General features: G+C 42.9%; 12 protein-coding genes and 1 non-coding gene across 14 annotated transcripts; 5 read left to right on the forward strand and 8 right to left on the reverse strand.

Moving 5' to 3' along the window:
• Positions 1–2,033: 2,033 nt before the first annotated feature.
• LOC128468032 (carbohydrate sulfotransferase 4-like) lies at positions 2,034–3,152 on the reverse strand. Its single transcript, XM_053449803.1, has one exon. It carries the CDS (start codon positions 3,150–3,152, stop codon positions 2,034–2,036), a length of 1,119 nt encoding a protein of 372 aa, XP_053305778.1.
• Positions 3,153–10,075: 6,923 nt separating this feature from the next.
• On the reverse strand, positions 10,076–15,871 carry TAT (tyrosine aminotransferase). The gene is made up of 12 exons (XM_053449213.1): positions 15,736–15,871; positions 14,858–15,100; positions 14,457–14,561; positions 14,139–14,206; positions 13,606–13,764; positions 13,319–13,457; positions 13,086–13,138; positions 12,109–12,261; positions 11,565–11,693; positions 10,798–10,881; positions 10,401–10,499; positions 10,076–10,234 (listed from the first exon to the last, which is right to left on the reverse strand). Exons 2-12 carry the CDS (start codon positions 15,093–15,095, stop codon positions 10,091–10,093), a joined length of 1,371 nt encoding a protein of 456 aa, XP_053305188.1. The 5' UTR covers positions 15,096–15,100; positions 15,736–15,871; the 3' UTR covers positions 10,076–10,090.
• Positions 15,872–18,704: 2,833 nt separating this feature from the next.
• On the reverse strand, positions 18,705–25,381 carry LOC128468033 (uncharacterized). The gene is made up of 7 exons (XM_053449804.1): positions 25,345–25,381; positions 23,938–24,131; positions 23,760–23,858; positions 21,297–21,398; positions 21,035–21,133; positions 20,475–20,598; positions 18,705–20,267 (listed from the first exon to the last, which is right to left on the reverse strand). Exons 1-7 carry the CDS (start codon positions 25,379–25,381, stop codon positions 19,351–19,353), a joined length of 1,572 nt encoding a protein of 523 aa, XP_053305779.1. The 3' UTR covers positions 18,705–19,350.
• On the forward strand, positions 25,120–30,051 carry MARVELD3 (MARVEL domain containing 3). 2 transcript variants are annotated; one of them, XM_053448759.1, is made up of 4 exons: positions 25,120–25,194; positions 25,829–26,411; positions 26,893–27,002; positions 29,392–30,051. In XM_053448759.1, the coding sequence occupies exons 2-4, from the start codon at positions 25,837–25,839 to the stop codon at positions 29,961–29,963; spliced, it is 1,257 nt and encodes a 418-aa protein (XP_053304734.1). In that variant the 5' UTR covers positions 25,120–25,194; positions 25,829–25,836; the 3' UTR covers positions 29,964–30,051. The 2 variants fall into 2 exon arrangements, with proteins under 2 accessions (XP_053304734.1, XP_053304733.1); XM_053448758.1 differs by lacking the exon at positions 29,392–30,051 and adding an exon at positions 28,013–28,843.
• Positions 30,052–31,745: 1,694 nt separating this feature from the next.
• PHLPP2 (PH domain and leucine rich repeat protein phosphatase 2) lies at positions 31,746–40,873 on the reverse strand. The gene is made up of 19 exons (XM_053449372.1): positions 40,787–40,873; positions 39,422–39,654; positions 39,152–39,285; positions 38,040–38,230; positions 37,828–37,953; positions 37,530–37,684; positions 37,128–37,274; positions 36,813–37,043; positions 36,227–36,429; positions 36,081–36,141; positions 35,897–35,992; positions 35,648–35,803; positions 35,107–35,307; positions 34,848–35,010; positions 34,552–34,682; positions 34,242–34,352; positions 33,958–34,152; positions 33,534–33,765; positions 31,746–32,899 (listed from the first exon to the last, which is right to left on the reverse strand). Exons 2-19 carry the CDS (start codon positions 39,646–39,648, stop codon positions 31,781–31,783), a joined length of 3,879 nt encoding a protein of 1,292 aa, XP_053305347.1. The 5' UTR covers positions 39,649–39,654; positions 40,787–40,873; the 3' UTR covers positions 31,746–31,780.
• Positions 40,874–43,158: 2,285 nt separating this feature from the next.
• Positions 43,159–52,232, reverse strand: AP1G1 (adaptor related protein complex 1 subunit gamma 1). The gene is made up of 22 exons (XM_053449373.1): positions 52,029–52,232; positions 50,802–50,926; positions 50,396–50,537; positions 49,964–50,060; positions 49,772–49,848; positions 48,599–48,694; positions 48,095–48,175; positions 47,605–47,703; positions 47,261–47,316; positions 47,042–47,155; positions 46,472–46,612; positions 46,296–46,350; positions 46,019–46,141; positions 45,836–45,925; positions 45,630–45,757; positions 45,369–45,473; positions 45,151–45,292; positions 44,902–45,028; positions 44,683–44,769; positions 44,142–44,302; positions 43,760–43,858; positions 43,159–43,619 (listed from the first exon to the last, which is right to left on the reverse strand). The coding sequence occupies exons 1-22, from the start codon at positions 52,227–52,229 to the stop codon at positions 43,518–43,520; spliced, it is 2,448 nt and encodes an 815-aa protein (XP_053305348.1). The 5' UTR covers positions 52,230–52,232; the 3' UTR covers positions 43,159–43,517.
• LOC128468096 (small nucleolar RNA SNORD71) lies at positions 46,693–46,777 on the reverse strand. Its single transcript, XR_008345813.1, has one exon. It is a non-coding gene; the product is annotated as a small nucleolar RNA SNORD71 (small nucleolar RNA).
• Positions 52,233–59,670: 7,438 nt separating the features above from the next.
• Positions 59,671–67,751, forward strand: ADAT1 (adenosine deaminase tRNA specific 1). The gene is made up of 10 exons (XM_053449374.1): positions 59,671–59,728; positions 60,489–60,643; positions 61,367–61,423; positions 62,309–62,363; positions 62,729–62,859; positions 63,125–63,668; positions 63,773–63,912; positions 64,588–64,687; positions 64,832–64,918; positions 67,005–67,751. Exons 1-10 carry the CDS (start codon positions 59,709–59,711, stop codon positions 67,135–67,137), a joined length of 1,422 nt encoding a protein of 473 aa, XP_053305349.1. The 5' UTR covers positions 59,671–59,708; the 3' UTR covers positions 67,138–67,751.
• Positions 67,752–67,769: 18 nt separating this feature from the next.
• Positions 67,770–70,352, reverse strand: GABARAPL2 (GABA type A receptor associated protein like 2). The gene is made up of 4 exons (XM_053449380.1): positions 70,233–70,352; positions 69,314–69,369; positions 68,537–68,709; positions 67,770–68,365 (listed from the first exon to the last, which is right to left on the reverse strand). The coding sequence occupies exons 1-4, from the start codon at positions 70,264–70,266 to the stop codon at positions 68,275–68,277; spliced, it is 354 nt and encodes a 117-aa protein (XP_053305355.1). The 5' UTR covers positions 70,267–70,352; the 3' UTR covers positions 67,770–68,274.
• Positions 70,353–72,458: 2,106 nt separating this feature from the next.
• Positions 72,459–74,973, forward strand: TMEM231 (transmembrane protein 231). The gene is made up of 7 exons (XM_053449378.1): positions 72,459–72,597; positions 72,680–72,846; positions 72,962–73,090; positions 73,652–73,795; positions 73,968–74,049; positions 74,142–74,246; positions 74,607–74,973. Exons 1-7 carry the CDS (start codon positions 72,459–72,461, stop codon positions 74,777–74,779), a joined length of 939 nt encoding a protein of 312 aa, XP_053305353.1. The 3' UTR covers positions 74,780–74,973.
• Positions 74,974–84,163: 9,190 nt separating this feature from the next.
• On the forward strand, positions 84,164–89,550 carry LOC128467693 (carbohydrate sulfotransferase 5-like). The gene is made up of 2 exons (XM_053449375.1): positions 84,164–84,216; positions 88,305–89,550. Exon 2 carries the CDS (start codon positions 88,325–88,327, stop codon positions 89,504–89,506), a length of 1,182 nt encoding a protein of 393 aa, XP_053305350.1. The 5' UTR covers positions 84,164–84,216; positions 88,305–88,324; the 3' UTR covers positions 89,507–89,550.
• A 13,840-nt stretch (positions 89,551–103,390) lies between these two features.
• Positions 103,391–128,562, forward strand: PLCG2 (phospholipase C gamma 2). The gene is made up of 32 exons (XM_053449383.1): positions 103,391–103,642; positions 109,171–109,314; positions 110,197–110,290; positions 110,539–110,586; positions 111,915–111,999; positions 112,082–112,165; positions 112,386–112,429; positions 112,696–112,768; positions 113,643–113,744; positions 113,898–114,016; positions 114,463–114,548; positions 114,803–114,923; positions 115,230–115,398; positions 115,545–115,640; positions 115,850–115,942; positions 116,185–116,357; positions 116,922–117,122; positions 118,032–118,151; positions 118,260–118,440; positions 118,812–118,886; positions 119,520–119,629; positions 119,755–119,851; positions 120,099–120,165; positions 120,285–120,448; positions 121,414–121,519; positions 123,170–123,379; positions 123,713–123,852; positions 124,086–124,200; positions 124,906–125,070; positions 125,526–125,614; positions 127,449–127,573; positions 128,309–128,562. Exons 1-32 carry the CDS (start codon positions 103,444–103,446, stop codon positions 128,349–128,351), a joined length of 3,738 nt encoding a protein of 1,245 aa, XP_053305358.1. The 5' UTR covers positions 103,391–103,443; the 3' UTR covers positions 128,352–128,562.
• A 2,757-nt stretch (positions 128,563–131,319) lies between these two features.
• On the reverse strand, positions 131,320–133,814 carry SDR42E1 (short chain dehydrogenase/reductase family 42E, member 1). Its single transcript, XM_053449377.1, has 3 exons — positions 133,753–133,814; positions 132,983–133,092; positions 131,320–132,524 (listed from the first exon to the last, which is right to left on the reverse strand). The coding sequence occupies exons 2-3, from the start codon at positions 133,048–133,050 to the stop codon at positions 131,417–131,419; spliced, it is 1,176 nt and encodes a 391-aa protein (XP_053305352.1). The 5' UTR covers positions 133,051–133,092; positions 133,753–133,814; the 3' UTR covers positions 131,320–131,416.
• Positions 133,815–140,953: the final 7,139 nt, after the last annotated feature.

The following is a 140,953-nucleotide window of genomic DNA, read 5'->3' on the forward strand; positions in this document are numbered from 1 at the left end:
AGGGTTAATATCTGGAAGCATCTCAGGTTCAGACTTTGGAAAGGTCTGGTGTTTGCAGAATGCTTTTTATCTACAAAATAGTTCATTTATGCGAAACGTACAAAATTATTAAAGATAACATGCGATGAGATATAACTGGTGTTTTTTAGTTATGATTCACAGATGTGAAAGTAAGAAGAGATGTTGTGATCGTTATATGTGTGTAAATATATTTTTATTTATATATATATATATATATATATATATATATATATATATGTTGAACTGTTCTTAAATGTGATTTCTGGCCAAAAATAATAAAAACAATAACCATGGCAAGAGTAATGTATTTAGGCAAAGATGGAATGGACGGTTAAATGCGGCTCGGCTGGATTTCTCACATGCCGGGATGGTGCTGTGAGCTTCATATAGGATGGTAAGAACTTGCAGAGGTTCATTTTACAGAATTCCAGAACAGCAATACAAAATCAGGTCAACAAATCATGTCCTGGCTGGAAAGCCCTTCTTCCTGCTGCTTTTTCCATCACGCTATGTTCGATATCTGGCCGTAGATTCGCTTGGACCCATCGACATACCCATCGACATACCCATTGACATACCTCGGTGGCATCACACAGGTTGGCGAGAAAATTCTATGCAATTCCAACTCGTACAGCAAGATGGCGCCACTGATCTCCAAAGCACACACTGGTACTTCCCATTTTCCAGAGCTGCTTAGCAGAACTTTTTGGGGTAACTGGGCAACCAGAACTCAGGGCTTTATTATTATTATTATTACTACCATTATTATTTATTGATTCATATAGCGCCCTCATATTCCGCAGCGTTGTAGAATGGGTAAACAAGACATAAGAAGCTGAGCGTTTCTTACAGAAACGAGCTTAGAGCAGAGCTCTTTGTAAACCCACACATAAAGTATTTATTTTATTTAAGCTATTGCTTCCATGCCTTGGGTGAGTTTATTTTTTACAGTTTGCATTCCACAGGGGTGAGCATCACATTGCTTTCCACAGCAGAGGTTTTGTAAAAAAAAATATGAAATGCTGGTGATTAAAGTAAGTCTATAGTCCTGCAAATACCCAACGAAGGGCAACTTTGGCAGAACTTAATAAAGCACCGGTGATTACAAAATGGTAAAATAAGGCTTGTTTTTTTTTTCTTTGAATGACGTGTGAATTCATGTCCATATGTGTTGCATGATTATTGTGTGGTTTATTGGAATCTTCGGAGTATTTAGTTCAAGTGCTGCTACCGTGCATTTTTCTTGTGGTTTTTCCTGTTAATAAATATATAAATATAAGTTTTAACACATCTATAGGTAATAGAAATGTATGAGGAGAGCCGCGTCATCCATCAAAGAACATCTCGAAGAAAGAAAAGATCTTACACCCTCATCACTGCATCTGGAACTTCTGCAACCCACATGCCTGTGCGGACATCTACAAGGATGGAAGCAAAGTGTTTGGCTCTTATTCAGATGGACAAAATGTTTCTTACAGCTTGTTGTATACAGAAAAGTATTGGAAGGACTGATTTTTATGGCTGTGTAACTGGTTAATATGTAATATTAATATGTTGATATGTTCTTTTGACGATATATATATATATATTAATAAACACGTTTCAGTTTCTTTTCTTTAGAAAGAAAAAAATGTCTTTCGTAGGATTTTTATATAAATTTTGTTCGGAAAGCATTTGGTGGTTTGGAAAGGCATTTGACTGCAGCAACTCACATTTATTGCTTTTGAATCCACTCTTTACTGTAGGAACAAAATGTTAATTTAATATTCCATTTGAACAAAGTTTGGAACATGTTAAAGATTTTTAACCAATCGAATGATACTAATAAGCCTAAAGACTAAAAATAATATATTTCCGATTTGTCTATTGCCCCTTCGCCGTTGTCCAGACGCACAATTCCTCTGGTAAGAGTTCCAACCCCACGTAGTGAACTTTGCGCTTTGCACATTCATAAAGTCATGTAAAGCCATTCCGACCACGTACTAAAAAGGATGGTTCCCCCCCCCCTTAGATTACTTAGGCCCAGGCAAGAGAAGATCTAACGAAACGTTTTTCTGCTCTTCTTCACTTTTCACGTCTTTATAGCCAAAAACGTCCATGGCACTCGCACAAATGTTTTGTATTTTTTCAGTTGTATTGAACGGAAGTATATACCTCCATGCCATAGAGACATTAAGAGCGTTTCTCGGGTTAATAACAAAACTGTGCCCGTGTCCTTCCCCATGCGTTATGTTATATATCCATGATTTAAGTTTTGGGGTGAAATCAAGCTTTGCAAACCTGTACATCAGCTCTGCCATGAGAACAGGTTCGTTGACGATGTCCTCGTAACGTACCGCAAAGTAACGCCTACGTAGGCCCTTGAAGTTGGACCGCGTAGCATTTAGATACATTTCAGCTTGGCTCTTACAGATCTCCTGCATCACCTGGTATTCCTTATCCTCATCCTTCTCCGTTAGTCCCTGCATAACGATGTCACTGTCTGTGCCTAGCTCTCTGGTTAGTCTTTGCCGAGAATGAAACACCCCGCGGGGATCCCGTACCAAATGAATGATCTTCAGGTTTAGCGATGGGTCCCTTAGAAGGGAATAGAGCACTTTTATGTCAAAGATTCGCACTTCTTTTAGAACGATATGATTGTAGGTTTTACAAGCTTCTTCAACGGTCTCAAAGGGGTATTTGGAGCAAAGTATTCTGCAGTGCTCCTGTGGAATGATATCACTTCTTTTAAAAGATTCACACGCTGGCGGGGAACACAAGGCTCGACTGGTCTCCCACTGGAACAATGTAGACTTGATCTTTTCCGATCCCATGTAGGCATCAAACACCGACATGTCACACAGAAAAGCAGAGCGCAGCAGGTCCCGTACAGACATATGCAATACCCTATGGCCGTTCTGATGCAGTGCAGACCATACGTGCCACCCTGGTTCCATTAGATAGAAGACATCAGGGTGTTGGCTGAAGAGTTGGCCAGTGAAAGATGATCCTGATCTCCAGGAGGAAAGGATAAGGATATGCGTCCTGTCGTGTTTCTTCACAGGAGGAGACGGCATTGTTCTTAACTTCAGCAGAACGCAGATGAAAGCTGCAGTTTGGGCTACAATCAGAATAATGTTGAATTTGAACATGTTCTTGGTTGAAACCTAGGAGGAAAAAACTAAATTTTAGAATCTTTACATAAAACAAATCTAAAAAAATACCACATTTGCGGTAAGACAGAAAGAGGAGTAAGAGCGTTGTGTTGCTCAGTTAAACTTGAGTGTCCCCAGTTGGGTTTTCTAGACTTCAAGCCATCCGCAGCATTCCTGAATTGTCCCAGTTTCACTGGTGATCCTGCCCAGTGCACCAAGGACACCATTATGCTTCATCTGTCCGTGGAATTCCACGGGAATTGTCACATCTCTTGGATCAGCTTTAGCAGAGTTGCATATTGTCATAGTTTATCCTGAAGTACATGAACGCACCGCGCCGCTAGGTGGGACTTCGAAAATGTTATGCCAAACAAATTCACAAAGGCAGCAACAATTTGTACACAAAAAAAAGTCCACTTCAAAGGCCTTTTTATTTGTGTTAACTAGTCAATGCCTATACTAACGTGCAGCATCACATCTTTCCTTGGTAGAAAGTCAGCAGTGCAAACAGGGACACAATGAGATCCACTGACCCATGCTTGATGATGGCCGGCGAGCAGGGCAGAGAACAATGGCAGCAATAAAACTCTAATCAGCCGACCTACTGTGTTGTCTCAAACACTTTGCAAACGGCAGCAAGTGAAACCTTGCACGTTATGGAGCTAATCTCACTTGGCAGCGGTAATATTAGAAATGGGAACCTCACACAAACGACTACGCAGGAATCCCTTGTTGGCCACCAGCGGGTTGATGTCTTAAGAAGTATCACAGGGTCAACTCATAGAGAACGTTCTCAAGTATGGTGAGGATCGCAGAGGTCTCTGGCATCTCCAATCCAACTGTCACATGCAAGAGAGCGTAAATACAGACGGTATAGCTAGAGGCTTCAGTGGTCTCTAAAACGTCCTACCTTCTTGAATTGGTGGGTTTTTTTGGTCTTTCTTATTAAAATCTTAGAGTCTTGGAGGAGCCAAAATTCAGATAGAACTCTAGCCAGACGCACGCTATTTAGTGATTCAGGACTTGTACACGTCAGGAGAAACCAAGACACTCAGGGTGTAAGCGATACCAGGAGGAATCTCAGGCTTCACCCTTAAATCGTATGCTGCCCCCCCAGCTCTTCTACCGGCAGCTTTAATCCCCTAGCCAAGACAGTTTGCTGGATTTATTCCAGCCTAAATCATCCGATATTTGAAATATGGCCGTATGTTCTTAAGGTAAAGGGAAAAAGAGTTAATCTGTTTACAAAATAAAGTGTTGACTGTAACAATGCTTTCTTTACGTGCCCATAAAACCAACAAGTCATTGGGTTTTAAAAGTAGAATTCCTGGAGCTTAAGCCCTCTCATTGCCCGTGTGACTCTGTTAACGGTCCTTTGTTCTCTTTTATTGTGTTCTGTCTTGGCTTCACCTACCTAACATATTCCTCTATTCAAGTATTAATTCCCCTTGGATCGGAGCCACTGCCGGCCCTTAGCGATACCGCATTTAATGTGCCGATACTCTCCCTTCTAACCCTTTGAAATTATAACGCCGTGTAAATGACAAACACTGAAAAGTTATTTCAAGCATGCCGAGTTCTCGAATATCACACAGATACCCCCAGTATACTTCAACTGTACCGTACAGCCCAGAAATTAAGACTTGATACATTTTCATAGAATTTGGAGCCTGGCAGGAAGAAACAGAGGATTATTGCACAAAAATTTATATAAAAAATTGGGAGTCAACTTTAATACTTTTAGGAGCCATCATTCCAATTAAAGAACCCGAGCTGAAACTCAATAACTTGCATGATACTAAACATATTAAAGTGTCTTCCTGATACAATCTTGCCTCTGGGTGTGTGGATTGTGTTATCTTCCTAAAAGCAATTAACACAATGAGACGTCTTTTTATTTTACTAGTAAGTAATCCTTAAAGTTTTCCTTCTTTTTTGTTCCCAGGTTAGGAAATATTTGCAAATATGGTATCGCAATCAGTTTTTTTTCTTCTTCCTTTTATTTATCTATATTGTTTTGTTGCAATTTTATTATTTGAAAACAATTTGAGAACAGGAGAAAAAAAATAATGCAACATTGTTTAAAAAAAAAACCATTTAATAATTCCAAGGTCTATATAGCACGTAGTCCTTAATTCATGTTTAAAGCCCGGATTAGAAACATTTAATAGATAACCTCTCGATGGCTCATGTCTCTCTGGCGTAATTATATATGAAATCCCCGTAAGTATACAGTGTTAACATAATTCCCGGGGAGGAAAGCAAACACATTCGTTTGATAAGTGTTCTTGGGTTCATTTTAAACAGTTTCAGGGTCAGATCAATCAGAAAGCCCACGGTTTGCATGCATGCGGACGCAGAAACCTATACATAATATGTCATGAACTTATATTACAGCAATAAGTGATAATAAGTAACAAATAAGTAACACTTAGCAACGAGTCCATGCGGTGTTAGAGAGATAAACAGATATTACCTCTCTGTTGCATTAAATGACTTTAAATATATTTAATTTACATTTATTTATATTTATATATAAATACCTGTATATATATATATATATATATATATATATATATACATACACACACCAGGGAAAGCAAATAAGTATTTCAATGTATTCTCACCTTGAGTGCTTTCCAAAACGTCTGTAACCGATGTCTCTCCGTCGGGGTGCTTTGCTCGTGTCTCTCTGTGCCAGATGCCCCAGTGTTTTGCCTCTTGCCTCTTTGCTCACTCGGTGGCTGATTCCATAGACCTCGCTGCCTGGTTCCGCCCTTGTATTGCCCTTGCTATATCCTTGCACACCTGTGGATTCTGTCCCCCTCCCTGCTTGGTCACAATGCAAAGTAACCTGACAGTGTACTGAACGGCTTTGGTCCAGTGACCGCTGACTTGGATCAGGAAACCCGAGGGTGTCACGCAGATCTGGCCGTCATCTCACGTTGTCGGTCCATCAGGCTCGTGCAGTTTAGATCACCCGTCCCCGCCATCTCTGATCACATGTCACCTCCGACGTGGCACTTTGGACTCTAAAACAAAAAAGAGAAGTGTTTGTAAGGCATAAAACTTAATTACTAATTTTAATGAAAACTAATCTTATTGATATGGCGCCAACAAGGGACGGGGCGGCCATCACGAGGCAGCCCTAGCACTTTAAGGCCTGCAGCTGCCTGCGGATGGATGGATATGCGTCGCCGCACGCAACCGTCTTTATGCTGCCACCACATACCAGTATGGGGCACCAATGGCCAGTGGCCCACCGGGCAGTTGCCTGGGGTGCTAGATGGCCAGTCCGGGTCACTTCCACGTCGCTTCTTACAGTCCATACATTCAAAGGGTCCGACAAAACCAGAACCGACCAAGATGAACCGAGACGTCCTCGCTCGCAAAGCTTACAATCTAGAGGAAGGTTTATAGCAACACTCGCTCTGAGTCTGATACTAATCCTTCCCTCCATTTTTTTCTGTGGAACAATGTAAGGGTTAAATGAATTTAAGACCCAGACCATTGTGCTTCATTTATTTATTTTTACATAAGGAAGCTCGCCCTGGGTGTCATTCTCTGCAAGATATTCAGTTACCTTTCGGCTGCTGATTAATACTCACGCCGCCCGGGATAATAGCCGCCAGCGATCTCGAGTTTCTTTTCCTTTACGTTTCCCGGTAAATAGACAGTTGCCAGAGACATTGTGTTTTTATCGTATTGATTTTGCCCGTATGGCTTCTGATTTTAGGATCCTCCCTGCAGCGTTAGGCAGCTGTTCTCTAAAGCCGTGTAATTGTATCACATATTTACTAATGTCGTAAATTGGGAGTCGTTTCCAACCATCGGGCGGCAGGAATTACGCCGGCGATGGCGGACTCTGTTTATTCACGGATTATATATATATATCGTTGCAGGGCTGCGCGTCATCTGTTTTATTTCGCTAATTGCGAATAAAACACGGTGATATTCCCACGGCTCCGCACACGGGTTTCACGCGCCTCGTGTCCCTGATTGCACCGCAGAAGGATAATGGGACTTAGCGTCTCTATTTCTGCATGCATTGTATTTCACATAAAAATAAAGCTTTAACCACTTATGTGCTGCAATTTAGAAACACGCGTCGTCATCTTTTCTTTTTTTTTATTCATCTTTTACTATAATGGACCCGGCGACTAACTTTCTCATTTCTCCTGGCCGCGTTCTCTTTAGTGTCGATGATATATGAATGATATCAGGGTACTGTTCTCCGTGCCGTATCTATGCTGTACCCGTCGTTGGTACACAAGGCTGGCTGGCCGACTTGGCCCGCATGGCGAAATGCGGCCGATTATACCCCAGAAGTTAGCCGACGTCTCTGCTAGTGAATGTTTTACCGGGAATAATGTTTCTTTTTTTGGGGGGGAAAAAGTCTCGATACACCTTCATTGCACCGGATATATATATTCAAGCTTCATGTCCCATTTATGAATTCTGCTGATTTTCATAGAAAAATCCTTAAAAAAACGGCCCCTAAACTCCCAGCACCCTGCGTGACCCCGCATCTCAAACAGTTCTGCAATCCTCCGGCGTTCCAAAAAGCGAGACGCAAGCAGATTTTTATCATTTATTTCGCAACCACTAAAAAAACCCCATTCATTTAGCAGGTGATTTATACGCAGCGTTAAACAATACGTGGATTCCAAACAGAAACTCATCAGCCGCGGAGGATTTACTAGACTTTGTCAGCAACACAATAGCGCGAGGTGCGTATTTAAAACGAGCAAAAAGTTGGCGTAAGAAAACGAATGATTTTAAAGAAGCTTTTAACTGTTTGGGTACTAACATCATTGACACGGGAAGCCGCTGCGCTGCATAAAGCTGTATACAAATAATAGTTTTATCAATATTTCTTTGTCAGCGACTGTTACTAAGTTAATTAATGGTCGACTTTCTTTGATTTAAGCAGATTTGGGAAGGATGATACCTTTATTGGCTAACTGATGGAGTGCAAGCTTTGGAGACTATGAAGGTCTCTATTCCGGGCATATTACACAATGAAGGACTCATCCTGGGTAACACGGCTCTATACCTTTACCTTTGCTTTAGTTACACAGGGGATTTCATCAGAAGTGAAATCTGGCCAATTTTTATTTCCAGTACTCTGTAACGCACAACTCGGCCGCATATTACATCAGAAAATGGACAAGTTCTGAGAAACCCGTCCTCTGTCGACCCTGACCGTTCCCCTGCAGGAGATCTCGCTGTCCGTCATGTCCGGTTATTATGCGTATCGGCTGAGATCACAGCCCGGTTTCTATGCCAATGTAAGAATTTCTTGGCAAGCAGGTTGAAATCTGATGAAACCCGGTATTACGATGTAACGTTGGGTGCAGCCCTCCCTGCTTGAGTGTCTGGAGGAGAACCATAAGCACAGTAGAGCTGGACCTCCGGTTCTTTGGGGGCCATATGCGAGCCTTTTTAAAGTTGGCACTAATCAGCCATATACCACGTGTTTCTTATCCTATTCTATGGCTGAAACCAGAGATTGCGAGCACAATATATACCTATGGCTCGTATCCCCAGCCCATTATGTTAAAACTCCAAGGTGCCATCCAAAAAATAAGAGTCCACCACCAGGTGCTAACGTCCCCTGTATTAAAGAGGTTGAACTCTGTGTATGTTACCTACCTACAAGACGTACCATAAGTTTTCAAGGTAGAGACGTGGCAGACATGCTCTCTGTAGGACGGTGGGCTTAAAGGCACCTCCAGAGGCTTGCTCCCATACAGCAATACTGGCTGACCCTCCTGATGGAGACCCTGCTGATGGAGACCCTGCTGATGGAGACCCTCCTGATGGAGACCCTGCTGATGGAGACCCTCCTGATGGAGACCCTCCTGATGGAGACCCTGCTGATGGAAACACTGCTGATGGAGACCCTGCTAGTATCTGCTGCTTCTATTTGATGATTCTCTCGCTTTGAGCCGACAGTCGAAGACCAAGCTTATCTCCTGCCATGCCAACGGACCCTTTAGTTCTCCCAAGTTAATTTAGCGCTTGGATCAGCAATTACCGCTTCTTTAGTATATTTATCTTAATAGACTTATTTGAGAAACGCAGAATTCGGAAGAACAATGCCCGTTAATAAGTAAGCACGCCGGACAAACATCTATAAGGAAAAATTCTGTTTAATATATATTTATTCATAAAAAAAACACAATAACTTATTTATTTTACAGTGGATATATAGTTAATAAAAACAGCATGCATTTAAAATTCTATGAAACACAGTTCTACTGCTTTACATGACATATAATATTAAATGCTAATAATATATTTAGACTCGGTCTGTAATGCCTTGTTGGAATCAATGTTTTTTTTAACCAATATGATATTTAAGTTTACATGCTTAAACTTAACATGGTTTGGAAAAAAAGTAACAAAGTTACCATGCAGGGCAAATGGATAGGACAACAAGTAAATGTAAAGAGCAAAAAAAAAAGTTTGTGGGAACTTATTATGAAGAAAGGTTTTGTGCCGTAACAATTATAATACAACTTGCCACAGGCACGTTCAATGAAACCATGTGTAAAGAGTGTGTCGACCCATGAGGACCATGTTGGTTTTGGTTTGTTTTGAGTAAAAGCACTTGGACGCCAATGTCTAGTCCACCAGTCAATGTCCTCCCAATGGCCCCACCAGCCAAGACGTTGCATTAGAAAGTAGCCTTGATAAAAACACTGTAGATGACCGGCATTACTGAGCGATAAAATAATTTAAAAATGGTATAGATCTCCTGGAGTAATCATTCTACTATGTTGTGTTACAATGTATCGTTGACACGGAGTACCATAAAAAAATCTAACAGTTTGTTACTTAAAGTACCAGACTCGGAAGTAAGCGTGAAGAGGGTCTGGGGGTTTGGTAGTGGAGTTACTGGAAACCTTAAGACTCCATGCACGTTCTTCTCATTTGTCACACTCTAGGTCTTGCGTTCCTTCACCTCCCTGATAATGCTGTTCGCAGAACTCCCGGATCCGTCTGCAGGCCTCGATCATCATTTCTTCTGGAACGGTGAGGACGACGCGAAAGTAGTTTGGATACTCAAAGCACTGAGGGGGGAAACAAAGTGGAGTGAAAAAATACAAGAGATCAAATACATGGTACCTAGAAACCAACAGCAAACCACAACTGCCCACAGTCCGAGTAACACCAAAAGTTGGGTATAGGAAGAAGCCGCCACATTTGATTGTTGGGTAAAGATGTTTTATGACTTACTGTAGCAGGGAGACAGAAAACGGACTGTTCGGAGATCATCCTTTCAGTGAAGTCCACATCATTCTCAAACTCTGGGAAGTGTTCCATATCAATTCCGACCTGTGTGTTAAAGAGACAGTGGACCTGTTAACTAATGGGCTTAAAGCTTAGATCACTCATTCAAGCTTCTCAAATACCCCTATTTAAAGGCCCAATGAATTCCGCACTGACCAGGGGCAACTGACTCAAAGGCATGAAGAGTATCAAGGGGCTCTGTCCGCTTTACATCTATAAATAGGTTTACAAAATGAAGTTAAACGCTGTATAAAATGTCTGTTAATGGTGGCGTGATTTGTTTTAGGTGGAAAGTTACAAATCATCGATTCTTCTTTCCTGGCAAACTCATAAGATGTCTCACCATAAGGTACATGGCTCCAGCTGGCTGCACCGGGCAGAGTCCAGGGACAGAGGAGAGGGCAGTGAAGCACAGGTCAGCATTGGACTGCAAACACAAAGCAAACAAACGGAACATTTTAACAAAGGTTCCAGAAAGCAAATGACTGGCGTAATACTGCGCCAGAGTAACAGATAAAGAGTTCAGAAAGGGGATGTCAAATAGTTCTGGTGCCAAGTCTAGGGGAGAACATCTACCCTACCACGGCGCAGGTTTAAAAGATGGATTACCAATCTCGTAGGGTCAGTCTAAGTTCTTCACCCTGGGGTGGACACAACTCATTTCCATTAATCATACAAAGTACCGGAAGTCCAATGTTTCCTTCCATTATCGCACAATAGGTCAAATTATATGTTGGATTTTGGATCCCTTAGCTGTAGTTTTTGGGATCTCCCACCACCATGCCCCCCGCCGCAGCTGTAGTGGTGTGCTTCTTTACCTAAGCAGGCCAGGCAGTGACGCCACATATCACGTTGGCCTAGAATGTCATTTTTAAAGGGTTTTTGTTGACTTGACATTGGTATCATAAGGCGCCAGGGCTTTTGAGAATTCTGCTGTTAAAATCATAATTCAACAGGTTTGTGGTTTCCTGCTCCAAGCGGTGGTTCTACCTCATGTCCCAGATCAGGAGAATTTCTATAGTTTTTTATTTGATGAACTTTTAGGATTAACGATACCCAGAGTAAATAGAGTTCCTTGCATCTTGCCGTCTGGAGGTTTTGTGTGATTACCTTAATGAAGCTGATGGTGTTTTGGTAGAAGTCCTGTGGCGTCCTGTTTATGATGTGGTCCAAAGCCCCCTGTACTATGGTGCACGGCCCAAGAATCCTTTGGCTCAGCCTCACCAAACCTTCTCTGATCTGTGAATTACAAGATTGTTCTTAGACTCTATTTTTATAAACAACAGAAAAAAAAAAACATCTCCACTATTAATTCCTGAAAAACCACCAGACTAATCAACATCAGATGGGCCACGTTTATGGGTCTGGCGTGCTGCCACAGCCAATTCCGACTTGGTGCCTTTTGCTCCAGGACATAACAATTAGCAGATGTATTCATGGTTTACGTGTAACATCGGGAGAGGGAAACATACCTCCTAAACATTAAAATAATGGATTTATCTGGAAGAACATAAAATCATCCTGGTATGTTTTGTGGTCTACTGGGTTAGAAGGTTCAGACTACTGTGGACCATTAGCCACCGCAGTATGCAGTGTCCATGACGCAATATTGTTTTCGTTTTATAGAAACTAGTAGTAATAGTCTTGCCCTTACCTCTTTTCCAAAGATATTTTTGCGATCGTGGATTAAAATCCACCCCATTCTCCATCCAGGCACCAGCCAACGTTTCGCAAGCCCACCACAAGACAGTATTGGGACATTGGTGCTCAGCGGAGCCAGAGACTGAAACATGCCTTCTTCAAAAACCTAATAAAAAAAAAGGAAAGAAGGTCACATGATCTAAATGTTTTATATTGGCGTCTTCGATATCGATGCAAACTAAACATTCCCCATGTGCCCGTAAGGCATTTGCATTATTTATTTATTTATTTAAAGATTTTGTCGAAAACTGCAAAAATACATGAACTTGGCCCGATTCACTGTATCGCAAAACCCAAGTCCATCTCCGCAGACAGATACAAGGGTATCCAGGTAATGCCATTGGCTTTAGAACTTATCTTAAATTGCCAGAATTCCAATCGTGCCAATAAAATTCCCCTTTTCTTCCCCCAAGACAGTGTCATAAACGACCATTTAATGAATCTGTTTACTGTAGGCTTTTTTACAGGGAGTTAATAATTCTTGGATAGCATCCGTCTCTCCCCAGCGCTCTGTACAGAACATCTGAAAGCGTTTATCACAGCGGCGGTCGGCCCACGAAAAGATACACTTCAAAGAAAGGCAGATTCTGCAAAGTCACTGTGACATATGGATCGTCTGACCTCACGGACGAGGTGACCTCTTGTGTGTTAAGGAATAACGTCCGCTAACCCGACACATGATATGACGCTCATTTGAGATGCCCGCGGTGAATGCCAACCTGTATACTCTGCGTCATCGCTCAATAGCTCCATGCTCTGTACTATAAGCGAGAACGTATATATATATATATGTACCTGGAGAGCCATTACTATTTTATCATACATCAACTAGTTGGAAGTGTAACACTTGCTAGGCATCATCATCATCATCATCATCATCTGACATCATTGTATGGTTACTTTAGACTTAAACATTGACGAGGAGCTCACCATATCACCGTAGATTTCATCAGCCAGTATGGGCACACATTGTCTGGATGCGACTGTGAAGACATAGAAAGGACTATAGATCAGAAATTATATGTTGTATCAACACACCGTTAAGGCGGCTGTAAGTTATCAAAAAGAATGAAGGATGGAGGGGTAAACGGGGGCCAACATTAATACAAAGTGTTTTACACACCTCAAAGGACGACACAAGACTCGCAGACTAATTTACTCACCCGACAGAATTTTTTGCAAGTGTTTCTTATTGAAAACCGAGCCACAGGGATTTGATGGATTGTTGATGATGATGCCTGCGGTCTTATCATCCACCAGCGACTCCATGTGCTTCAAATCAATCTCCCAGGATCTCTCGGGCTGAAAAGGGGAGCACACGGTATAAGAGACGCCAGCACGCGGCACCTTATTGAGTTATTGGAAGGACAGAACGGCGCTACCTACTTTTGGTACTGCGTAATATCTTTTGGAATTTAGGACCGGTGTTGACGCAAAGCGACGGACTTACCAGTAAATTGTAGAGCTTGACCTCCACCCCGAGAGACAGAGCCAAAGTTTTGTAAAGCGAGAAGCCAGGTCGTGGCACCAAGATATTCTGACCAGGGTTGGCAAGTACAGACAAGGCAAGCTCAATAGCTTGACTGCAGCCACTTGTAAGGATGACGTCCTAAACAGAAATAATTTGCATTATTATAACAGGCCGATAATGTTTGCTATCTAATAATTAAGTAAAAGCATTATATATATCGATTGTCTACATTGATTTGCTTTAAAATGGTCCATGGCATAGAGTCATGGGGCTTCCTCTATTTGATTCATGATGATGAGGTTCTAAGGGGAGATATCGAGGTTTTAAACATAGTGAATCCTTCTCCATCTGGGTTTGGATTAGTTAATGTGATTCTTTTATCTGTCTTCTTCAAGATACATCATGCGTAAATGATAGAGCCTACTCTATGTGTCCGTAGCACTTGAACAAAAAAAATGCATCTTGGTCTACCAAGGGGCTCCTGCTCGCGTCTCTTTCTGCGTTGCACCTACCTTGGCTTCCAGTGGAGCTTCTGGGCAGGTGTAGTATTTGGCGATCACATCCCGACTTGACAGGTACCCTACCAATACAATAAAAGACAGCTTGAAACAAATATTTGCCCCTTAAAATTGGGCTTTCTTCTATCAGACGGGCAGCTGTGATGAGGGAGAAGTATTAACACAACGTGATATGGTTAGTTGGGTCTCTTGGGCTGCAGGCCCCTTGGACATTGGGAAAATGGCATACATATGGAAAGTCATTGGGAATATTAGTTTGGGCACTACTTAGGAGAAGGTGGGATTAAAGGTGGAGTAAAGCTTTGTAATTACCTATACTTGGGGCATATCCATTATACTTGTGTGAGTCAATGGCTTCTTTCATGGCTCTGGTCACATGCTCGTCCGTAGGAAGATTGCCAAATACAGTTGGGTCTCCTGGAAGTAAAATGGTACTGTTGGTTACCCAAGGCTACTCAAAAGACATATGAGACAATTCTATAATAGTCCCCCAAGTAGTACGTGTAATCCTTTGGGTAGCCCAAGGGCTTCTTCATTACCTGTAAAAGGGGTTTTGTTGGATCAACTACAAGGCACAATTCCGAATGGTGTGTTTTCATTAGAATAATGTAATTATTATCATTATGATGAGATTATTTGAGTGTTCTGTTCAGATTTCTGTGTTTTCGCATAATTCTGCGAGTGATATATAGGCGAATACTGAAGCTACTAACCTATGGACAATGCTATCATCTTCTTGTTGGGATTGGGTTTAGCAGTCATCGTATCCACAATCGCTCTGATTGGATTAAAGGTTTTCTTTGACATCTCCGATGCCCGAATTGCCCATCTGGGCTTCCTGGATTTCATTTTCTCCAAGCCATTAGGTCCTTGAATGTTCACATGGACATCAAGGACTTTAGGGTGGACAGCGGATCCATTTACTTGGATAATATAAGAGTCCGTCTGCATTTCTCCTGGGAACAGGAAAGTAACGTTAAAAGAAATGAGTACAAATTATTATTTATTGGTTTATATGGCACCGTCATATTCTGCAGCGATGTACAATATACAATTTCCCTTTAAGCCACAAAGGGATCTAAATATATAATGCTGGGTTTAATGAAGAGAGAGTACAAATCCCAGATGTGCAGGCACAGAAATATCACCAGATGTTTATATGCGTGTGAACAATATATTTATTTATATTCTCGTTTTCGTGCCATATGTAATGAAAAAGCCTCTTATTTTCACAATATTTTAGTGATCCTGCCACTAAAATAAATGCAAAACAAAAACTAAATAAACAAAAATAAATAAAATAAAAAGAATTACATGGGAAAAAATTTATTGTATGGAGGCTAAATTTGTAAATATGTAATTTCTTTTCTAAAATGATCTTATTTATCTTATTCCAAAAAGTTAAATAAAAAAGAAATTACATTTATTTAAAATAAAATTTGTGACAAGATTGAAAACTTTAAAAAAAAAAATTAAATAAAAAAATGTAATTATTTTCATTAGGCAGATTAAAATTAAAATATATGATTTTTTTTTAATGATAGCATGGAATTCAATGGAATTCATCAGGAGAATTGTGCGCTTACTGTACCTTGGTGATGGAAGCTCACGTTATCGGCTGTTCCTCTGTAATCTTCTGCACAGCGAGCGAGACGAGTCACTGATCCGACTCCAAGTGTCCATAAAATAGCCCCAAAAAATGGGAGTTGGACCGGAATCCAAGTCACTATTGGTGGAAAGGGAGGGTAGTGTCCCACTAAAAGAACATCCCTCCTATTGGTTTATGTACCATATTGACTTGATTTGGAAGGCATGTCGGTTAACGCTTTCATGCACCTTTTTCTTTAGTAAAAACATGAGCTTTGTATCTGTATCCCGACTCGCGCTCGGTGCATTGACGCACAAGGTCAACAGGCAATTTACAGTAACAAAAAATGTAGGTGAACCAAGATAAGCCATCTATAACATACATCTTGTTTAGGTCAGTCCTAAATGAGGACAAGAGTCCAAATGGGTGTATTTGTTAAGCCATATGCTGAGGTCTGTCATTCCTACACGTGATCTCTTTTTTTATATGTGAATTATGTGCCAAATCCAGTGTAGCTTCCACGCCAAGAGGAAAATTACCCGCTGACTTCCATAAAATATTTACCAGATTATCCCCGTACATATGGCCACGTCGTGGAAATCTATAGGTTGGATGGTGCGCTACCCTACCTGATACCTCCTGGGCGTCTTCGTGACGTTCAAAGAATGCAGGCGAATCTTTTGGGATCCACGTAGACCGCGTCAACCACATAGATCCAACCCTCAAAGCCTTTCGGGGTTAAAACCCATTTCCAAATGATTGCCGGGAAGGTCAAAGTCGATGGCACAAGAAGGAAAGCAGCCAGCTAGTTAGCACTTGGCCACCAGAAGGCTTCAAGCATATACTGAACAGCATTGACTTTTATTACTACAGCACATGGCACATGGGGTGTAGCTTTAAGCGCGGCATGATGTATTTCCCTTTCCAACATGAATTCAGATATTTTCAAACACAGATTTCCATTGTTGTTGCGTTTGTTTGAAAAAAAAAATCATACTTTTTCAACATTTAAAATGACCAAAAAAGACCCTTTTTTTTTAGGGAGTGGGGGTTGGGGGTGTGCTTATGGGCAGGGCTCGACCAAGACCTTCTACGTAACCCACCGCTCGTCATTCATTAACAAGATGAATAGTCATTTCTAACCACCGTCACGTTATCGGGGCGTTAAGGGCTGTAGAACGCTGCGAGACCCTCAAACCCAGCAAACATTCTGAGCGCCTACAAAAGAGGGGCTTGTGGGGAACAAAGAGGGGCATCAGGGATTTGAGTCCTAAAGAGGGACTGGCTCTGCAGAAATCATTCACGTGGGATGTATGACTTTTTGTTTTGTGTAATGTTTCTCAGCAGGCATTGTGGACATCTTGACCCTTGTATGGTTGCGTCACAGATGAGCCGTGTGGTTGCGGCATTCATTAACGCCCCGGTCTATAGATCTGTTATTAGCTTTCTCTATCCCATCAATCAATACATTGTGGGAAATAATCGGGTGAATTGGGTCTTTTTCCTTTAATTCTGCGAGTTCACTGCCCTCATGAACAAGCAACTATTTTTTTTTATTGAACAAACGAATGCTTCTGTAATAGGACATCAACCCCTCGTGTGCTTTACTAACCTGTTTGTTTCGTTCACATCTGCCTCATATTTAAATTACAGAACGGGAAGAACATTTCAATGAGACAGCTCCATACACTCACCACTTCAAACGAAGAGTTAGCTTCTTTCGTCCATCGCTCATGATAGATTAATAATATAATTTAATCGTAATATCTTTAGGACTAATGATCTGCCAGACAAAAGATGGTTAAATGGACCAGTGACATGCCTGGCACGGTACAGATCAAACCTTGGATGGCTGTCGAAGGTCCTTCAAGGCACCGGCCAGACACACGCATCAATGTTTCAGAGGGCTGATGGGATTTCACGCATGTCACTGGCGGCAGCTCCGGCAAGACTTTTTATGAAACTTTGTGACACATAGTTTGTACGTATGTTGTATTTTATTCATAAAACTTAATAAACCCATTGGTTGCAGTTTCTACAAACATAATTGCGCAGAGAACCCCGCGAAACACGCTTACCCATCACGCTTTCTGCGGAAAGAGGGACATAAGGATTTCGGTCCCAAACACGAACACGTTAGAAAAGTTGACATGATCCCACCCAGTTTACCCCCAAAACACAAAGGAGTCTGAACATCAAAAACATAACACATTCAATCGCAGGGAGGTTAGGCTGCCTCGGTTTGCCTTGCCGCAGGATACACACCTCCGTTACGTCAAAGCCCCAAGGCCACCGTGTTAATGCTGACCACCGGTGACTGTACGAAGTGATGACACAAAGGGCCGTGCTTCCCAGAACTGTGCACAGAGGTCATCACAGGACAGAACGCAGAACTACCTGCCTGAAATACCCAGGACCCTCTTACATCATTCCGCACCCCTGGCAGCGAGACGCCGGGGGTTACATAAGATAAGGAAAAACAGAAGTACCCAAAGGGTGCTTTGCACCTCCCGCTGCCCCGGCACATGTATACACACGCCTCCCAAATGTGAGTAGCTGTGCAATGCGAACATCAAACATACAGAAATGTAAACATTTGGTCAACAACCCTCTTACAGGAACCAGAGGAACGTTCCTGCTTATCGGACGGCAGCGTTTAGCCAGCGTATCCGCGGCTCCCGACTCGATCTTCCCTGCATATCGGTTCTGCCGCCTTGTCGTTTAACCCCATCAAGGAATTCTGGGTTAAAAAAGCTTTTACAATTGGCATTGATATTATTTGAGTCTTGTGTTTTAAACAATTAGTTTATTTCCTAATATTTTAACGGTTTGTGGCTGTTGCGTGAATCCTGGTACCGGTGAAGGGTCAGAGGCCACGGCCTTCATGTCTGGGATATAAAAATTACCCTGAAAGATTGTATTTTTGACTCTGGCATCTGCTGTGATGCAATAGACCCTTCATTCCGGTTCATTTCAAGCGCCCGTGCTTCTCCACGGCTTTTAAAGTCTAGCCCGTTATGCGTTCATCATATCTAGCGTTCAGGTGGCTTCCTATAGTTTGCAGCACATATATTTTGGGCCGATCTGGGAAACGCTGACTGTTGTTTGTCCTGCCGGCAGATGTCGAGCTCTTCCCCCTGCGAGCCTCACGTCGGGGGCACCAGCCTGTAGTCAGATCACTTGGACTAAATAGCGAGGTTAGTGTACACATAAAACAAGAACACGTTGTACTGCCTCCCTGCTGTACAAAAAAATAATCCATTTCCCAATAACCACATGGAGGTTGCAACATGATCCCGGCGGCATCTCATTCCCAATGCAAAGGAGACCACGCTGGGAGTAGAAAGCAACAACACAGCTCTCACGCAGCCGCGGGGATACAGAACGCTACCCGGGGTTCCCTTATCAGCCCTTTGAAGATGACCATGTCGGTAAACAAAGCAGATACAATCAAGATTTGCTGTCCACGTGATATTTCTGTACCGCATGGCCGGCCACAGACTATCCCGAGCAGGGAGAATTAGAAATAGAATTCTAAACTTTTTCACATGTGGAATAGTAGCTTACTTCGATCTCCTCGCGCACGACGCACTTGTGCTGCAACACACGTAGTTGGTCTCAGTAAAGACATCCAGGGTCATAATCAGGATCACTGCTGAGATTGTCGGTGGAAACCGAGCAGGTCCCTCGCCAGCTCTCAGTGTCTGTCCAGTTGGTGGCTTGTGAGTCCTCCTCAGAAGACTCACTTGTTGCAGGTTTAGCAAAGTCCTGGCATCTGGTCTGTGCATTGATGACCGCCGGAGGTAATCTTGTTAACTGAACCACTGGTTGGTATTTCCATGACATTGGATGCCTTACCAGTGGCCCAGTAACATCCAAACGCCTAACATCGTTGGTTCTTGGGGTCCTCCTGTCCAAATACCTTTCATCGTGTGGGGTTTTCTTGACCTGAACCATACTTGTGGCAGTTCCATGGTCTGTTTGGGTGGTTTTGGAGACATATGCAACTCTGGGTGGGATAAAAACGTTGCTTTCTGGCTGTAACCCATGCGCTCCTTCACATACCTGCGTTCCACGTACCGCTGCCAGCACAGGATGCCTTTCCAGGAGGGCGCCAGTTTCCTGCGACTGAAACGGGTTTGGCGGAGAATGACTTGTAAAGTGATCTACATCCAAGTCTACACTGCAGTCCAGGCCAAAAATATCAAACACCGGACGGCTTCTGTGCAAAGAATGATCATCTCTGCCCCCAGAATCATAAACGGGGAGATCTGTATCTAGCCTCCTTTCAGCTGTAACCGTCTTCTCTGAACAGCGACTTTCTTCCGTAGTTTTCTTAGAGGCTTCACTGCGTCTCCACGTCTGGGAACCTTTTCGGCAGGACTGATGCTGCGCGGAGCTCTGCCCGATCTCGCGCTGCGCTTGTAGAACCCGCTGGCTCTTCTCTGTTTCTGCAGAACCACTCTCGTTTGACAGAACATTTTTCATTAATGCCGAATCCTCAGAAGAAATCGTGTTGGGGATGTTTGAAGCATCTAAACACAAATAAAAACAAATGCCAATTCTTTCCCTGTTGCCAAAGCTTTTGCTAATTGATTTTCTAATTAGAAATGCGATTGCAGAAAAGGATTTAATTGTATGATGGAGCCTGGAGGACAGCAGTTAGGTGCCTTTGATGTAGAGTTAAGGAGGTCTGAAGTTCTAATCCTTCTTTTACCTTCAAGAGATAACCAGTAACTTACATGGATCATCCTGCTGCTGTGAACAGTTTTCCTGGAGAGGTTGGGGTGCTGGACCCATCGAACCATTGTCTGTCTCTACACCAGATGTCTCTTTGTGTGCCGTTTTAGCCACACTTTCCGAGACCTGAAATACAATACACAGGACAAATCCAAACTCAACAAACCCATCGTCACAATGTTCTAAAACACTGTAACAAAAGTATTCTGCACAACCCAAAACTACCGAACACTTCCTAATAGATTTGAATAGTATGCTGACACTTTTTAAAATTCAGATAATGATTTTTCTGGCCACAGCGCCGGGGTTGACCGGTTTTGTCTTTAATGTCAACATGTCTTAAATTGAAGCTAATCAACCAGAAACTGTTTTATCAACCGCTTGACCGTCGTCCGATAATCCAGAGCCCCCGGGTGTGTGAGCTTTGTGTAGGCTGTAAACCGATACGGTCGGTCTTGGAGTTCAATACATGCACCAAATGGGGTGAATAGTTTGGATCAGGTGGGCCTTGAAGTTGACATCTGTTAGATCCCATCACACCCCAAACTACAACACTAGTTACCTGGTGGGCGAGGACGGCCTGCAGACGCTGAAGAAGCTCCTCTAGGAGTTTCTCCAGAGCGGTCATAAAGTTTTCCCCGTATTCATTTTGTAGCTCGTTCTGAAAAAGCACACAAAGCACAACATGAGGAATCGGAGGACGGCATTCACTTTTATGCAAAGTTTAACACGGTGGGGTTTTGGATCCTAATGTTACAGCAGAAAGTTTTGACCTTTAAAAGAAACAGCGGAGAAGAGACCATATCTCGGGGGTAAGAGCTCACCTCCATATAGTTCTTACGGAATTTCTCATCCCGCATCATGCAAAGGACTAATCTGCGGAAGTGCGTGTTACACTGATGCACTTTCAAGAGATCTCGACGCGTCTGGAATGACAGATAACATACAAACTACTTGTACTATATAAATAAAAATAAACATTCTAAACATCACACATTTATGACAAAACAATAGTGCCACCTACAGGCAGACTCCAGGACTGCATTAACTAAATCTATGATTAAAATATTTTATTATTTTATATAGCGGCATCATATTCCAAAGCGCTGTACAACGGATATGGTGAAACACGTGTACGGGTTTCTGGTGAGCTGAAAGCTCAACCGGCCCTAGAGCAGCTCATTACTGTTTAGTGTTCCCATGGATGTTAATTATTAATGAAAAATAAACACACAAAACCAGCATTCAGAAAGGGTTGGGAGGGTCTGCTTAAGGGTCTCTCTCAACGTGGGAATTATAATTATGCTTGAAGGGACTGTAAAGCCAACTATCACTCCCCTGGTACATGCATAGCCTTATCATTGATATGCTCAGATGACGTGGAGAGGCTTAGTCATAGACTTCCATGCAAATAATAATAAAGGGGACAGTAGGAACAGTGTCAGGAGCCATGGCTCTATAGCACTTTAGACTTGTAAAGCTCCGAGCAGTGGCGGAACTACCGGGGTCGCGACTGCGACCGGGCCCCGGTGGCAGGGGGGCCCAAGCCAAGGGGCCGCCCGAAATCGGGCCCCGGCGGCAAGGGGCCCCAAGGTCTATGAGTTATAGACGGCCGTAGAGGCCGCATAGGCCCAGTCAGGACCGGACTGACTGGGCCTATGCGGCCTCTACGGCCGTCTATAACTCAGGGCAAAAGGGGCACTTGCCCCTTAACCCTGCAGCAGCTGCTACCGGGCCCGCCACTCTAGGGGGCCCGGGCAACCCCCACGATTAATTCCGCGGGGGGCCGCTACTTACTGGCAGACGAGGATGCCGGGGGACGCAGGAATCCAACAGTCACGTGACGTACGTGACGTACGTCACATGACCCTGCTGCGCATCTGCTTCCCCCTATGCACTGAACAAGTTGGTCTGCGAGCGCCGAGCGGCACATACTTTTTACATCTTCGGTTGTTCAGGTAAGGGGAGGCTGCATGAAGGAGTATTTGAGATTGAGTGAGAGAATTAATGAATATCTGTGAAGGAGTGAGTGAATGAATGTTTGTGAATGAGTATATGTAAATGAGTATCTGAATGAGGGAATTAATGAGTATCAATGTATGAATATCTGAATGATTGAATGGATTATCTGTGAATTAGTGAGTAAATATTTGTGAATTAATATATATATGTGTGTGTGTGTGTGTGTGTGTGTGTGAGAGATAGCATGGATGTGTAAGGGGGGGGCAAAGATACCACAGTCAGGCTGTTTTGGTGGAAAGATGCCACAGGAGGGCTGTTTTGGGGCCAAAAATGCCACAGGAGGGCTGTTATGGTGGCAAAGATGCCACAGGCGGGCTGTTATGGGGCCAAAGATCCCACAGGCGGGCTGTTATGGGGCCAAAGATGCCACAGGAGGGCTGTTATGGTGGCAAAGATGCCACAGGTGGGCTGTTATGGGGCCAAAGATGCCACAGGCGGGCTGTTATGGGGCCAAAGATGCCACAGGCGGGCTGTTTTGGTGGCAAAGATGCCACAGGCGGGCTGTTTTGGTGGCAAAGATGCCACAGGCGGGCTGTTTTGGGGCCAAAGATGCCACAGGAGTGCTGTTTTGGGGCCAAAGATGCCACAGGAGGGCTGTTTTGGGGCCAAAGATGCCACAGGAGGGCTGTTATGGTGGCAAAGATGCCACAGGCGGGCTGTTATGGGGCCAAAGATGCCACAGGCGGGCTGTTATGGTGGCAAAGATGCCAGAGGAGGGCTGTTATGGTGGCAAAGATGCCACAGGAGGGCTGTTATGGTGGCAAAGATGCCACAGGCGGGCTGTTATGGGGCCAAAGATGCCACAGGAGGGCTGTTATGGTGGCAAAGATGCCACAGGAGGGCTGTTATGGGGCCAAAGATGCCACAGGCGGGCTGTTATGGGGCCAAAGATGCCACAGGCGGGGTGTTTTGGTGGCAAAGATGCCACAGGCGGGCTGTTTTGGTGGCAAAAATGCCACAGTCAGGCTGTTTTGGTGGAAAGATTATTTATGTATTCAAAGAAAAAGGGGCGCATGTACAAAAAGGGCCCTATGTACATGCGCCCCTTTTTCTTTGATTTTTTTACAGAAATGATTCAATATGTAAATTGAATTTGTTGAAAAAAAAATTGTTGGGTAAAAATCATGTTTTTTTGGGGGGGTGGGGGGCCCTTAACAGATTCTCGCACCCGGGCCCTGAGGGGTCTAGTTACGCCCCTGGCTCCGAGCCTAACATGCAAAAGGATAATTGGATTGTATTCCAGGATGCCATGACGGTTTCCTTACTGCTCTTGGATCGTCAGGATACACAACAGGGAAATGACGGTTTAGAGCTTTGAGGACATCCAACAAGGAGCAGTTCTTCTCAACCATGTCAAGCACCATCTGTGGAAGGAAAGATACGGGTGGTTTATTTCAGGTCCAGGTGTTGGTTATACTGGATACATTTAGGTGCTGATCTCACCTTTCCTTTTACACCTAAGCTCAGCTTGGCATGATGTCTGTAACACAGCAGATCGGGCACCTGCTCATGGAGTAATTCCAAGAACTCCAACACTCTCCCAAAGTGCTGAGTGTCCCTCTTCTTCATCACCTGCTGAACAGCCTCGGCCACGACTTTAAGTGATGATGCATTGTCCAGACACGAGGCATTTGGACCTAAGAGATCACAGAACACATTATAAATTGTGCATTTGTGCAGAACATACATAATATAATGTATACGCATATTAGCATCCTGCTCCCTGTACACTACACTATGCTACTAGCCCACCCCTCTCTCTATGCTACCAGCCCACCCTTCTCTATGCTACCATCACACTTGGTATCCCCTTCAATATTCTGCCATCACACCTGGTATCCCAGTCTACATGCTGCCATCACACTTGGTATCCCAGTCTACATGCTGCCATCACACTTGGTATCCTCTTCTATGTGCTGCCATCACACTTGGTATCCCAGTCTACGTTCTGCCATCACACATGGAATCCCCTTCAATATTCTGCCATCACACATGGTATCCCCTTCAATATTCTGCCATCACACATGGTATCCCAGTCTACGTGCTGCCATCACACATGGTATCCAAGTCTACGTGCTGCCATCACACTTGGTATCCCAGTCTATGTGCTGCCATCACACTTGGTATCCCAGTCTATGTGCTGCCATCACACTTGGTATCCCCTTCTATGTGCTGCCACCCCGTGCACGATTCAGTAAGCTGTAATCCCACGCAGTTGACCACACAGTATGCTCTTACCCCACCTTTGTAGTTACCCCCCCCCCTGCAGTATGGTGCATTCTTTATCTGCAAGCATTAACAAATAACTCCTATAGCTGTGACTGGAACTCGCCCACTCAAACACTTTATAAATCACCTGAATGATGAGTTCGAGGGTCCATCTCACCAACTCCAAAAAACAAGTCTAGACTCAGTTCCAGAAACTGACCAATCAATACAGGGCAAGGCGCTCTGTAGCCAATCAGCTGGCGGAGTTACTATCCATTGGAGACATTAGTGTGAACATATCACCGTTTGAAACGCACGAGACAAACCTCTGTTTCGTTAATGTCTCCATCGCGGCAGCCATTTCATTGGATACAAAAAGGGTGGTGCACGCGCACGCATGCACTAATACAATTCGTGGACGCGCGCTCAGGTGTGTTTTTCTGTTTTTGTTCCGGTTAGTTTTCCTGCGCAGGTGATAAGACCAGATTTCAGGTGAGTAATGAAGTTTTAATAACTAAAGAGAAGTTAGGTGCGAGTTACGGCGATATACACAGCACTGACCATTCCCAGCATGTATAGACTCTATGGTATTTCTATACACTGTAGTCCCCATAGTGCTAAAGGTACAGATCATTTGCCTACCTGGGTCATAGCTATGCATATCATCTCCCTTTTCCATTACTCCATATACATTTCCACTTCTATACGTCCCAAGTGTCCCTCTTTACGAGGAGCAGTCCATCCATTGGACTCCAATCCCTCTGTGGCTTTTTCCTCCTGCGATGTCCCCTCTAGAAGTAACAGCAGTAATAAGTTTATAAACACGGTGCAAACAAAACATTTCTTATTATTTCTTTCCTGTACGCCTATGTTATAGAACATGTTGTTACCGACACCCTTTAAACCGCCAGCGGTGGGAATAGCAATATATCTTATAAATATTTATAAACATACAGTAAATATATACCGGTGTGTATATATAATTAGTAACGGTTGAGCCGGGTGATACGTGGTGTGGCTCAGAATTCTAGAATAGTAGCTGGGAGAAAGCTCCTGGGTGTTGGGTCCATGTGTTCAAGGAGAGGTTTTTTTTTCTTGATTTAATATATATTTTTTTCAATCGTAGCTTGGGAAATGATAGATTCTGCACCGTATCAAAGCGATGGGGAAAGTCGAGCACCACGGAAGCACAGATCCCACCCAAGAAGTGACCAGAGCGGTAACCACGACTACAACCCTAAAGTGCAGAGCGGACACAGGCCTGATCGCGATTACGGCCACAACGAAAGAGCCAACGGCAGGAACCAGCCGGAGCGGAGTCGACATCGGGAGAGAGATCAATACAATGATGAAAGAGGGCAAGTGAGTCATAAGGAGGGGAGCAGAACCAGGTACCAGGACAGGGATCGGTACTCTGCAGACAGGGATCCGGACCGGACCCAGAACCAGAGGAGCCGTGATCCGTACGACAAACGGGAGCAGCACTCCAGAGACAGAGAACAAAGTAAGAATCGTGAGGACAGGACGCCAGCGCGTTACGAGGAACGGGGCAGATCTCACATGGAAAGGGAGCAATACCCGAGCCGAGAGGAGAGAAGTCGTGAAAACCACCAGGAGAGAGACTGGCCTCAAAGACATTACAGCAACGACCGTCCACATGATCACGAGACGCATATCAGCGACCAGGAGCCTTACTATAAAGCGGAGAGGTAAGGGACCTATGCCACGTATCCACGTATGTCATATATATATAATATATAAATATATATATAATATAAATATATATATAATATACATATATATATACACCAGACGTCTGACCCGTGCCAAGGACCAACTCCTGATAAACTGGAAATTAGCAAGCGCTTTTATCGTGCTGATTTAATCTACTGTTCTAGAACTCGTGGCAGTAATCTAGATGCCGACAAATGAAGAGACCGTTCTGAGATATGCAGCGATTGGTATATTTGTACCGCTTTGTATGTCTCCTTTCTATATATTTACGGGTATGCGTATATGGGCAGAAAAAAGGTAACATTATCCTCAGATCTGTAGGGCAGATAAAAACTAATAACGGAGCAGATGCGCCGGTACGACGGATGCACCTTCTATGGGGGCAGCCATGCGCGGTCCGCTGGTCGTACGTTATACAAGATGGCGTCTTTATCTGTCTACCTCTACTGTTTACAGATCGTTTGCTCCTAACGGCTCCCAGATGAACGATGTTGAATATTATGAAAGCAGTTCATACGGCGGAATCCTGGATTGTCACAAGTGCAGATACCTTTGCACGGGCCGAGGTAAGGAATGGTCGGAATCTCTTTGTACGGCAGAGACAGATTCTGCGTTACTAGTAACAAGCGGTCTTTGTGGACAGGTAATAAATCCCCCGTGTCGCAGGCAGTCGCCTCGCTTCTAGACCTTCTGCTTAGAATAAACACGCTCATTGTTCAGATACGGGCCGCAAAATGACGGGGCGCCTGTCCTCCAAAAGCGGACTTTCTGGTTCTTCAAGGTGAGCTTTCGAAACGCTAGTTTTATTTCACAATAGCTGTATCTGTCCACAAAGACCGCATTTGGCAGAATGCCGGGGGTATTGATGGTGAAAAAATTGGCTTTGGGTAAAATAAAATCTAATATAAAAAAAAAAGTAGCCACTTCCCATTAGAAAAAACCATAGGGGGTTTACTCACTAAACAATTAGCTTAAACATTTCAGTGGCTGGTGGGATTTGTAAAGGGTTTTTGAACCCCAGCATGGCGAGGACCCTTCTTACCCCAGTGAGCTTTACCCTGCCCATTTACCGCCAGGTAAATCATGTTTATCGCCCACTTCCTATGACTCCTATTTCGTTTTATGGCCCAATGTTTATGACATGGACTTTGTCCTCGTAAGCGGCACGTAAACCACTTTATCTTTAGAGCGTTGTATCTGGTGTCTCGATCGATTTCTTTTTCATAGGTAGTAGTACTATCTAGCTCTGGCTGCAGAATAAAGATGCAGTGCACCATTAGTACATTCTATTAATATTTAATATTTATATCACCAAGGAATAGGAATCCGATTCCCCCGACTCCTTGTTTCTTTGTAAGCAGTAGATAGTGTTCACCTCACCTATGTTGTGTTGTACACTCACCTTAGAGGGATCACTGTGTTCCATGATGCCCCCTTTACCATGGCTAGCTTTGTTACGAAGGCATGTCCTTGACATCAGTCCTAGGGGAAGCCGTAAAGAAGGGCCAAGACCCAACGTGCGCATCTCACTTCTACATCTCACAATAATGGCTCCATCCGCTTTTGATCTTCACAGCTTGCTGTCAGATGGTGGAAGTTCTGCTCAACATGTTGATCCTGATATGCAGTTCTGTGTCCTTCAACTCTACAGGGGGCTTCACTGGGATCACTAACCTGGGTGGGATTTACTATTACCAGTTTGGCGGGGCTTACAGCGGCTTTAGCGGAGAAGATGGAGAGAAGGCCCAGACTCTAGATAAGCAGTTCTACCAGTTGAAGCTCCCCACCGTCAGAGCCTCCATGGCTTTTGGCGGCGCTCTCATGGCTTTCTGTTGCCTACTGGTTTTACTGGGAGTGCTTCGTGTCCCCTGGCGATTTCCAGTCTGGCTGCTTGTGGAATGCGTTCTAGATATCCTTATAGCTTTGGGCTACATACCGGCTCTGTATTTTTACTTTACTCACTTGCACGAAGCCTACAATTCCCAAGTGTGCAAAGACCGGGAGAGTCTGTATAGCAGTAAAGGGTACCAGGGATTTACCTGCGGTCTGCACGGGGCAGATATCGCAGCCGGCTTGTTTGCATGCATGGCAATCATCGCCTTCATCGCCAGCGCCGTACTCGCCATCAAGGGGTTTCTCAGAGTCCGCCAGCTGAAAAAGAAGCCAAAGAGCACATTTGATTTGTAGGGGTTTACATATACATATTATATATATATATATATAAAGTCATTAATACAGGGCCCTATGCTATACCTCTAAAGCAGCACACAGTATAAGGCACCTGCAGGTCATGTGTATATATAAGGGGACCGCAGTTTGTATCTATGTGTAAGAATCGGTGGGAATGGGTGTTTTTAAATATCCTGTTTTGTAAAGATTTGTTTATTAATAAAAAGTGGTTACATGAGTTTTGTGGATTTCTTGTAGTTTTTTTAAATTGTATATTTTTCAGTAAATTATACTGTGTTTGTTTGAATGAAGTATAGACATATGATAAGCATGTGTTTGTCTTGTTCACCCAACGGCTTACAGTCTCCCTTTTGGGGTGGAAGCCACAAGCGCCTTCCGTCTACCTACTTAACTTTTGGCTGTTTAGGAAGCAGCACCCAAGTAATAGTTACCTACTCCAGAGACGGAAATCCTCCGGCTCGGCCATCAATAACTGTTGGGGTCTGCTGGAGGAACGAGGAAGGGGCAGCGTTGGGTAGCAGCCATTGTCACCAGGCTTAGGTTGTTCAGCCATTACTGACTTGCAGCCTTTGAATCCGATGAGCGCCAACGTGCTAATGCTGCTCAGCATTTCTATCCTGCATGAGCGAGGAGAGGTCCTTGTTGCATTGGAGCCATTTCGGTGGGCAAGTTGCGTTTCATGCCGGTACCTAGCAATGCGGGGAAATCTTGCTGCGAGTTGTGGAAAGTGGGTGCTCAGCTCTCTCTATCTGTGTCTTGCCCCAGGTATACTGCTGATGTTGGAGGTGATTCTCAACGCGCTCGTTCTCATTTGCGTGGTCTCGTCCTATTTCGTCCTTGCTGGGTTCAGTGCTGGAATGGCAGGTGGTGGTTTTGGAGGAGGCTATTACCCGTTTGAGGGGCAGGAGCTGCAGCAGGTACGAGAGCTGGACCAACGATTCACGGTGATGCGTGCTCCCCTCTTGTATGGAGGCTTGACGGTGTCGGTGATTATGGGGGCACTTACTCTGGCGGTCTTGGCCGCAGGATCAAAGCATCTCATGAGCCTGTCTAAAACATGGCTTTGGGCCGAGGTGGCTTTCTGCACATTGGCCTCTTTGGGCTACGGAGCTGCCGTTGGGGTATTCCTCCACTTCGCCCTTCAGATTAACGCCACGGATTTGTGCAAGATGCGGGAGAGACTGTATGCCAGAAATGGCCTGACGTGGATGAACTGTGACCTCGCCGGGACTGACGGAGGAGCCGCGACCTTTGGCATTTTGCTGATAATACTCTATGCGGCGAGCGTGGTTCTAGCATTTCGAGCCTACCGACAAAAGCTGGCTTTCCAAAGATAATGCATCCACAGCTGCTTGTTCGAGCCTGGATAGCGCTTCTGTAAATATATTTTTACTGTGAAACAGTACTTATACATAAAAAAAAAAAAGGAAATTTGTTCATAATTTGAAAATGTTAAGCCTAGAACAATATAGTTAATGCAAATGTCACGGTATGAATTCCACAAAAAGTTCTACTGCCGCAAAACTATCCAACTTAAACACAAAGAAATACACTTTTTTGTAAATAAACTGTACTAATAGCAGCAAGAGAGTTTCTGGGGCATACTGGTCAGTTCTGAGATAGCGAGGACCTTAAATCCAGTTAACTTTAGCAACTAAAACGGTTAAACAAGTGCCTCGGTGTTCTAGAACACTGGTTTCCATAGTGCCTCTCGGTAAAAATGATTAGGGACCAGTGTTCTGGAACAATACATTACCATGTATGTTAATTAGTTTTCTCCATTAACTGATTTCTCTTAATGGATGGAATTATTGGCTATTGAATAAGCAGAAAACTGTTGCTTAGTCGCTGACAGCTACATACCAGAATGACACAGAAGAGTAGAGCTCACAGTATTTTTTATTAACAAAAGTTTGATTTTGTAAATCTGCTTATATGTATGATAACATTTCAATATAATGTTTAATAAATTAACAAAACAAAAAAAGCAATATCACAGTTGGAATCGTAATGAATTGCAAATTTCCAAATCGGGCATCTATCTCACATTAAATTATCGAGTGTAAGAATGAAAAGGGTATTCCTAAACCGGTTCTCAGTCAAATACGGATTCTTGAACTGCCAGAGTCCAAGTTATGATAGAAGCAGCTCTGTGATCCTACCATCAGAAGAAATGTCAATCCCGTGCAAGTATTGAAGCCAGAAAGCTTGCGGCATTGCAAGAGTAATCTGAAATGTAACCCTTCGGTGACCCCGCAAAATAGTGCATTTCTATACAGTATATGAACTGAAGTCATAATGGTCATGGCAGGGGTCAAAGATCATTTCAAACCATTTCAAAGTTTCAGGTTTGTACAAATTATAATATAATAAAAAAAAACCTTATTCCAGAGGTATCAGATATCTTAATTTTAAAAGGTTGTGAATTGGAGGACACATGCACCAACGACGTGTGTAATAATTTATATATATATTATATATATATATATATATATATATATATATAAATTAAAGCAGCAACACACATGAATAGGCTCAGAAACTGCAGGAGGACACTATCAAAGGTCACCCACTGAGAATACATTTTTTATAACATGACAATAAGTAAAACGCAATTAAAAGTGCTTTAAAATATTATATGTGAGCTGCCTTATTGTACAACATTGATCAGGACTGGCTCGGTTCTCTTAGAGAAAAGAAACAAGACAAACATGACTGGGATTGTCACATTCAACATTAAAACGCTAAAATGGGCATCAGGATTCGCAGAAATACCCCCACCCCCTAGATTTCATGGATTGTGATCCAAAACATGCTGGCAGCAAATGGAATGAGCTGCAGGTGTTTGGAGTCGTACTTCGAAACATTTGTGGAATGGAAACAAAAAAGGATATTCACATTTGTTCAGCACATTTAAACCTCTTCAAGAATATTTGGCTTTATAAGAAGGGTGATGAAGAGGTACGAAGTTGCCTGATAAACCTCAGCAGGTAAGAAAGGGAAGAAAATAAAAAGTTCCTTTTCTTGGATTTCGGGAGAAAGGTCCTTGGCAAGCTACATCTGGCAAGGCCCGCTGCTAAAAATGTGCAATTTGAAATGCAGCTTAATGATCCTTACAGTTTTTCCCATTCCAAATAACAGTCCTGACTAAAGGTTACAACGCTGTATCGAACTCTTCGTGTCCGGCGGTTCTGTCCTGTAATACCTGCTCTGCATCACACAACTGTTCGTTGACCTCGTGCTGCAAGTGAGGTGGGACCACCAGCTGGTCATCAGGATCCACCTGAGAAGGTGCGCAAAAGTAACCCGTTTTTCTTTTAGGAGCCACTGAGGCCACTTCAATTAGGTTAAGAATTTCTTCCAGTGGCACGACAGAGCCATTCGAATGTTTCTTCATAAACACGCCTGGTCCAGAGCAAGCAGTTGTTGCATTGTCCTTTTCTTGGCTTGAAGCTGCTGGTTGGTTGTAGTTTTGGCTGTTTTCTTGGAGTACCTGAACAGAGATCCCTCCGTCATCCTCCAAAGCGTGAAAAGTGCTGATGGCAGGGACTTCAGGTGTGTGCTGTCTACTGCAATGGATGTCCACCTCTACTTCCACTCTGCTGCCATTGGTGATAATACCTTCACCCTGCAGGTCATCATCACTGTCCAGACCATTGTCAGACTGGTTGCTGGAGAAAGTGGCACAAGATGGCTGACGCTGGAATGTGCTGGCTGAGGGAATAGGATGAAGGCTACATCTCCGGTCAGTCCTCGGGATGACCCCGAAGTCTAACCCAGCCATGGCATGTTCATCAGAAGCGGTTGAGCCAACCTCACTACTGACCTCCGATACGGACATCTCGCTGCTGAACTCCGATGCTATGCCGCTGCTCGAGGACGGTGTGGCAGAATCAGGAGATTCTTTCGTTGCGGCCACCGAGCTTGCCCCAGCTGCGTTTGGTAAGCTTAGCGTGTGCATTTCACAGGTGCAAGCATCCTCTCCGATGTTCAAACAAACAACCAGAGCTGCGATGTTGTCCTGGCAGCCATAGCTTTGGGCCAAAGTGCATAGTTTCTTGGCAGCTGCCAGCGGGTCAGCAAGATGGCGGATGGCTTTTACAGCTTCTGCAGGCAGCACATACTCCCACAAAGCTTTATTGCCCAGGATCAAGAGTTCGTCCTGGATAGTAAGTGGTACTGTAACGATATGAGGCTTGGGCAGCACCCAAGGGTGTAGATAGGTGCAGCCTAACATACGGGTGCAGCAGGTAACACCATTCACTTTATTGTCCTGCAAGAACATAAAAATCATCAGTATTTTCATTTAATGCTCTATTTAGTGTAATAATCATCAATTGCACATGTTTAAAAATTAATCCCATTACTCGGAAATAAGATGGGTAGGTATCAAGTTGGCATAAGGGCATTGTCCGCTGTGTTCATTTAGCTCCCGTCTGCTGTAAGCGCTTTATTAAATGGCCAAGATATTCTCTAAAGTGCAAGCTGGCAGTAGAATCGCAATTTCCACCCATAGGTTTCATTATGCATTGTGACATCAGTTGGGCAAAACGTGAATTAATTTCCAACTTTAGTGAATAAACCCCTAAAACACAGCCTCTGAGATAGATGAAACGCGGAGTTCACATTACACCAGACAAGTGAAGCTGGAATATTGTTAGTCTGCAGTTAATCCATTAAAAGACACATCGAAAGCCAGTTAAGTCTGCTTAAGTCCTAACAATGTTACATTTTATGAGGTTTGCCAGTATAACATTTTGGGCTTATTAGAGAACGTTTAGAGAAAGTGTCCGCATTTAACTCTTCGGTTAAAGAAAATCTAATAAGCAAGATTTACAACGTAGGTATGTTCTCACCAGCAGAGATACAGGAACGCTCTATAGAGGAAGGAGCTAAAAGCCACTAACCTCGGTGATAATCGCCTTTTGTTCCTTAATCCTCAGCATATCCTCCAGGCAATGTTCCAAGCTAAATACTTTGGAGAGGGAGAGAGCCTGTCCGTTCCTACACAGGACGGCCTTACAGGTTCCTACGTTGGCCACCGTTAGGGAGAAGCTGCCATTGTTATCCGGTACACCGTGTCCAATGTAACATAGGAGGGCTGAGGAGCCCAGCTTCTGACCGGCCATTCCCATCATTCTATAGAAGAAGAAGTTAAAATGAAATTATCACATTAAAATATGGGACAACCGTGCAATCAAGATCGCAGTACAAAAGAGGGTAAATTGGTCACAAAATATTTCACCCCTCTCACAGTCCCCTTTGAATAAATTCCAGTGAGATGAGATCAGGACAGGAGTGAACATGGAGGCATCTGTCGCAGCAGCTGACCTGTGTGACACGAGGAACGTATGACACATGAAGGTTCTGTCACAGCTCGACTGTTGCATCTCCTCCAGAAGAACATCTCCCATGGTGCATTGTAGTAACCGTGGCACTTCTTCATTCCGATCTCCATCAAACATGCCGTACAACGCCTCCAGACCCTCAGCAAAGTCCGCCACTGCGAGGGAGGACACGCACAGCCTGCGGAAGACACAGAGACGGACGTAGCCGCAGCGAGAATTTGGCGGATGCCTCTCAGACACGGTGCTTTACGTGCTTATGATACCCACTTGTTTCTCTGGCCAGACATCTCTGCCAATCCATGAGCCCACGGCAAGGTTGGCGCAGCCATATCAGCATTCGGGAAAGGCTTGTTGTCAATTTTAAGTATGGGTACATGGCTGCAGAGAAGCAACGCAATGTTAGTTTGGGAATCAATGCAATTTACACATGTGATTTTAGGATTAACATGGTATAGTTATGGCTGAGGAACATAAGTTGATGGTGTGGCAAGATGCATGGGAACAGTAAATATAGCTTTAAATACATGGGGGACATCATTAAAGCAGTGGAAGGTGGTGAACTGTATGGCTCAATTACCTGAAGATGTCAAGAAGCTGGTGATTAAGGACCAGCTCGCTGTTGCCTTTCAGATCCAAGTCATGCAGGGCAGGAGGGAGAGTTTCAGGGATTGGGATTTCCATCAGGTTGTTACAGCTCAAGTCAACCAGCTGCGGGAACAAAGAACAGCGACATTTCGAGTCAGTGATAACAGGGTCTACGGATATACCACAGCATGCAAAGGTTGAGAGACAGGAGGGAAAACAAGAAATAAGGGATCAGGGCAATAAGAGGAAGGAAAGAGGTGATTATGTGGGTTAAGGGAGAGGCGAGACCTGGATATGTGGCAGGTTAAAGATTTCTGGGAAAACGCTGATACAGTTGGAGTGAGCCAAGAGCGTGTGGAGACGCTTGAGGTGGGACACAGTGCTGGGGATGGACTTCAGACGATTTCCACTAAGGTCCAGCTCTTCTAACATCTCCAGTTTGTGGAGTTTGCTGCGAGGAAAGGGGACACTTTGTAGCGCGCTGCTTGCGGATTGACAAGGTTATCGTACACTAGCGTTGTATGTAACTAACATGAAATCCTCTCACCTCGCCGGGAAGGTGTCCAGCTGGTTGTATGCCATATGCAGGACCCTGAGGTTTGAGTGCGTGGTCAGCAGAGGAACGTACTGGTCTGTTAATCTGTTGTTGGTCAAATAAAGCACTTGCAGCCTACTTACAACGTCCTCTCCATTACTCAATGAAGGAAGGGATTCCAGAACATTTCCAGAAGCATTGAGGAACCTGAGACTGAAAAACAATACTTGCGATTGGTCTAATAACCCAAACGTAAATTAAACATATGTATGATACGTGTGCGGCAATTTCACTTTTTGAGTTTTATTGAACCAATACAAGGCAATAGATTTTCCTTATTCTACTAAATTATCAATCCAACAGTTCTAGAGGAGTAAAACACTATAGCTCTGATGGTCAGACTTCTACGTTCCCCAAATTTAAACTTCCGAACCGGTGATTCTGTCTCTCTGTTTCCACAAAAACTTTGAGCACCAATCCGATCCACATTTGTTAATAAAACCACAATGTTTCCTGATATATCCAAAAGGACCACTCTTTCTTGCATGCTTACTTTAAAGCCATTAAGAAGAGTGATTCGGGGAGGTGACTTAGCAAGTTGTGCTGCACGTCCAGTGTGTCCAAGGGGATATTCTCCACCAGGCTGGGGAGACTCTTCAGCTGGTTATGTCCAAGAAGCAGCTTTCGGAGGCTCTGACTGCTCATCACCCTTGAGGGAAAAGATAGGCATCCAGAAAAGAGTGCAAAAGTAAGTGCACCGAAATCTAAAACTCGTTGCTTTTGTACATGCGTATTTACCAACCTCGACGGTAGTTCTGGGAGAAGATTCCAGCTGAGATCTAGAACCTCCAGCTTCTTAGCCTCACAAAGCCATTCTGGAACGGCTGTCAAGCAATTCCTGCATTGGTAACATTCTATTAATGGTGCCATTGGGGCTGCGTCAACATGCAATAAAACACTGCAACTCTACGGCACCCTTTACTTACCTGGATAAATCCAACAAAGTGAGCAGAGCAGGGGCCAAAAACACACTTACTGCAGTCAGACCTGAAACATGCAAATATGTAACAGATAAGAATATCATACAAAGCACTGATGTTGCGCAGGTTGAGAGTAAGCTACGTGAACTCACAGTTGGAACTGGCGTAAATGGTTCTCAGAGAGAACCCACAGAGTGTTAGCACCCTCAGCTGGTTGCGTTCACAGCGTATCTGTTCCAGGCTTCCCAAGCAGCTGAGGTCCAGTTCTGTTAGAGCATTGTCTCGTACGTCAAAGTACGTGATGTGGTTTATTGCCTCCAAGCTGTTGCCGACGACTTGATTGAGAAGGTTCATTCTACACCAGAATAAGACGACACGGTTTAGATGGGCCTTGGCTCAAGTTTTTGGTCGCCATATTTCCAACGGGATGAGGGCTACAACAATTGGACATGGTCCAAAGTGCCGGAGATATTGAGGAAAGGATACTGGCAACTCCAGGATGGTTACAACAGAGATATGAGGGTTGACAAGTAGGTTAACGTTTTCAACAACGTGCAAGGCGGCATAGAAAAGGTAAACATTAAAGAGAAAGGCGATTAGGAGTAAGTAGGATTATTGGATAGATTTTATTTGCTAGAGTGGCAGCTTGCCAGAGAGCTGGAGTGTTACTTTATTATGCATTATAATATATAAAAAAATGGCTGCACAAATCCCCCTGCTAAGCACTTAATATCTCACCTGAGGTCTATGTGTTTCACGTGAGGCATGTTCTTTAGCGAGTGAAGACTCAGAGTCTCCACAGAGTTGCCTGCCATGCACAGCTTCTCCACGCAGACGAGCTTCTCATACACCGTTGGGATGTCACTGAAATCATTGAACGAGAGTCCCAGCGACGAAAGCTGCTGCAAGCACCCAAGGTCTTCTGGCAACGACTTCAAGGAGTTCCCTTCCAGATTCAAGTTCTGTAAACTGTTGGAAGGGAAAGTGAAGTGTCAATTCATTTAGATTACAACTTTTTGGCATACGCTACAAATCCAGTCCCTAATAACTCACTTGACCAGGTGACAGATTTCTGCTGGCACCTCCGTCAAGCCGTTGCAGGACATGTTGAGCTCGGTCAGGGCCGTAATGTCACAGATCTCGATTGGGAATTCTCCTAGTCTGTTTTGGGACAGGTTAAGAACCCTCAGCTGAGAGAACCTGTAAAACAATAGCACAATGACTGGCAAATCCTCTGTGATCATCGGTGTCAACACCAAATACATAGTCATATCCTACAGACGATAAACCCCAGTTAGGATTAGAAAAACGGTCATACAGTTGTGTACTTTAGAATATTTTGTTGGTTTGGGCGTGGGGGTGTCTCCTGCATTAAACAGACCTCTGTCCCCTCTCCCTCCGTGCCCATTGCAGATATCACACAGGTCAAAGATTAAAACCATGCTGGGCTCGGACCTGCATAGACCGCTCACTCCCCCGGGGCTCTTCGCTTGCATGAAGTTGTGACGTAGGTTTAGTGAAGTGAGATCCTGGGAGTAGAACAGGTGCTCTGGAACCTCTTCCAAGCTTTGACATGATAGATCCACTGTGCTGAGTCTCTGAGACATGACCTGTTTTAATATAAAACAGAAACTGCTGAGCTACCATAAACAATCAGGAAACACCGAATGCCATAAATAGCTCCAGAGTCCACATTCATTCAAACAGCACAAATATAACACGCTTGTGAGATGCCCCGCCGATCTTTTCTTACTTTAGTTGCTTGCCGATGCCATCGCAGGTACTCTGACGGGGAATCAAAACTGACGTGGTACGTGGGAGCTTGCGCTTCGGCGGAGGAGAACGCCAAGCAGTACGGCCTCCGCTTAACCTCCTCCACCTGGTCGGGAGGCAGAAGGTCAGCAGCAGAAGAGGATAAGCCGGCTGGCAGAGTAACACACGACAGCAAACTTTAACGTTACTCACTTTGCCACCGACAAGTGGCAGAATGTGCATTTTCCCAGTCTGACATTCCTTCACAGACGACACGATTAAGGAAGTTCCGCAGAGGACCACCAGTCTCTCGGCCCACTTGTGCAGCTGGGTTTTGCCTTTGCGTACGTTAAATACTCCAGATAACAGAATCCGGTCCAGTTGCTCCAAAGACGTTGGTTTTTCTAGAAGAAACGCAAAGTGAACGAGCGGCACCAGCCCCTGCAGCATGCATCAGACATAACGTACAAAGGGAATTAAGAGTGCACAACGCTGTAACCCCATATCTACGGATATGTATATTATTATTTATCTCACGTACTTGGCTTTTTGCAGTATAATAAAGGGGAGGCACAGTAAGTGCAGTCATATAATATGGTCATAATCAGAAAATATTATTGGGTAACAATGGATATACATAAAAGGAAAGGATGTCCCTGTTCCGAAAAGCTTACGCTCTACAGACAAAGTAAAGGGAATGCAGATTCTCCAAGAAAAATCTAGCAGCTTGGAATTGCTAAAGCAAACCATATTCTCAACGGTACATTAGCAGGACTCGTAACAAGCTGTTGGGAGTAAAAGTCACGTGGCTGGCTAATTATGACACCCGTAAGGCAGATATGGCTCTTTAAAAAATGTTTGCCGGAGGTGGGGGGTTATAGCACTGTAGGCGGTACGCTACAGCTCGTAAACGGGAACACACGGAAAGGTAGCAGGTGTAAAAACACACATGACCTTTACATGAAGTAATCTTTCCTGTTCCAGCCGTTTGCCAGACTCAGCACTTTTGTCCCCTGCCCCCGAGACAATAAAATGCACAAGTTCCTCACCGATGGAATAAGGTCATTTGCTTTGCACGTTTGGATGTTCGAAGCTCTCAGAATATATTCTTAGAACGCGTTCCGAGTGATGGCGTTCCAATAACCCCTTACATGCTAATATTCCAGGATTCAAAAATCATTAAAACCACAACTGAGGACAAGTAAAAGTACACAGAGACGTTTGCTTGGCGGTGTCCCTTTAAGGCGGCTACGTACGCGCATTCGGTGATAAGCGGGCGATTTCTGAACATCAGCTGGTCAGAGAGAAGCCGTAAAACTTCTTACCGCTGTAGAATCTGATCATGCAGCTGAGGTCCGAGTGGGCTGCCTCGTCCTGGATCCGCACGGCGTCGTGAAATCCCAAGTCAGCCAGGTACGTGTAGATCATGCGAAGCGGTCTCTCCTGCGGATCCAGCTTTCTGCAACAATAAAGGGAACGGCAGAAAAAGCATAAATCACCTGAAATACTAGCCGCTTAAGTCTTTTTTTAAATAATAAAGAATAAAGAGTGAATGTGCATACGGTATAAACATCACACACGGCGCGTGTCCTCACCTGATCAGGTCTCCGTTGAGCTGCACGTATAGACAATCTCTGCCTTCGCTGGCACAGATCTCCGAGGCGGAAGTGTCCACGGTGCAGAGAACCACGTCGGGGCAGCCTTGGTCCGCGCCGTACAGATAGACGCAGCCCCTGCCGGGGTCCTCTCTCAGCCACTCTCTCTCTCGGGATCCAAGGCAGCTCCGCTGGCTCAGGCAGTTTTTGCTCCCGCTGCGCTTCATGTTCTTCTACGGGAAGGAAGGAGGGCTGTTATATAGGTCTGCAAGCGGGACCCCCAATAATACCCTCAGAACGCAAAGGGTTAACCATGAAAAGGTCGCAAACCTATTTCTTAGAATCCGCAGCCCAGAATACCAGCAGCTCCCAGTACGGATCGCAGCTGTCTCTATATATCATAAGAGAACACATCGCGATAGTGTGAAAAGTGGTCCTATCACCATAGCAACTGCTGAATGCTCCTGATTGGATCGTTCCTTGAATTACTACGATAGGACCACTTTTCAAAATCCGCACCGTATAACCATCTGGTCTCACTCACGGATTTCACGCGGATCCCACCTCTCCGGTCGCTCGCGGCGCTGTCCATACCGGTTTATTATGTTGAAGCGCCCCGTCTGCTGCACTAGCCTTTTTCTATAATGTCACCTCGCATTTCCCATCTCCCGTTATCCGTCTCCAGGGCTCTCCTCTCACATCTGCCTTGCGCTTCTCTTCAGCCGACTGTCAGCCTTTGCGCACCGGTCCCGCAGCCTAACATTATTCTCTAAGGCCATTCCTAACGACACCCCAGGAGACACAGAGCCCTGCTGTCTCACCTTCTGAACCTCGTCTCTCCAGACGGTTTTGCCCTCTCCTCGCGTTGAAGTGTCAGCATTTTTTGGATATTCAGCAGTAGTCACTAGCACGGCTCCTGGAGGCGATTCCCTCTTTGCACAGATGCCCCCAGCAGCAGCTAGGATTTTAGGAACCCTATGCAAACCATTTGGGGGGGGGGATCTTTAACGGGCTACGGGGTTAATAACGCCCTAATGAACACAATATGCATGCCCTTATAAATGTGACACCAGTATATTAATAATACGTGTCGGTACCCCTCTGTAGCGCCTGATGGGGACACATACATCAGTGGGAACCCCAAATGCATTATATGATACCAACAGCCATCACTGCCACATCCTCTGTCACTCTGGTCACAGTCACGTGATGATCTCTCCATATCCCCCCGCCACAGCATTCTGCACACTTGTTAATAAATGCGTGCTGCCCCTATCCGAATTCCCCCAAAGCGCGACCCCACTCCCATCACACCTAATCCTATGCCGAGCGCCACCCACCTACAGGAGTGCACCAGCTACTCACTTTCAGCACCCGGATCCCTGCTGTCCTCGTATGTGTGCCAGGGAGCTGAGGCGGGGCAGGGCCTCCAACCCCAAAGGGTCCCGGTGTCTGTCCGTCCATTTCCACAGCTACCGGACCGACTGACAGCGACAGCCGTTCATCCAATACCATAAGAGACCGCCCACATACAGGTGACAGCGAGAATGTCCCGACCAATCACAACTAAGAGATGGGAGAACAGCGACAATCCCGTAGCAGGTGGCACCGCCCACTTTGCGTACTATAAATTCTACAAGCGAGGAGCACCAAAGCCGCCATCTTCGAGACTGGCAAGAGGAGATTACCTAACACGCGTCTACCCGTAGTACTACGCATTATTGTGCGCCGGAAGACGCATGTGACTTAGGTTATAGGTAAATCATAGGTCATATAGAAGGTGCAAGTAAGCAGTTAAAAGTATTTACCACAAATTTACATTATCAAGTCTAAAACTTGCTTATTTTATTAAAAAAAAGGCTTCATGATAACTAGCATTAGAAAATGTTTGGGGTGATGGTTAAAATAGGCTGGTTTAATAAAAGCATACCTCATTGCACAAAGAATATAAGATCAATTTACCCGACTCTTGCATGTTTACACTGTTGCATCAGACCAGATGTAAAATAATCAAAAATGTAACCTGGACTGTGATTTAGAATAATAGTAGGCTAAATTGTTTATTTACGGCATTTAAAATACAGCATTTTAAGACTCAAGGTTAAGTTTGTAAAACCCAAGTCCCGAAATGTTCTGCAGTAGCAGAACATCTAGGATTCCCCGTTAACCGAATACATGCTTAGTTAACCTGCACCTACAATAAGCCACCACTACCCCACAAGCATATCTAATACTGGTTTTAATATACACAAATACACACACACACGATTTTCTATAGACTACTTCTTACTCAAAGCAAGAAGCGTACACAGATCTGAACACATAACTGAGGGATGGATACTAACGGAATATGTTCTTGCTTTTAAAACCAGCAAATGTTCATGAAATGCACACTTGCAGCCTAGGTGGCCAACCTTCTCGAATGAGAGCGCACTCCAAGCAAGAAGAGATGGTTGGATTTTTTTTCAATTCTTTATTTGTCACTTGTCATAATTTGTTTCAACCAAAAGACGATAATACACAGCAGTCTAAGTACCCCATGAAAATGTTTACACCCTTAATGCTCCCCAAAGACTTTTATTTTTATTTATTTTTTACAAGTTTGCTTTTACATCTCAAAATTAAGTCTTCAGTAATAGCAGTTCGTTAGCCACCCCACTCACAGATGGAATTTGAATGTTCTTTTGAATGCGGCCACCAGGTGGATGTTAGGGAACATGTAACTTACCGGAACAGCAAAGGGGGGAAAATGAGTTTATAGGAACAGTGTGGGGCATAAGCTTGCCCCAAACAGAAAATAAAAAAACATGGCCAAAGAAAGCGTCTGCGCAGACAAAGACAAAATACCCGTGAAGCCAAGGTTTGCGTCAGGAGGGGAGTCTTGCACAGCAGCCCTTGGCTCCTTCCGGCAAATGTCTGCTCAGAGAGTGGCAGGGCCTGTGCCTGGGGAAGCTAGACCTTGGTCCTGCCAGCACCTTCAGCTCTGGCTCTTTGTTCAGAATATAAAAAGCAAGCTTTCATCGGTCTTCTACAAGACAGCGGCAAACTGTACGCCTCCAGGAAGCTGCACCAAATCCAGCCCGGGTCCTTGGCTAGCAAGGGTCACCATCACCTTCCCCAATAACCCCAGACTCAGTACTTTGTCTCGCCAACTACAAATTGACAGTGGGACACGAAATGTTTTGTCACCATCACTACCAGGAACACTATATCTAATGAGTTAAATAATAGTGTTATGAGCAGCCTTAACCAATATGAAAAGATTTAGAAGACACATACTGTTACTTACTGAGGCCTCTAGATCTGTGCTGTTTAACAAGCTCCTGAAGGTCCGAGTGTTTATTCCAGTAACTTTTTATATATTTAAATATCTACTACATAATCCTTAAGGAGAAAAAATATAAATAAAACGGTAAAGGCAAGTCTGCTTTTCAGGAATGTTTTAGCTCCTTCATATTTCACACACAAACTATCTATCAGTCCTCTACCATTCTAAAAATAGGTTAGGCAAGGTTAACCAGTATACAGCTCACCGCAATATAGACTGGTAACATTTACCTGCGTAGCATGAAGCGGCAGCCATTTGTTACTAAAAATCATGGAAACCTGCAAATCTACCCTCTCGGCACTAGCGTGAACCCAATGGAAGGTGTGCACAAGCAAACTGAGCAGTGGCAACGGAGAAGCAAATATGCCCCAGGCACAGGATCTGACCAAACCACATTCTAAAAGCTGGGAAAGAGTCCGGAGGGTAGGCGAGTGTGAGTGGGGAAACAAGGCTGCAGGAATGTACAGAGTGAGATGGGGAGGGTAAGAACACAAAATCCCAGGAGATCCATTCAGGGAAAGCCGACTGTTTCCCTGTGGTACAGGCGAGGATCTGGAGAGGCCAGGCTGCTCCGTCCCAAGTTGGAAATAGGAGGAGCAGCAATGTCCTCGCCTTGCGTTCATTGCGTCATTCAGTGGCAGAATGTCCCTCAATCTTCTCTGCTTCCCCAAGGCCCAAAGTGCAATCATTGGCAATCCAGGGGCAGAGGCTTCAGCCCAGAGTTCCTTCAGCTGGGGTGGGGAGAGTGAGCATGGGCACAGCTCCATCTTATTGCCAGGACTGAGGAGGGAAGTTGCTTACTTCGGCAAGGTCCTGCATAGCCGAGCCCTTATGATTATATGTCAATTTGATCCGCATGCGCAGCTGTTGCTAGAATAATAATAAAAAAAAAAAAAGACAAAAATTCACATGAGCAAAGCATGGGTTACATACAAAACAACGTGGACATACGTTTTGCAGGAGGGAGCCAGGAGGCACAAGAAAGATCAGGAAAATAAGCAGGGACTTACTTTCTGGGGGTTGAGAACTTTAATGACCTGTGTGACACTCCCAGAGTTGAATGCTGGAAGGACATTACTGCTTGGGGAGAGGAGCTGCAGCTGGAACGTCTGGCAAAAAAAAAAAAAAGAAAAAAAAAAAAGAATTAGTTTCCAACTATATATGAACTACTGTTAAACATACCCCTACATTCACAATTGTGAGCTTTAGTCTGGCACACAGGGACTATAGCATGCCTATGTCACGGTCTGTGCTACCATCAGATTGTCCGCTACAAACCCAGCAGAATACAGAGATTAAAGTATCTACTAGCACCTATCATGTAAAAAACGCCTATGGGCAATGTATTTGGGAAGGTAGTCACTGATACATTCCGTCACTTTCATTGGATACCTTTGGTACTGCCGCCTGGAACACAAAGTCTGTCATTTCACTATCCGTGCTGTTGGACGCCTGTGTCGTTATCACAGTCACATTGGAGTTTCCACCGGATCTCTCGAAAGTGAAGTCTATCTTCAAGCCATTCTTGTTGTATGCAGTGATGGGTGGAATACCTACAAGAAAGGAAAGATTAGTCACGGAGGTTTAGTTTGGTACAGGGAGGAGCGGGACACTCGTAATACAGTTTATTACTAAGTGTGCAAACAAAGCAGAATACTTGTACCTGCAATGCCAGCCTTTTGTATTTAGAAGAAATGTGATATGTAATGGAACCCAGGGCAGAAGGGTAAAGTGTTTCAAGGGAAAACTAGAGAAATGTAAGGAAGTCCTTATCTTACCATAATTCCACACATTTACACCAATGAAACAGCTGGTGCAAAACATTTGTTTATATGTTTACTTTATGGCTGTATAATACTTTTCTTTGTACTGTATTGTTTGAGCTATTTTTGCCCCCCAAAACACAAAAAAACGAGTCACGTGGAACACCGACCTGAAATATCATTGAACAGAGGCTGTGATGAGAGTCCGTCTAACAAGAGCTGAGGGGCCGGCATCTGAGGGATGGGAGCAGGAGGCCCTGTAAGATTTTTCACAAGTAACAACTTGTTAGTCAAGTCTTCAATGAATAAAAAGGGGATCTGAGGTCTTATTGTTGAGTAGCACATAGTTGACCTCATGTTTATAGAAAAACTAAAGTTCTAGCACTCACCACCAAGGTTTAGGTCTCCAAGAAGATCTAATAGTTCCCCTCCGGCAGATGACTGTTTAGGAGGAGGCGCTGTGGGAATAACCAACTGAATATCGTTTCCTCCTAAGAGGTCTAATAAATCATTAGCCTGCAAGACAAGGAAAAAGTCATAATACAGGCTGATTTAGAAATCATCAGTGGTCCACCGGAAGAGAAAAGTTGTTCAATGCTCTCCACCTAAATGGACAAAATGTAAGGTTTTTTGCTTACCTGGCTGATTGGCTGCTGGTTGGATGGAACTGGTTTACTTTCTGTTATCGCAAGTTCTGTTTCTCCGTTGGTTTGGGCCAAGTCTGTTGGTCCATTTGAGAGAGTTTTCTCCATGATGGGCATTCTCTCCAAAAGTGCAGACCTACAGAGAAACAACAGTCAGACTTCCAACAAGTAAGAGACATCTGTCACGGACATAAGAGCAGGTCCCAGCTTACCTCATATGGTCATACTTCTTAAACAAAGCATTGTATTCCACCGCTCTTTGCTGCAGCTCGACATCAATGCTGCTGCCGTAGATTGAAACCACCTTCTTTATGCGACTGCAGAGAACAAACAGCATGTTACTAATTTAACACCTAGATCAATAGCATAGTCTCGCCCCATCCTTTCCAAAGCAGCTTTTTGTCACGATAATTCTTTGCCGTTTTCCCTCCCTCTTACATTTATTTACTTTATCACTGCATTCATATACTTACTTTACAGTGTTGTTGAACCTAGTGGAGTTTTTCATAATGGCCGTCAGGGCAAAGCCACGGGTAACTGATGCGGACATGTTTGAGATGAGAACGCTCTCTAAAATATCCAGAACTTCATCTTCTGTGACCTGAGATGAGACACAAGATCTTGAGACGCTCTACGTTTAAACCCACCATAAACTGTCCTCCTCAGAAACCTTTATTACCTGGATTGGCTCTTCTTCTTCACATTGTCCAGACACCAGCAGGTCTCCATACTCTCCTATACACCAGGAGGCCACCTGGACCAGCGGTTGCTACAGGGAACAGTGGTTGCACTTCAGAATCACAACATTAACATTGTTGGTACTACATGCTCTGGGCAATTCCCGCACAATAAGGAAGCATACCTGAGATATGTCATCCACTAATGCCTTGTAGAGCTTCTGTACGGTGTATTCGTGCATCTCTGAGCTATTGGTGATGAGCTGAATAAGATTTGGGACCGAGTCATCTCGTACATAACCTCCCGCCTAAAATACAAGGCGAGAGACAGATGCTGTCAAACTGCAAAGACTAAAGCAACAAAGCCAAAAACACATTCAAATGAAAGATAATTTGAACCAGGAAAAGAGGGTAGTAAATGTGAGAAATCAAAGACTACTATATTTAATGTTATGCGCTTACCGTAGTGAGGACTCTCATAATAGTGTCTATGTGCCACCTTTTTGAAGGAGCATACCTACAAGAAAACAGGCAGGTGAGAAAACAATACCCAGACATCCCTTTAATTCACAGATACGGGTTCATTCATTCTCCCCCGGCGAGTTAGGGTGCTGGCTGTACAATTCCAACGTTCTTACTTTTCTGCAGCTAGGAAGATCCCAGAGGCACAGTCGGCTTTAAATTCGGGTTCACAGGAGTCCAGGAAGTATAGCAGCTCTTTCATCATGCCACGAATGTTGTTTCCGTTCACCAAAGCAAAGCTCAGCTCCATTGCGCGCCTAGACAATAGTGCAATAGTTAGAGGCTACTCCTTATACAGCTGCTACATTTACCTTGAGATACTTTTGCAGGACAGGTGTTGGTGTTGTCAGGTTTTAAAGTATCAGCACAGTGACAAAACTCAGCCGATGGATCACTCAATAATCATCATTCAACAGGGCCAACACCTTCCTTTCGATGCAGGTAACATCACTATGTGGACCTGGACTGAACCTGTTTTACAGCACAGGTGCAAAATACATGGAAGTGCCCTACTGTGAATACCACAAACTAGAGTAAGCAAAGTCTACACATGATCTCAATAATAACTATGAAAACAATTATGAAACATACAGTGGTACATTAAGGTGGCAGAATGGATAGAAAGAGTAGGCCAGAAAGTCTGTTGTGTACTTCTTGAATCCGCTCTATTAATGTACATTTCTTACCGCTTAATAGACACGTCCAAGTCTTTCAGACAATCCACAATGGTGCTGCGGTGTCTCTGTACTGCATTGTGGTCCGTTTGAACCGTCTTTAACAGGGAAGTCAAAGCCACATATCTGGAAAAGAAACATAAATCCTTTGCTCCAGCCAAAACGCAGCCCAGTTATAGGGTCTACCTTAATCAGCCACCTAGAATAGGAAGATCCTCCGCGAATACTCACCGGATATTCTTGTCATTATTTAATAAGAATCTTCCTAAAATATTAATAGCCAGTACCTGTAAAGAGGTTAACAAAACCAGATTTAAAGCGAGTTACAGGCAGGGGGTAGCACATGCAAAGAGGAGGAAGAAATATGGAAGTTTGTAAAATGGACCAACAGTCCCACAGAGACAAAATACGCAACTTTACAGGCAAGACAAAGAGTAATACAGGTGAGGGGGGGGTTTATGGCACCTAAATAATGGAGGTGAAGGACAGAAGAAATTACAGGTCTCCAGGTCAAATGTACAAGGGATCGGTGACTTGTATAACTGAATAGATCGGGATAGAACTGTTATACACACCCGCAGGCCACTTTCTGATTTTATATCCATAATTGTCAAAACCGTTTCATACAGAATAGCATTGCCAACGTTTTTACTGGTCTCAGTATTGGTTGCAACCTAAAATTGAAAAACATTGTGCATTATAGTTGGCTTTGGCCCTTCCCGCCCTACCCTTCCATTACCCAAACCTCCAAAATCCAGGTATCTTAAGCCAGAGCTCTTTCTGATACAAAATTCACAAAGCCCCCTCTTGTGAATAGCAGCCACGACGTAAGTACCACACATGCCCCCTCTATTCTACAACACTGACACAGCCTTATCTCCGAACTTGTGCATTCAGCCTTTACTATTAATAGTGGATATTACCTCTATCAAAGTGAAGTAATAAATTTCAAGTCTGACACTATGCACCAGAATTACTTTTTATACACGGCATCTCCTGACTTTTTAGACAGACACTGATTGCTTTTTATACATTGTCTCTTTATGAATTGCTAAACTTGCTCACCTGAGCCAAGATATCATTCATGGCTTCACTCGAGTCATCGTCATTTCTACCAAGGATTCTCAGAAGCCTTAATATTCGAACCTGTTAAGAAAAAAATAAATAAAGTGTACATCAAGATTCAGTTGCAAAGCAGGCACATTTGAGAAGAGCACGTCAACAAATAAATTATTGCACATAGGAACAGGAGCAGCTTGTGCTGGTTTACTGGAGTCTCAGCACAGCGACAAGAAATGCAAAACCTCCGTTCCTCCACGAGCTACAGAGTAAAGTAACCCATAATGAACAGAGATCTCAGGCAATCAAAGGGAGTTAACTGTGGAAAAGCATGCATAGCAACTTCACCATAGCACAGGGCAGCCCTATACCTTACCTAGACAGACACAAAAGGATAAGAGACTGCATAAGACAAAGAAGCGTGGAGAGGAGGGTCAAATTTCTTCACTATATCAGCTGACAATTCGGTCCGGTAACGCATAACACGTGGCTTTTCTCAATACCACTTACCTGCAAAAAGGGGTCACTGATGCCAGACACATCATGCTCTGGAGAATATCCGGACATAATGAGGTTCTTAAGTATTCGAACTAACTGAGGGACGAGCTGTAGGAAAAGCAGAATGTAAACTCAGTGGCTCGAACACAAGAAGGTAATAATACTGCCATGATTAGAAATGGGACATTACAGCCAGCCCAACCACACACAAGTACTATGACCAAAGCACAAATCAGACATGTACAGTACAGGCTGGTGAGGGCTGCATCCAACATAGGTTACAAAAAAATTAAATAAAAAATGCTGATTGGAGACTGATCAAGCCAAGGCATAGACTGGTGGCAGCTTTATTAGATAAGGTGAGCACCGCTATACAAGCATCAAGGGTGGGTTTTAATCGCTAAAGATTGGTGTACGTCATAAAAAGCTTAGTTCTACCGACTACTGAACTGGTAAGTCAACACAAAGAGAACCAACAACTCTTACCTTTTCATTCTATCATTCAGCAGGATCCCAAGCAGACAGAGAACAAAAGACAGGAAGCAGGAGTTAGGGACACTGGTCGGCAGAGCACATGCTTTACTGCTCTGTGATAAATTAAACTTACAGAGCTCAAACAGGCAGCCCTGCTACCCGTCACTCACATGTTACTTATTACTATAACTGTGAGCTGGAAAAGGGTGTCTATTTCATAAAATCATAAAGGCCAGCGCTGGGAATTATGAAACTGCTTTTCCCTGCAATAAATATATACACACAGTTTCCTCAACCAATATCCCAGGCTCCTGTCTGTATGACTTTCTACTCAGAGGGACACAGGAGGCTATTTATTCAGCACAAGCCTGGCTCAGCGACCAACTGATCCCCCTGCGCTCATGTGACCAGACCCTGTAATAATCAGGAGGGCTTACACTGCCGCAGACATCAAAAGGTCTATTTTAAAGTGTTTGTATATACCGGAGTAGTGAGAATATTCTTTTCTCCTAACCAGTCACAACCCTGAACATGCAAATCAGTTATAGTGTATAGGACACATTACCAATGGGTAGTTAAATTAGTGTTTTTTACTCAAAAGAAGAACTACAATGTATGGGCAGACCAGAGCACATTAGAACTCTACCCTTATTGCTAATGCAATTACGCTACTCGAGCACATTGGTTTAGAAGCAAAAATCCAATTCCTACCTTCCTAAAGTGAGTGAGCATATCTGGGCTCCGCTCGCACATCTCTGTGAGGAGCACGACTGAGGTGTGAAGAACTCCTGTATTTATTAGAATAATAATAAAAAAATTTACACACCAGGGGTAACACAAGCCTTCTATCATAATGGAATAGAACTGCATGGGCAAGATTGGGAGGTCTTCCTCACAACTTACCATGATTCTTCTCATTGAGCAGGTTCTTTGTTGCTGGTAAAAACATTTCCATGAGCTCGGGGACTTTTCTGATGACGTGAACAGCGCACAGAGCAGCCTATGTCGTAAAAAGAGGTTAAACAAGGAATCCGGCCAAAAAGGCGAGATCTGCCTCCAAAATAATTTAAAGGGCCCTACTGTGAATCAACAAACACAACATTGCATTCTAAGCCCTAGACTTAGGACATTTTATCTATTTAAAAAAAGCAGCACGCAGTTTGTCATTATCCAAAAGAACGTGTAGAAAGGGAATGTAGCACATTTTAAATTAAGCACCTTTATTTCATAATGCCAGTAGTTGTGTATATTATTTGTATTGACAGCATATGCATATCTGTGTGTATTTGTATTATCCATATCTGGGTAGATGGGGACAAACATAACTATGGATACCTTTTTCCGTAGGTAAGAATTGGACGTTTTCAGTAGTTTTTCCACCTCTCCTGCCAAATCTCTGCACATTTCGGAGGATCCCATGCAGCCCAATGTACAGAGCGCCAACCCTTGCACATACTGAGTGCTATGATTCAGGTCACTAAAATAAAGGCACAAAGTATAGAACACATGATGATAGTGATGGGGATCAGCCAAAGAATCTCAGCCATAGGTTTAAATATACAGAGTGGACTATCTTATGCCAGCGCAGTTTTGACCCTGAAATTGCAGAGCCAAGTAAAATAAATTAGTAATATATACAGTCCGATACTGTAATCCTGCACAATTCACCAATAGAACTCTACTTCAACTACCTGGGTATTGTAAGGACCAGTTACATTGGGCAGAGTGCCATGTTTCTTACTTCTTGATGCAGTTTGTCATCAACAAATGGACATCTTGTCTCTCATCCAAGAGAAGCATTGCACCGAGGTACCCAATCCGTTTATCTGTGAACTTCTGAGAGGCGATAAGCTTCAGGCACTCCAACTGCGAAAAAAAGGACACAAAACACAGGAGCTTAATCACAATACTTGACACATTTCCCCATGCTACCTCTTTAGACTGTTTACACATATTTACACGTGTAACCGTATGGGCATTCTTCCTGATAACAGTCGCACACATGACAGCACAGTGAATGCGGCTGAGGCACACAAATATATATATATTTTACACTAAAGCAAGGTATACCTTGCAATTCCTCAGTATCCTGCAGACACATTTTGACTTTCTAGTCAGAGGGACACAGGTGGCTATATAATTAGCACATTTGACCGATTGATCCACCTGCGCTCACGTGATGAGACCCTGTAATAATCAGGAGGGCTTACACTGCAAAATCCTCATTGTGCACTCGCACAAAGGACAAAATTGCCAATTGTCAGATAAATTAGTATTTAAAAGGAAAACATTGGCAGAACAGAAGAAACGTGTAACATGTAAATATGAGATCACAGAGAGCGTGGCTGCATGTAAGCAGGCTATGCATATGCTTTTACACAGCCCCAGCGAGAAGATCAGCGCCTTTATGACATGAGCACAGGTGGGTTAATCAGCAGCCCACTGACTGGGAAAAGCACCTGTGTTTATGAGAATGGCTCCTGAGAAGCCGCTGTCACCGATACGTTTTACTACCTCCGAGAACCCACGCAATAATAAGCCTTCAGCTCAACGAAAACGTCCCCATGCTGTAACATGAGAAGTCTGTCCCGTGCAATGGCCGAATTCTCCCGTGCAATGGCACATAGGGGTCTATTCATTAAAGCACCACTTGTCAAGAGACTTTGCAGGAGCATTGCAGTTTTTAACTCTCTCACGTCACTATTCATTATAAACAGCCAACATTAGCTGGATATTCAGGTTAGAAGAGCTGAGCAGGCCCTGTATAATGTATAGTTCAATGGTTGAGGTGACTGAAGAAATCTCACTAATTATACATTATACAGGGCCAGCCAAGCGCTATCCTGCAGCAGAAGCTGACTGGGGTTGGCTCTCCATACTGTATAGTGAAGTCAAGAAGCTGGAAACCCACCTTGCCAATTCTCCCTTTAGTGAATATCCCCAGTGTATGGACAGAAATTGTACTCACCTGTCCAAAGTGAGCAGGGTACCCCAGCATATGCATGTACAGTAGCTTTGCCACATTGCGGCACCGATAGGTGTTGTCCTCCTCGCGGAATGATGAGCGAATTGCTGCACACTCCTTCTGGATCATCTCCCGCTCCTCCGCCTGTGTGCGCGCTGTCCGGATAGTCCGGATCAGCTCCCGCAGTCTGATAGGGGCCGGCATTCTCTGCACGAGACGCAAAAGAAAAACAGGACATTAGTGCTGTATTGCAAAAACCAAAGAGACCCCACAGGTTTCTACAGAGATATATAAATCAGTAAAGCAGCTAGAAGCTTAATGGGAACCCCCATATTCTGAAACAACGGAACCCTCGCTTACAAATACATGCCGAGCTACAGTATCCATCTCTCATCTCTCTCCGGCCATCCTGGGAGTGTTACATACAACACTAAAACCTTGCAGTAATGATTATACTTCTCCTTAATCCCAATGATGGTTTTCTTTACTTGACAGCAAAAAAAAACAAAACCTCTTTCCTAAAGAGCTCCTCCCTGGAAGCCATTTGGGATTTCATTACCCGCTTCAGGCAAACTGAAAATACTGGTTTCCTATTTTATTAAGTGGAATGCCGGTCGTAACGGTTTCCTAGACACCATTTCTTTTGAGAACCGTCACCGCGTGTAACCCGATCAGCACACAGGAGTTACCCAGCAAGGCTCCGGCCAAAACCTCACCGGCTTCCACTCACACTCTCGCCGGCCGAGCGGCAGCCCATTTGCCGAGGAGGGGAGGAAAAAGGCATGCACCGATCAATACTTTATGATCAATAGTGCAACCTGTGCAGTCATACTTTTATTAGGATATCACGTCAGACACTTCCTATTTTTTTCTGCTGTATCAATGTTAAAGAAAGGCCCTTTTCACATGGGGAGTCTTTGATAATTGGGACGTTTAATTAAAAGAAAGAATGTTTAATAATAGAGATGCATCTGAAAGGTAACGAAGGTGGCGAGGCTAGAATAGTCTGAGAAGGAACAAAAGACTCAGGTCAGACGCGTTTTCCAGAGGTTGTAATGTAATCCACGCGATGCATTTAAATGCCAAGGCAGTAAGCTATCGTTACTCTCCCCATAACCACCAAAAGGCTTAACTTCACGTAATCTGTTTTGAGAAATAATTCCGACACACAAAAAAAAAAAAATTATATAATATAAATATGTAAACAAAAATCAAATATTACCAGTTCCTCTCTCTGTGAATTCTGAACCCCGGGTTATCTCACTAAATTGCTTGTCAGAATGAGTGCAGTGAGGGGCTCTGGAGCACTTATGCAACCCCCACTGGCTGGCCACTCAAGATACCCACTACTCTTACAGTTCTCCATTAAACAATACATATAAATCAGTGAATTGTCTTATGTGACACGGACCTCCGCTAAGAATTTAGTTATGTTTTGTAGACTACGTCTAGACTGGGATTGGAGTAAATTTTGCCAAGCAGGCATTTCTAAACAAGGTCTTTCGGGGCACGCGGGACACCAGTGGGTCCACTCCCAGGGTCACCCCCTCGCTGTGTCTGCACACACTCAAATATTTAAAAAATAAAAGGGAAATTAATAGTTTTCAGCACCGTAAATCTCTCCTTTGAAAAAACAACAAACAATACAATAACAAACTTAATGGAGAGCAAACAAATTGTTGCAAAATGAAAGAGCCCTGTTATTGTTTTGTTAATAGTTAAAATATTATTCTTTTCATTGGAAATATTTTCATCTAATAAGCTTTATCTCTCTTATTCCTGCCAAAAGAAACCTAAATTATGATGGCAGATAAGATGAGTAAACATACCGCCAAAGAACTTGCTGTCTCGTCTTCAATGCAGTCTGTTAAATCCTTGGGATTTTTCATTTTTACTTTATTTTTTATTTTTTTAATTGCCTGCTCCTAGCACTTAGTCTCTATTTTTCTTTTCTGTAGTACAGTTCTTAGAGAACAGAGACAAAGAGCAGGTGCAGGGACAGGCGACACCAGGGATGCGAAGAGGAAAAAAGAATGGATAGAGGGTCTAGAAAAGAGGGCAATGGAGCAAGAAAAAGAGAAAACATCCAACAAATCAAGAGAGGGTAAAAGAAAATATGAGGGAATTAGCCTATCGCTGTGTGCATTCCACAGGGGCTCAGACGTCACATGATCGCAGACCCAACATCCAGCAAAAGACCTGCAGCCCAGCGGGGAAGAATCCAACGCACAAAGCGCTGCCTCCCCCATCATCCCCTCAGCACTGACCAGCGAGAACACGGCTATGCCCTTCATCGCCGCAGGCAGCTTCTCCCCGCTGCCCTGCCGACTGTTACAAAACGCAAGATCTGTTTACCAAATCCCGTAAGGCCGTCGAGTCTCAAAGAGTAATCTTGTTTTTTAACATTAACAGAAAGCGGCATGCCTCGTCTCCATGGATCAGTGCCTGGAATGCTACTTCGTAACCCGGTCCTGAAAGCAGCCTAGCTACACTTGTATCGTTAAAAAAAATAAATAAAAAAGAACGCACACCTAAGCCTTTCATCGGTTCCTGAGTTTGTCTGGTACTAAAATGTCCTGTGTTCTCAAAATAACATTTCTTACAGCTCAGGAACCCCTTATACATTCATACAAAATAATTAAATACGGGAAGATGCCGCGGGGAACACAAATGGACCGTTCTTATTGCTTTATTCTTATTTCACACCTTTCTATTACCTACGGCTACCTGTTTTTAAGGACAGCTTTTGCCACCGCCTGACCCTTCTGACTCACAAACCTGGCTCCTAAAACTTTAAGACTGGCATGTAACTTTTTCTACTTAATATCGCCATATATGTGGTTCAAGGTTCTTAGACAAACATTAAGCTTGTTCCTTTAATAGTTTCTTAAATCCTGCATAACTTCGACCTACATCCGATATACTTATGTTACACACCTGAAGCCTCCAGGCCAGACCACATGTAAGCGATCCCTAATGTATGTCGCGATATAAATAGTAATAACCAAACTGCTCCCTCCTCTAATTTTCCTTCAACAGTAACTGCCCTCCACCCCGCTCCAATCTATAATACTGCCAATCACACTCCTCTCTGTTGCTCGCATTTCTTACCTGGCTGCATTGATTTCTCTTTTTGTCCTATATTTGCCCGGCTTTAGACTCTCCTGTTTATTGATCGATACATCAATGACACATCTGTGAGTCACCTATGGAGACCCTCCACCCTTTAAACATCTGTAGAGAATCACCGCCTGGTCTAATCGCATCTGATCCTAAGCAAAGAGGCGTCTTGTGCGACGACGAACCAAGTCCACCTAAAGCCCTGCTGGACGCCTCTAAAATGCCGGGAAATTAAATGGAGCTGAATACCTGGTTCCTCCCAAGCCAAGTCTGGCCACGTCCACTTTCCTAAATTCTAGATTACCTCTCACCAACAATATCTTGCTTCTAACATCAATCCTGTCTTCTCCAACACTCATGGATATCCTTCTCCCAGACCTGTGTTACTAACCCCTCATCATAAAAAGTCTAACTGAAAGACGGTGCTCTATCATCCACATGGCTCTCACGCCCCTCAACACCACCTATGTAACATCTGTGCCATCTGAGCCCCCAACATACCAAAAGTCACTCTAATGCCATATTCTGATTATATATTTATAGCACTATACTATGACATTGCATCATATTCTCATGATACCTACATCACTTGCACCAATTTCCAGAAGCCTCACCAGGTAACAATATGTTCATCGCCAATTACATTCATGCCACTTGCAAGCTTTCTGAGCTCATTCACGGACATCATCATTATTCCCCTATGGTTCTCATTCTATTCTTAACATGTCCCAGGGGTCTTAGCGACCTCTGCCTTTCCTATTTAATTTCTCTGAGTTTAGTGTCTTTCTGGACAAACCGCGACAACGATTCAGTAAGGATACGAGATTTCGGTAAGGGTAAAATATAACGTATTCGCTGCAGTAAGTGAAATAAAACGCTTTTTGGCTAAAAGGATGCGACCCAAAGTAAACTTTCTGTTTTTACATCTGCTCAGGTAACCGCTGCAGCTGGTCTACAATAACAAATGAAAACTGTTTGGGGTAAATAAAGCATTCTGGAGATAAGAATCTCGTTAGAACGTTAGACGCTGTATATTTACACTTTCTACAGTTTATTAGAAGAGCCGCATGTTTCCAAGAAAAATTTTTATATCCCGTTAAAGATTTGACACCGTGTCAAACGCCCCCCCATTAACCACATGAGCCTTTCCCCAATCGTTCGGATCTTCACCTGAAGCCCACGAGATTAGCATCCCTTTGGTACTCTGATGTCAGCATGATGTCAGCCTCGCCGCCCCCTCTGGGGCACCTGAGGTCCACAAGACATCATTCAGCACCAGATAAAACTTAGACTCAAAAGCAGATAAACGGTTAAAATCGCTGCAAGGAGGAAATAAAGATCAGAAAGTGAAGTCAGCTTTCTGAATAACACATCCTGGTTTATGACATCATTCATGCACTTACCCCACCAACACTCAGTGACCCCCTAGTGCTCCCCTGTTGTAGCTATTATTTCTGCCCCCGTCCACCATGTCTTTACCCCTGTGCTCGGGGGTATAAACGAGGCTTCTCTGCTGTCAGCCCCCGGGTTCCGGGGGAGCTCAGTCCCATTACCCTCCATGTGTGGGTTAGTCACGTCACAGCCCCTGCAAGCTCAGCTGTTACCGAGGCCTGACAGGCGCTTCGGGTTTCATTCAGACACCTTGCCCCGTCTCCCCAGGACACGGCCCCTGCAGAGACAGTCCGAGGGCCAACCTGTGGGGCCCTTCCGCCTGCACACCGGTCTCTCCCGCCCTCAGCTGCGAGCTCCTGTATCAGAGCCCCCGAGACGGCTCTCCTCTACCTCAATAACTACCCGAGAGGCCTCCGCCTTTTGGCCCAAGTCACCAAGGTGCCCTACCTACCACCCAGTGCCACTGTCACAGCCCCCAGCGCCCGCTCTCACCGCCCGGTGGTGCTGCTCTTTCCTCGGCTCCGGGACACCCAAAATGGCGGCTGTTGGGCCGCAGTACCGCGGCTGCGCGGAAGGATCCCGTCAGGGCCGATTCCGTAGATCCGACCAACGGTTTTATGACACGGAGTCACTGACAAGCAGCCGTCCGGGAAGCCCCGCCAGTCAAAATGATGTACGGAAACCAAGGTATGGCGGCGGGCCGGACCTCTTTGCTTTCGGCGGAGGAACACTAGTGAAGTGTCAAGGGCTGCCAGTGATGACGTCAGCTCAGTGCCCCGTCACTGCCATACCCGGAAGCGAGAGAGGGCGGTGCCCGTGAAGTCACAAGCCACCTGACACCACCACCCAGGGGCCGGGCGGCGTGACGTCACGGGCACCTGTCATTGAGGGTCACCTCTTGCATCGGTTGCGACTAGTTCCTATCCGATAGAAGGCCCATGTCCTTTACAGGGATAGGAAATAGCTTGCTCAGTGTGTGTGAGCTATTTTCTATCCAGCAAAATTACCTTTTGCCCCCTAGTGGTCAGGTCCTATACAGGGATAGGAACTATCCAACTCATGGAAAGAGAGCTAGTTTATATCCCTGTAAAGGACCTTTTGCTCCATCGTGGCCAGGTCCTGTTAACGGATAGGAACTAGATGGTTCATGGCGAGAAATCTATTTACCATCCAGCTTAAGGACCCTTATACCTCTAGCTCACACAGGTCCCTTACAGGGATAGGAACTAGACGGTTTATAGTAAGAAATCTAGTTCCCATCCAGCTAAAGGACTTTTATACCATCAGGTAACAATGGTCCTTTACAAGGATACAATATCTAGTTCTTATACCGCAAAGGGACTCATACCTCAAGCTCACACAGGTCCCTTACTGGGACAGGAACTAAACAGTTTACGGTGAAAAATCTAGTTTCTATCCAGCTAAAGGACTTTCATACCTCCAGCTCACACAGGTCCCTTACAGGAATAGGAACTAGACAGTTCATAGTGAGAAATCTTGTTTCCATGGTCTTGCCATGGTCAAAAAGGCAGAAACATTGTCTATTAGATTTTATTTAATCTAACGCGGTTTCATAACATACCCAAAGATATTCCTAATAATAATTGTTGTGTTAATGAGTACCGACGTGTCCTTTTTATAACTCCAATTGTCTTCCATCTGTCCTGGATTCACACCTTAACCCTGTGTGGTCCCTAATCACCTGAGCAGGAGAAAGACACAACCAATGGAGCTTTTCTTGGATATTCTCCCTTGTGTATGGCGGTCCGACGCACACAGCTGAGATGTTCCCACTACCTTTGCACTTGTCCGCTGCACAATACTCGGTGGGCAACAGCTTATGCCTGGCTCCTATTCCAAAAAGCCGCCACCATGAGGACGTAATCTATTAATCTACCCATGTCACTAAAAAGTTAATGTTTTGTGAGTGGTTGAGATAGACTGTAGAAGAAGAAAACAGTATAAACATCTAGTTAAAGAAAAAAAAACAAACAAAAAACAAACAAACTGATTTTTAATTGCAATTCCAGATATATTACATGCGTTATGTTCATTTAATTATTCGTGAACATATATTATTATTATTATTACTATTATTTTGAAACATATACAGCTGTTGCTTTATTTTATCACATTCTCATATACATTGTGAAGGTCTCAATTACAGACATGGCATTTAGTCTATAACAAATGAGTCTATACACTAAAAAATGATGTGCAGGAGAGTTGAGCGGAGGCGCGAGAGACGCACTTACTGGAACAGAGAGAGACAAAGCCAGACACACTCACTGGCACAGAGAGAGACAGCGAGACACACTCACTGGCACAGAGAGAGAGACTCACTGGCACAGAGAGAGACACATACACTCACTGGCACAGAGAGAGAGACACACTCACTGGCACAGAGACAGAGACACACACTGGCACAGAGATAGAGACACACACACTGGCACAGAGACAGAGACACACACACACTGGCACAGAGAGAGTCTGAGACACTCACTGGCACAGAGAGAGAGAGACACACAACCACTGGCACAGAGAGAGACACAATCACTGGCACAGAGAGACACAATCACTGGCACAGAGACAGAGACACAATCACTGGCACAGAGACAGAGACACAATCACTGGCACAGAGAGAGACACAACCACTGGCACAGAGACAGAGACACAATCACTGGCACAGAGACAGAGACACAATCACTGGCACAGAGACAGAGACACAATCACTGGCACAGAGACAGAGACACAATCACTGGCACAGAGACAGAGACACAATCACTGGCACAGAGAGAGACACAACCACTGGCACAGAGAGACACAATCACTGGCACAGAGAGAGAGAGAGAGACTCACTGTGAATTATTTCACAGATTGAAGTTTTCTTCTGCCTCCATGATATTCTGTATTTTCAGGAGTTCTGTTAAAGCTTCATCCTCACATCCCATGCTATTGAAAAAGAAACAGCAGCCCAGCACAGCTCATTTGCAGTCATTTGCACTTCCCGCGCTGCTGCTTCTTCTTTTTCCTGTAGTTCTTTGTACCATGTGACCAAACAGTCACATGGTCTGCTGACATCACCAGAGTCCTTCTACTGGGTAGGAACTAGCCGCTACCCTGTTTGGTCGGAAAGTCGGGGGTGGCGTACCCCGCAGATTGGTGTCTGTAATGGAGGGCGAACAATGCAGGTCGGTCCCGCTGAAGTCACGTAATGCCTCACAGTTCTCCCCTCACGGTGCATCTTAAGGGTGGGAAACTCTGAATACCCCCCCGTGCCCCTGCCTGCCGTCATTATATTGCCCTGAGGGCAGTTCTGCAGATCCTGTCTGACTTGGACCTTCAGTTCTGGAAGCGTATCATGTCTGGTGTCACTTTACTGTGCAATAAGACAGCCGTTGGCTATGACAGGGGTGACCGACACATACGGCTTCAGTATCATTTATTTACTGATCATCATCCTGCTTGCTGGAGTTTTTCACCTAATACATGAAATTACATTATTATTATTATTCAAGTTGGCCGCGTGTCAGTTAGTACGGCTAGGAATTTCGCCTATACGTTGCGCAGCTCTGCAAACTATAAATCAATACTACTGTACTCTGAGGGTGGTAGATTAGTGGAACAGCCACCCAGCAGAAGTGGTAGAGACCAATGCTGTGAGAGAAATTAAACATTTATAAGATCGGTATGACTTCTGAGCCTGACGAAACCAACGACTGATTAATATTTTTATAGCAGGAAACTTAAGCAAACTAGATGGCCCGATGGATCTGATCTGCCGGCTAATTCTGTGTTTCTAATTTAAAAATGATTGCATCAGGCATTCGTTTAGCGTACGTGATGTCATTACTGCATGTCTGCATCCACTTCCATAAACTCTCTTTGAGGTCATTATAATTGGAGATAGTAATGAAGCCATCGCATTGTGTATTTATTTTATCGTTAAAGGCCGTGGACTGCCGACGAGATCGCTGCTTTGAGTTATGAACATTACAGAACCAAGTTACCTAAACAGGGGCTGCCAGACACAAGCAGGGAGTGGACCCTCCTGGCAGCTGTTATACAAGTAGAACTCATACCGGAGAAAGGCGCGACTAAGAAAGGTACGGCTGTCACTTTAGTGAACAAAATGTTACTTCACGTCCTGGCGAAGCTTTCATTTCCTCTGACTTCATCATTCTGATGTCATTCCGCTATTAGATTGTTGTTACCGTATTTAAAAGATTGAATGACTCAATAATGGATGCAGTCGCGTCCGTGTAAACTGTTTGGAGGCAAGACTTTTCTGTAATGCATCTGTCAAATCTGTGAACAAAAAGGCGATTATGCCATAAAGTGTGCTGCCTCCCACCTAAAATTATTTTACTGCGTTAAAAGAAACCAACGAAGCAGCTGCTGTATCTAAAGTGCAATTCAGTTTCTACATAGCATTATGGGGCAAGTGCACTCTTAGATTTATTATGGCGCAGCATTAACCCCGTTAGTTATCTGAATGTGCAGAAGCGCCAATGTGACTATTGAGTATACAAACCCCATTCATTCTGTGGAGCCGTACTACCCAATAGCATCCACTAGATGGTGCTCTCACAGAAGGAATGCCTGTATGTGCTTTTCAGATAAAGAATAAGTAATAATTTATATTTATGTACCATTTCTAATATTCTGCCAGCTATCGGCATTTTTTCACTCAAAATCGTTACTTCGAAATCCTAAAGCTTTATAGCAGAGTATTATATATATATCTGAATATTTGTATATTTCACTTTGATTAATATTATTTAGTTAATATTAAATTTACTATGTTTAACCTTTTTCCCCAATTATAGTGGTTGCTATGGGAACTGGAACTAAATGCATTGGCCAGTCAAAGATACGCAAGACTGGTAAGGACTTCTGTTTTACAGCATTATGCCAGTAGGAGGTGTTTAATGCATACAGTTAAATACTTTCTATGTTTCAATCACTTCTCTGATTTTATTAGTGAACATTTATAATGGCTATAGAACTGAAATTTAGAGCTGCACAGTTTTTTTTTGCTGTATTGAACACTCCTAACCTGCCTCTGTCGTAGCACTGTGCTTTGATGACCACAAATAACACAAAGTGGTCTCATAAGCAGATTGCTAGGATGATCAGACCTATTGTCAAACTTTGTAGGAATCACTTCTTATATGTAGCAAATGCAAAAGGTGTGTGTATCGTACAATAATATACAAAATAACAATATTTTGAATTGTCTATATATTTTTTTTTTATCGGTTTTACATGGCACATGACGGTGAAGTGTCTATTGTCTTTAAAAATGCTCTGTAGACATAAAACATTTTAGAACGCTGGCCTCCAATTCTCTTCAGCTTCATATTAACAATCTAATTATTCTCGATCTTGTTCCGATGTATATTCTGTAGAAAATTGGGCTCGCAAAATAATAAGAATAACAATAATGTAATCAATTTGTAGCCGTCCATGTATGAAGTTTTTACACGTTCTGTAAACAGTGTCTCAACACAAAATAGTTATTTGTTAACATTTAAAACACCAGTGAAAGCCCGCAGCGTTAGGAGGCCTTTCGTAATGGCACTCAGAGCAGTGCATGTACTAATAGTGGGTGATCCCCCTATGATCTCCTAAGGCTCTCTGCGCCTTTCAGTGGTGCAAGAAAAGGACATTTGAGCAGAAAAGCACAGCTCTTAAAGTTGATTTAATAATGAAGTCTGGGTTTACAACATTCCCGCAATAAAACCTGCATTTTTCCTTTTCTCGTGTAGGCGATGTTTTACAAGACAGTCATGCAGAAATAATTGCAAAGAGGAGTTTTCAGAGGTAGGAATTCTTTATTGTGCATCATTATTATTTGGGCATGATGAACGTCGCGGAAAATGAAAGACAATATTGTTAGACTAGGAGATTAACGACAAACCATCTATTGACAAGATAACAAGCTTCAGTGTTCTCGTTATTATTGCGTTTAATTCCTTTTTATTTTCTAGATGTTTGGAACCCATTATGATTACATATTTCTATAAAGTTCTTTAATGTGCTGAGCATCAGGGGAGAGTCATCTCGTCTCTGGTGTCTTCTTTTGTCTCAGGCAAATCTCTACCATTAATGACCTCCATGTTCTTGCATTTTTTGCACCTATTATATTGTCATTTTACTATTAAGCTGATGGTTGTTTCTTTGGGCAGGTATCTCCTACACCAACTATCCTTGACAATGTCAAAGGCCCCAGACTGTGTGTTTATTTCGGGTTCTGAAGAAGGGAAGTGGATATTAAAGCCAGAGATCTCCTTTGTGTTTTTTACTAGCCATACCCCATGTAAGTATTAGTTAGAAGGGTAAATTAATACCCTATTGTGCTCTGTCAATAATTACGGTGCTTTGTCTATGTTTGTTTCTTGGTGATTAAATATATCAAGTAACTTTTCTTGGGCTAAACCGCCATTCATGCAATGCTCCATGGGATGCAGTGACGACATCTCTAACACAATAGGAAGGTTTCGCGTATGCACGAGGTATTGACATTGCTTCTCCGTATGACTACTTGCCTTGTAAAATGAATTTGATTCTTTTTTTTCCATTAGGTGGAGATGCCTCCATAATACCTATGCTTGCCAGTGAGGATCAGCTTTTTCCAACAATAACATCAGAGAGTTATGGGGAAAATCCAGGTGATACCATCAACGTACCCGGACACTTGAACGCAACCTACAAAAGGAAGAGGAATGGTGACGACCTCTGTACCACAAATAAGAAGTTCAAACGTGATGATGGAGAGACGGCAAAAGGGGCTGAACCTCCTCACCAAGAAAGCAAGGTTTCTGATCCAGTGCCCTTGGCGGTAGCGGATGTGTACAGGACTGGGGCAAAGTGTGTCCCAGGAGAGACTCAGGACAGTCGTAACTCGGGGGCTGATTATCACAGCATTGGGGTACTCCGGATCAAACCAGGCCGCGGGGACCGTACTTTGTCTATGTCGTGCAGTGATAAGATGGCTCGTTGGAATGTGCTTGGCTGCCAGGGAGCTCTCCTCATGCACTGCCTCCAGAGGCCTATCTATCTGTCTGCGGTTGTGGTCGGAAAGTGTCCATTCAGCCATGATGCTATGGAGCGAGCTCTTGTCAACAGGTAATATGTGGACCAAAATGCACTGTGCTATATTATTATTTATTAAGTTCTACGCACAGAGCACGGGTCAGGGAGCGTGACTGGACCTTTTTCTTATTTTTCAGGTGCCTTAAGGTGGAATCACTGCCAGAGGGATTTCGGATAGAAAAGGTGCAAGTCTTGCAGTCAAAATTGCATTTTCATCATGGAAGAGATGCGCTTATGGAAAAGGGCTGCACCAGAAAACTTGTTCCATGCGGGGCAGGTGAGACAATCTTTTGCTGGCCATCGTATTTAAGCCCAAAATAGTATCAAATTCTCACCTGACACCCAATCAATATCATAATTAACACAGGATTATCCATATAACGAGACGGGCCTTTTACCGGATCCTTGTGTCTGCATTTGGAGAAGCATTTGGATAATTGCTAAAGATGCATTTCCTCAGGTTTTTATCCCAGTACATGCGCAGAAAGGCCTTCACAGTCTAGCAGGTTCTTTCCTGACACTCTTTACCCTTTCTATGGGTTATTACTATCACACAGTCTCTCCATATTTCGGTCAGACTGCAAATCAGAATCGTTATATTGTCGTAGTAGTAATGTGAAGCATTAACTGCATATTAAGGGTTGGCTTCTAGCCCTTCTTCAAAGTTTATGTAATTGAAGACAAGACTTTTAACTCATTAAAACTGAGCAAACATCAAAAGAATGGTCTTTCGCTTGCTATTTAATCTGGAAGCTATCAGTTATACAGCTATTATTATTTAACTGGAGTCCTGCAGGCTGGATAAAACTTCAGATTTTTTATTTTATTTTTTTTTACTTTTCTATGCAGATAAATATATGCTTATCCTTTTATGTTCTATTTTTTTTTCTTGTTACATGCGCCCTGTCCTACCATGTTAGAATGTCAATCAGTTTTACTTCCTTTTCTGCAGCTGTTAGCTGGAGCGCGGTGCCACACCAGCCGCTAGACGTCACGGCAAATGGCTACAGGCAAGGGACAACCAAAAAGGCGATTGGAAGCCCACAGTCCAGGTAAGAAGAACAAAACCAGTCGCCCGCTGCTGCAGTTTAAACCCCAGGTATCCTGAAAACTATACATATATCACAAGTCCTGTATTTAACATTCAAGAAAAGAAATAAACGGCAGAGGTGGCTGACTATTCCCATCTTCCGCAGGTCACGGATCTGTAAAGCAGAGCTGTTTGCGGCATTCCGGCAGCTGGTTCAGACATTACCACCAGAGCAGCTCTCTAAGTCCCTCAGGTAAAGCAACCAGTGAAGCACACAGAGTGCTTATTCGCTTAACTAGGCGATAAGGAGAGATAAAATGTTTGAGCCAGTGAACTATTCCTTGGCTCATGGTCCGGTGAATAAGCCCCGATGATTGTCTGCATGTGTATTATTTGTTTATATAGCGCCATCATATTCCGGTGCAGTGTACGATGAAAATCACGTGCATAGGATGCATATTATATGGTGTTCTGTTCAGTAAAGGGAGTTTTGTGTGTTTCCCCAACAAACCTGTCAGTAAATTTATGTGTAAGTACACGATTATGTATGCGGAATGGGCATCAATAATAATGTCTTTTACATAGATCATTAGTTACTACTAAACGAAATTATCTCATGGCAGGGAGATTTATTTGGAAAAAGCCAGCATGCATCATACGTGGGAAGGTGCAATGAAACAGCGTTAAAGCTGGTTTTGGATTTAAATGGGATGTGACATGTTTGGTGGCTAATGCCAGTTAGAGGCAGTGTGTGCATCTAATATCTGTTAGATAAGGATTGTTCAGAGGAGATCTACGGCCGATCAGCCCTCTGATGTGCAGGATCATCCTTGTTGATGTATGAATGTCATGTTGATGATTGTCGCAATTATGTACAGTGTAGGAATATACACTACTTTTGAGCGCTTTTCCCCCAAATTAGTCTCCAGTGATTAAACACGACCACTCCTAGGTTTCTCGCTGGCTGCAGTCACACTTTGTCCCGCTGCCAGGAAATATTGTCTAATGTCTGCAAATGTTTCCAGCTCTTGTGTAGAGCTCTCGGACCATGTTTCATGAATGAACCTTCTATTACCAGGAGAACACATCTGATTTCAGAGCACCGTAAAAACAAACAATTTACTTAGTCCCCGGTAAGCTGGCCTCGCCCTCACGGATACTCCGCTGCGGGATTTATTGCCTGTGTACCGCATCCAAAATTGGAGACTAATGTGCAAATGACAGCATTAAGTTGTAGCTGTCGTTTGTATGGCAACGTTAACTTCACCCCAAACCCACATCGAATGTATCGAACAATGTGGATGTCGTCCGTGCCACTTACTTATGCCACGTAACTAATACACATAGTAGAAGAGTTGGCATTTATTTTGTCATGGTACTGGTTGTTCTTGAGGACAGGAAGGGTATGAGCCATGTCCACTTTATTAAAGGGCACGTGTTTCTGTTATAGATATGTTTTATAAGATTTGTAGGTTTTATTTATTTCCTAATTTTTTGTTCTTGTTCGGCGTTATGAAGGACGAATCCCAGTAAGCTTTCCTTGCTTGACCCCTTAGGGGGAACTTACCAAGGTTGGCCTTTCATAATGCATCGGAAGGTTGGTGAGTTAAATCTCCCTCTTCACGAAAACTACGTGGTGTTTACACAGGAGCGTTATCTCCGAGTGCTCACAGTTTCTAACAAGGGGTGTTTAATGTCACAATGCCGGGATGCCATTATCTTTGATCCTGAAGCCACTTCCAGGCACGTCCTTTGTAAACAGTCTGCAGGAGGAGATGCGCTGCTCTCAGATACCGTATAGCATGCAGCTGTTCCTTTTAAGGTTGGGTCTTCTAAACAAATTTGCTCGGCTTAGCGTTTGGGTCATGTATTATCCATTTTATTACTTATATAGATAACAATATTTGCTGATGTTCTAATCTACAGGAAAAGTACATGGCGGTATTAACACAATGTTTTTTTTCAAGCCATCATAGAAAAAGGTGTAAAGTTGCATAAGCTTTCGGGTCCTCGGAGGGCATCTTTTTAAAGTGGAATACAGTTCCTCTTTACATTTCTTTAGGTGTCAGTTTGTCTAACCACACATACAGAGGAATCTATAGGACCTAAAAACAGGAATACGTTGACTGTATGCAGAGGTATCTGCTGAATAAACCCTACAATTCTTCGTTAACGTTCTAGTTCTTTACAGGCTTTGCAGATTAATTACCGCAAATGTTGTTGTTTTTTTTTTTTATTCCTGTAGGTATCTGTATTACTGTAATTGTGAGTAGACATTTATTTTCTAACGCTGTTCTCTAAAAGTGCTGTATGTAACGTTATGCTCTGCTTAACCTTAGCGTTGGAGAACTGAAGACATATTGTGATTACAAAGAGGCAGCCACCACTTACCAGGAAGCCTGGAGGCAGTTACGGGAACAAACATTCACATCATGGATCCGAACGCCGCGTGATTACCTTCTGTTTACCTGAAAGCAGCATTTACACACATTATGGTTTTACTATAACATTGGCATTAAAGTTCATCATCATGGCAGACTATACAGTAAGGTATATGACTTTTTTTTGTCATATCAGAAAACCATCCCACGTACATTGAACTGTAAATACACAATGCAGTGGCTGTCCGCTAGGGAGTACATTTACCATAAACACGTACAAGCCTCTCCTAGCCTCTGTAAGGCTTGCAAAGACTCATGGGAGTTGTAGTTTGGTGATGGGAGTTCCATGTCTCACCATCACTGCGTCTCATGACACTGGTTCTTCAACACGGTAATTCATCGTAACAGGTGAATTCCCACCCAATGTACAAATTGTCAGGATATGTAACCTTTTGCAAATGTGATTGTTCCTAGTGATTTTTCTGTGGTTTTCTAATTCATAAATACAAGCAAGGTTGTTTTCATTCCGAACCGTTGTTAACACAGGGTAACCGGAATGCTAACAATTTGTGGAGAGTTGGGGGAAAAAAATCACAGTTTACCTCTAAAGTGAATGCCGTTGTTGCTGGTTTTGGTTCTGATTAATTTGCCGGACAATTTTTATAGTAACCGCAGAACCATCTAATAAAAGCCGTGTGAATAAAAGGAGTGACGCAAGTAATATAAGTCTCTGAAATCATTTTATTGTACGGTTCACTCTGAGCGAAGTTGTAAAGTTGAATATTGGTACCGGTAACAGTCGTTAACTAACAGCTTGAATTCTACAACTTAAATAAGCAAAAACTATCAATCTAAAAGAACCCAGGATTATTCTGAATACTACATATGTGATTAAATGACTGAACTGCACATTTTAGTATTCAAAATGCTTATAAATATTTTGCTAACACTAACCATGCCAGGAGACGAGAGGCAACACCCTCTGGCGCTGAAGGGGTTTATCTCATGCCAGTGGGGAAGGTGCGTGGCCCTGCTCCTCCGGCTACTGCAGGGTTAAATCACACAGCACAACAAACTAAAATACACGACAGATAATTACAAGAAAAACACGACGTCTGTACAACCGAGATACATCCAGTTAATGTGTATCGAAGCTACGGGGTGAGACGTGATGCACAGCGTCCAACTCAAACCACCTATTTACAAGATTCACAAGTCGATAGTAAGCTTAATAGCCGAACGTGTTCTCGCCGCTGTACGCCACGTACAAGAAGCCATCTTCATCTTTTTCTTTCTCGTACAGTTGTCCCATAGTGAGGCTAGAAACAGAAACAAATCAAATCAAAAACCGGCTCGGCGTGAAATGTTATTATAGATCTTTTATGTGATAAAACCCAGCGCTGTGTCCTTTTTAAAGGTGAGGCGGTGGGTTTGTTCGAAAGGGGCATGGTTTGTGTCCCACCGGTTAGATTCGTACAACAACATCTCACCTAGATTGGGGTACAGTTTTGTCTACAAACAGGAAGATAGCTTTTTCTGATGGCAGCTGGATCCGTTTCCTGATTATCCACATGAACTGCGCTACGGTGATATCCGACGGAACCAGGTACTTCCGCTTGTCAATGTCCACAATCTGTGAACCTGACACTTTTTCCACGATCACCTAGAGAAATACACATAAGGCAGAGCTTTAATTATCCGTGACACGCAACAATATGCACATTTCTTCAAGCTTTGTGTTATACATCATCCAGTGACTAACTGCTCCCCGTGTTAATAGTCAGCGTGTGCACATTGTACACATACCAGATGTACTACTTTATTTTGCAATAGAGAAATTAATTGTCTTTTCTTTTTTTTAACACAAATAAATAGTTCCCAGCAGATTTCAAATTGTCAACACGCTGAGGTCAGTGGCGCAAACGGGAAACAATACACGTATTGTTAAATGTCGGGGGCTAAATATCATTGTGGTTTCTCATTACAGAATAAAAATGGGTTTTAGCCAGACCGGTATCTTGTACTTTACATATTCAGTTCTTCCATTCATCACTGGACACAAACCAAACACATTATTTAAAAGATAAAAAGTATGCATAGTTTACAGACATGAAGTGCACGTTGCTGTGCTTTCAGACATCAGAAACTGAAAGTGCATTTATGCCAGTAAAGCAAACGCTAGACTAGAGGCAGAACGCACAGAGTCCAGGCACCCAAACCTGAATAATTTATTGGTCGCTGGTATAAATAAGACAGAAATAATTTACCGGAACTCGGTCTGGATACTTGGCTCGGATCTTTGCCGACTCCACGCACCTGTGTTCTGAAAGCACAAAGCAGAACGTGTCACAGAGGGTCACATTGGGTGGAATATGAAATCAAACATATGCCGTGATATCAATCAACAATGTACCAATTTGATTAAACCGATGCCCGTTTAAGACGCTGTTAGGATGCGTTATTGCGATTACGGGTGTATAGCTATGGGTCGTGTTGGATTATTTAGCCACTGGTGACGCTTGATCTTGCCGCGCGGTTTTGTGAGTATGATGTATGGTTAATGTATGTCAGGTCATAGGACCGTTATGTCTCAGTGATGGCATTGGAGTAATTGGTTGTTATGTCTGAACGCTATATGTTCGGATTGAGTTATAAGCGTAGCATCCTACCCGCCAGCCTAGGTTTTGTGTATGGCATATGGCCATCCACAAAGTGACAAGCGAAGGTGGGGAGTGAGCTTTGGTAATATCACGGTACAGAGTGATGGTGAGAATGGCGAGCTATGGGCGAGAAATCTATGATAGGAAATTTAAAAAAGGGCAATAGAGGGTGGTGCTGGTAAAGAATGTATAGGGCATTTGGAACAATAGACTAAGAGAAACAAAGGTATGGGGGGGGTAAATTAACGGGAGAAGAGAGGCTCTGTACGGTGGGCAGGGAGAGTGGAGTCCCCATTTCAGAGGGCAGACATACAGTGTACAGGATGAGGTGGGGTATGGGTATGATAGGGTTAATGCAACAGGGGGTATGATGGTGGCATTGGGGTGTAGGGCCGGGGTAAATGTCACGGATGTAAACAAAGGGTAAGGCTCCTATAGCTGTGGGAAGGCCAGGGGCAGGTGTCAGGTAATGACAGTCCACGCGTGTAATTCAGCGTGGGGTGACACGATCACCCCCTATTCTCACCCAGCGAGTGGTCTTCCTTAAACATCCACTTCATGTTACCGGGAGCGGTGACAGGAGCGACAACAACAACAGGGCGGCTCTCCTTATGACGAAATTTCCGGGATGGGTGGCTTGGTTGGCACAGACCCCACCCACCATTTAAGGAGGGGGAATGGGGAACACCAGCTAGGGCTTAGTGGTGGACGGAGCATGCGCAGTAGCTTCTAGCTAGCTCTATGTATGTACGTGTAGGCTGTTTTTAAAAATGCCGTATAGAATATGTATATCTTAAATAAGAGCGAACTATTTAATTACTGAATGAACTGCTCTGTCCCCTCCACCTCCGGGGCTTCGTGTCTGCTGGAGACTCTTCTGTTTAGCACAGGAATGGGTGGGTTGGTGATAGTTGAGCTGCTGTGGGCTACAGCACCCATTATGCTCAGCCAGCCAAAGCCATGGCAGCATGCCAAGTCATTGCACAAAGCATACTGTCCTAGTCACCCATTTTAGAAGCGACAGTCCCTTCTTCCTCCCCTTATGTGACCCTCTTTGCTAGGAGATTGGAGTGAGTGAATGGCAGAGTAATGTGTTTATAAACAACAGATAATATGTTTACAAATAAAGTGTAAATAAAATACATTATCCTTCCTCAATGACTAAAATATATAAATAACTACCAGCCTTCTAGCCACGCCCCCTAAAAACAGGTGCCCCTCTTAGATGGGAAGGGCTGGGGCGGTGGGATTTGAGTGGGAAAGACGTGCAATAAAATGTAAAGTCGTATTTAATATTATTTGGCTGTCGGGGCTTTTGCTGTCTTCATAAAAGATTAATGACGTGTAAGTCGCGGATCACTGTTCGTTATATAGTTGTATTGTGTATAGCATTCTGCCCCATTGTTTAGCAGCCACAGATAGTTAATACAAAGTTGTTATATGTTCTGAATAGCCCAGCTTGGTCCTACTGGCCCGATGTGGCTTTTCGGAGGTCCCCACCCTGCATGTGAATTCCAAGGGCGTTTTATATTACATCACTGTTTTAATAGGCGTATAAAGTACATTACAGTGACAAGCTGCACTGTATTTAACTGTACCGTTCCTTTTCACGGGGAATGCGTTAAAGGTGCAGTTTCTTTCATGCAGTTTCCTACTGCTGGCTCGGTTGGCACATGCCCGGTGGGCCAGTGGCTCCAGCAGCAGTTCGGGTTGCGCAGTGGGATGCTGTATTATAATGTAATCTGCGCCGCCGGCCTTCTCTCACGCTGCTTAGCTGGCCCCAGCCCAGTCCTGCAATACTGTATATACAGGTATATGAATGAGACTAAGATCTTCCTGGGCCTAGTTCTTTACAGTAGCCAATGGAATGACCCGAGTGCTCTCCTACAGAACCCCTATAGATGATAATGGCCTCCATAAGGTTGGAGGGATTAAGACTTCTTTTTGCGATGCCTGGCAGTCCTGAGTTATGCACGTAGACTGGCCAGGGTGAGGGTACCGGGAAGGGCCGTTGGTGGCAAATCAGTACTGTGTACCGCGCTACACTTTCTGGAGAGTCGTGGATAGGAGTTTACACGGGTCGCCTACTCGTAGCTAGTCGTGTATTTATTGTACCCGGCAAACATTCTCTGCTCCTGGGAAAGAGGGGCATTTAGAAGGCATGGTGCCAGAGCGGTCTGTGATACCCTTCACTGCCCTGCAATGAACTGTCACCAACGGGTCGGGTATCGGTGCTGGGGCGGTGCTAAATAATTTACTTCCGGTCTGCTGGAAGAGGAAGTTCCGGATCCTAGCGTCCGTTGTCATGGTACCGTGGTTCTGGAGTTTGAGAGCGGAGTGCCACCCGGGCTTTCGTAACGCAAGTCACCGGATCCTGGCACTCTACTCCGTTTTGGCCGGCTAACGAAGGGCTTCGGGCGGGGGACATAGTGACTGAGGCTGTGGAGTGGGATGGTGGGTGCAGCTACCGGTGAACCTAGGAGAGAGGGGCAGAGAGATCCCAGGAGGGGTGCAAGGAGAGGGGGGCAGGGGCATCAAGATCTGGGGAGGCTTGTAAGGAGAAGGGAGCTGAGAGGAGACACAATTCAGAGGGCAGCTTTGTTATTAAAGGAGAGGGATGAGAGTTGGTGATCAATAGGCTCGCCCCGCACACATAACCATACTGATCCCCGGGCAATAACTAACCCCGCAACCAGGACAAACAAAACACAAACACCACAGAGATCTGTGCCCCTGCTGTATTTGGTTGATCATGGCTCTGTACGAGATATACTCGCACCCCGCGCTTATACAATACAGATCCAGGGTCTGCTCCAAAGCCACGCTCTTTCTGCTGCTGGTTCTGGGACTAACCTACATCCCTCCGTTGTTAGTCGCCTATAGAAGCCACGGTGAGATATTGTCCTTTTACTGAACAGTCTGAAAGGGCTCTAGCTGCTAAACTGTTCGTTAATATATTTTGCTTCATTGCAGGTTTCTGGTTAAAGCAAAGCACCTATGAAGAGCAGCCCAATGTCCGCTTCCGGTACGAGGCCCTACTGATTGCCATGAACGACCTCAGTGGGGGGTATGTGGCATGGAGCACGTTCCAGGAGTTTAACAGCTTGGTCGGAGACAGACTCAGATTGCCTCTGGTGTCGGTAAGCCAAAGAATACACTTTATAAATAATTGATCTAAATAAACACGGGATACGTGGGCTATCGTTAGGTGTATGGCTTAGTAAATATGTAATGTGCAAATTCTGTGTCTTTTAGGCCAGGGAAGAAGACAAGAACCAAGATGGCAAAATGGACCAACTGTATTTCAGATTGGAGCTACCTCTCCAGGCCACAGAGAATATTTACGGCGTGCAGCTTATTCTAACCTTCTCCTACCAGCTGTATGTAAGTGAGCAAACCAGTCGCCTAATCACAAGAACAAAACCGAGTTCTGTATCTATGATGATAAATGGCGATGATAGCAAAGAACGCAAGTGCCTGATTTGTTTTGTTGTTTTCCCATTACCGGTATATTGAATATTGGGAGGTTAAAGGAGCTCTGTTATGCCAACAGGCGTCCAAAATGTCACTATGATAGCAGCAGTATAAGAACATTGCAGTTGAACAAACTTTTATGACAGAGGGCAGGTATATGACATCATATCCCAGTGCCTTGCACAAATAGGATGAATGACATGGAGAAGAGATACTAGCAGAGCTCTTTCTGTAAGTTAGATACACAATGGATCATACATTTGTGGGCAAACCAGCTGCTGACAGCTCAGTAAAGTAGCTAGGAGTGTATATAATATATACCGATCTAGGCATGTGCCAGGGGTCATTTTGGCCTTGTGTTGAAAGATTATATCTTTATGACATAGGTAAACCTTTATTATTTATTTAAGAAATGGCAGTTTAAATATGAAGTTACTCCTATAATGCTAATTGGTAACTTTTGCCTTTCAGAGGATGTCAACGTTTGTAATGCAGAGCATGGTGCTGATTCAGCACTCCTCACCCATTCCTGGAGCGCAGCTTTATATCAATGGAGACCTGAGACTGCAGCAAAGAGAACCCCTCAAGCACCAGGGACTGGACACAAGATACAATGTAAGAGCTGTTTATTTTTTTTTTCAGGAATAGTAGGTGAAGTCACATATAATGAAAAACACGTCACAGCAAAAACCCATCAAATGTCATATCATGGCTTGGATCAAAAGGTTTTTGTTTTGTCATACTCTTTGACTCATTCATTAACCATTCTCCTTCTCCTACACGGCAGTTCACTGTGATTAACGGAACAAGCCCTTTCGCGAGTGCCTACGAGCTCACAAACATAATTGCCGTTTACCAGGAGAGAAACGGTAAGATTTACAGAGGCTTTTAGAGTTTGTCCTATTCAAAAGCTCATTCAACAAAAGTCATCTTTCCCATGATCATTTTTCTCTTGTTGCAGTTACTACCATCCTGAACAACCCTAGCCCAGCCTGGCTTGTAGGAAGAGCTGTGTCTGACCCGTTTGTAATTAACGCAATTATCCGATATCCAGTGGAATCGATTTCATATCCTTTTTTGACATTTAAGCATATGTTTCATTTCCATGTATTATCCTGTCCTGTACTTTGGGGTGCGTGATCTCGCTGTATAGCTGTGATGGGTGACTGCAGGGGCTGGGGGTGGTTACAAGAGCAAAATGCATGGAAGCTGCCCCCCTTTTAGTGACAGATGGAGCCCTTGATTGACAGCATCATGTTGATGAATACTACATCATAAGAACTCTTTAGTATTCAGTACCATGGGGCTGTTAATCTTCCATCTGTTTCCTGTCTGCTTTCTATTTCCTGTGATTTCCTGCAAACCCTTCTTGCCACGTGTGGAAGCTTTTCCTTATTTCCTGTGGAATATTCCTTAACGATCAGCACATATCTGCCGGGCTTCTGGGAGATGATAAAGTTTGCTTGGATCCAATATGTCAGCGTCCTGCTGATTTTCCTGTGGGTTTTTGAGAGGATTAAAATCTTCGTCTTCCAAAATCAAGTGTTGACCACCGTACCAGCCCAGATGCCGGCGTCGTTCAAAATTCACCAGAGCTGATCACCACGGGGTTGTTGCTACTATGCGTGAAAGCAGAAATCATCACATTTCACAGTATTTTAATAACAAGGGATGTACGTTGGATAAGGTATCGGTATTTCACTACAATCTGATGGTTACCTTTTTGAAATGCCCGTGTGATTGACGGTGAAACTGTCCCTCGCAAAATGAAATTTAATGGTAATGTTAAGTAATAGCTGGCTATACTTTGGTGTTCGGATATCTTCATTTCATCCACCAATTGAATCTGTCCCTGTAAGCCTGTGTGCTGATCACTTATCACCGTGACCAATCAGCTCACATCCTTCAGACAGTTTCAAGTTTTAAAGCAGGTGTCAGATATCAATTTCAACATGACTTTAAAATATTGGAGGTTATTTATAGAGCGCTAGTCTGGTGCAAACATTTGTAAACATTTAAAAGCAGGCTTATCACCATAGCAACCAGTGGAATTGCTATGTGGATAAGATCACTTTTCAGATCTGTAACCAATCCTGATTAACATTTTAAATGTGTATTTTAAAAACTAGATAATCTTCCTTTTTTTGTACACTGTGTAGCGACCGGGTATGGAGGGTACATATGTTTATGGCACATTACCCAGAATGCCCTGTGAGCCGCACGCCGGCCCCTCTCTTTGTTTTCTGACTAATAAGACTATATTGGTACCAGACCACTGGAATTGTTTTTTTTTTGTTGTTGTTGTTTTCATTGTTTGTTAAATATTTTCAGTATTGTAAATCATGTTTGAAATGTTTTGAATACAAATTTTGAATACATTTTGTAATAGTTTTCATAAGTAAACCAAAAGCACAATGTCAAACACGGTGTTGACTCCATTCTTGCAAAAAGAAAAAAAAATAAAGAGAAAAATGAAGGGCTAAGTTATCCCATTGAAAGTAACGAGCAGATCATTTGGTGTGGGGTATGCTCTGGTTTCGGCAGACTCGTCTGTCCTCAGTTCTCTGCGTTGATAATGGGGTGCTTTGATCGTTATGGTATATAACACGCATCGTTGAACAGAGTGCTGTATTGTCCGAGGACGTCCTTTCTTCTATAGAAGAAGACAATGCAGAGATACAGGTTTTATATGCCGCATAGTTTACGTTCTATTCAAATCAGGCCTGTGTTCTGTGTCTAAATAAACAAGAATTATACTATTCAAGTAAATGTTTGAAGCGAAACAAGTTTAACTAGAAAGCTGTATATAGTCTGTTTGTGTGTGTATATGTATATATGTATATATGTATATATATATATATATATATATATATATATATAAACCCACAATGTCACCCACGGGCCTTTCTTATGGAATGTTTCTGTTGGCGACTGGTTATAATGCATAGATCAAATTACCTCTGCTCTGTTTAATGAAAGAGAAAAGAGCTCCTAATACAAAGGAAAGTTGCATTCACGGGTTTAGCGGCTATTTGCCCTGCTCTGGAACATTGTGTCTCTCTGGGGGCGATGGAGTCCACAGGGCCACAAATTCACTCCTTAATTTCAAGTCCCAATTGGATAAAATGATACAACCTCAACCATCCAAGTGCCATCAAGCTGGCATGAAAGGGGTGCGTTCTACTAAGTCGTGTCTCAGAGCGGACAGCTGTGTTAACTGGGCACACACTTGGGTATTCCGGGGGGCCGCGGTCACGAGACTGCTGTCTCAAAGAACCGGTTTGACAGAAGGTGCGGCTGTGATCTGGGATTTTTCCAGTGCCCTAGGGGGGTCAAATTGGGTGAAATGCATTGAGAGGACCATAAATACCGCTAATGCGGTATCATGCGTTTTCATGCGGAAAAAGCACATGCAATGTCACACGGTATCCACTTTAAAAAGGGATTTCTACCTCCTGATCCTGAACTACACTATGGCTGACCAGGAGCCGAGATTCCGGGATACGCAGTGTCGCAATATACCATCGCTACGTAATTCACATATTCATGGTATGGAAAGAAGGGGAGAAAAACCTCAGATGCTTCTCACAAGCTGTTAATTGAAGTAATGAGTGGCTGCATAATGAGTTAGAGTGGGCGCCTATCAATTTAAGTGACCTCACAGGGATTTGAACCAGGGACCTTTTACACTTATACTCAAATTCACCCATTCGCAAAACATCACATACACCGAGACAGATGCTCTAATGAGATTAGAACCTGTAACTTTCCGCACGGCGAGTAACACACCTTACACGCGCGCCACACTTCCAATGAATGGATCTGCTCGTCCGTAATACAAATACTCAAATTCGCCCAATCTGAAAACATAATTTTACACAGAAGGCGCACTTGGATTAGAACCAGGAGTTATTCACATGTTGGGTAATACACCTAGCACTTGTGCTACCCTCACAACAGACAAAGCTGCTCGTCCGTAATACAAATACTCAAATTCGCTTGCTCTGAAAACATAATTCTACACACTAAGCAGTTAGACACACTAAGCAATAGGTAGTGCACCTTTTAGATTGTGTGCATTATGTTAGATGGTATAAGTATTGGTGCATCACACGCAGGCGTCATATGTTCATGGCGACGAAGAGCCTTCAATCATCCGATGGTGTAATGGTTAGGTTCCCTGCCTGCCATATGTTGCGGTCCCGGTTCGATTCCCTGTAGCTCTGTGGGGAGCATCCAGCCGTGCGGTGGTTTGAAGGTTCGGTGTGTTGTGTACTCGATGCTGTGGTCCCAGGCTGGTTTCGCTTGAAGGTTTGGTGTGTTGCCTACGAGATGATGTGCTGATGGCTCGCTTCTGTGTGGCTCGGTGCAGCTACTGACAATGTTTCTGTGCGTACAGTGGTCTTACCCTGAAAAAAAAAACGTGCGCTGCCGTATTATTATTATTTTTTTTAGCATTTATAGAAAAAAGCATAAAAGGTGTTGTGTACTACCGACTGGCTCTAACCCCCAATCATCCTGACCCGCACATACGCACTTTCACACACCACCGAACATACTCATACGTCTTACACACCGCACATACTCATACGTCTTACACACCGCACCGACCATACCGCACCGCAACCACTCGCCAGGCCTCACGGGGATTAGAACTAGAAACCAAACCGCTTGGTAAGTAAGTACACTTGACACCTGCGCCACCCTTGTGGCAGACTGAATTTGCTCGTCCGTAATACTTATACTCAAATTCACAGAGTCTAAAAACATAACATAAAGTCTCTAGTCTCAGGACTTCCTGGGACTCGAACCCGGAACTCACGGCACAGCGTGTGACACACGCATCACACGCGCCACCTTCGAGATGGAGAAGAGCTGCTCATCCCTAATACAAATACACAAATTCACCCACTGGAAAAACATAATGTTACAAATATCCAACCTTACACGCAGGCTGCACAGGGATTAGAACCAGGAGCCTCACGCATGGTGAGCGATACACCTAACACACGTGCCACGCACAAGGCTGGATGGCCGCCCTCGTCCCATCCACATATACTCAAATTTACCTACTCCAAAAAACATAAAATCATACGTTATACAGGAATCACAGAGATTAGAACCAGGGGCCAGGAGCACGGTGATAAACACAGCTAAGACATGCGCCACCAGTACCATGGGGCAAAAGGGCCTTGTCTGTTATACAAATACTCAGATTCACCGACTCTGAAAACATAACATTAGTTTATATACAGGATACATGGTGAATAGAACCTGCTTCCACTTGTATGGAGGGGGGGGGATAACGCACCAAACACCTAGACCACCATCTCAACTGGATCAGGAGGTTTGCCAGTTCCACAAATACTCTGATGTACCCGCTCTAAAAGATTAAGAAAAAGATCATACAACAGCGAAGCGGGTTTGAACCATAAACCAGTCGCAGTGCAGGCGATACACCTAACCGTTACGCCACACCATGACATGGCATCAGCCGCCCACCTGCTCTACATTTACTCATACGGACCCCCTCTAAAAACATAAGAAGAACATGCAGACGCGCTACACACGTAGATCCAGCTTTCATGGAGATTAGAACCAAAATACTTTTATATGGTTAGTAATGCATACGATGTCTGCCTGCTCCACATATAATCATATGCACCAAGTATAAAATGATACAAATACACAGATCCACTATAACAATAAACACAACCGCATCGCACGTTCAAACTATCATTCACAACACGAATAACGCACCCAACACGCGCACCACACGTGAGATGGAAGAAACGTGCTCGTCCGTAATACAAATACACAAATTCACTCACTCTGAAAACACGATTTTACACGGAGGAATCACTAAACAGAGACCTCACGGGGATCACAACCACCGAGCTTTCAAAAGGTGAGTAATACAACTAACACGTGCGCCACACTCAAGGGGGGAAGACAAGCTTGTCCATTCCACATACCCTCAAATTCACCCACTCCAAAAAACATAACAATGACTCAATCCACACGGATCACAGAGATTACAACCAGGAAACCCCAGTAAGGTGAGAAGATCGCCTAAGACATGCGCCAACCTCAAGGCAAAGATGACATGCTCATCTGTAATACAAATACTCACATTCAACATGTCTAAAAAACATAAGATTTACACACAGTCACCACGTCGATCAGAACCAGTAACTCCCCGCGTGGGGGATATCACACCTAACAGGTGCGCCGCCATTGCAACTGTGCTTCTGCTGCACACCTGCTGCACAAATAGTGTTTTGCACCCACCATTACACACTGGAATTAGAACCAGCAGCTCATCGCGTTACATGGAACACACCAAACCGCTACACCACCATACAGCTACACACCTGAGCCTGTGCCACATATACTCACTTAAACCAATGAGTGTGCGTGTCATTAAGTTTTAAGGCTAGGATGCCCAGCTCAGCTATGAGAAGTGGGGTGGCTTCTCAGCTCTGTACCTGTCGCGGTGCGTACCTGTGTAAGTCTACGCTGTTCCATTGGTTCGGTGGACGGTGTTATATACAGGCATATGAAGCCTGCCACCTCCTGACTCACGTGTGATTAATCGCGGATGGTGTTATATATAGGCATACGAAGCCTGCCACCTCCTGACTCACGTGTGATTAATCGTGGATGGTGTTATATATAGGCATATGAAGCCTGCCACCTCCTGACTCACTTGTGATTAATCGCAGATGGTGTTACATGCAGGAATTTGAAGCCTGCCACCTCCTGACTCACGTGTGATTAATCGTGGATGGTGTTATATATATAGGCATATGAAGCCCGCCACCGCCTGACTCACATATGATTAATCGCGGATGGTGTTACATACAGGCATATGAAGCCTGCCACCTCCTGACTCACGTGTGATTAATCGTGGATGGTGTTATATATAGACATATGAAGCCTGCCACCTCCTGACTCACGTGCGATTAATCATGGATGGTGTTATATACAGGCATATGAAGCCTGCCACCTCCTGACTCACGTGTGATTAATCGTGGATGGTGTTATATATAAGCATATGAAGCCTGCCACCTCCTGAATCACGTGTGATTAATCGTGGATGGTATTATATATAGGCATATGAAGCCTGCCACCTCCTGACTCACGTGTGATTAATTGTGGATGGTATTATATATAGGCATATGAAGCCTGCCACCTCCTGACTCACGTGTGATTAATCGTGGATGGTATTATATATAGGCATATGAAGCCTGCCACCTCCTGACTCACGTGTGATTAATTGTGGATGGTATTATATATAGGCATATGAAGCCTGCCACCTCCTGACTCACGTGTGATTAATTGTGGATGGTATTATATATAGGCATATGAAGCCTGCCACCTCCTGAATCACGTGTGATTAATCGTGGATGGTATTATATATAGGCATATGAAGCCTGCCACCTCCTGACTCACGTGTGATTAATTGTGGATGGTATTATATATAGGCATATGAAGCCTGCCACCTCCTGACTCACGTGTGATTAATCGCGTGCACTTTAATGTGTATGAAGGCTTGGGTCCCTTTAAGTTTACCTGCGATAAATGCAGAATCTTACCCAAACGCAGTAGCCCTTAGACTTGCGGTGAGCTCATTACCATGCAGAAAATGGGCTCAGCCGGTCAATGGTTTAATGTGCCTTCTACTTTGGTGAGGCTGCTTTGCACATTAAACTGTCCCGTTAAGGCATGAACAGAGGGATTTCATTCAGATAATAAATAGCAAATCCTTACAGCTTTTGAAATTTTATTTAATAAAAGAAAATCCCTGTACACTGGAGACCCCCCCCCACGCCCCGGACCATGGCTTCATGGCTAAGTAGAATGGACGAAATCAGGTTTATGGAAAAAATATCACTAAATATCACTAATTCAACAGATGTGAGATCTACTCTTGAACTTTCTTCCATTGGCTAGGCTGATTTACATAAGGAGTGTGGGTGTAGCGGTGGGTGCTTTGGAGGGGGTAAGAGGGGATTTGGTGTTTTTTGGGGGGCCCCTCCCTTCGATGGATCACTTTGATAGAAATGGTCTGTAATCTGTCTGGTTATTGTGCGCACCTTGGTGGCTTCCCTTCATTTATCTGCCTTTTATTCTCCAGTTCATCCATTTTTTTATTTTATTTTTATTGCTTAATTGTACATATAATTCCATACGAATTATGAATTATATATTATTATTATTATTACACTTTATTTATAAAGTGCCAGATTCCGCAGCATTATGGGGGCCTTGCCAAATGTCCAAATCTCAATAAAAACACACAAAAAAAACCCATCAACCCGCTGCTTCAGAGCCAGAGACCTCAAGACACGTATAAATCAGAACGACTTTTTCCAAATGAATTTCACCATAAATGTATACCGGACGGGGTTTTTTGGGACCTGAATTGTCTCGGTTACCAAATTCCCACAAACGGATGGCTTGCACAAGCTTAAAAAGCACTCGATCCGGAAAGGAACGACGCAACTGCCTACAGTATCATTATTCATTCATATAGCGCCTTCATATGCCACGGCGCTGTACAATGGGATATTTCAGGCCGGAGAATGAAAAATGTTCTGTACGTGGGAAAGATACATATTTACACAAGGATTTAAAATCGTTACATATTACATATGTGTGTGTGTGTATTTCTAAACACGCATACCTGCGGTCCAACCCTGTCTTTTGAGGACAGTCCTTTCTAAAGCAACGGAACTCGGTCACAGACAGGGTCACACTGGGCGTGCCGGGGTTAAGTTGTCTATCCTGGACCAGGCGCTTAAAGGACGAAGCGACTGGACTGAGACGCCCCATAAATTTAGGGGTTAAGTAAACGGGTACTTAATAGGCAGAAACAGATCGAGGATGGCAGAACCCCCCCGCTATACAATAAGTGGAGCTAAAATGCACTCATCTACTGCGGGGGTCCTGAAAGAGAGCCCCTCCACGTGTGAGACTGGCCCCCTTGTCTGTCGGTGGCAAGATGCCTTAATTTGCACCTGCTATTTACTGATAATATATCGTATATAATAATATACGTCTCACACCATTATAAAGACAGCCAAGAAGTACGTCCGCGAGCAGGTTACATACGGGTGAATCTCACGTGTTCATTGCGTGTAGATGTTTGGGGGATATTTATTGATTTTGGGACAGTCCCTTGAAAAGAATGCAGGGCGATTGCTCAATGTCCGCTGGTCTGTGAAGCTGGGATCAGGTTCAGCTGCATGCACAAAGGTGTAAATCGATACGGCTGAGGCGTGCTGGATTTGGGGCTCACGCCGCACCCTGGGTTAAAGCCGTATTAATGGTATTCACAGAATCCGAAGGAAGATGGAAGGAAGATCCATCACGTGTGTTAACCATTTAATGAACACTGGGGCAAAACATAAATCCACCCTGAAGGCAAAGGGGCAAAAAACAGGCTAATGGGCAAAAAACAGGCTAAGGGGATTAGGTTTCATATAAACACCGGTGTTGGTGGCTCTAAGGATAAGACAGGCAGCTATTTTCAACCTGCTGGATGTGAGATGATTCTAGAATGCTGATAATGCCCGAGGGGCAGAAATGGAATAGGAAAGGGGTAACTAAAGCAACCAATTCAATTGCCCCAGGGGCAATGGGCCATTACTTAAAAAACCAAGCAGTTTAATGAGGGGAGTTTGGGGGGAGACACAGAAATCATCAGTTTGCCCCCCAGCTGCCCCTGATAAATGCCCCCTGCTGTCTACAGACCCTGTAAGAGGGACCCAGGTGAGATTCACTTATACATCGCAGTGTAGTTTTAAGATCCCCGGGAATTCCAAGGGTTCGGATTAAATGGACAGAACCAGTTTGTGTCCGGCCCCCCTGGCCCTCCATGGGCACAGTTACAAGGGGCAGAGACAAGGTGTGTGGGGTAGAGTTACGGTGTGTGGGGTAGAGTAAAGGTGTGTGGGGTAGAGTGAAGGTGTGTGGGGTAGAGTGAAGGTGTGGGGGTAGAGTAAAGGTGTGTGGGGTAGAGTGAAGGTGTGTGGGGTAGAGTGAAGGTGTGTGGGGTAGAGTAAAGGTGTGTGTGGGGTAGAGTGAAGGTGTGTGGGGTAGAGTGAAGGTGTGTGTGGGGTAGAGTAAAGGTGTATGGGGGTAGAGTGAAGGTGTGTGGGGTAGAGTAAAGGTGTGTGGGGTAGAGTAAAGGTGTGTGGGGTAGAGTGAATGTGTATGGGGGTAGAGTGAAGGTGTGTGGGGTAGAGTAAAGGTGTGTGTGGGGTAGAGTGAAGGTGTGTGGGGGTAGAGTAAAGGTGTATGAGGGTAGAGTGAAGGTGTGTGGGGGTAGAGTAAAGGTGTGTGTGGGCTAGAATGAAGGTGTGTGGGGGTAGAGTAAAGGTGTATTGGGGTAGAGTGAAGGTGTGTGTGGGGTAGAGTAAAGGTGTGTGGGGTAGAGTGAAGGTGTGTGTGGGGTAGAGTGAAGGTGTGTGGGGGTAGAGTAAAGGTGTATGAGGGTAGAGTGAAGGTGTGTGGGGGTAGAGTAAAGGTGTGTGTGGGCTAGAATGAAGGTGTGTGGGGGTAGAGTAAAGGTGTATTGGGGTAGAGTGAAGGTGTGTGTGGGGTAGAGTAAAGGTGTGTGGGGTAGAGTGAAGGTGTGTGTGGGGGTAGAGTAAAGGTGTGTGTGGGGTAGAGTAAAGGTGTGTGTGGGGTAGGGGTACCATTCACCTGATGCTCCTTGTGCTCGTGTAAAGCGCTTTTTGTGAGACATCTACCTGCTGTCTCTGTCCTCTCACCCCAGTCCTTACTCTGCATGTCTGTCTCTCCCAGCCCGGCTGTCTCTTCTATCAGGTGAGTCACGTTGGTGGGGCATTTAACTGCCCCCACTCCAGGGACCCTCGCAGGGGGCGGGCAGCCCAAACAGCCCCCGCCTCCCTTCTCCCGAGACCCACGGCCACGTCTGAATGAGGCTCATTGTCCGGGGAGAGGAGAGCCGGGGAGGGGGCATCATTCCGGAGAGGAGAAGAGGACATCCCAAATACCCACAGGAGGTAAGACCTGGCCTGTTGTTTCTGGGGCAGGTAATTACCCCCCAGCGCCCGGGACACACGAGGTACTGCCACTCCTATCATGCTCATCCTGGGAGCTGCACTCCGGAGTGCCAGAGATCGCCAAACACTGCAGGGATTGTACTAACAGACCTGCTTCTAGAACGATCTGTATGGGGACCTTGGAGAGGGTTATGCTATAGATATAAAGTATCCCCCCTATAGATATAGGGGACCCCCCTGCCTGGCAGTTTAAATGGAATGGCAGATCTCACAGAAGCCCATATTACCCACCGGGGCAGCTTTGGCCACCTCCATGTAAAGCCTATACATTCAGCTATACAGACCCTATATAATGTATCCAGGGGGGGGGGGTTCCTATTCAATTTATATATATATTTGTTTTAATCATAAAATAGAGGAATTAGGGACTGAGTGACAGCACCGATTCACCACAGATCCCCATGAATAAAAATGAATCAGGAGACCGGCAGAGACGGCTTTAAAATCCGATAAAGTGATTATCATTGAGTGGCTATTTGCGGCGGTTGTTACGTTGAGTGCATCACATGCTTTTAATAAGTGAAAACTCATACTTTACACCCAAACTGTGTGTATGATGGGGGGGTCTATGGTTGCCCCCTGGTTGTTTTGGGGTCTCCATATCCAGAGGTGGGTACAGGGCACTCGAGTCTGCTTCAGTTTATGCTAAAAGTTGGCAAACTTCTTTCTTCAGCGATCATTACATCTAAAAAAGATGGCAAACTTCCCCAAACTGATGTTTCTGAACGGCGATCGGTCGGTTTTGTGGGATTAACACAGAATTAGGGTTGTCGTACTTTCAGTTACAGGAAAAACTGGTGGGAAATCCCAAAAGCTATTGAGTTATGCGATGTTTCTATTTACTAAACAGCAAGAGCATCATGCGCAGAGACTTTTTATGGAAAGACTTTGATGTTTCTTCCCGGTGGCCATGGCGCAGGACCACACAACGGATCCCTGCCCGGGGGCATTCCGTCCTATTGTTTGGTCTCTATAGCCAGTCAAAGAGACGCGCTGGACCAACGGGTGTAAAAGCCCCTCCAGGACTTACCTTCCCCGCTGCCCCCGGCTGCTCGGAAAACTGCCAAATACTGGACGCAATTTACAGATAATCCACAAAAGTCACATCAGCCAAGGTGACAGCGAAGGGACAGGCGAGCCCTGCAGCCTGCGTTTCATACAGTGATAGAAACTTCACGAAAGGGTTTTCTTACCACCTGCGTCCGCACTCGCTGCCCCATACGTGTGCCAACTTTCCCTGTGTTTTACCAGCTCCAACCGTGCTCCATGTATTGGTGGAAAGTCATCTACATTATTATTATTATTATTTTTATTATTATTATTTTTATTATTATTATTTTTTTATTATTGTTATTATTATTATTTTTTTTATTATGTTTTATTTTTATAGCGCCAAATATTTTCGCAGCGCTTCTTACATTTAAAGCATCTGGCAAAACTTAAGGCAGACTTAGGATGAACCGATACGTTAGGTAACGAGGTCCCGGCTCGCAAGTCTTGTGCTTGAATGTGTATCCTGCTTAGTGAATAAACCCCCGGACTTTCTATAGGAGCAGACGTCGCGCAGACTGTTTCCCAGCACTTTCATATCAGTTTCATATTAAAGGAACACACATGTCATTATTTTAAAGACATACGCTGTAGATAAAAGTCGAGCCCCCGCCAGCCGCCCCCCCCACCTCCAGAGAGTTTGTGAATGCGGTAGAAGTGAGCAGGCGGAGGGTGCGTGTAACGGTTACCCCTCGATCTCTTACCCGTTAAAGTGTAAAGGAGAATGCTTTCAGCATCATTAACCCCCAATCATTTTATCTAAACACCCCATAAAGCGTCTGGGGTATAAACTGTTTTATATGAGGGCACCGAGTAACCCCGTGACTGCCTTTGCAGCTACAATTATCCCGGACTAGATAAGGCTCGGGACAAATATCTTCCAAGCCTGCGTAAAGCCCCGCGTTGTGCGATGTAACTGTCTTGGAAATTGCCTTTTGTTCCAAAATGAAAAGAAAATGAAAGAGGGGCAAAATGCACGCGGTATCCACGATACTGTAACCGATTACCTGACATCTGTAACAATGCACGGTATGTACAACCAAACACTCTTAGCCTTAAAAGGCTCATCGCGGTATAATGTCAGTGAAACTGGCTCAAGGATGAAAGGGCAAAAATTCAGTTAAAATGCCCTCTACGGAGTAAGACTGATTACCAGTCTATTCCATTCAGCGGTGTATTTCACTCTGAAGCGGGCATTTTGCTGTTAATTTAGCTTTAAAAAGTAATTTACGCTATTACTGAGCTCTTCCGATGGCAGACTTTCCCTGTTACTCGCTTAGTTACCCAAGTCTGTCTTATGTGTTCTGTCCCTTTAATCGGACCCTTACCCAAGTCTGTCTTATGTGTTCAGTCCCTTTGACCGGACCCTTACCCAAGTCTGTCTTATGTGTTCAGTCCCTTTAACCGGACCCTTACCCAAGTCTGTCTTATGTGTTCAGTCCCTTTAACCGGACCCTTACCCAAGTCTTAAGTGTTCTGTTTAATCTGACTCTTCGAGGCTTAATGTTACAGTCACACGAATGACGTTAGGAGCGCGTTCACCAATTCACTGGTTCTGGCCGAGGATCGGTAATTTAATAATGTTTGGCCAGAAGCACAAGTTACAGCCGAGACGAGTCCTCCTCATTGTATGGAAAACCAAAAACCCCAAAAACTCTTTTGACGGCGCTCTTTTTTTTAACGGTTTCTCTTATAAACTGTTTATAGTGTTTGTTATATTCTCTGTAGAGTATAGTGTGATATTTTACTGAAAACACAGTTCTTAATACGGTCGACGGCTTAACCCTTTAGATTCTGGTGGAGAGAATGGCAGCAGCAGTGGGGGGGGGGCTTTGAAAGTGTTATGGGGTTGTTTATTTTGGACATTTTAAGTTTAATTTTGGGTAGGTTTTATATGAACATGTTACACGCTCACAAACATGTTAATAAGTAAGTCATGTTGTGTAAAAAGGGACACCATAGAGAAAAATGTGAGTGTAAATGTGGTGGGCACTCATGTTACAGGTAACACTCAAGCATGAAGCGTACGTCTTTTATGAGCATAAAGCTTTCTGCCCGCACGGTGTGACACAGTCTGAACAAACTGTAGGAATTATTTGTTTTAAATACATCGTTGCTCTGACGTATTGTTTTTTCCATGATTTTGTTATAATGTTTGCATTCTCCTCATTAACAATCTCATTATCACCCTCGCTCTCCCATCTCCTCCAAATTCTCACACTGGCTAAACTCATTCCCGACCGCTTTAAACTGCTGTGACCGGCACCTTATGGGTCATTCTCTTTAACCCCTGCACTGCTGCCCATGTCTCACTGAGATGCTTTGTGCTTAGCATTGCTATTGACTTGATAATGGGAAGTTAGTCCAATAAAAAGGTTATTTTTACACGTTGGAGAACTCTTTTTTTTTCCATTTTACATCACTGGAGCGGCATCCCAAGCTACATATAAATGTATATATTTATGCATCTATATATATACTGTACATCTCAAGATTAAGACTAATGTATCGGTTTGTCTTAGTCTGTCAATTCTCGTCTTGTCATACCCCTTCAATATATGTATTGTAAGAAGCGCTGCATAAATTGTATAAATAATAATAATAATAATAATAATAAAAATAATAATAATAAAAATAATAATATGCCATTCTAATTAAGCCTCCAGTTTGGAGCGTTATCCATTTATTTATTCATTTTTACAGCTATCTGCTGCCCTCTTGTGGTCATGTGAGGTCTCAACAGCTAGACATATTCTTACTGTCATATTCTTACTGTCATATTCTTACTGTCATATTCTTTCTTACTGTCATGAAGGCATCACCAGTAAAAGAAACTAAAAGCTCGGGGTTCTGGCAGTCTGCTCATATTTTATTTCAATAAATAAAAAAATGAGATGTGCCTTTAAACAAGTTATGCTCAATGTGCGCAGTTTTTCCCCTGGCCAATAATCACATTATATTTCTTTCTTTCTCCATAGGAAGGCAGAGTCCGGAAGACATGGCCAGGATACGGATGAACTGCTCCATGACTGCAGCGTTTCTGATCATTCAAACAATATTCCTGCTCTTGCTATACTCCAAACAGAACGCCGTTCTACCGAACGCGGAGGGAAAAGAAGGGAAGGTCCATATCCTCATACTGTCTTCCTGGAGGTCTGGCTCTTCTTTCGTTGGTCAGCTCTTCAGTCAGCATCCAGATGTCTTTTATTTGATGGAACCGGCTTGGCACGTCTGGGTGTCCATGTTTCAAAACAGCGCCCGTGTCCTCCACATGGCAGTGAGGGACTTGATCCGATCAGTCTTCCACTGTGACATGTCTGTGTTTGACGCTTACATGCAAAAAGAGAGGAACGTGTCGCACCTGTTTCAGTGGGCCGTCAGCCGGGCTTTGTGTTCGTCCCCCGTGTGCGACCTTTACGAACACGATGGGATTTCCAATGAGATGGCATGCAAAACACTTTGCGGAAAACAGCCGTTCGCTAAAGTGGAGGAAGCGTGCAACACGTACAGCCATGTCGTCGTCAAAGAAGTTCGGCTATTCGATGTGCAAGTACTGTATCCGCTCCTGACGGACCCATCGCTGAATCTGAAGATCATTCACCTGGTTCGGGACCCCCGAGCTGTCGTTAAATCTCGTGAACAGTCAGTGAAGGCTCTGGCCCGCGACAACGGCATTGTCCTCAACACCAATGGCACTAAAGTAGATGACGGCAAGTATGAAGTCATGCGGGAAATCTGCAGAAGCCACGTCCAAATCTACGAAACGGCCAGCTTCAAAGCACCAACCTTCCTCAAGGAGCGCTACATGCTGGTGCGCTACGAGGATGTGGTCCGCAACCCCTTAATCGAAATCAAAGAAATGTACAAATTTGCAAAACTCAAACTCACCAGCAAGCTGCAAAGTTGGATCTACAACATCACTCATGGTCGGGGTCCAGGGCACAAAAAGGAAGCGTTCAGGACCACGTCACGGGATGCAGTAAACGTGTCCCAAGCTTGGAGGACTTCCCTTACTTTCCAGAAGGTCAAGAAGATCCAGGATGTGTGTAAAGGAGCGATGGGGATGCTCGGGTACCAGCTGGTGGACACGGAGGCAGAGCAGAAGGACCTGTCTCATGATGTCGTGTTACCAAGGCGACAGTATCACTTCAGCTGGTCCTCATCTGAAGAACCCAACTGAAAAAAGACACTTTTGGGAACGTTTTATTTATTATTTGAAACTCTAATGGAAACATAATGTGGTTCCCACGTGGAAGGAAACCAGGAGGAGAACTTTAAGTTTTTCTCCATCTTGATGTAAATGCTTGTGGTTATATACTTGGTATTAGGTGTTTATGTTTTTCTCCATCTTGTGGTTATATACTTGGTATTAGGTGTTTACGTTTTTCTCCATCTTGTGGTTATATACTTGGTATTAGGTGTTTACGTTTTTCTCCATCTTGTGGTTATATACTTGGTATTAGGTGTTTACGTTTTTCTCCATCTTGTGGTTATATACTTGGTATTAGGTATTCACGTTTTTCTTCATCTTGTTATATACCTGGTACTAGGGGTTTACGACATAAAATGCCTCAAAGTTACGGACAGATATTGTGAAACAAATGCACCAAACACTCCAAACCGTTAAAGTACGGCCCACGATGCAGTTCTAAGTATCATCCATCAGTTGTTTCATTGTTTGCTTGGTCCTGTTGTTCTAACGTCACGTATAATCGCGTATTTGTTTGCGTGAAGCTGTTCTAAGTGGGAATCCGGTCATTTCTTGTAATCTTCTTTATATAATTTTTTTATACACATCTTGGCCAATCGCAGATTCCCGGAAATTGGTCCGTTTCTCAGGACCACACAAAGAAAAGGTGAATAAAAGTTATTACGATAACAAAGATCCGCAGATTAAATGTTTAAATTACATAGTAAAAGCCCCCCCCCCCAAATAATAGCGATTCAGGAATACTTGGTGCTTGCCGTTGACATACAAAATAAAGCTAATTAAAATAATATTTCTGGACGCCGGACCACCCCAGGAAAGAGATTTAATGGGGGGGTCCCATTTTTACTCCATGGATGGGCTAAACGGTTACAGGCGCTGTATTGCCATACGTTGAGATGTAAAGAAGACTGAGAAGTTCCGCCTGGCGCTCTTTACCCGCCGCGATGCTTTTATTCAGCGATTTGCTTTGTAATTTGTTGTTTGTTACATTAATTGCAGTTAAATCAAAAGGAAGGGATTATTAACGAAACCAACGACTGCTTACTGAATGTCCCCTGGAATAAAAATGACACATGATAAAAATGTCATTCTTTCAGTCATTTGTCTGAAAATCCTGCAGGTTCTGTTGTATTACATCATCGATCTAAGACGTTCCGTCATGCTTCTCTATGGCATACGGCCCTCGCCGTCCATAAGGGGGGCAATCCCGATGTAAACGATGCGGCGTTGGTAATATTTGCATTTCGCTGCATTATATACCACATAGGGTATTATATTTTTTTTTTTTTCATTAGCATTAAAAATTGAATAAAACACTTTTTATTAAAATCAGATTCCGAAGAAAACCTCTCATCAGTTGAATAATGTGATTTGTTGGCGCGATGTGCGGGCCGGAGCGGGGTATTATAGAAAGCAAAACGAGAGAAGAAAGAAAAGTCACGGTAAATAAGAAAAACTGCTACGCTAATTGCATGTTTCCTGCTTGTTTACACAACGGGGAGCTTTATGGCTGCTCGGTAAACACAGATGCTGCTGTAACAGAATGCAGGTGGCTGTCTTGAAGGAACGGTCCATCCCCGAAATGTTTTTTCCCAACCCCCAACCACATTGTTCTGCTTAATTTGTATATTTTTATTATTTGTAACGTAGGACGCTCAGCTTCTCATAATGGCGCCTGCAGCAAGATGCGTGTGTAGCTGTATATATATCTATCTATCTATCTATCTATCTATCTATCTATCTATCTATCTATCTTTATATATATATATATATAGAGAGAGAGAGAGAGAGAGAGAGAGAGAGAGATGTATATTTAGCCCTAATGTATACAAATTGGAAAACAAATTTGACTTCTTGGGATAAATAATCCAGTTCCGGACGATATACTTTCGCACCCGAAGCAGCCAGCGCGTGGAAGTGTTGCTCTGCCGGAAGCTGTGACATTTTACATAGAGAAGCATCCATTGCTTTGGTAATAAAGCGTGTATCCGCATCCAGCGCACAGATCCGTGTGTTTATCCACATAATAATACTCATAATAATACACATAATAACGGCGACGTCTAGTAAAGCTACATAATACAGAGCTGTTTAGGATAAGGGGTGAAAGGTCTGTCCTAACGCTCCTCTGATACACTTTGGGTGGACTAAGATTCTATACCTTCCATGTTTTCTTCTTTCCTATCATTATCTACCCTGTTAGAAACCATTAAATATGTCACATATTCCACGGGTATGAGATATATAGGATGCGTGCTATAAAGATTATCATATAATAGACTGCAACTCACTCAAAACAGCCGCACGGCCCCCACGAGCAATCATGTTACCAAAAGCTTTATATTCTGCTTTTCCTCATACTGTGGAGGCGTGAATTTATAGATTTATCTCATACCCACCATTTGATGGAAGAAAACACAATATATAGGCATTTTTTAAACTTCTTTGATGGTTAATGACATGTTAATATATGGCGACGGACCCTTTAACCTCCATTATAAGCTACACATTGCTGATATAAGACAAATGATCTGTAGACCGGCTGGGTTTGTATAAAAGGGTGAAATAAATCCTAATTACCCCCCTGAAACAGCAGCTCTCCAGGGGAAAAAAGAAATCTATAAGCGATTTTCTTCCTAGGTACTCAAAATCAATAGGTTTAATAGATGGTGAAGGGGGGGGTTACATTACCCACTCTACACATTATTATACTGTATTTAAATTAAAAATATACGTAAAAATGATTCAGAAAAAAAAAGATTTTGGAATCCTTCCTATACTTTTCTTTTTTTTTTTAATGTACGTCTGCATTATATTCACAGAATCATCCCATAGTCATTACATACGGAACGTCGTGGGTAATATTGTGATATTCTAACAGACAAGGCCGGGGAAACGTCTGTCTATAGAGCCATATCTCTCTATACATAAACACGCGGTTATTACAAACCATGTAAATGGCTACTGATAAATTATCTTGCAGAAGTAGTGATGTTTCGAAGTTCCTTGTGTCGCCATGGAAACAGAGTAATCACACAACCTCTTCTTCCTTGGAGGACCCAAGGGGTGATGCTTTCTGCATACATTACGTTTCTATTGTTTTATATAGCGCCATCATATTCCGCAGGGTTGTATAGTGCATAAACATGACTTAGGACTTGGCAAATAACAAAACAATTTGACAAAAGGAAAAAGACGATTATGAGCACGTTATTCAGAATGAAAGTGAAAGGAGTGGAAGTGGGGAGTGAAAGGAGTGAAGGAAACAAATAATATAGTATAAATAATAATAATAATATAAAATAAATAACAATAAAGCAGTATGGCGGCAGCTGATGACGGATCGGAGTATCGATTGAAGGGTTGCTACCACGTTGCTCTTTGTCCTTCTTGTTGCCCTCTTTGGTGAACTCCTCTGGTAAACTCCTAGTAATTGCCCCCAAGGTCAGTTCAGATATAAGGGACGGCTGCTTATTAGGGATTTATTATCTGAATAATTACCCCGATGTACAATCACAGAGACAGGGGGAGCAGGGAGGGCAGCTAACAACCGGATACAGACGTATCACACAAATAACAAAGGAATGACACAAATGTATAATAATTCATTAAGCAGGGCAGCCAGCAACGAGGAAGATAACAAACAGGAGTAAACGCATAAAGGGAAGCCTGTAGATGAGAGAAGAGCGATGATAAACGAGTTCCTGGTGGTGAGTAGCAGCCGAGTACGCGGTAGGATCAATCTGTTAGTAAACTGCTCATTAGTGGCCCTAATTGTGCCCGAAAACAGTTTCGATGGTAAAAAGAAACCAACTTACATTCTATACTTTAATAAATGTAGGATTTATTTTCCTTCCTCCTAATGTTTTTATCAAATATTTGGATGGAGGAAGAAAGAAAACATTAAGTAAACGCAAAACAAGCATAAGACAAAAACATACTGCCCCACGAATACTGAATGTTTTCTTAAAGTCCACCAAAAATCCTTACAAAGTTGATTTTGGGAACAAAACGCATTTCAAGGCAAGGAGGAATCCCAAATCTAAGAACATTTAAGGAATGAAAAGAATCTCCCGAGAATCCTCAGAGCCTCTGGATGGAATGATTACCCCAATGCATTAAAATACCTTTAAAAACAAACTCTGGATTGTAAGCTACTTTGAGCAAAGCCACTATTTTGTTTCCATAAACCCCAATTGTTTTAGGAGGCTCTACTTAATATGCCTTCTTTACTTATTGTACAGCGCTGCAGAATATGTCGGCACTATAGAAATCAATAAATAGCAATAATTACCGCTTGCACACGAGGATGGCGTAGAGTAGGTGCGCTGTCTTCTAGCTGCCTGAAGAGGGCGCCGTTCACCTACCTCTTGCACAGATGTTGGTAACAATCTATTAGTAGCGCTGTTATCCATCCATAGTGGGGTTTTATACTGTAGATCAAAGCCCCCATAGTGTATTTATTTCTTCACTTATAGCAGAAACACCACGCGCCATTATGACATTATTACATTTCACGATCGCCTCTACCAGGCCCTTTAAAGTTTAGAGAATTTAAAATACGTGTGCAGGGAGGTCAAGGGCTCCGTCTTCCCGGTGGCTTTGGATAAGTGATTCAATTATTTTGTCTATCAGGCTCTTATTATCTCATTTAATGAAGCCTGGCAGCTTAAACGTTCCACGAAGCCGGCTGAGAATCAGTATTTTCTTGTGTTTGCGCGGCCCGGTCGCTGAAGACTACGGAGTAGACGTTCCTTCAATTCCTGTAAAGGCTGACGACTAACTCTATACGACGGTAAAACTCACGAGACCCCCGCCGATGCCTTTGTGTGGAGATACTAAAGAAAACGCAGCAGTAATGTAAGGTGCTACATTGTATTTGTGAGTTTAATGGACAACATGAAAAACGAATAGCTAGACAATGAGTTTATTAAAACAGAATGAACGTGCAGACAAAAATATGAATTACCCGTATTCTACATCTATTATAACGAATACATTTGCCTCAGAGCGACCGTCACTGCCAGCAAAATGTCATGGATTTTAGGCAGCCACTCAATGGTGGTATAACTACAACGATTGCTTCAAAAAAGAACCCATAGACAACCTTAAAAAATGACAGCAAAAAAAAAAAAGTAAAAAAAGGAATGTATTTGGGAACCCGGGGCGCTTCTCTACACAATGGACGAGGTGTTAAGCTGTGAACCCATTTCGCTCTGGCTCTCAAAAACTAGGTTCCAAGAGTCAAGAACCAAACCTCTGACAACGTCCTATCTTATCGGCAACGTTCTAGGATAACGGGGTAGAGACGTATCCCCAGACGCGATCGCAATAACTAGATAAGTCTCAACAAGACATTTTTTTTTCATATTTCACAAATACCAGCGAGCTGAGATACAAAATGGAAAGCCAAATGTTGTGTAGGCTTCAGAAAATTCCCTAAACTGGAGAGATTGTCCCTAATGCTTTAGACCGAGTAACCGACGTTTATCAGTAAGACTTCCTTAGCAAAGGTGATTTATGCGGACTGGGGTCAAAGTTCTCAAACATTTGAATATTGTTGCTGATATAGAACCGCATGCAGGAACTGTGAATGGAGACCAAGAATGAAAACAGTCATCAACCCTGCCCGATTATTCTCTTCGGGAACAGGATAATACGGACTCACCTTGTTCTTTGATATCGTGACGCAAGTTTGGGTAAGAAACGCACACCACGAAAACGAGAAGTGAAAGAAATTTGTTTTCCTCACCACAGAACTTACACCGATCACGTGCGATCAGCCAGAACCTTCGCTTGCAACGTTATACCCTCTATACACAAAGACTTGGAAATTTACATACAGCGGAATCTTGTGGACTAACTGCTACAACGAAGCCGTATCCTGGGTTTCTGATCTGTAACGAAAATACTTGATACACTGGTGTGGAAAAATATTTATATGTAATAATGAGCAGGGCATAGAAACAATACATGAAACAGGTTATTGTATGTTCCGCAGAAGGAGTTACGCAATCATTCATGAATCGAGTGGCATCCGTGGCAGAATCTGCATAGTTAATTACTTCCTGTTCTGAACACATCTCTCTTCGCCTCATGCATGGTTACAAAGGGTTATTGGGGAACACCAGGGGAGGGTGCCAACATACACCCCAGGGGGCAAATCTAGCCAAGTAACAGAGTACTACAGTGGCCCAAAACTCACTTAGAAGCCAACAGTCTAGATGACCCAGTCCTGCCCAACATTCAACTACCCTCGTCCAGCAATCATGGCCCCTCTAGGCAACTGGATATCACTCTAAATGACATTACGGTGCTTCTGCCACAATGTACTTCTGAGAATGGCCCTTAACTAGCTTTTACTATAATAATTTAACCAAAAATACTAGACCTATATATAAGATTGTGGCAAATAAATTCTCATTTATTATTTACGACAACCGAGGACAGCTGCTGAGTCATCGTGGAAATGGCAGAGACCAGCGGAAGTCTCGCCACAATTTTGTGTCTGGCTACTATCACATTCACAAGGTCCGGATGATCGGCTCCCTTTCCCTAAAGTCTGGCTTTTTACGTCCCCTACTGGGAGGGCAGCAGACGGAAGTGGGTGAGAGGAAGAGGTGAGAGGTTAGCGGGGATGGTTGACTGGGAGAGGGCAGCAGGTACAGGGAAAGGAGAGGCAGGACAGGGGGTTCGACCAAGATCGCCTCACCAGCCGCCAGGGGATCCTAGCGTTCATCCTTCAATCTAATCGTCCTCTTTGTTCTTTCCATGTAGATTCCGGATTGCTCCTGAAGGTAGAGGAACTCGGTTTTGTCTGGAAAACCTAATTTACCTCATCCCTTTTGTCCCTGCCCAAAATTTTCCAGGAGTACCTGAGGCAAAGCATGGAATGGCGCTCGTTCCCAGGCAGTCCCTCGCTAGTTTCTCGCGCAGGAGTGACACGACGCTCTTCTCACGGAGGATAGCTTGGCTGGCCTATGGGTTTTTGGACATAACATGATACACGCAAACATGGCCCTACAAAATGTTTCTATAATGTTATCTTTATTACATAATGGGCCATTTTGTAAGTTTATGAGTAAATTGTGTGTTAGGATTTATCACACACAGAATTGGGGGACACATATAAAGACGAAGCTGAAGGAATTCACACCCAGGCTAAATTTGGAAAGGAACATTCCATTGTTATTAGAACGAAATCTATTACTTTAGAAGAATTGTTCCAATTTTGTTTCGTTAAATACATAATTGTTTCACTTTGGATGCATATAACATTTCTTTTATACCAAGGTCCCCAAAGGTTTCAATCTCTTCCTCTGTTGAAGATTATTCCCTCTAAGATGCACACGTTGGCGTGTAGGTAGTGCTCTTTAATGAAACATACCGATCAGGGCTGCACTGAGCAGCCATTGTTCTTGTTCAAAGTAAAGATAGTAATTTTTAATTTTTAATAGATTTTTTGGGGTACTTCCGATACTTGCGCCAGGGCTTCTATGGTGGAGCACCGTCGGAAGTGGAGGACAGTAGCGGAGGATGTCTGCGTGCATCGCACAGACGCCCGCCAGCTGTCAGAGAGGAGGATCAGGGTCCCTGCAGCGCTGTGGGGGATCTGGATCTTAGTGTTATTATCCGACCTCTATTTGAGCCTTTGCTCTGAAAAATCCCTCATCTTATAATCGTTAAAAATCGATTATGAAATTCGTTGGCAACGATTTTCATTATGGATTAGTTGTTGCAGCCCTAGTCTCCACACACCATCTCAAAGGGTCCATTTGGTTTTAGGGGGTGACCCATGGAGACGTGTTTAGCAGGCAAGGCTTTATCCAAGACTTAAGTTTATCTTATAGTAATCTATTGATCGCTTATTATACAGCAGAGTAAGAAGCAGCATCTATTTCAGGCACATGGATTCATTCATAAACACATTGTGTGTTGGTTAAATAAACATTATTGTGACTTTCAGGGCTGTAGAACCCTGTGATAGCATTCTGAGCTACCAGAAAGTAGGGGCATCAGGGGAGGAAAAATGTTTTTTGTGTGCTTCTACAATCTCTGTGAAACCAGGGAGCTAAAGTCAATAAGAATTCAAGGAGGAAAGTCAAATCTATTCAACAAACGCTACGGGCCAAGTTAGATCTGGATCACATGTCGTTGATATAATGTGCGATTAACCCTAACGGAATCTCCCTGCTGTCAATTACCATGTTTATGTTTTGGTGAACATTATGTATAATCATTTTTATGTTTAAACACAGCCTTCAGCAGCTCAACGTAATTTTTTTGTTTGGCAAAGATGTCAATTTGGATAAAATTCTATGTTTTTAAGCATTACGCTGTTAGAATAAAAAAAAAGCTGGTTTGCTCAGTTTTACACGTTTATCAATAGTTTGATGGATAGCACAATAGCTACAGCAACATGTCCTACAAAACCTTTTTATTCTATTGTTGGAAGGTAGTTTTACTTTACTCAGAAGGTGGTAGATAAGTTGAACGGCCTCCCAGCAGCAGTGGTAGAAGCTAGTATAGTGGAGGAGCTTAAGACATACATGGAACAGGCATATGGCTTCTGAATCTAAGACAAGTCCAAGGAATGATTAAGATTTGAGTCTTCACAGGAGGAAAAACGGGCAGATGAGATGACCGAATGGGTCTCTATGAAAAGATATATTATGGATACGGCGATGTAGCTGCTGAATACCGAGCTGAATCCAATATCTTACATTTATATATAATATATACATATTGATCATGTTGATACATATTGATCAGCAAGCAACAGAATGGTCCGATAAGCAGTTGCTATGGTGATCAATATACTTTAGCAATTTTGGAACCAGAATGCTCCTCTATGCTTAATCCATACGAATACAGAACTAAATTCTAGACACTTATTTGTATGATCGACCCAAACGTAAAAGCGAAGGCTAATCAGTCACAGAGAGTTACTTTCTCCTATCATACATGTATCAGAAGATAAGAAGAGCCCTTCCTGTGGGGCTCGGCGACCGGTGGATGACAGCGAAGGTTAATACTTCCTTGTATCTACTTTAACTCCTCCTGCATTGCTCAGACAGGAGAAAAGTTTGTGTGTGAAGTTCAGGGCTTCGCTCTGAGCAGATGCAGAAGATTAAGGAAGTTCTTGCGCTCGGAGGGTGAAAAGCAGCCCTTCCCGGGCAGAGATGAGGGTAGCCTCTTACGGTCATTCCGCGGACAGAACCTCGGTAAGTACAACCGGCGAGACGTTTATCTCACGACGAGCTGCCATACCGACCGTTCTCGGTTTGTGTTTTTTGGCTAGAGATGAATGGGGCTTCTTATTTAAACAAAGCAGGTGACAGGGTGAAGTCAACACACTTTTAACCCTTTTAAAGGCACTAGGGCACAAGGGGTTATATTTAGCCGTGAGATGAGAATTACACGGAGAAGGTACAAGCAATTTAGGTTTTGCAAGGAGTGAAGATCCCAGGTATCGGTTGGCGTTGCAGGTATCACTTTTACTCTGCATGGATCTACGGGAGCAAAGGTTATTTCCAAGCTGGCAGAAAGACCGATTCAGCGACGTGACTTTTATAGGGTGTATAAGATGGGGGTTATGCTTACACAGCTTACACATACAAAGCTGCCTGCAAACATGGAAACGCTTTAAAAAAGAAAAGCCATATTAGAAAAGAGTAGTGCTTTCACGGCACGGCCTCCTAGGAATGGGGCGGAAGTCTCCACTAGCTGTGGGTCCTCGTCGAAGATGCGAGAGACCCCCCTGAGTTTTAGTGCAGCTGCCACCGATGCCCAGCCGCTCACGGAGGCTCTCGCCAGCTTTTGGGGATCCATGCAGGGCATCTCAAAGCTTCGGGGCGCTGCCACATCTGCTGGTAACCTCTATTCTTTATAATATACCCCCACACACCGTCTCCATACACATAGAGGTATATACCGTCACACCCTGGCAGACACGCGGTCCCTTCACACGCCATAGCTCATTCTTCATATAACTTTTTATCGGAGCTTTATTACAAAATTTTTGTTCTTCAGCCCGGAGTGAAAGAGGAAGTTTGCACTGGTGTTTCTTCACATAGTGACTGGGGTCAGAGTTAACCCATGCACCCTCAATGTGAGCTAATCATTGGACAGAGAGGTAAAAAGGATCTATACATCATACGAGCCAGAGATGTACAGATCAAAAAGATATATTGGCTCAGTTGGGTTGTTTGCGCACTCGCTCGTGGGTTGTGAGTGGCGCATGTTCAATGTGGCACAGTTGGAGTTTATAGCTCGGTATAAATGTCATATCTGTTAACTTTGGGAAATCCCAATATTAAAATAGTCCACAGAGAAGCCTCTAGTTCCTTAACAGAGATCTTACAACCTGTAGCTGGGGTCACGTAAGCCTCACCTACACAGGGGCAGCTGCTCCGAGTACCTCCGCACACCCTACTGCCCGCCATTTATTGAAGTTTCTCATCATTTCCACATAGGTTTACAAAAGGACTCTGCCATTTCAGGAGAGGTTTTGGAGAGCTTGATATTACTTCTCTCTCTTTTTTGTAATTTTAACGATGTATGTTCTCGGAAATACAAGTCATCGTCATTTCTGGCCAACAGGCAGACGGTTAGACACCATCCGCCATCATCTTAGTATGGTTTGACCATGAGACTGGTTTTAGTCCTGGACACCAATGATTTGCTCTGTGAATATTTCACTTCTATGTAAGAAGCTGTAGTTCTGCTGCACACAAGAAGTTGTGAGACTGTTTGGATCCTGGGCATTGAGAAAACGTGGCCAACAGAAATATGTCTCGGCTTTAGGGCAATATTGGTGACACAGCCCCATATCGTTAAACTGTGGTTGTAGTGCTGGGCTACACAATAATAATGTATATAAATGTATATTAAAGTGTGACAACGTTAAGCACAGCTAATGGCACCTCTTGGAGGAAGGTGTGATGGCTCACCGGGTCAGTAGATGCCGGCGGTGGCAGATGTCGTGTCATGTACATACGCTGCTGGCGTTCAGTGAACTGGCTGGGAATGCCGGACCTTCGGTGTCACGGCCACACACGACACTTCTGCCAAGAATGATCGGTAAAAATAGAATTAAAAAAAGAAACAAAAATCAATTTAAAGCATCGTACATACAGTTACTAAAAGGGACCAGACTAACCTGCCTGACTTTAAGGTAATCCGTGATCACAGTATATATCTTCTAACTTTAAAACCCAGTGCCATGTTTATGGAAAACAACAGAGCCTGCAATCATTTCTTGCTCATGTAGAAACAGTTTGATGGCAGATCGGACCCATTCCGTCCCATTCAGTCTCCGATTTTTCCTGCAGTGAAGACTCAGACCTGAACCAGTCGTTGGTCTCGTCTTAGATTCAGGAACCCTGTGCCATTCCCATGCATGTTTAAATTCATTCACTTTATTAGTCTGAGCCACTTTGGATGGAAGGCTCTTCCACTTTTCTACCACGTCCTGGTTTTGCGAGCTGCATCAAGGACCATTTACAGGTTGCACTCCCCCACCACTCACTGTGACCTGGAGAGCTTGCAATCTGTGATACCTCCTCACATAAGGCTCAGTATAAATGGCGCTAGCATACCCTACGCCACTTCCACACGCATGTAACATGGCTAAAGAGGATTTGCTTTTCATGTGCATTTGAATAAACTAATCCTTTTCCCTGAACTCCCACTATCCTCTTTCCTGACATTTGCATTTGCAAATAAACGGCCCGCTGCAGCGGCTTAACTCTGGTCGTATAACGCGTTCATGTATTGACAGACTTACTTTTCATAGATGATACCTGAGAAGTATTTTGCTTATTTATACTATGAGTGGTTGTACGGTTGGTGGTTGTATGACATCATGTGGTGACATCATGCTCAGTCCACTTTATGTTGGTGCATTATGACATTTTTATCGATGTAATGACTCAATCCATCTCATTCGCACAGCGCACCAAAAAGTTACCAGCAGTCCTAGGAAAATGGTGTTTACTGGTTGGGAAAGACAGACATTGGGACATAGACATAGCAGTCAGGACCTTCTGACAAGCGCTTACTCTGTAACAATATTGCGTTCCGAGAATTAGCAAACACAACAACGCTGGCTGAACGTAGAACGTTGTAGAGGAAGAAGTGAATTGTATGCTCTTGTTAAATGATGTTTGCTATGGATAATGGGTTAACCCATAGATCTCCGTACAGTCTGACCTATACAGGGACACATTTTTATCATCATCATCATCCCGGTGACCTTGGCATCTTTGAATAAGCCTTTCTAGTAAGTGTCGGCTGCGGTAAACACAATGTATAGCCTGAAGGTAACCTTATCAAAGGGATTGGAAGTCTTGTGAAAACGTGTGAGCTGGCAGCCGACTCGCTCCTGCCCTGGCGATATGTAAATATTAGCGTGGGCCACGATCCACGCAGCACCAGAAAGACAAACGGTATTTATAGAAACAGATTGTGAGGCATCGATGGCGCTTCTCTACAAACAGATTAAATACTTGGGGCAACAATACAGAATGGAAGGGGTTAAAGCACCGTTACACTGGTATAACATTTAAAAATGTATAAAAAAGGAAGAGATCCATTTACACCAGTTTGTTAAACTGGGTTACAGGGTTGCCCTAAATCTTCTTGTTTATGACAAAAACCTAGAGCCACCCGGTCTGTAATACAAACCAAATGTCCCGATCATCCTTCTTAATCAAGTTCGACTTTATTTCCTCCTTTAACAAACTATCCGCGCTCTTTGGTAATCGTCTTCTCGACCTTAACGTTCTGTCATGGCACTTATTTATATGTTCTTTTTAAAGTAGTTATTTAAATAAGTCTCGGTTGCATGCAAATAGTATCAGTGTGATCTGTCTACACCATGCATTACCCAGGCCAGGACCTAAAACAACACAGAGGGGTAAGACGGGGAACGCGCGTGAGACAGGAAGCTTGTAGGCCTTTTTGGTTTTGCATTTGGGTCAGAGAAGGTCCTTATGAGTCTATGTGAGCATTTTCGTACAAGTGAGGAAGTAAAACCAGTAGAGCGCGTAGTGGAGGTGCAGGGTGGGTGCAGGGTGGGTGCGGAGGAGACTAAGAGAAAAAAAAAAGCAGAAGGTACAACCAGGACGTTTGTTTTCTCTACGAAGAGAAAGTGTGAATTGGAAAGTAGCACCAGAAGAAAGATGGCGGCTTGGCCATTTGAGTGCCTCCAGTAGACTCATCTTGGTGTTCTCTAGAGAGGGTTTGGAGATCTCGGTTCATGACCAGAAAGTTGACCAACAAGTTAGTCAGGTATCTAGCAGGAAGAGCAGGTCCTCCTACAAGCGGACGTCTAAAGCAAGCGTTTTGTTTCCAGAAGAGTGGCTGGGGCAAGACTGGTTTTCAGGTGACACCAAATGAAACCAACTGTGGCAAGAGCAATTACCGCCTATGGCTAATCTTACAGTAAAAGGGGCAGTAAACGGGTTAGAAAATGACACCCTATTGGCTACAATAAATGCATAACATGCTTTCTAAAACAAAAAAAAAAAAATCAAAATCTAGATTTTTTGCCCACAGAATTATAGAAACAGATCCATTATCAACTGTTACATTTAACGCAAACCCCAAAAAACGCTTAAAATGAGTCTTTCTTTGGTCTTCCAAACCAACGCAAACAAATCTCTGTTTAATGCATGGATGAAAAAAAAAACTGCAGAATGTTTAGGTTTCTCAAAGAGACAAAAAATTTGTCAAATATTATATTGATCTATAAAAACTTAGCTTTTGTGAACAAGAACACATGCATTTCACAGCAGCAGATTATTTTCTGTTTTTTTTAAAATGCCTATTTTTCTTCCTCCACAGTTTTTGTAAAAAAACAACAAAAAAAAAGATTCAACTTTGAGGAGCCAAATTTCATTAAAATGGCACGGAGGAGGGGTTCAGATATCAAGGCTCTGCCAGAGTATGAGAAGAGTCAGATCAAGAGGGCTCTCGAACTGGGAACCGTGATGACGCTATTCAACTACAAGAAGTCTCAGCCCGAGCGGAGGACCGTCCAAGTGATAATGGAAACGTATCAGGTGGCTTGGAGTAAGACAGCAGACAAGATTGAAGGATTCCGTAAGTACCCTCCAGGCTCAGAAGAGCCGAGATGATGCATGCAGAGAGGGTGAATAATAGAATTATCACAATTTAAATACAAAAAAAGGAAAAAGTGGTTTGTCTGGCGGAGGTAAACTGCAGCATCCTGTGTACCATTTCTGTACCGTACTTCATTATTTGAAACTTTACAATGAAAAGAGGAAACAAAACCTTTAATTGTGTATTTATAACTGTAGTTAGCGGTGACAGGTGTATTTAGTAGAAGGGGGATTACAGCCGTGCCGTTCTATAACAGCATGAGGCAAGGAGGTCCCTGGCGCACAGAGCTTACAGTCTAATAGTCGTGGTGTTAACGTGCGGATTCAATCAGGGGGAGTCCTGGAAGTTCTGTACCGTGTTGCTTTGATAAAAAGGAGCTCGTTTCGCTGGCTTTTGAAGTTGGGGAGAGTTTGGAGCGAATGTTCGGTGGAGGGGAGATCCGTAGACACGGAGCAGCGAGAGAGAGAAGGCATTTAGACGGTATAGAGCAGAGAGATGCACGCTACGGATGGGGCGCAGAGGGCGCGCAGGAAGATGGCAGAATATCACACATAAAATATAGGACGGGGCTGGCAGTCAAGGAAACTTGAATGTGCGGAGAAAGATTTTGGAGGCGATGGGCCTTTTTGTAGCCAGGCGTTGGGGTTGAGGGGTGACTGGAAGAACGAAAGATTTTTTCTGTTGGATTGGGGGCTGCGTATTCTTTGCGAATTGTTCTTGCTGACGATCAATAAGTCTATTGGAAGTGTAAACTAAGCTACCTTCCCGACATTTCAAAGTGTGTCACTTCTGCTTTAAGTCATGTGGTTTGAGGTTAGAGGTATAGCTAGGGAAGCAGGGCTTTTTGTGACTTTTTGACAGCTACTTACTGTAAGTCAACACACATTTTCTGCTGCTTATACACACATTATCGGGGCTTTTAGGGCTGTAGAACCCAGCGATACCCTCATACCCAGCAAACATTCTGACCTCCGAGAAAAGAGGGACTGTCCTTTCTTAAAAGGGACACTAGGGATGTTTGCTTCCATCAAGCCTACGTTGCAAAGCCTGATCTCATTTGATGAGCATATGTACCTGTATCATCGAGTCTGCCAAATCATTATTCAGTGGAAATTAGACTGATGTTTAAGGAGTCGCTTGGAGAAAGCAGCTGCTTGCGGGGTTACTAATTAAATGTAGAAGAGGAGGTCGCATCCTGAGCAGTTTCAGACACAATGACGAGTTTCGTTTAATCCAATATCAAGCTTACCCTTGAAGCTGACCACAAATCACTCTGCCACGAGCTCCAATTCTCAGCAAGAATACAATTTCACTGCGATACAAGAGGTCAGCTCTTTAAATTGCTTTTCCCTATCTGAGATGAAGGGAGCTAAACATTTTCATTTATTGACTAGATGATGGCTGAGCCGAGACAAGTTACTTAAATCCAATGACCTTTGACTTCAAGCCAACAAGATCTAGTTGTCTACATTCATAAGGATGAAAACCGGTAGCCTGCTTTCACAATGAACTCTCTCTTAAAGGTGTAGAGACACTCCTTATGTCTGAAGAGACCGAAGTGACCTTTTGGAGTTTGCTTAGGCAGTCCACGTAACGTCACAGTGAGATCATAGAAGCGACAAACGTGTTCACACTAACCCAACCATCAGAAATGTCTAGGGTTAAGTTGATGACTAAAGGCTTGGAACAAAATATATGAAAGGCAGAAGGAAGAAGACTTACTGTCATATTTAGTCTTTGATACAGTTCAGGGGTAATTTTCTAAAACAAAAAGGTACCAGATCATCCAACACACGTGTCCTTCAGTTACACTCCTGACCATGTTGTCCTTAAGAGGAACCAGGTTCTGACTCTCCTGCCCTGGGCACAGAGACTGTTATGTCACCTACATAGACCTAAAACAAACACAATTAATAACAAAATACCTTCATTTCATATTTTTATTACTAAAGCTGCTCCTCATGGAACCAGCTATTAGAAGCTACAAAACCTCTCATTACTCTCTGATGGGCTTTTAAACCTAATGTTCCCCGAGATCCATGAAGAAGAACCATCAATGAAATGCACATGGCCAAATGTAATTAGAAAATGAGAGAGTACGTCTCTGAACCGGCATTCACAGAAGGCACAGAAGCTTTTAAGACTTCAAAAGGTCCCTTATCCAGATGTCATTATCTGAGGGGACCTCTGAGACCTTGAAAGCTTCTGGGAATCAGGTATATTGGCAACGATCTACTAAAAGTACTACACATTTCATTGCCTTATTAAAACAAATGGCTTTCTATATAACAGAAATTACATTATTTCCTAATAAATTAATCTATAATAAACTTTGGATATCGCCAATACCTCTTTTCTGAAACGTACTAATCCTTTAAGATGTTCAATGTCACAGGAGGACAGACTGGCGGTAGGAGTTCCGAATACACATGTATCAAACATCAATTCTCCAACAGAGCGTTCATTCTTTATGAGAAACCAAAGCTAACCTGCGAGGTTGCTACGCTATTTTTTTGGGGGGGATCTTTGTAATGTTGATTACATCGTTCACTTACCTTTTCTTGCTTTCAAAAGTAAAAACCGACTAGAAACCCATTTCCGATTCAGCATTAACGTCCAGAGTCCGCGGTGGAAAAGGCTTCCCTGCGTGATTTATAATGATGTTGCCTACGGACGCAACACTTGCCTTTCTACACATTCCAATCCTCCTAATAAAACGCATTGAAACGCAGTATCTACAGGTGCCGTTGGCTTTACTTCAATGCTTTACCGCATCGCACACAGGAAAAAGATGGAAAGAAGGTGCAGAGAGTTTATATTAAAGCTTCTGGCTGATGGCACCAGACAAATGCCTCCAATAAACCACAGTATAGATGCCCTTAGTACCCTCAGCTACCCTACTACCTTAGGGGGTGGGCAGCTTGCTATAGGCACGCTTTTAAGTTTTTGATACCGACTGAGCCTGTTGGGAGTTGTCATATGGAGAGTAACCTGTTGGCTGCCCCCTTCCATAGTTCTTAGAGGTCATTGAGAGACTGATGTGCCTTCGCTGGTTTCTTGGGTGTTCACTTGGGCCATTTAAGAGTTAAACTTATCAAATATAATGGAAATGATGCATTTCCATTTACGAGCGGTTAACCCCCCCCAAAAACGGCGTATTAATCCCTTTACTACAGCCTGCCCAAAGATACCTCTTTGAATACAAAGGATTTTTTTTTAATGTTCTCTTTAGAAGTCCTGACAAATCCTTTGTATTCTATTGTCAGAATATATGAACAATAAAGACAAAAAGGAGAATAACAATCTGTTACACTTGCTGAAAAATCCAATTTTACTTTATAGCTATTTAGAAACACCGTCAGCGTTTGCGACTTGAAAAGGCGATCGCACCCTAAAATACTCGGCAACGGTCCCCCCCACCCTGTACCCCAGGCAGTTCTGTTTAATGCGCCCGTCACTTTCCTTTTGTGATGTAGATAAAAAAAAACAAAAAAGGAAAAAAGGAACGAGATTGCTTCACACCCCTGATTTTATTTCCTTTTTAGCGGTTTCATTAAATTTGATTCTTGTAATTTACATTTTATTTTTCTAGCCTGCTCCATTGTCAGATTGTTTATTCTGCTGTTGCAGCATATGCATAATCTGTATTTAAAGGTAGAAAAATTACGCTGATTAATCGAGAGAAGAATAATGTTATATTTCACTTTTTTTTGTCGCGGCGGTCATATGTTCTCCCGTGATCAACCGTTACTTGGGGGACCCCCGTAAGGCCATGTATCGAGAGAATGGACCCATCAATGTGTTAACCTGTATTTAATCACCTGGATGTTCCATGGTACAGACATTTAGGAAGGCTATTAGAACCCTTTGCTATTTAGGATCTTTTGGAACCCTTGGAACCCCTGTGTCCCTATTTCCTCCCCTGATGCCCCTTTTTTATTATCTCGAAGCTCAGAATGTTGTAGGCGTTTCTAACAATGTTCTACTTTCGACAGTCCTAAAAGCCACAATAATAGGTTTATAAGCAACGGAACGTTTGTTTATATTTTTGGTAAGCTTTCCTCGGCTGCGCGTTACAGGCAGACGCTAAGCCGGCCATTGGTGTTTATTGCGATCATTTTGTCCCTGATCGTCGTCTGTTCTATCAGGAAGAGGAAGAGCTTTGTCCATTGTATGTGGTTTAAAACCACTTCCTCCGCCTTTCTCATAAAAGCCTTATCATGTACCAGCACAAGCAGGCCCAGAACTATTAACTAACTTGTTGCGTAGGTCTGTCCGCTAACCGCCGGAGCAGCCTGGAAGCTACTTGACTGGGGAGGAAAAATTAAAGTTCTACTGGACCAATAATCATGGAAAGAGATCTTGTGTTTACATTTTGTGTCTTGGCGTGGATCAGGCATCAAAACCCAGCTGCCAATAACTGTCAAAAGAGAACTAGAAAACAGATTCAAAGTAAACTATTCTTCTGCTGCCACTGACATGAAATGATGACTTATCCAAAACCCAGACCCTGAACTGGAGGCTCCTGGAGGTTTAGATTTACTACCATACCCATGGACATGGAGTCTGAGGACAATACTCAACCATAACGTGACTGTTTCTTCTTTGAAATACGAAATGATTGCCCAGCCCACTGCTGTTCTTTAGGGGGGGGGGCACATCTTTTCTAATATCTCAGAATGTTTGCTGGGCATGAATGTATCACAGTGTTCTACAAGTTACAATGTGTACATAAAAACAGCAGGAAATCTATAGAATGCTTTACACTTCTCAACACCACTTACATATAATAGATACATATGATAGATATAATAGTTAAGATACATATTATATATAATAGATATAATATAATACTAAATAGATACACATAAAAGATATAAAATATATAACAGCTACTAGATACATATAATAGAAATATAATAGATATAATATAATAGCCACTAGATACATATAACAGAAATATAATAGATATAATATAATAGCTACTAGATACATATAACAGAAATATAGGTAATAGATATAATATAATAGCCACTAGATACATATAACAGAAATATAATAGATATAATATAATAGCCACTAGATACATATAACAGAAATATAATAGATATAATATAATAGCTACTAGATACATATAACAGAAATATAATAGATATAATAGCTACTAGATACATATAACAGAAATATAATACAATAGTTGTCACAAGGCACAGAAAGGGCTTGATTCAGTCTCACCCACTAACGAGGCCGGCTAAAATTAAAGTATTGCTCATGCTGTGAGATTCATGGAGCCAATGCTGCCTATCAGGGTTTATTTTTTATATTTGTCTTTTCTAAAAAATAGTGAAGATTTAGAAAAAGAAAAACATGGCAAAGTGTTACAGGAACCCAACGGCATTCATAGTTAATGTATAATTATAGTTTCCTAGATTATGATCTGAACTCCGTTTCTTTTCTTAGTATTTTTTTTTTTTTGTTTTGTTTTTTTTTTTTTTATTTCCTTGCAGTGGACCTTTCAGAAATTAAGGAAATCCGGGCTGGGAAGAACTCAAAGGACTTTGAACGCGTGAAGTCCACTCGTTTGAAAGAGGAGTGTTGCTTTACCATTTTCTATGGGAGCCAGTTTGTCCTTAACACCTTGAGCTTAGAAGGTAGGCCACGTCCGGAAGACCTGTATCCCAATAAACAGTCACGTAGAAAGGTCCGACAAAGTAAATGTATTCTAAAACCATTATTATTTCAGTGCAGAATCCCATGTTACAGGGAAACGGCTCGAATTATCAAGCATATGCTATTTGGTGACAGATGAAAGGTTTAATGGTGTAATTTAAGCCATTAAAATACAGATTATCTGTGAAATACGGTTTAAAATCTCCATGGTTTCATAAAATTACACATTGCTCAGATCAGCATGATTTACCTGAAAAAAAAGGCAGATTTGCGGAACTTTACGCATAAACATCTGTCTCCAAAGAGAAAAAATAATACAATTTGTATTTAATTAGTAATGGAACAAAAACCTTTTAGCTTGTTCTTTGAAATGCTTTTTAGTGTCATATTGTATAGAAATAATAAAACAAAAATAAATCTTCTTTCGTTATTCTAAAAACATTACTATAAGGGTTCAAAAAGAATTGCATAGCCCGCAGTTAAACACATGAAATGTTTGGTATAGAATGGGTATCTGGGACTGAATTTTAAGTAAAGTTCAGACAGAATCTCTGCCCAAATAACTCAAATCCCCTAAATAGTTTTTACAAGTTTTTTAGGTAGATTTTTTTGTCTGAAATCCCTTAAAAACTAAATCTACTTCTGTCCCCTTCTCCCCCCGAATTTCTTGCCCACTTTCCTTATATCCCAAGGACCACCTAGAAATGCCCTGGGGACCTCGAGTGGTCAGCAGACCATCTCCTTAAAGCACGTTTAGTTATCAAAACACGCCAACTGCTGCCACGCTGAGAAGAAACTAGCAACCCAATTCAAGTGATCAAAATCATTTATGATTTTTATGCTTAACTGGAATATTTTTGCAGCCGATTCGCCCGAAGATGCTCACAAATGGAGTTGTGGTTTGAGTATCTTACTTGACGAAGTTGCTTGTGCCCCTACCCCAGCAATAATAGAAAGGTAATTATGTCGATTTTCTCAGACACGTGTTCTTGATCCCTTCTAGTATACCCCCCTCTTTATATCTATAGAATGTAACGCTTTAGGGAGTTTAACAATAATAAAAACGGCTCTAGGCATCTATGTAATAGAAGTACCCTATATCACTGGAAATGTTCTTAATGTAATTCATTTTAAGCTTCCTTTATAACGAAATATAACATATTGTGGAAAACTTACAAGGAGTTAATTGTGTTTTTTTATGACAGTTGGTTGAGAAAGCAGATTTATTCCGTGGATCAGACAAGAAGAAATAGGTAAGTGTTTGTTACTGTTGTGCATTTTTGCAGAGGTAAAACCAATCTTAATTAAATGACTGGCTTTTATTAGACTTCCACTCCTTAGGATCATAAAATGATCGAGAGGACATGTACATAATGGGAGTGTGTGTGTGTGTGTGCGCGGGAATGCTGGTGTGTGCGGGAATGCTGGTGTGTGCGGGAATGCTGGTGTGTGCGGGAATGCTGGTGTGTGCGGGAATGCTGGTGTGCGCGCGCGGTTGCATGCAGACGTAGCAGTTATTTTATACCGGCGAGCATTTTAAGGAAATACAGGATATGCCCTCCCTTTGTGTCAGGAATTAAACCCAGTTTCTCATAAAAGTCTAACTTCATTTTTATTGTCACATTTTTCTATGGAAATGAGCTAAGCTACCAGTTGATTTTTATCACACCAATTGTGTATTGTAAGTGTGTTATTTTATTACGTATGCCCACTCTTTGGTGGGGGTCGCATGGATTTCTGAAATGTGCTCAAGTCACTTTTCCTTTGGTTTAACCCCGGTTTAGCGTTACATTTATGCTCAGTCACACTGGTGACCTTTGGATTATGACTCTAGCCAATGCCCAACACATAAGTCTATAAACTCCCTTAGCTTCCAACATTGCATGCCAATTGCAAGAACAGTTTTGCATCGGCACAATGTGCCCAATGAGTCGATGGCAGCTAAGCCACATATTTCGGGTGACGAGTGGGCATAGTTATGTTTTTATAGTAACTGCGCCTATTGTTAACCCTTGCTTTGATGCACATGGTATGGGGGGAAACTGGACAAAGGAAAATCACCTGCACTTGTTCTTTAGGGGTCCAGGGCTCAGCTTTAATATTTGTATAATGTATATTTACCTCTGGATATCTATATTCAAATATCCAAATGGCCCTGGGACTCTTTGGACAATCAATATTATGAAAAGCAGTCTCCATGGAAACCAAACATGGAAACCAAACAATTAAACCAATTAATATTTAGAAGATTGTATGAAACCTAATCTTCAAAAATACAACTCAATGTGTCATTCCCAGCCTTACGTGAGTATTGTGCCGGCCCTCCTTCCTTCTATTGTTTGAGCCCACTAACAACCCTTTTTATCTTTAATTTGTGTTCCACATTATGCAATAGGAGAACAATTTGCGAAATAAACGTTGGTACCATTTATACAAGAACAATTTATTTTTAGCAGCTGATGCCCTGCTAACATTTCCTTGTTAAAGAAAAGCACTGCTTTCTTTGTGTTTTTTTTTTTCCTTTTTCTTTTTAAAAATATGGAAGCGGAGATTCTAATTGGAATTTGTTATGAATTTTCAGTATTAGTATCCGGGAGCTGAAGACAATACTTCCACAGGTCAATTTCAAAGTCGGTAGCCTGAAATCCCTGAAAGACAAGCTGGTGGTAAATCTTTTTTTTTTCTTTTCTACAGTAAAAAGTATCAGCTTGTTCTTGTTGTTCGCTTTAAGTTCTATTTTCATCGCAGGAGATCGGAGTTCCAAAGGATGAACTCAGCTTCGAACATTTTCACCAGTTCTACAAGAAACTGATGTTTGAACAGCAGAAGTCTGTAAGTTCCCATTTTGCTGCTGGATTTGGCTTGATGCGGAGCTTGTAGTTGTACAGATACTCTTATTTCTCCCATTTTGTGGAATATAAATCTATATAACTGCCGTGTGGAGCCAGCTCTGCGTTGTCTTGTTTTCCGAGGGTCTGGTTTTGATACGAAAAATGTCTTAATGTGTTATTTTATCTTTACGAGCTGCGCTGAATGTGATGTTTTCTTCCAGATCTTGGATGAATTCCAGAAAGATTCCTCCGTGTTTATTTTGGGGTAAGAGTTCTAATTTCCTACACTATAATCCTGGTGGGAAGAATCTTTTTTGGCCCAAAGTCAACCGTAGCCAACAGGAACCAGACCTGGTTTCTTCTTCTGGGTGCAACCTTGGCTACTCCGTCACTGTAAATGATCCAGCCGGCCAGCACCGTCTGGAGGTTTAATATCAGCGTATAGTCTGGAGCCATAGAAATCCAGTGATTTCCGGGTTGTGCTACGTCACCCCAAAACTCTTCACTAACAGCTTGCATGGTCTTTTATAGAAACATCGACCGCCCAGATGCCTCGGCTGTGCATTTGCACGATTTCCAAAGGTTTCTGCTTCACGAGCAACAGGTGAGATACTCACAGTATTGCTTCGAAGCCGTATTAATGGGAAATCCGCCATGAAATCCATTCTAATTTAGATAAAGGATGGGTGCTAATGGTAGGTCGGCACCGTCTGATATTTGGAATCGCTATTTTTCATCCAAGGAAGGAAAGCTAAATTATGAGACCTTGTGATTATTATTATTATAGGCGTATTTTGCATAGGAAAATAGGATATTTACACAACAGGATGTTTTTCTACAAGCAGAAAGAGAAGGCCTTTGTTTCTGCATTTGCATTTGCTGTTTATCGAAGGTTTGGAGACTCTGCCGTCATATGCATCGGTCGCACGCGACGTTTAGCGTTCACACAGCTCTGAGACAGAAAGGGATATTCGTTGAGAAAAAAATGCCCCATTCCGTTGGTTGCTATGGCGATGACACCAACTTTGCGCTTGGACGACATTTGTCCCGTGCCGTTTTTAAACCGGTTTCTCAATAGGGACGTGCTTGTTGGCTTTACTTGTCTTGACTTTACACATCGCCGGTTTTGATTAGGCATTTTAGGACATTCAAAGAGTACAATTACTCCAAGATGTATGAGACTTGACATGCCCCATGCTTTTTATTTTAAAAACATCTTTCCCTATTTAAAATCCATTGGGATTATTCCATTGTTTGTTGATAATAGCGATTCAACCTTTGATCAGTTGATTTAATGATTTAGGTGCTTAAATCTAGAGAAAAGCCATCAGGGGTCATCTAACGCCCATTTAGTCTATATGTATTATCAGCATATACTCTGCATACTTCAGTCGATTGGAGGAGAGCTTTCGGGGTACGGCACATAAATCTGCTTTGTGGGAAACATTTCTTCTAAGGAAGTTTACATTTCTTCTAAGGAATCCACAGCTCAGGATCTCAATAAAATTCGAGAACGAATGACAAAATTTATAGATGACACAATGAGGGAAACAGCAGAGCCTTTCCTTTATGTGGACGAGGTAAGCAAACATTCTCTTTTCGTCTCTAATAAGAAAGCCGATACCTTTTAATACTCGAAATACCCCTCACAGCCATCAGCGAGTATCCCTGCGACCTGCGAAGGGATTACTAGTCTGAAGCCCCATCTAAATGGTGTCCTTTGCTTCTTTCAGTTCCTGACTTATTTATTTTCTAAAGAAAACAGTATTTGGGATGAGAAGTATGACGAAATCTGCGTGCAGAATATGAACAACCCGCTGTCGCATTACTGGGTCGCTTCCTCACATAATACGTGAGTATGGCGGCTGTGACATAAGACCTCGCGGCGGCATCGGTGCCCATATTTTATATGGCGTCTTTAGCTGATGCGTTTTATTGGGTCGACGTAGAAAAGGTGTCAACACATTAGCTTAAATAACAGCTACTGATTAAAAGCATGGCTTTCAAATACATCTGTGCTTGGACCAATATGGCTATATCCATTTTCTACTGTACGGTGTTATCCATTAATTGGGGGCCAACTGAGGGCGTCCAGCAGATGAGACCAGAGATTTAACTAAGAAATATAGGGGTACATTCACGCAACACGTTAGCTGATCAGGTTTTCATCAAGGTATCATAGGTAGGAAGTGTAAAGTCTTAAACAGTCACACATACCTTCAAAAAGATGTTCACAATGGCACCATGTTTTTTTAATATTGCAATTCTTGGCTAAATCCTCTTTTCCTCCACGTTTAGATATTTAACAGGAGACCAGTTGCGAAGCGAGTCCTCCACTGAAGCCTACGCGCGATGCCTGCGCATGGGCTGTCGGTGCATTGAACGTAAGGATTTGCGGTAACTTTTTTGGTTGTGGAAAATGTACATCGTCAAATTCCCATTAGCAATGAGCCGTAAAAGCATACTTTCTGGTGTGTATATTGCAATAAACATCACATAAAGTAAACCGGTAATGGAGGCCATGTCTGACCTTTGATACATTTTGTACAATACCTGTACTTTGTAATATACAGCTTCAGTGCGACGGTAGTGGATGCATGTTGATAACACGACCTTCATCTCCCTCTTCTCTTTCCAGTGGACTGCTGGGACGGTCCTGATGGAAAACCAATCATTTATCACGGGTGGACGAGGACCACTAAGATTAAATTTGATGATGTTGTACAAGCTATTAGAGACCATGCCTTTGTTACATCCGAGTAAGCAATTGGATCTGAAACGAGAAGACCTTAATTGCTCTGTTAAATGCCTCTTATATTTAGAGTGTTATAATAAGTTATAAATTGCTCCATTAAACGGCTTATAACTAGAAAGTTATAAGAAAAGGAAGAAAAACAACACACTTTATACATGTTTTTACCTTAACCTGCTTCCCCACCACAAAAAGTCCTTACAACAGTTAAAGTATTAATTATAAAAAGTTATAAAAACTGGTATTAAAAGTACATAACTTAAATGAAAAACACAAAACATAAACCAGCTATTCCAACCTTACCTGCTTCCAGATACCCGGTCATTCTCTCCATCGAGGAACACTGCTCAGTTGAACAGCAACGGTATATGGCCAAGGTCTTCAAAGAGGTTCTAGGAGATCTTCTCTTAACGCGGCCAGTCGAGGCGTCCGCCGATCACCTGCCTTCGCCCACACAGCTGAAAGAGAAAATAATCATCAAGGTAAATAGAGGAAACATGAGTCCGCATGCTGGCACTGGATCCATGTTCTGGGCAGGTAGAGATGGCGGTAAAATACATTTAATCTAAGCAGGAGTCCTGGTTTTGACCCGGCATGTTGATTCATTTACTTGTTTTCTTTCGCTCAGCATAAGAAACTGGGGGATTCCACTAACAACAGCGACGACCATAAGGAGGAAACCAAGTTACAAGGCGAGCTGTTCATGTGGGACCCGATTGACCAGGTAATTGGAACGGTTTTATTTACTAAACCATCAGGCATTCTTCAAAAGCATAACCACATCCAAGAACCCACGTTCAAAAGAGGGCAACGGCAAGGTCAAAATGTGGAGGAGGTGGGAGCCATCCGGTCACAACCGAAGAAGGGACCTCTGACATGTATCAGCAACGTCTTTAAATACGAGGAACTAAGCTGCTATCTCTTGTATCGTAGAAATGGTCTTCCCGGTACTGCGCGATAGACGGCGACAAACTTGCTTACGGAGATGAGATAGAACAGAATACCGACGACACATCGACGCCCAAGGTATTCTAAAGCAAAGAAACATCATTTCTTGTGTTCGCTGCCACTAAATCATTTACACGGTAAACAAAAACGAACTAGAAATAACCGAGCTGAAGGCCTTTCAGATCACCGGACATGCACTGATTAGAGGGGACTACGAAAGAGGATCAGTTACTAAAGAAACACTTTTTGTAAGTACGTAAGAAGCACTTGTAAAATGCATCGAGTTAATCATTTTTATTCTTTTTTTTCCGTATAATTAGAAAACATCAGATCTACATTTGCAAGAGAAATGGTTCCACGGGAAGATGTGGGAAGGACGCTACACGGCTGAGCGGCTGCTCCAAGAATACTGCGCCGAAATGGGGGGGAAGGACGGGACCTTCTTAGTGAGAGAAAGCGAACGCTACCGTGATGACTACACCCTTTCCTTTTGGTACAGTTTATTACGGAATACTAACATTTTACACGATTAGGAAGAAATATATAGGTTCTATGGTTACAGTGAAGCTTTTCCTAATGAAAGCACACACTAGGGATCTCTCCTGCTGCAACTGTCCTACGCTCCGGACTTAGCTTAGGCTGCGTCCCAAGGAGCCGGAACCCAAGTTAGGTCTACCGAAAGCTTCAGGGTTCTTATTAGGTTGAAATACAAGATTCAGTCCCAGTTGGAGTTGACAATTCTTAAAAGTGGCTTTAAAGACTTGAGGTTCCGTAAATACATATATACAGCCATAATGACACCATGAAACCTATTTACAAAGACGAAAGGTTATTTTCTGACGAAACCGTGTTCTGGACACTTCCATAGAATAAAAACAACCGTGTGCACTTTTAAAAGAACTGAAAAGAAACCTATAGATTAAAATAGATATCCAAGAAAGTCAATGTAAAAGCCGGGAAGAGCATGTTACAATAAATAGCTTTAGATCTTGGAACCTTTTATGTTTTAGTCCAAGCCAGCCGGTTCCCTGCTTGAATGTTGTGTTTGCCTTTGCAGGAGGAAGGGCCGGGTTCAGCACTGCCACATCCGTTCCTTCACAGACGGGGATAAAGTGAAGTATTACCTCACCGACAACCTGACGTTCGATAGCATCTATGATCTGATTCAACACTACAGAGAATTCTCGCTGCGCTGTGCGGAGTTTGAACTGCGGTTAACCGATGCGGTTCCAAATCCCAGTCCGCACGAATCCAAAGGGTATTCGCTAAAAACATTATCCGATTTACACGTGTACATCCAATCGTGCCTTTTGTCAAGGGTGGCAGATCTTCATTTGTTGGGTTAACATGTAAAGAAATTAAGGGATTTGCTGACATAGGTATATTTTATTATAAATAGTGCTATATTATTTTTAGAACTATTACAGTGAATGCAAAATTAACATGGGAACAAAATTCAAGAATGACAGCGCATACCCAGCAAATACCATTCTAAAAACTAAAAATACATAAATATTGGGGATTCCATCACTATATGTCCATATATTATATATATATATATAGCTAAGGCCACCAAAGTACTCCAGGTTTGGCAAGTCCTAATTGTTCATGGCTATGTTGCAAGGCATGGAGCTGAATCAGTGGGGCACTATACAAAATATAACGCCTTTTGGGTTGTGTGCTCCCCTATTTTTTGTGATTAGCACACATAAGACACGCTGGTACAGCAGGAGAAGAGGACCCAGCCTGTGGTAGTGGTAGGTACAGTCTTGTGGAAGGTACGGCAAGGTCCCTTTTGAATGATCAGGACCCCCCCCCGGCAATGCTACTTAACAGGCTGGTTACAAGGGGCATCTCTGATACCCCCCGCAGCCTACTTAGACTATGGAAGACTATGCCCCTAGTCAACAAAGTCTCCATAGCACGCTGTCTCTAGAGCTTACAGGGATGTCCCAGACATCCGGAGCATACAGTAAACCGGTATAGAGCTGCAGAGAGAATTAGTACCTGAAACCTTTTACACGCAGGACGGACCCAGCTTTAAATCCTAGGACATTTCACATAAAGCTTGGCTTCTGCAACATTTAATTACATTTAAATTGTCACAATGTAGCAATTTGAAATGAAAAAAATAAAATAAATAACTGTTGGCACTGTCTTTTTTCAGATGGTATTACAATAACCTGAGCCGTGGGGAGGCTGGAGATATGTTACTGAGCATTCCTCGGGATGGAGCCTTTTTAATACGCAAGAAAGAAGAACCCAACTCCTACGCCTTGACTTTCAGGTAGGGTACACAAGAGACCAGCCTGCTTAGTTGGCGAGATATTTAACGCATGGCTCTCCATCGAGTCGCTGGAAGACGTTAATTTCCATGTCTGGGGTTTTCACCCAGGGCGGAGGGAAAAATAAAACACTGCCTGATCCAAAAGGAAGGGCGCCTGTTTGTACTCGGGACATCGGCGTACTTTGAAAGCCTGGTGGAACTTGTAAACTACTATGAGAAACACCCATTGTACCGGAAGATGAAGCTGCGTTATCCGGTCACAGAGGAACTGCTGAAAAGATATAGCAAAGTAGGTGATATTCTGTTTTTCATGGGGTGTGATATTTGGAGTTGGTCAGGCAATGGGCCATGGCTATTAACAGCAATTCTGGGGTAAAGTTCTAGATGTGGAACCCTTGCATAGAAACCATTGTGATGTCTCTGCTGGCTGCTCCTAGTTTTAAGGATTTTTAAAAGAGATAATTAAGCCTTTCATGGGCAAACAATAGTGGTTTAGGAATCACACACTCTTACTCCAATGGGCATATATGTAATTCCAGGACATCGAGGGCTCTTTGATGGTCGCCACACATATAAAAAGTTATTCTTTGGCATACCTTTTCCAATGCTTACATATATGGGGGGGGGTCATAAATCCTAACCCCACTTATTGTTTTTCAGGAAAAAGACTTCAGTGCCATTTATGATGTGAAGAGTAAACTGTATGTCGACCCAGAGGAAATATCCCCAGCCATGGTATGAATTCATCTTGGTTTTTCTTTTATAGTGATATAAAATTGCTTAATACAGCCATGGTTAGAGCAATGTCCCCTAATAAGTAACTTATTATTATTATTATCACTGAGTTGGCAAATGGCCCAAACGCTTTGCTACTGAGCAAAGAACTAAAAGGGATAAAGGCAAACCATAACATACCTCTGTAAATAAACCCACCTTTCGTTATGGTATATCGAGGATGGCTTTTAACGTGATGAGTATTTAATATGTATTGTTAAACACATGTGATATGTAGCATAACTAAGGACTGGGGAAAGGCTATATGAAAAGGAAGATCCTATGCCCCCATGTCTAATAATGACGGCGTATTAACCACAAGTTCATGAACTATGAATAAAAGTTTACCTTTCTAAATAAAACAAGAGGCACTTTTAATAAAACAAACAATTCTTTGTTTATTTGTTTGTATCTGCAATAGAATTGAAATGTAGACTCTGTCTTGTACCTCGTCATCTTTTCCATTTGGGCGACCTCTTCTGCGCATGGATTTTTGATCTCAACTTAATTAGATTGTCCAGGGACCGTTATCAGGGTCTGATTATTTTACGGTTTCATCGTTATATCTATCTATATCTTTTTTGTATCATCCAGCCGCAGGGCACCGTGAGAGCCCTGTACAATTATTCAGCCAAAAGACCGGATGAGCTGACATTCTGCACCGGTGCCCTGATCCACAACGTCACAAAGGTCTCCGAGGGATGGTAAGAACAGATCCTGCATCCAGTGCGAAAAATATATATTTTTTCCTCTAGAAATAGATACAAATGTCTTTTTTTTTTTTTACGTTTAAACTGTAACTTAAAAGTAACAAGAATTTGACTTTCAGGTGGAAGGGGGACTACAGAGATAAGATTCAACAATTCTTTCCTTCAAATTACGTGGAAGACATATCGGCCAACAATTCAGAGATATTTGCTAATCAGGTAAGTGCAAAGAAAACCTAAAAATAACAGAAATGACTGAAACCCGATAGATCTACCGACTGTCCCAATTTTTGGTATGCAGCCCCCTCACACAGAGGCCGACAGTCTTGATTAAGAGATGAATGGTCTTGACTCGGGAGTAAACGACGTTGCGTATATTATAGCAACTGGGTCCTGTTACCTTGAGACCCCCAGACGTTACTAAATGACCCGAACCAAAATCCCTCTCTGTTTTTCCTTTGTATAGATTATCGAGGACAGTCCTTTAGGGTCTCTGTGCCGGGGGATCCTGGATCTAGAAACATACGACATCAGTAAGTAAAAACGTAAAAACTAAATAAACGTGACTTTTAAAAGTTGGTTTATCCCCTCTCTCTCTCACGTTTGCTTTCTGGTTTATTTTGTATCTCACCCATGAACCATGTCTCCGCAGAGAAGATAACGCAAGGGAAGTACAACAAACAATTTGTTTTCTCACTGGATCCCAAAAACCCGGAGGATCCGCCTGTTGATTTTGCAACAGACACGGTGGAAGAGTTGTTTGAATGGTATCAGAATATCCACCAAATCGCGCTACAAAAAAAAATAAGAGATCAGGTAAGGGGACGCTAATAAAAGGTCCTACGCAGATAGGAGTGTTCTGGATTCTGAAGACAAAATGATTAATTTTATTATTAAACACATATAGCAGGTAACTATACGGCAGATCTTTCTTGCACGGCTAGTAGCTACTGATCCACTGTTTTCATTCATTGCTTAGCTCCTACGTGGATTCCCATGACGCCTGCCGAGCTCCGTGGGTGGTATATAGGGTCAAACGTGTCCTAAATAAAAAGAATGGGCCACCCAACCTAATAATCTTGGTATCTAGAATAATGACGTCCTTGCTTATTGGGGGGTTAGTAAACCCCTTGTAACTACAGCTTTGAGTATATCATACCCACCGCAGGTGAACGGGTTAAGAATAATGAGACGAGTTTTATTTTAATAACTAGCATTAGACTTCAATCAAGTCGTAAGACAAACATCTGGAGTTAAGCGACTCTGACATCAGCCACTTGTCTTGATTGCTGGTGACATGAATATGTTTAATCTCAATTGGCATATTATACATTTTAAATTGCTTTCCCTATTCACTTTAACAACCCGCATACATATTTATGTTCTGCACCACATTCATAAAAATCTATTTTGTTTTGTGTGGTTTTTTTTTAAATGTGAAAGTGATTTTTTTTATTTTTTTTATGTACGCCGGTAACGGTAAAATTGGTTGGTGGGAGCTGAGTTTGCACATATACAATCTAAAATGCCACATTTTGATTAGTCCGTTTCTTGTAATTTTGCTTGGTTAAAACTAAAAATGTCTACCCCATTCAGCCACCCGTTGCACAATCTCCAGCATGTACTCGCTTGCCAACATGGGACACGGCCGCACGATGGCAGCCCTTTCTAGGCAGCTGGGTATGGTTAGATCTGCCCCTCTGGCATAGAAAGGGTTCATTTTATGATTGATTGGGAAATCAATAATCTTGTTAAAAAATGCATTTTACGTGTATTTACAGGATAATAGCACTACGAGCGGGAAGAAGAACCAGACCATTGCCAGGGAACTGTCGGACTTGGTCATTTATTGCACGCCAAAAAACAGTGAAGCCAAATACAATTTAGGTAACATTTATGGACGAGGGGACAGAGTATGGAGGGGAGATGTAACTTTTTTATAATGGACTTAATTGATGATTGGGAGCTGCTCACTCAGGATAAAGACACTGAAACGGTTCATTCATAATGATTACGATCCCACCTGTATTATTTACGTAGGTAAGAACGGTAGGTTGGGGGGGGGTTAAAAAAAAAAGTCTTCGGTGAAAAAGTGACTAGTACAAAGTTTGAAATGGAATGGTCAACTCAAGAAGAACACTATTGGTTGCTATGGCATCCCCTGTATTTTGCATCTTTAATATGCACCGGATTAAGAATACATTTGAAATTAGAGCCAGACTAGACTCTATAGACCAAAAAGTGGATGACTTTATTTGATTTAAAGGTTAGGGATAAGCTCCCAGGAACATTATGCCGTTTCTTTCCTAGACATAAATATATCCTGTGCTCTCGCAACCAGCAGAAGTCCAATTAAACTGATTTAATTATGCAATTATTTTAACTACCAGATAATGATGAGTAATCGCGGGCATGATAATTATGAAGTTCATTTAAGAGCATATGAAGGTTGCAGGCATAGATTCTGCCTCATTGACAGATGGAGGTGTAAATGACATTGGAGAGAAGTACCCTGAAGATATGAAGTTACCTCTTTTCCAACAATAGAGAGGGGTATAGAACAATTCACTTAAATAGGTTTCTGTTCAATGGGCTGTAATACCACAATGCTCCACTAGGCGGAGGATTGCAATAAAAAAGTAGCAACCGTTTCGCAGCATCTAATAACGTCAGAGCGTGCGGAATAAGTCAAAATGAACCCTTATATACAAAGAGTGATGTTTATCAATTTTAGTTTAGAATTGTAGTATAGTCAAACTGCAAATATTTAGAGTTTCTGCAAAAACACCAGGATAGAAAGAAAAAAAGACAGATAAAAATAACAAAAACACCATTCATCAAAAAACTTACTGGAATAAACATGAGTTTCTCGCCAGAGGTCCTCTTCCTTATGATATGTTGGCCTAAGATAATAAGGGAGAATATGCAAGTTATTATCCATTTAATATTAACAGGCAACATTCATTGGGGTTATATAAAAACTCAAGTGTTCTATCAATTGAAGAAGGAATAATAAGCAAGTTTAAGACCAATCTATCTATAAACACTGGATTCATTGGGAAAACTGGATCATGAGAATTAGAGAGACAACTTATGACCTCCTGGACATACTATTACTTCTCAAAGAAGAAAAAGTATCATACATGAACGCAAACCTCACATTCTCATAGAAAGGGGTCACATTGCACCAGTTTTATATGTGTTGTATATAATAAAGTCGATATCAATAATCTATTGAAATTTATACATCCATATCCATATGTTTCGTCTTGCATATTCATTTTGATTTGACCTTTTTCTTTGTTTTTCTATGATAATTAAAGAGAAAAAAAGAAAAACATAGGTGGATTATAGAGGGACTTTTCATCAATATTTAGAAACGTTGTGTTAACATTTCTGCTGGAATAATTAAGAGCAGCATAAAGCTCAAAGTACAAAGTGGCCGGCTGGTTTCACTTAAGGTTGCGGAACCTTTTGGAACAGACAGATTTTAGATCTAATTCGAACGTGCTGATTTTTTTTTCTGTCTGGCTGCAGAAAAACCGGATTACCGGGACATACGATCTTTTGTGGAGAACAAGGCAGAAAGTATCGCTAGACAGAAACCCAACGATTTGCTTCAGTATAACAGGAAGGCCCTGACAAGAGTTTACCCAAAAGGCCCAAGAGTGGACTCCTCGAACTACGACCCTTTACATCTCTGGCTGTGCGGGGCGCAAATGGTCGCTCTCAACTATCAGACCCCAGGTAACCTCCGAATATCTCTACCTGGTGTCCGTGCCATGCGCGGGATCATTCTTAAAGGGCCTTTGATCTTTTTACTATTTCAGCCGTTAATAGTATAGTGTTTGGGATAAATGTTAAACAGTTTATACAGTGGCTTCTTCATATTAAGAATCTGTTCCTCAAAAGTACCAGCTCATAAATTCCTATTTCCACCGCAAAACCTCCATCCCAGGTATTGCGCTTTAATATTACAGAACAACCCATGCTGTAGCTAAAGGATAAATACATGACTGTGTTACCAGCGATTTATTCAAAGAACATGGCAGCCCACATATTAATTCACGTATTTTCCAGATCGGTTCATGCAGATAAACAATGGCATGTTTGGTTACAACGGACGCTGCGGCTACATCCTTCAACCAGAGTGCATGCGGGAAGATGCTTACGATCCGAGCGGTTCCAGAAGGGAGCCTCAGATAGTGCTTACTATAAAGGTAAGAGATATGCATATGACGGTAAAATCCATAAGCAATCACCTTATCTCTTCATATTCCCTCAGCTGTCCATTGCGGTTAAAATTTGCATCCACTGGACTGCCAATTCTAATAAATATATATATTTCAGATACAATATATAAAGCTTTGCTTGAAAATTAAATAGATCTTGACAAAATGTGTGTTTCAGAGACACAAAGTCACCGACATCCTTTCATTTGTTCCTGTTCCAGGTCATAGCTGCTCGTCATTTGCCAAAACCCGGCCGAGGCATCGCGTGTCCTTTTGTAGAAGTTGAGATTTGCGGTGGAGAATATGACAACAGCAAATTCAAAACAATTGTTGTTGGTAAGCATTAAATATTTTTTCATTAAAGTCCCCGGCAGGCACGGTTGTAGCATCGGCATCCAAGCCCGTTTCACAAGTGCCTGATGCACATGGGTTCTACCTGAGAAGCCGCCAAACACTATGTATTTTGCTTGAGTAATTCCAGTCTCACCGCTTTCTCAGTATCTCCCTCCTTACTGAAGTCCTGCGGTGGGAGAAGAGACATCTATTGGGCGTTCCACGCAGCTTCAATGCTAAGCGCTGGGATTGAACGCCATACCCTGGCAACATCGAGAACGAGCGCTGAACAGAGGTCTATATGAACAGATCTTACACTCCCTTTATTTTGGAAAGAGAGGACACCGGGCACTCAAACCTGGCCGCGTGCCACAACAGAGGCCTTGGTGTGCCACAGGTTCCCTTCCGCGGCCTTTAAGGTTTCTAAATATAAGCCAGGTGCCAGCAGGCAATGTATATTTGTCACGGTTTATGTTTAAGCCGCATAGCAAGGTGCAGCCTTGAACCCTAATCCAGTTTTTTTTCCAGCCTTGAACGCTGATACGGGTTTTATCGCACAGCTAGTGACCTCTCACGCAGTAAAACATCGAGAGTCTTGCTTCATGTGAACTCAAGGACTTGCTTAAACACAGTCCACGGCTATAATGCCAGATCATGATCTATAACGTGAAAGTGAATAACAACATTTTTTATTCCTTGTTACTTTAGATGACAATGGGCTGAATCCGGTGTGGCCTATAATCCAGCAAGCAGTGTTTGAGATCCATGAGCCAAACCTGGCGTTCCTCCGCTTCGCTGTGTATGAAGAAGACATGTTCAGTGACCCAAACTTCTTAGCTCAGTATACAGTTCCCATTAAAGGAATAAGAACGGGTACTTATGGGCATTCTCTAACCTAAAAACCTCTTACAATGCACATTCTGAGCTTTATGTCCTGAAGCCAATAAAGATAGTCAAGAAAGATTTCTCCTTAAACTAATAAGGCATTCATAGGCACAGCTGAGGATGCGCAGGGCATGGAAAAGTCACTGCTTGGCCAAGTCACTTTATATATCCCAAGTAGAAGTAATCAGTGTCTATTGTGATATAATAGAAATTCACACCTACCTAACATACATCCAAAACACACATAACTTATTCATCACAGGGAGGGCATGCAAACTTTATAGGGTTACTCAGGACTTAACGTTTCAACAGTCGAGTCAATACACCGTATCTGAGCTTCGTACCAGCTAATGCCATACAGGCTACAGTCTTCTCCTTAATCAGTACAAGTCGATGGAATCAATGTGAAATTCAAGGCAAATATTAAACTTTGTCTTTTTCAGGTTACAGGTCAGTTCCACTTAAGAACGGTTACAGCGAAGGCATTGAGCTTTCCTCCCTACTGGTGCACTGCCACATAGAGAAAAACCGGGTAAGCGATGGTAAATGGGGCAAGGACCCAGCTTGCAGACCATTATATACATATACATATATATATATATATATATATATATATATATATATATATATATATACATACACCAAATATGATACACGTATACAACTCGTGTATGTGTTATAGACGTTAAGATTTCCATCTTTAAGTGGGTTGAATGCACCTCGGAGGCTGTAGCGAGTCTTATTCTCAGATGGTTGGTGCCTCCAATTGAGTGTTTGCAAACCAACCTAGGAAAGCGGTGGGTCTTTGTCCTATGGAAGACCAAGCATTCAAACGTCATGATGCAAATGTAGTTTATGGTTTAATTAAGCATCCCTTAAAATAGTAACCTGGCCAGGTCATAAAGTGGTCTTCAGCCGGCTTTATCCGTTACTAGGCAAGCAGGCGAGTGTATTCAGAATAAACGTGCGTTGGAACGGAGACTTTATTGGACGTGACCACGTCCTTGTCCTGTTTTACAGTGTACATCAAAGTCCGTGTTTTCTCGAATCTCCTATGCATCGTATGTTTCTTAATCACTGGAGGGAAAAATTAAGTCCTTTTATGCATAGATAAAATAATTCCGAGATCTCCAGCATATTATCTCCGAGGAGCGGCCATTTAGGAGCACCATCTATCTCCTTCAGCGTCTCTCAATATCGTAAATAGGTTTTTTGATTCAGCGAGAGGCGGGCCTCCCGATATTTTGATGGATCTACAGCGAACCGTGAATTTTTATGGCCGTTACGGAGTCAGACTGCTTGCCAATGTAATCGGAATTTGAAATTAACACACGAGCCGAGGCCCTATCCATCTGTTCTGTGACTTGAAAAATCCTCCATAAAGTGTTATAATTTAATAGTAGGTCTGCTTTGATAAAAGCACATCTGCAGCCACTTAGATGGGGAATATAAAATCATAAAGGCCCGCAGATGGCTGTAAAACAGAAATTTCTGGGTCTCAATAGCAGAAAGCTGTTTTAGCCACTAACAAAGTGTAAATTACTCTGCCGATTATATTGTCAGTTAGGAAAATTGGGTAATTTTTAAAGAATAACGTATAGTTTCCGACTCGGTAATCTTACTGTATTTTCCTGATTTTCTAAATCAATTTTGCCTCGTTTCCGCAGTTGTAAGAGAAAAATTCGGGTAAATTGTAGCCCTGCATTGTGTTTTTTTCTCGACAAAAAAGGTCTTGAAGGCTCGGTCGTACGGGCACAAAAAGAAAAAAAAGAAAAATTCTCAGTCTTGAAGTTGTGATAGAAATAGGGGCTGAAAGTGTAATTTTACAGAACCTGCCATTCTGCGAACCAATTACCGTACTTTTCACGTAATAAAATATACATTCTAATCCGTTCTATGCTGTGACCTGTCCAGCCCGGAGAATATTTCCCAGAGTCACAATATCATCCAGATATTTTGTGTAGAAAATAGCACCATCGCTATGCCAGTCCCCTAGAAAAGAATGGGAACGTAAAGCTGCTTCCGCTATAGTGAATTTGCAGCCCCATCTAGGATCTCAGGGTTGGTAAAATTCCAACTTGTTCTTTAAGAAGGAATTAGTATTTTCCAGAATCCTTGAGTTCAAAGTAAGTTCCGTGCGATTACTTTAAGGAATGTAGCTTACCGAAACTATCTACTGTTTGTCGAGGCGGTGTGCCGCGCGATAGCACTTCAATGGCGGTTTAATTTCAGAAATAAATGGATAAAAGTAATACTGTAAGAATACTTGTTTTAACAAAAGATTATATTATTTATACTGGGTTACAAATGTGTTAAAATAAATAAATAAATAAAGCATTATTTAACACACAAACTCCACATTTAAGGGGAACCAAGAAGAACTGTACTCCTCCTCCCAACAACTCCGGCGGAAGATCGACCAGAATAACGAACTGTTTCTGTACGACACCCACCAGAACATACGGAACGCGAGCCGGGATCAGGACAAGAGGTAGGATTTAAAAAAATAAAATAAATGGGAAAATAAATTCTCAGGTATGATTTTTCTGTTTGCAATGATATTCCCAGTAGCATGGAGAAGGAAATATTACAATGGACCAGGGAGGGAACAAAATAACCGGCAGCAGAACTCTTGCCGTAGATACGACTCTGGCCAAGAGTCTAGGAGATGCTTCCAAACAGGTCAGAGGCCTGTAGAGTTAGGCAAGTAAGCCAAGGTTAAGCCCCGGAGAGATAGCCAGGCCCAGGCCTGACGCATGGCGAAACAGGCAGGCCAGCACAGGTAGGCAAGCCGGCAAGGCCCAGGCAGGGAGTCCAAGGGCCACAATACAGGGCTGAGCTTTTGTCTTAACCATTACCAGAGTGAAAACAGGGCTCCAGCAGACAGTAAGTAATCCCTCCACCCTAAGGGCTGTAAGGCTCTAAAGATCCCAAGGTTCCTAGCCCAGGATCTGGTGGCTGACCGGTCCTCCCAAAGGACCCAACCAGGATGCAGAGCCTGAGAAAAAAGCTCTCCCAAAAAACGGGAGAAAGACAACAACTACCAAGAAGGGGCAGGCAGGGAAAAAACACTGACGTTACGGTAGTTTTAGGATTTCCTGCCCTACCTGGATAGGCAGAGCTATATCCTACCCCATGCTACTGGGAATGACACGGCAAAATAGTAAAACTATTCACTTTACAGAGCTTCCATTGTCACATAAATATTTTCTCATTTACCTTCCAGATTGAAGGAGAAGAGCGTCAGTAACAGCAAATTCTACTCCTAAAGGACGCGTTGTATGGTTCAAGCGCTGTATGAGCATAAAGCTGAATACAGAATAGACAGACTGAGAAATGTACATAGCCTTTAATGGAAATTCACCTTTTTTGTACATTCTGGAATTTTTTGCTATACATATCCAAGGTTTTCATTTCAAGATCTAACACAGACAGTACAAGAATAACCAAGACAGCAACCTATTTCAAGATAAACACCATAGATATATTTTTTTTTATTTTACTTCTGTTAGACTTTTCCAAAGTTGACGGATTTGGAATGTGACAGGAACCATCTCTTGGTTCCGGCCAATAGCATCATTTCCCTTAAGGCATCTCATCTTTCTCCAGTGTACCGTTTCTGTATTACACACTTGCCAAAGTTCTCAAAAATTAATAAAGAAAACCTGTCCAAGGTTGACAGAGATCCGGGATAACAGAAGTACATCTACAATGTATCTAACGCTTCGGGCAACTCCAGATCTAAAGACTACCCATCCTGCTCGTGTCCACATTTTGCACATGTGATGATCTCCAACAGGGTGATAAATTCCATACAAAGTACTCAACAGGTTACTGCATTCTTACTTTTCAAGGCCAACCATTGTCGTCATAATGTTCGAGAATCAGGTTCACTCAGGAGTCTTGCTCACCATCGAGTCCCTAGAAATCTAGGGCTGGTTAGGGGTACACTCAGTAATTAGGTTTGGAAGATATACCCCAGCGGGGCCACACACACACACAGACTCGTGGACCCTTGGCCTCAGATTACTAGTAAAATCAGTTGTTCCGTGATCCCAAGGGGAGATCACTGGCTTATCACCTGCTGATAACAGGTTGTTCAACTTTGCTTTGAATGAGCTGCACGCAGTCCATCTCAGGGCTTACATATTAGCTCAGGTTCAAGACAGACCAGAGAAGAATGTATGTGTAGACATTTGGCTGGTAAATGTCATTTCATATTATAAAGACTTGCTTTTGGTGACACTGGAGTTCCCTATGTTAATTTTGAAGATTTAAATGACCTCTGTATGCACTATTTTATTTTGGGTGCATTAAACTTACCTGCTATATACCATCGTAACAAAACATTGCAATACCTACCAGTTCTAGTTAAATAGATGACTAACGTGTAATTGAATAATTTATTTCATCAAATGTTTAAGTGTATTCAGTACATATTCATTTTTTCCGCAGTAACGGATCTTGTGTTCATAAGGTCCTCCTCCCTACACGGAGATGTGATTTTTGCGACTTTAAATAAAAAGTCTGTTTTGGATTGTAAAGGATTTCTCCCAAAATCTTCAATAAATGTTTGCAGTGATTATGCACCGAATTAATCTGTGTTATTTCAGTAACACAAGACTTAGGAGACAATGCAAAAGGGGATAAAACAGAATATCTAAGGAAGGAGAGACGTTATGAGCATGAAATGTTTGGCTCAGTATATAAAATGGTTATTTGTGTTACTTCACAAATCTTTGTGTTTTTTCTTTTTTTTTTTAAATAAACATTGGTACACGTTCTGAAGCATTTAAGCGCTTTTATAGATGTCGACATATTAATGCAACAGCCAGTTAATCATTAGCATTTAATCATCTATAGAGAGATACAACGAACAAAAGAAAACACAAGGAACGAAGGAGGTGCCCCAATGGTATCTCTGCCCTGTAACGGACATGTAATACCCGGACTAGCCATTATAAGGTTTAGTAGCCATTGTAGTTTAAAGAAAATAAAAGTGGGATTAATGCCGCTGTGATTCTCATACAGAACGAACAGTCTTCTGCCAAGCTAAAAAGCTGACCGTTTAATACCCAGCAATATTCACAGTTCAAACTCAGGTTTCTCTGCTTTCGGCTCTGGGTTCTTCTTGCACATACAATCTAAGTACGTTAAATGAAATATATGGAAAATAGCAGCCACTGGAGATCATCTTATTGAATGAATAAAAAGCAGTACCTGGGACATTTGAGATGCGTGCACAGCTTAGGAACGCTGAAAGGAATAAAACGGGTAAAATTGTGAACACTTCGCACGTAAGATCTATTTAAATCCCTCAAACAGATGTTTAAAATTCTAGAATTCAAGAACCTTAAACCTTTTCTGGATTTGTCTGAACAGGTTTTTCCAGATTGTGTCATTTTCAGCCCTCAAGGCCACATCCCTTTCTAGTTTTAAATCTCTTACATAACGCTGATGTTTACAGTTTATGCCCGAACTGAGAACTGGTAGAAATAAAGATCTAGTAGTCATAAGATTCAGATCTTCTTAAGTTACCAATGACTGAGCCCAAGTAGCAAGTCTGTTCAGAGGTACAGGGATGAATGGGATCAGAACATTACTTGTTGGATCCAGAGGTGTAACTGGAGACCTCCATAGCCCTTAACAATGAGGGGGGGCAACAGAGAAAATCAATGTGTCAGTTCACACATGAACAAGTCTGTTGATTTCTTGGTAAAACTACTAATAATCAACAGATCTGCAATATGATCCTCATACAAATTATGGAATAATGAGCTTGAAGAGGCTTTTCTTCTCAAAAGAGCTGAAAATCTGGTAATGAGAACCTTAGAGAGCATCAATTTCAAGTATGAAACGCAAGCACCATATAAGAAGTTTTGGTCACAAATAGGCAGCACTTTTGTAGAGAGGTAGTTTATTGTGAAAGGCTAGAAAGCCCATGAAGGGCAAAAGGTAAAAATACGAGAGCCTTTGTTTAAAAACACTATTTGTATAACAGTTTACATTACATTTGGAATTTTATGTAAGACAACTGGCTTTTTCTGTAATAAAGGTCAAGGACTTTTCCATTTACAGTCCCGTAACCTACCGACGCCCCCTCGAATGTTAAGAATTAAGCCCAAGATGCGAAAAAAGCCCCTGCTTTTAATTAGGTGAGGTAGTAACTAGATGCTGCCCTCCCTGCCGTAAAACAAATATCTATATTACAAATTACATCTAAACACAAAAAAACAAATGGGTTTATGACTGATGTTTAGCCGTTAAGGGTGAGTAATAATTTGGTGGTTATACCCCGAGCTTGGAAATCAGGATTACGGTGAGGTCGAGCCAATTAGACATTCATACCCACTACGGCTGGAACCCATGAAAGCACCGCCACAAAGAACAGGAAAACAAATAAAATGTCCCAGATGTAGCTTCTCTCCTTGACCTTCCTGACCCGACGGCCATAACCATGAGATTTATACCAGTCTGCGACTTCATGCATTGTGTATCCTTGCGGTTCATAGCCCAGGTCCCGCTTAGCCTTTTCTATGCTGAAGTAGTGAGTGACACCCGTTTTGTAGACCTCGGTGCGTGTCAGCAGAGGCTGGAAGTTATAGACGGGGCTAACAAGGAAGTGTATCCATTCCGTTACGAAGGCAAAAAAATATATAAGAAACAGAGGCAGGCGTCTTGTAGGGAACTCGTAGCCCAGATTTTCTACTAATGGCCGGAAAAACTCAAAATTGTTTACCGGGGGCCCATCTGAAATAAAGTAAGCTTGGCCTGCAGCAACCTCATTTTTCTCTGGCTTCATGCTTTCGGCAGCTAAAATGTGAGCTGAAACCAGATTGTCTACATGGACAAACTGTACGAGGGTGCTGGGGTCACCGTGTACACACTTGAACAGCCCTTTCTCCAGGTAGCCAATTATTCTGGGAATATGTCTTTGTTCTCCTGGGCCGTAGATACCAGCGGGCCTAAGAGCGCATGTTTTTAACAAGCCCCGTCCGTTCTCCAGTTGAGAATTGTTTGCTTTCAGCACTTTCATCTCCGCCACAGACTTGGTTCGAGAGTAGTTGTCTGGATGAAGATGGAGAGGTAGGTACGGCAGAGACTCATCGCCGTTCTTGATGACTTGGCCGCCAAAAACCACGTTGAAGGTACTTGTGTAAATCAGCCGCGGGATGCCTCTTTTTATGCACGCCTGAATCACATTCTCAGTGCCTTTCACGTTAATTTCCTCGATTTTACTTTTCTGGAGTTGCTCTCGTCCAGACATCCCGTAAGAGGCTGTATGGAAGACGCAACTCGCGCCCGTAAAAGCTTCTTCCACCTCAGAGAGGTCGCGGATATCTCCTTGGACAAAGCGGATTCCCTCGGGGATCTCCAAGGCGGGTTTGCGCACATCGAACAGAATGACATGGACTCCTCTCTTATGCAGTATGCACCCTAGTCTGGAAAAGAAGAATAATATTGGTTGAACACAGGAGAAGCGTAGTATCATTCAGTGCTGTGTACAGAACATCCATTCTAACTTTGCAAACCCTCCTCTTGTTAGGCGGGTTGGATCGCTCTGGTTCTCTAGCCAGTCTTCATCGGTTATTGATAGACTTGTACAACCTGTACGCGTCTTAATATTTTCAGGCGGCGTTTGCGCATGGAAGGAACATTAAACATCAAACCATTATAGCCAAGTCCGGTCCAGCTATTAAACATGCCGTGTCTGTATGGCACACGCAGGGTCTGCACCGAGCACCGACGTTCTGTAATTATTTAATACATGCCATTTAGTTTTTCTGAGAGATCTAATTAAGGTTAATTAGTCTGTTTATCCCCATGGATCATAGTAATTAAAATTATTAATTAGTTTTTCATCATCATGAAACGTTAGTGGTTCTGATGTGGCACGAACCTGTGTCCAAAGTAGCCGCCTCCTCCGGTAATTAGGACCGTTTCGGTGGGAGATTGTAAAATGCCCATACTTTTGTCAGATTAATAAAAAAAAAAAAGTTCGAGCGTAACCTATAAAGAAAAATATAACGGGAAAGTGAATGAGAAACTGATGTGCATCAACCACGAAAGGCTTTAATACTTAAATTTAACAGAAATCCCAGGAATATCTGGGGTTGAAAAATTGGATTATTTTTTTTTTTAAAATTTCATGCAGAAATTCAAATATTTCTGCAAAATCTACTGGCTAAAAACAGCCGACTTGTGGATCAGAGTTATTTACAAACAATGACATAATTATTGCATAACAGGATTTGACAAAACACAAGGAAGAATGTTTTTAAACGAGCTGAAACAATGTAGCATTTATGACTGTGGATCATGCCACTGCCTGCTGTCCAATCACAAGCCTTAACTGGCCCTTGCCAGCCTTATGCCCATTCCCTCACTGTATTAGCCTCTCTACTGCTTCTGCAGGGAAGCTGTGCCACCTATCTACCACCCACTCAGTAAAGTAAAACCCTTTTATATTCCCTCTAAGCCTCTGGTTTCAGATTATGGCCTCTTGTTCCAACATTCCTTCTCCTTCCTTTCTGTAACTGAATAGTAGACCGATTTAAATAACGTATAAATCCATACACAATCAGTCACTCTCCTATGTGAGGAGGTATGTATGCAGCCAGTATACGGAGCTTATATAACCCACACGGCATACACTCACCCCAGTGTTACCTCTCAGGTGCTCAGGCCTCGTCTCCCTACAGGCTTCTGCCTCACAAACGCTCCGCGGAAAGGGCTGCACCCAGCAAGCCACACTTCTAAAGCGAAGCGACCGTGCCGGCCCGCAACATGGCGCCGCCCAGCACTGACAGGAATGTCGGCGGTTGCCATGGGCGACGCAGGAAGCTGGGCGAATGCGGAAGTTATGACTGCGCCGGGGAGCACGTGACGTGACTCAGTGAACACCATGGCGGGGAAACTGAACGCTGCCGATTTTGAGACTGTGCTGAAGGCGCTCAGGGGAGTGAACCGGCGCTTGGGTACGGGAATCCCGGGGGAAATGTCCATCACAGCCAGTCCCCCTACCTCGATCCACCGCCCGAGCACTGTACTCCATCGGCTGCTCACACAGCACTATTACACCGTATCGTTAAATTCCGGGTGTACACAGACTCCCCCTGTCCTTAACTCTTCCTCTCTCCCTTCTGAGTTTTTATCTAATGGGCTATTTTTCTTTTACTACAGGATCTTGTGCCGAGTCCCTCGGGGATTGCCAGGAAAAACTTGAAAAATCTGTACAATGCCAAGAATATCTGAACCTTGCAAGTATTCCATAAGCTTTTTGTTACCCCAAAGCCATTAGAATGTATGTTCAATTTACTTTTGCAGAGACTGCCAGCTACATGGGCACAAGACACTAAATATATTACGTACACATACAGGACACATGGCACATGTGCAGTAAAAATACTGCAGATCCTCCTATAGCTCAGCAGCACTGCATCTCCTATAGAATACACAAGCACTGACGGCTGACTATATGTTACTTAATTAAAGGCACACTGTAACCTCTTGCATACCTTTTCGGACCTACACGTTATACCCGGATTTCTGATTAGGTGATTGTTATAAATTGATGGGAATGACCAGGAGCCCCCAATGTACTCAGCCGTCTCTCAATGGTACGGGGTGCTTGAGTACAGACTTGTGAGTAGCTCCCTCTAGTGGCTGCATTCGGTGTAGCTCTGCACAGTAAAGCAGTGTTCATGATCAATCTTCCTGAGGACAGGACAGACAAAAACCACCAAGGTGTAAGTGACCTTAAAAAAAAGCGGTTGATTTTCTAAGGGTTTAGTGAACTGACCAATGTAACCGTGACCTAAATACTTTAGGATTACATCTTCCTATAAACAATATTCAGGATATTGGCATTTCCTTCCCTTGTAACCCAACTTAAAATTGGCATGTCACTAGGGTAAGGATCTTGGCATTTGTGACTTTAAATCCTATGACCATGTATAAGTTCGGATATATGACAATATCATGGTTGACTTTTCCGGTCTGACATTTATCCGATATTAAGAACGCTGAAATACTTGAAACCCACAAGGGTTTGGGGGACGTGTGATTGTTGAACGGGCAGATCCATGCTTTGGTTACTTCACCAGGCACATAACTCAATCAAGCAACATTTCATATTGTCCTATAATAAAGCCGATTAGACACCGGTGACCGGTTCATTTGCCATTTTATGAAGAAGGTCACATCGATTCGCGTTGTAATAACTTTTAATTTAACAAGGCCGTGCAGAGGGAGGTCCCCGGCCAGCCTCAGCCGCACACTGTAAATCTTGGCTGCCATAACAGTTTTTGTCTCCCTTTAAATCTTATAAGCGCTGAAAAAAAAAGATTTATGGCTTTTAAAAAAAAAGCATACAAAGATATATGACAGATGAAATAAGAGCAAGTGTAACTGTGCGAAGGTACCGGGCTGAGAAGCTATGTCCAGAGCAAGGTGGCGATCAATCATTCTCAGTAATGAAAGCAGTGCAATGTTATGACCACCGGACAGTTCAGTGCCAGAAAACGTCAGAATCCCAACACTTTGTGCTTAATAAATTTAACGGGAATCTAAGAATTCTGTAAACCTTCCTCGGGGCTGAACTGCCGCCGCCAATACTGAAAAGCTTCATATGATGCCTCATTTAGAGAACGCTCACATTTCAGATGTTCTGCTGAATGGATAAAGGATCTATTTTTTTTTTTTTTTTATAGGTTTTCTGTACTATAAGCCTGATTTATTTAAAAAGGACAGAAGGACCCCAAATAAATCTGCTGTGTCCAAAAAGGGAAGGATTGTTGGGGCAGAACGATACTAAGTATTCCCACAGAGGGCGCTGTCGGTCTGTGCATTGGATGTTAATGGCGCTTGTGGTAGTGAAATGGGGATTGTTGGCATGTTGCCCCACCTGTCATCTTGGTATATTTGCAGATATAGAGAAGCATGCGACGGAGTTATTCAGTCTGCTAGGTTTAAAGGTATTTTCAGTCTGATTCTATATATTCATTGTGAATGCACACATCTCATTATAAAATAAGCAGAGATTACTGCAACCAAACAGCCAACATATTAACGTGATCCCCGCTAATAATACATCTTCACAGCATTACCTTACACGAAAATCTACTCTGACCTTTTATTAAGGGTACATAATAAAGGCTTTGGTGCAGATTAGTTGAATTAAGAATGGATATCCATCATCCATATAATATACGCGTACACGCTATAAACGTAGACGGCAAAACACACGTTCTAAAGATCTGAGATTTCTCACCATCTTTGGAACTTTAAACTTTTTTTTTTTTTTTAAAGGGTTAAACTGGAAGGTGATTTCAATGATGAGAACAAGTCTGCTGCACTTAATGATAAATAGATCAAATTCCCTTTTGAGGTTTGATGTATATCCGGCTGAACCTAGACATCAAAGAGCTGTCAGAGGAAGCCGCCCCGGTACTGTTAATTTATAACGGCTGTAGAAAGCAATCCATAATCCCCCATCACTCCTTCTACACAGCGATAACCTAACTCTCACCCCCCAACCTAGCCGAGTCCGCAGGGAGGGCGGCATCAAACTGAACCGTCACAGCAACTTCACACACACTGATCGCTCAGGACCGGCCGACACAATTCTAAAGAGCCATTTCAAGAATGAAGAAAATGGTTGGAAAATATGCATTTCTATGGTTTATATATAGGTTTAGACGCTCCTTTGGTATTAATGTATGGCTATGATGCCATAGAATCAAGCTACCTGGTGTCTGCATGTGTTATAATGTGTTCATCGCCAAGCTGGAAGTGGAACTTAAGTGAATGAGGTCACTGGTCATTTGGACCCGGTCCACTTTCTTTCATGAGCTGCAGTGTCAGGACCAGCAAGTTCTTACGAATCTAAGCCAAGTACCAGCTGAACCGACGCATATCACCGCATGAATAATGAATTTGCAGCGTTGCCAGGAGCGACCCAGAACTTAAAATACAAATAATTATATGTAGGATCCATTGGCTATTTAAATATAAATAGAAACTTAGAATCAAACTTGCCCAAAAATGTTTTTTCTGGGGATCTACGAGGCCCTGTGTGATGTCATCGTGGTGTCTTGTTTGTTTTGTGCTATTAATGATAGTTAAACATTGTTTATTTTGTTGGTATACAAATTGTTTAACATTGTGTAGCTATATGTATCGTATTAAGCATTGACAGTGTATCATTATAATATTATTTAAGATTTGGTCATGTAATAACCAACCATTTTATTTGTTAAAGAACCATAGAAACGCGCAACAGCCTGTATTTAAGGGATAATTGCGGCGTAATTATTTCTGGGGTAAGGCAGTAAACAGTTTAACTATATCTTATCGCCTCGGCTCGCAGTGTACAATCACTAAATATATGTATTTTTTACTGGAGAGAATTTGGTTTAATTTTCAGGCAGTGACTCTGCATTGAGGCATCAATTAGCTCCATAGAACATAATACATTCGCTGTTCTCCTGTCAATCTCGCCGAAAGCTCTTGTTTAAGGCAGAATGAGCAAAAAGCGATGCCAAGTTTCTATTTTTGTTCAATTAGCCAAAGCGACATGATTGGGGGGGGGGGTGGGGTGCTACAAGGCTTACATTGCAGAATATGTTATAGGAAGGGGTTCCGTGCACTGAAGCCAACGCGGGGATGATTATTTTTTCTTCTACGAAAATGTCATTTTAGGTAAAGGCTTCTGATGCGATTTGCGATAATCCCGGCACGTAGCCTGGCAGGTTACACGAGTCTTAGAACGCTTCTTTTGCTTTCTGTGGCTTCTGAGCGTTGTTGGTGACCCAACACGGGTGTGATGGTGCGACTTTACTTTAGTTATCATCCTAGTCAGATACGTATAGCATGTCAGATACGTATAGCATGTCGGAAGCAGGCTGCGCTTCTTAACCGGGGAACAAAGGGTTCTGTAGATGCGATCTACTTCAGGCATGTATCTCGAAGAGAGGGATTAGGACAAGACAGACTTTAATTAAATCGCATGGAACCAGAAAAAAAAAAACCCATGACATTAAAGATTTGATTTCATGTAAATCAGATTCCTTGATTTATAGCTTTTCATATAAATATGTATTTAATAATCGTGAATTTTTAATTAGCAATAATGTAACATTATTTAGGGTTTTCATATACATACAGATGTGTGTGTGTGTGCGTGTATATATATATATATATATATATGTATATATATATATGTATATATATATGAGAGAGAGAGAGATAGAGATATATATTTAGATATACAAACACCGCATTTGATAAGATGACCCTGATTATAAGACGACCCCCCAAAATCTGAATATTAATTTAGGGAAAAAAAACGCTGCCCCGACTACACACCAGCGAGTCAGAAGCACCGGTAAATTGTGTGGGGGGGTGTTAAATGGAGGGCATAAAACAGGAGGATCCCGGTCCCCTGCAGCGCTGCGGGGGATCTGGATCTTAGTCAGACCTTATTTGAGGTCTGATTATAAAACGACCCCGATTATAAGACTAGGGGTATTTTTCAGAGCATTTATAATCTAGCAAATACGGTATATATTCTGCATTTTTCTGTATTTCAGTGATATTTGCACACTGGTGCCGAATCGTAGCGGCATGGATAGAATGTATAGGGATTAAGTGTACTTATCGAGGTGTGGAAGAGACGCATGCCCCCGAGGAAGCCCGTTTTTCGTGTATACCGTTCAGCCTGAGAATGTATGCGGTGAAAGCGTATCCAGAGTATCATTATAATATTTTTTATGTTTTATTAAGAAAAATAGCCATTTTCTTTCCAAAATGGGTCAATGGAAGTTTAGCAGTGTTGCGCATGTTAATTAATACAAGTTTCTTCCTGCCGCAGAGTCTAAAGCCTGTCCAAACTGGGTTTGTTCCGAAGGAAAATGGAAAGAACGATCCAGACGCCGCTGGGCTTTAAAGCGAGAGAGGGGAAGAAAATACAGCGTGTTCCCACAGATCTACGAGCAGCGACATTTCTTCAAACCACAAGACATCTGAAAACCGGGCCTCGACGGGACCGGAGACGCTTGTTTATCGTCAACAACTCCACAAAATCTGAAAGCCATTTACAAGAACCGCAGCTGAAAGACGACTTCGAGACTTCTTTTATACATCATGCATTTAAGGAGATTGAGACATGAAAGGCTTGGGTTTTAAACGCCATTACTTCAAGCGTGTTTTCATTTTGTGTTTCTTCCCCACCAGCTAGTATTGTGATAAATAATGCACGTATTTCGATGGCGCTACTGTATGCGGAACATATTGTATTTGTGTCATGTTTAATTGCATCACCGTATTGCTGTCTACATGTGTAGGTGTCACTCTATATAAATCTAATAAACACATCTTCTTGAGAGGCTTGCCGTATTTCCTTGTTGTGTAATTCACCAAGGACGAGCTGTCTGATGATTGAAAAGTAACGGGAAATAAAACGCAGGAGCTACCGCGTAAACTTTAGGACTTAGGCCAGTGAGGAACGATGCATTTCTGCCTGTTGTGTGACATCATGAGCGCTTACATCATATAAAAATGGCCGTGAGGCAGATTGACTCGTAAAGCGCTACATTTTGGATCGCTTTTTGAGCTTCGCGCCATCATTGGCTTTTGATACACAGCCCCTGACACTCGAGTTTTATTATCGAGTCCATGTGTGCGGAAACCAAGCTTAAAAAAACAAAAAAAGCCAACATATGGAAGGGTACTTTAGTTAAAGATAAAGCAATTTAGCTGTAATTAGTAACTATCAAAAGGGAGTCAAATTGTATTTCCCAGGCTAAAACGGCTCATCCCACGGGCCGTGCAGGGATATATTTAATCCACTTGTGCTTTGAAAGAGGATATTGATTAAAGTATCAGGAAGATGTGAATGCTAAGCGTGGTGCTTTAGCTGCCTTTTTTTAGTCTACTCCAAGGGTTGCCACAACAGGCAGGTCATGATGTCGCTTAACTACAATTCACATGAGGCTCCGTTGACTTGTAGAAGGATGGAAGAGGCTGGCAGAGGACCATGCATGTGGTGCTCTGGAACAGCTGGGCTTAGTTGTTAATCCATAGACCTAAAAGCCATGTCATTATAATTGTGCGATTGAAGAATTAAGCACAGTCTTATCAGCCGTTGCATACCGGAGAGGGAGTCCAGCTGCAAACCCATGACTGATTTCGTTTGACCCTTCCACTATTAACCTGCTTAGCACCGAACGACCTGGGGCTTACTCAGCATGGCTAATAAAGCTTTGCTTCAATGCTCTATTAGACTTGACTTGGCTGAGTGTTCCTGAATCACACGCTCTTGCAACATGCTAGTCCGTGATTATCGTTCTCAAGTCACCAGTGAGATCTGAACAGAACCGAAGTATGTATTTTTGTAGGTCAAACAGTAAAAAGGGGGCCGTGTCCTTAAATGAATAACTGGCTTTTTTAAAAATGTATATATTTTAAAAACATAAAACAAACTAGCACCAATTATGCTTAGCAAGGAATCCTCCTGTACCTACGAAACAAGCATAAGATTCTTTACTTAGTGGGGTAGATACATAAAGCTCTTCGGGGTCACGATGTGGTGGCTTCAAACCCAGCTGATATTTAGAAGAATTGTGGGTCAAAACATCAGAAGGAATGGAAGGTATTCACTAAAAGCATCTGTGCTCTGATTCAGAGACTTATATCAATGCCGTATAAGATAAATCGAGCAGGAATGGAAATGAGGTACCCAGGAAAATATAAATATACATGCGGATATTTTCATGCTGAAGATTACCTTTTAAAATTCAATGCAAAGCATTTTTCAGAAAAAAAAGTAAGTTGGAGGAGAAATTGGAGATTCGAATGGACTCCGAGAACA

This window comes from Spea bombifrons, chromosome 10, assembly GCF_027358695.1.
Source record: "Spea bombifrons isolate aSpeBom1 chromosome 10, aSpeBom1.2.pri, whole genome shotgun sequence".
In the NCBI taxonomy this organism is placed as follows: domain Eukaryota; kingdom Metazoa; phylum Chordata; class Amphibia; order Anura; family Pelobatidae; genus Spea; species Spea bombifrons.

Excerpts from the sequence above, each read along its gene's own strand:
- LOC128468032 (XM_053449803.1), bottom strand. The coding sequence starts at position 3,152 with ATGTTCAAATTCAACATTATTCTGATTGTAGCCCAAACTGCAGCTTTC.
- TAT (XM_053449213.1), bottom strand. The coding sequence starts at position 15,095 with ATGCAGACGGACTCTTATATTATCCAAGTAAATGGATCCGCTGTCCAC. Across the intron at positions 14,562-14,857 it reads GATGATAGCATTGTCCATAG|GAGACCCAACTGTATTTGGC; the intron begins GTTAGTAGCTTC and ends TTTTACTTCCAG. Across the intron at positions 12,262-13,085 it reads ATGAAATCTACGGTGATATG|GTTTTTGAAGAAGGCATGTT; the intron begins GTGAGCTCCTCG and ends TTTTTTTATTAG.
- LOC128468033 (XM_053449804.1), bottom strand. The coding sequence starts at position 25,381 with ATGGAAAAGGGAGATGATATGCATAGCTATGACCCAG. Across the intron at positions 21,399-23,759 it reads ATCCTGACGATCCAAGAGCA|ACGCGTCGAGATCTCTTGAA; the intron begins GTAAGGAAACCG and ends CTGTCATTCCAG. Across the intron at positions 21,134-21,296 it reads TCCGTAAGAACTATATGGAG|AACGAGCTACAAAATGAATA; the intron begins GTGAGCTCTTAC and ends GTGCTTTTTCAG.
- MARVELD3 (XM_053448758.1), top strand. The coding sequence starts at position 25,837 with ATGATAGATTCTGCACCGTATCAAAGCGATGGGGAAAGTCGAGCACCA. Across the intron at positions 26,412-26,892 it reads CCTTACTATAAAGCGGAGAG|ATCGTTTGCTCCTAACGGCT; the intron begins GTAAGGGACCTA and ends TACTGTTTACAG. Across the intron at positions 27,003-28,012 it reads ATACCTTTGCACGGGCCGAG|CTTGCTGTCAGATGGTGGAA; the intron begins GTAAGGAATGGT and ends TGATCTTCACAG.
- PHLPP2 (XM_053449372.1), bottom strand. The coding sequence starts at position 39,648 with ATGAAGCGCAGCGGGAGCAAAAACTGCCTGAGCCAGCGGAGCTGCCTT. Across the intron at positions 35,308-35,647 it reads CTCTTCTTAATGGCTTTAAA|TCTCAGGTTCCTCAATGCTT; the intron begins GTAAGCATGCAA and ends ATTGTTTTTCAG. Across the intron at positions 33,766-33,957 it reads ACGTTCCTCGTGTCACACAG|AATGATGGGAATGGCCGGTC; the intron begins GTCAGCTGCTGC and ends CTTCTTCTATAG.
- AP1G1 (XM_053449373.1), bottom strand. The coding sequence starts at position 52,229 with ATGCCGGCCCCTATCAGACTGCGGGAGCTGATCCGGACTATCCGGACA. Across the intron at positions 50,061-50,395 it reads ATTCTTACCTACGGAAAAAG|GCTGCTCTGTGCGCTGTTCA; the intron begins GTATCCATAGTT and ends TTTACGACATAG. Across the intron at positions 45,758-45,835 it reads AAGAAGAAGAGCCAATCCAG|GTCACAGAAGATGAAGTTCT; the intron begins GTAATAAAGGTT and ends GTCTCATCTCAG.
- ADAT1 (XM_053449374.1), top strand. The coding sequence starts at position 59,709 with ATGGAGGGCGAACAATGCAG. Across the intron at positions 62,860-63,124 it reads TTTTACTAGCCATACCCCAT|GTGGAGATGCCTCCATAATA; the intron begins GTAAGTATTAGT and ends TTTTTCCATTAG. Across the intron at positions 64,919-67,004 it reads CAGCTCTCTAAGTCCCTCAG|CGTTGGAGAACTGAAGACAT; the intron begins GTAAAGCAACCA and ends GCTTAACCTTAG.
- GABARAPL2 (XM_053449380.1), bottom strand. The coding sequence starts at position 70,266 with ATGAAGTGGATGTTTAAGGAAGACCACTCGCTGG. Across the intron at positions 69,370-70,232 it reads TAAGGAAGACCACTCGCTGG|AACACAGGTGCGTGGAGTCG; the intron begins GTGAGAATAGGG and ends TTGTGCTTTCAG. Across the intron at positions 68,366-68,536 it reads AAAACTGTACCCCAATCTAG|CCTCACTATGGGACAACTGT; the intron begins GTGAGATGTTGT and ends TTCTGTTTCTAG.
- TMEM231 (XM_053449378.1), top strand. The coding sequence starts at position 72,459 with ATGGCTCTGTACGAGATATACTCGCACCCCGCGCTTATACAATACAGA. Across the intron at positions 74,050-74,141 it reads CGTTTACCAGGAGAGAAACG|TTACTACCATCCTGAACAAC; the intron begins GTAAGATTTACA and ends CTCTTGTTGCAG. Across the intron at positions 74,247-74,606 it reads ATATCCAGTGGAATCGATTT|CATATCTGCCGGGCTTCTGG; the intron begins CATATCCTTTTT and ends TAACGATCAGCA.
- LOC128467693 (XM_053449375.1), top strand. The coding sequence starts at position 88,325 with ATGGCCAGGATACGGATGAACTGCTCCATGACTGCAGCGTTTCTGATC.
- PLCG2 (XM_053449383.1), top strand. The coding sequence starts at position 103,444 with ATGGCACGGAGGAGGGGTTCAGATATCAAGGCTCTGCCAGAGTATGAG. Across the intron at positions 112,769-113,642 it reads TTCTGCTTCACGAGCAACAG|GAATCCACAGCTCAGGATCT; the intron begins GTGAGATACTCA and ends ATTTCTTCTAAG. Across the intron at positions 125,071-125,525 it reads CATTAAAGGAATAAGAACGG|GTTACAGGTCAGTTCCACTT; the intron begins GTACTTATGGGC and ends TGTCTTTTTCAG.
- SDR42E1 (XM_053449377.1), bottom strand. The coding sequence starts at position 133,050 with ATGGGCATTTTACAATCTCCCACCGAAACGGTCCTAATTACCGGAGGA. Across the intron at positions 132,525-132,982 it reads GGCGGCTACTTTGGACACAG|ACTAGGGTGCATACTGCATA; the intron begins GTTCGTGCCACA and ends CTTCTTTTCCAG.